General features: G+C 38.0%; 7 protein-coding genes across 29 annotated transcripts in view; 4 read left to right on the forward strand and 3 right to left on the reverse strand.

Annotated features, from left to right (window-relative positions):
- Nucleotides 1–2,800: 2,800 nt before the first annotated feature.
- On the forward strand, nucleotides 2,801–11,727 carry LOC310739072 (complement factor B-like). 2 transcript variants are annotated; one of them, XM_083564672.1, is made up of 18 exons: nucleotides 2,801–3,069; nucleotides 3,550–3,738; nucleotides 3,834–4,019; nucleotides 4,136–4,309; nucleotides 4,452–4,538; nucleotides 4,658–4,794; nucleotides 5,002–5,149; nucleotides 5,860–5,991; nucleotides 6,107–6,199; nucleotides 6,465–6,605; nucleotides 6,768–6,877; nucleotides 7,195–7,321; nucleotides 7,653–7,800; nucleotides 9,131–9,210; nucleotides 9,398–9,504; nucleotides 10,624–10,756; nucleotides 11,021–11,067; nucleotides 11,228–11,727. In XM_083564672.1, the coding sequence occupies exons 1-18, from the start codon at nucleotides 3,003–3,005 to the stop codon at nucleotides 11,384–11,386; spliced, it is 2,265 nt and encodes a 754-aa protein (XP_083420798.1). In that variant the 5' UTR covers nucleotides 2,801–3,002; the 3' UTR covers nucleotides 11,387–11,727. The 2 variants fall into 2 exon arrangements, with proteins under 2 accessions (XP_083420798.1, XP_083420799.1); XM_083564673.1 differs by having other exon boundaries at nucleotides 2,897–3,069; nucleotides 4,661–4,794.
- A 7,029-nt stretch (nucleotides 11,728–18,756) lies between these two features.
- On the forward strand, nucleotides 18,757–31,439 carry bbs1 (Bardet-Biedl syndrome 1). The gene is made up of 17 exons (XM_083564677.1): nucleotides 18,757–19,277; nucleotides 19,586–19,662; nucleotides 19,808–19,842; nucleotides 20,725–20,997; nucleotides 22,184–22,230; nucleotides 22,330–22,368; nucleotides 22,487–22,559; nucleotides 23,493–23,624; nucleotides 23,704–23,810; nucleotides 23,907–24,027; nucleotides 24,209–24,367; nucleotides 24,991–25,060; nucleotides 25,874–26,032; nucleotides 26,158–26,291; nucleotides 29,679–29,813; nucleotides 29,903–29,989; nucleotides 30,086–31,439. Exons 1-17 carry the CDS (start codon nucleotides 19,246–19,248, stop codon nucleotides 30,170–30,172), a joined length of 1,767 nt encoding a protein of 588 aa, XP_083420803.1. The 5' UTR covers nucleotides 18,757–19,245; the 3' UTR covers nucleotides 30,173–31,439.
- A 659-nt stretch (nucleotides 31,440–32,098) lies between these two features.
- On the reverse strand, nucleotides 32,099–44,001 carry LOC310739078 (calpain-1 catalytic subunit). The gene is made up of 22 exons (XM_083564689.1): nucleotides 43,619–44,001; nucleotides 43,061–43,322; nucleotides 42,833–42,902; nucleotides 41,650–41,768; nucleotides 40,590–40,723; nucleotides 39,717–39,885; nucleotides 39,537–39,620; nucleotides 39,383–39,468; nucleotides 39,131–39,205; nucleotides 37,724–37,884; nucleotides 37,444–37,604; nucleotides 36,907–36,918; nucleotides 36,497–36,708; nucleotides 35,616–35,655; nucleotides 35,067–35,132; nucleotides 34,920–34,977; nucleotides 34,501–34,565; nucleotides 34,336–34,404; nucleotides 34,133–34,211; nucleotides 33,907–34,023; nucleotides 32,480–32,538; nucleotides 32,099–32,393 (listed from the first exon to the last, which is right to left on the reverse strand). The coding sequence occupies exons 2-22, from the start codon at nucleotides 43,310–43,312 to the stop codon at nucleotides 32,367–32,369; spliced, it is 2,115 nt and encodes a 704-aa protein (XP_083420815.1). The 5' UTR covers nucleotides 43,313–43,322; nucleotides 43,619–44,001; the 3' UTR covers nucleotides 32,099–32,366.
- Nucleotides 44,002–49,034: 5,033 nt separating this feature from the next.
- On the forward strand, nucleotides 49,035–72,490 carry pacs1a (phosphofurin acidic cluster sorting protein 1a). Of its 9 annotated transcripts, none has more exons than XM_083565440.1 (24): nucleotides 49,035–49,530; nucleotides 55,192–55,279; nucleotides 55,986–56,075; nucleotides 56,194–56,319; nucleotides 57,579–57,723; nucleotides 57,820–57,911; nucleotides 58,475–58,558; nucleotides 59,169–59,225; nucleotides 59,455–59,615; nucleotides 60,426–60,519; nucleotides 61,090–61,176; nucleotides 61,344–61,456; nucleotides 61,555–61,687; nucleotides 64,502–64,606; nucleotides 65,017–65,123; nucleotides 67,169–67,323; nucleotides 67,424–67,534; nucleotides 67,612–67,729; nucleotides 67,867–67,909; nucleotides 69,035–69,077; nucleotides 69,181–69,316; nucleotides 69,860–70,083; nucleotides 70,286–70,405; nucleotides 71,226–72,490. In XM_083565440.1, the coding sequence occupies exons 1-24, from the start codon at nucleotides 49,379–49,381 to the stop codon at nucleotides 71,342–71,344; spliced, it is 2,703 nt and encodes a 900-aa protein (XP_083421566.1). In that variant the 5' UTR covers nucleotides 49,035–49,378; the 3' UTR covers nucleotides 71,345–72,490. The 9 variants fall into 9 exon arrangements, with proteins under 9 accessions (XP_083421566.1, XP_083421568.1, XP_083421569.1 ...); XM_083565437.1 differs by having other exon boundaries at nucleotides 49,036–49,530; nucleotides 59,166–59,225; XM_083565439.1 differs by having other exon boundaries at nucleotides 49,036–49,530; nucleotides 59,166–59,225; nucleotides 69,863–70,083.
- A 670-nt stretch (nucleotides 72,491–73,160) lies between these two features.
- On the forward strand, nucleotides 73,161–82,796 carry LOC310739511 (immunoglobulin superfamily member 11). The gene is made up of 6 exons (XM_083565476.1): nucleotides 73,161–73,280; nucleotides 78,852–79,006; nucleotides 80,688–80,886; nucleotides 81,210–81,365; nucleotides 81,472–81,594; nucleotides 82,381–82,796. The coding sequence occupies exons 1-6, from the start codon at nucleotides 73,217–73,219 to the stop codon at nucleotides 82,578–82,580; spliced, it is 897 nt and encodes a 298-aa protein (XP_083421602.1). The 5' UTR covers nucleotides 73,161–73,216; the 3' UTR covers nucleotides 82,581–82,796.
- Nucleotides 82,797–83,998: 1,202 nt separating this feature from the next.
- LOC310739498 (pecanex-like protein 3) lies at nucleotides 83,999–109,351 on the reverse strand. Of its 4 annotated transcripts, XM_083565423.1 has the most exons (36): nucleotides 108,964–109,351; nucleotides 108,515–108,585; nucleotides 107,932–108,349; nucleotides 105,487–105,695; nucleotides 104,728–104,833; nucleotides 102,852–102,891; nucleotides 102,421–102,510; nucleotides 100,563–102,263; nucleotides 100,119–100,418; nucleotides 99,082–99,139; nucleotides 98,822–98,963; nucleotides 98,569–98,726; nucleotides 97,636–97,789; nucleotides 97,488–97,520; nucleotides 97,223–97,394; nucleotides 96,684–96,794; nucleotides 96,511–96,602; nucleotides 96,310–96,419; nucleotides 95,226–95,331; nucleotides 95,016–95,108; nucleotides 94,025–94,175; nucleotides 93,780–93,924; nucleotides 93,123–93,300; nucleotides 92,876–92,984; nucleotides 91,921–92,050; nucleotides 91,772–91,830; nucleotides 91,473–91,688; nucleotides 91,101–91,354; nucleotides 90,288–90,518; nucleotides 89,899–90,002; nucleotides 89,651–89,798; nucleotides 89,269–89,499; nucleotides 88,535–88,809; nucleotides 88,237–88,403; nucleotides 87,076–87,476; nucleotides 83,999–86,842 (listed from the first exon to the last, which is right to left on the reverse strand). In XM_083565423.1, the coding sequence occupies exons 3-36, from the start codon at nucleotides 108,082–108,084 to the stop codon at nucleotides 86,684–86,686; spliced, it is 6,786 nt and encodes a 2,261-aa protein (XP_083421549.1). In that variant the 5' UTR covers nucleotides 108,085–108,349; nucleotides 108,515–108,585; nucleotides 108,964–109,351; the 3' UTR covers nucleotides 83,999–86,683. The 4 variants fall into 4 exon arrangements, with proteins under 4 accessions (XP_083421549.1, XP_083421547.1, XP_083421548.1 ...); XM_083565421.1 differs by having other exon boundaries at nucleotides 107,932–108,585; XM_083565422.1 differs by having other exon boundaries at nucleotides 108,515–109,351.
- A 14,337-nt stretch (nucleotides 109,352–123,688) lies between these two features.
- The window catches only part of nrxn2a (neurexin 2a), a 408,435-nt gene continuing 387,944 nt past the window's right edge, over nucleotides 123,689–144,179 (reverse strand). For all 11 annotated transcript variants that reach the window (XM_083565425.1, XM_083565433.1, XM_083565432.1 and 8 more), the window contains 3 exons: nucleotides 139,779–140,107; nucleotides 132,924–133,002; nucleotides 123,689–127,767 (listed from right to left, as the gene is read on the reverse strand). In XM_083565425.1, coding sequence (XP_083421551.1) covers nucleotides 126,959–127,767; nucleotides 132,924–133,002; nucleotides 139,779–140,107 — 1,217 coding nt within the window. In that variant the 3' untranslated portion in view covers nucleotides 123,689–126,958. The remainder of the gene's footprint in view (nucleotides 127,768–132,923; nucleotides 133,003–139,778; nucleotides 140,108–144,179) is intronic.

The following is a 144,179-nucleotide window of genomic DNA, read 5'->3' on the forward strand; positions in this document are numbered from 1 at the left end:
TGTGTGTGTGTGTGTGTGTGTGTGTGTGTGTGTGTTTTACATTTAATATAACATTTTCTACTTAACTGTTCTACTTATTTCAGTTTAGTTTAAAAGAGAAAGAGAGATTCTTGAAACTGGACATAAAACACACAAAATGGTCAACCAGCCTGGGATGTATAGTGCTTTTATTTTATAAAAATAAAATGTTTATACAGTGAGAAAAATAAGTATTTGAACACACTGCTATTTTGCAAGTTCTCCCACTTAGAAATCATGGAGGGGTCTGAAATTGTCATCGTGGGTGCATGTCCACTGTGAGAGACATAATCTAAAAAAAAAATCCAGAAATCACAATATATGATTTATTAACTATTTACTTGTATGATACAGCTGCAAATAAGTATTTGAACACCTGAGAAAGTCAATGTTAATATTTGGTACAGTAGCCTTTGTTTGCAATTACAGAGGTCAAACGTTTCCTGTAGTTTTTCACCAGGTTTGCACACACTGCAGGAGGGATTTTGGCCCACTCCTCCACACAGATCTTCTCTAGATCAGTCAGGTTTCTGGCCTGTCGCTAAGAAACACGGAGTTTGAGCTCCCTCCAAAGATTCTATATTGGGTTTAGGTCTGGAGACTGGCTAGGCCACGCCAGAACCTTGATATGCTTCTTACAGAGCCACTCCTGGCTGTGTGCTTCGGGTCATTATCATGTTGGAAGGCCCAGCCTCGACCCATCTTCAATGCTTTAACTGAGGGACGGAGGTTGTTCCCCAAAATCTCGCAATACATGGCCCCGGTCATCCTCTCCTTAATACAGTGCAGTCGCCCTGTCCCATGTGCAGAAAAAAACCCCAAAGCATGATGCTACCACCCCCATGCTTCACAGTAGGGATGGTGTTCTTGGGATGGTACTTATCATTCTTCTTCCTCCAAACACGTTTAGTGGAATTATGACCCAAAAGTTCTATTTTGGTCTCATTTGACCACATGACTTTCTCCCATGACTCCTCTGGATCATCCAAATGGTCATTGGCAAACTTAAGACGTGCCTAAACATGTGCTGGTTTAAGCAGGGGAACCTTCCGTGCCATGCATGTTTTTAAACCATGACGTCTTAATGTATTACCAGCAGTAACCTTGGAAACGGTAGTCCCAGCTCTTTTTAGGTCATTGACCAGCTCCTCCTGTGTAGTTCTGGGCTGGTTTCTCATCTTCCTTAGGATCATTGAGACCCCACGAGGTGAGATCTTGCATGGAGCCCCAGTCCGAGGGAGATTGACAGTCATGTTTAGCTTCTTCCATTTTCTAATGATTGCTCCAACAGTGGACCTTTTTTTACCAAGCTGCTTGGCAATTTCCCTGTAGCCCTTTCCAGCCTTGTGGAGGTATAAAATTTTGTCTCTAGTGTCTTTGGACTTTGGTCTTAGCCATGTTAGTAGTTGGATTCTTACTGATTGTATGGGGTGGACAGGTGTTTTTATGCAGCTAACGACCTCAAACAGGTGCATTTAATTTAGGATAATAAATGTAGTGGAGGTGGACATTTTAAAGGCAGACTAACAGGTCTTTGAGGGTCAGAATTTTAGCTGATAGACAGGTGTTCAAATACTTATTTGCAGCTGTATCATACAAATAAATAGTTTCTTCTTCTTCTTCTTCTTCTTCTTCTTCTTCTTCTTCTTCTTCTTCTTCTTCTTCTTCTTCTTCTTCTTTCGGCTGCTCCCATTAGGGGTCGCCACAGCGGATCATCCGTCTCCATACCACCCTGTCCTCTATATCTGCCTCTTTCACACCAAATACAAATAAATAGTTTAAAAATAGTTTAAAAATCATATATTGTGATTTTTGAAATTTTTTTTTAGATTATGTCTCTCACAGTGGACATGCACCTACGATGACAATTTCAGACCCCTCCATGATTTCTAAGTGGGAGAACTTGCAAAATAGCAGGGTGTTCAAATACTTATTTTCCTCACTGTATATATATATATATATATATATATATATATATATATATATATATATATATATATATATATATATATATATATATATATAAATACCATACACTTTTTATTAAATGGATTAAATTGCGTTATAAATTAAATTAAATTGATTAAATAAAATGAAATAAATGCAAAAATTTAATTAAATAGTTTACATTTGTTAGACCCCATATATACTGTACAGATGTTTGTGTGTTTTACTTTTAATATATAAGTTAATTATTTATCTTCTACTTAACTGTTCTACTTATATCACCATAATTTACCAAATGTCTTCATTCCTTCCATCCTTCATAAATTTACTTCCTCGATATGTGAAGTTCCCAGGTTTTTCTCCTTTAAAACGCTAATGAATCCATATTGCCAGGGTTAGCAATGACCAGTGGGGTGATTTTACTCATGCACAAAATCAGTGCACTACAAATCAAATTTCCGTTGTGGAGTGAGAAGCCACAGTGACACTGCGCTAACTCTAGTTTCTTTTTTAAACATCTGCCGTTGTTCTCAAATTTATTAACAATAAAATCAAAAACATGATTAAAGTGACTAAACAAATCCCAGTACCAAAAAAGCTTAGTGCAAATAAGTGTACTGTTACACCCCTAATTCGACGTTACCAAATTCAGATTATTTTAAGGTTTCAGTAAATCTCTAATCAATCCCAGGAAAATGCAAGGCACATAGAGGCATTTTCGCAAAGGCAATCCAAATATTTGTGTTTTTTTTCACGAGTGGGAGGAAAATAGTATGAAGCCTGAAACCTGAGAAAGGTCACAAGGACACAGGAAGGATAAGGGGAAAAATCTCTTACTCTCATTTTGCTCCCTTACATGACTGATAACTCTACTGACTTGATACAGTGTTGGTCAATGTGCTCTTTATTTGATTAAGGTTAAACATTGACCATATGGTATTAGGTTCTACTCTTAGCTTCGACCCTGGTTTATAAATATGCCTCTTTCTGAGAGGTCCTTATTTCTCTCTCTTTTGCAGTAAGGTTGAAAAGGCACCATGTATTCAGGGCTTTTTTGGAGTTTGTGCTTTTTGGTGATTATAAGCCATTGTCCCTTTCTAAATGGTAAGAATGTTGACTTTGTCTTTATAATTATCAAATAAATACTGAGTCTGAAATAATGTATAATGTCAAGTATTTGTAATAATAAAATAAATTACTTACAGTAAAGGCACTAAATATATAATATAGTAATGAATAACATGTACTTTTTTACAATTATTTAAAGATGTACAACAATTACTTTAAAATTTCAATCACAAATTAACTATGGATGTTTTTTCTGTAAGTTTACTTCAATTTAAAATGTGATCATTTATAAAATTAGCTGACAAACAAATTGAGATCAAAAAGATTGTTCATTTCTTTTTATATGGAGTGACATAAATATTAAAATTTCCTAAATGTGTAATTAAAATAGACAAAAATGCAATTGGGTTATAAATATTGTATGGCTCTGCATACTTTTGAGTTAAAAATCTCTCAAAACCTGAAATTTGTGTATTTTTCCATTACATAGGCAATCATCTGTTTTTTTTTTTCTAGGTGCTGTCAGTTGCCCTAATAAAAATCTGAGTATAAAGGATGGCAGTTTCACCCTCTCTAAATCATATAATGATGGTAGTATATTGAGATACATCTGCCCAGTGGGTTTTTATCCAGGACCTATAAAAAAGCTTCAATGTAAATTTGGCCAGTGGGATCCTGAACCCTCGTCAAAGCAAGAATGCAAGAGTAAGTAACAAACCAATCTGCAACATTTCACCTTCACCACATTGTGTTTTTGCACACAGCTGAATTTCTTTTATTTATCTCATTGACTCATACAGAGGTCACATGTCCTAATCCGAAAGGTATGGCGAACGGAGTGGTAATACCTTCTAAAAAGATCTACTACGTGAATGACACAACCAAATACAGGTGTAATTCTGATTACACGTTTCGAGGCTCTGCCACCCGTGAGTGTCAGGCCAATGGGAAGTGGAGTGGTGGCACACCAATTTGTAGTCGTAACAGTAAGTACTGAGTTTCAACACTCTTCAGATCCATAATGAAAAAACTTTCATACAATTCTGATGCAATCATTGAGCATGCCAGCCAGATCTTATGGTAATATTTGCTCAACCCACAGCTGATCACTGCCCAGACCCTGGCACTCCACCTGGGGCCAGTAGAAAGGGTAACATTTTCAACATTGATGATAAAGTTACCTACACTTGTGATAAGAATTTAAAATTAATAGGATCCAAAGTGCGTGTGTGTCAAGATGGTGGTCTTTGGTCAGGAAAAGAACCGGAGTGTTATGGTGAGCATCCTCATAATACCACAGACACCAGAATGCACTCTAAAGTTCTTCTGTGTAGAAATACTTTAATAAATAAATCATGTTTAATTTGCCTGATGTCAGCTTGGGGGCAGTTGGATACAGTTTTCCTTTCTCATTTTAGCTGATTTCACATACGACACTCCTGGAGAAGTAGCAGAGGCATTTGGCAGTTCACTAAAAACTACTGTAACCATGTATGAGGAATCAGGTATAGGAGATACTGTAGACTCCACCAGTCAGAATTTACTTTGCATTTTATTAACTGACTGTAAATTACTTGTTTGTTTTTTTTATCGAGTAATGAATAGATTTTTGTTTTTGATATAGCAGGTCAAGCTGGAAAAAAAATACGTTTGGACCAGGGAGGAAAAATTGATATCTATATTGCCTTGGATGCATCTGACAGCATAGATGAAAAGGATTTTGATAAGACAAAGGACATCATTAAGAAGCTCATAAAAAAGGTATATTAGTATGTTTAACTTATTATTGTAGGTTTGAAATGTAGCTACTTCAGATTTTATGATTTAAAGCAAGATGTAATTTAATCATACTAACATTTTATACTTAATGACAGTCTATTTTGACACCAGTCTATGTCAGAATCATTATACCTGAGTGGTTATGCCTGAGTGATGAATCTTGACTGTTTTTTTTGTTTTTTTTAACAGATAAGCTATTATGAGATCACTCCAAATTATGAAATCCTAATTTTTACCACATATGTGACACACATTATTAAAATGACTGATCAAAAGAGAGGAAACCCAACCAAGTTAAAGGACATTATTGAAAAGCTCGATAATTACAAATATTCTGGTGAGTTTTGACCCAGAGAAGCACTGCTAAAAATCAGTGTGATCTTTGTAATCTTAATATACAGTATCTTACAAAAGTGAGTACACCCCTCACATTTCAGCAACCATTTTAGTATATCTTCTCCGGAAACAATACTATAAAAATTACACTTGGACACACTGTACTGTATTTCAGGGTGTTATCAATCTTATTGTAGCATAGGCCATCTTTGTGGAGAACAACAATTCTAATTGACAAATCTTTAGAGGGTCTTTGCCATAAGGTGCCATGTTGAACATCCAGTGGTCAGTCTGAGAGAATTGTACTTTTGTTGCCAGTTATTAAAAAAAAAATGGCTGTATGTTGAGTTAATTTTAGAAGACAGTAAATTTGTACTGCAAGCTGCACACTGACTACTCTAAAGTATATCTAAGTTTCATTTCTATAATATTGTCCCTTGAAAATATATACTAAAATGGTTGCTGAAATGTGAGGCGTGTACTCACTTCTGTGAGATACTGCATAGTTGACAAAGATTCTCTGACTTTCATAATCATTTCAAAGAATTTACATTTTATTTTTTAATGATTTAGTTTCTATCTTTTAATATATAATAGTTAACATCTCTGGTCCAATTAAAATGTCAGATGTAGACAGATAAATATTATGTACTGAAAAAACTGTTTAATGTGCCATCATGGCTTAACATTTTCTTTGTTTACAATTGCCAGATAAAGGAGATAAAACAGGAACCAACATTTACAATGCTTATGAAAAAATACTAGAAAGCATCAGTTTGGAGGAAGCACACAATAAAGTCGAATTTGATGAGACACAGCACGTCATAATCATGTTCACCGATGGTATTTTTCCCATTTTAAAGTTACATGATTATTATGATTCAAGTTACAGTGCACATAAAATATCATCACTATTATTATGTTGTTTAAAGTGCTTCGTGTTTCACTATATCTACAGGTGTTTACAATTCGGGAGGAAACCCCAAAGATGCTGTTAATCTTATCAGGGAAAAAGTAATCAGAAATAATCAAACCCGGGATAAATATCTTGGTAAGTAAAACATAAAAACATAAATACTATTGGAAATATGTCCATGTCCAGTAGAAACAAATCTTCATCACTGATTTTATGAACTTGCAAAGTTGTTGTTTTTTATTGGTTCCTTATTCTACATACATGAGCAGTAAACTGGATTTGGGGGCAGTTTATGTTTTTTTTCTGATTATATACCAAATTGCAACTTGAATATGTACTGTACATAAGTCATTGATATTCTCTATGCAAATTTCTGAAATAACACGCGGTAACGTTACAGACCTTTATGCTTTTGGAGTTGGCGAAGATATTGAGGCAGAGAAAATGGACGAGTGGGTGTCAAAAAGAAATACCAATGAGAAGTATTTTTTTAAACTCCCAAACATGGATGAATTTGAAGAGACATTAGATAAAATGATTGGTATTTATAGTTTTACTTTTAGTTAATTTAATAAATTATTATATTAATTTAATATTGCAATGTTTTTCAGTCTGTCCAAATGTTGATGTGTGTGTTTGTGTGTGTGTGTGTGTGTGTGTGTGTGTGTGTGTGTTTGCATTTTACTATTTGTTTTCTCCTTAGATGAAGGTTCTAGAATGGCTCTGTGTGGACTCTATAAAAGCTACTTTGATGCTGGACTTAAATCAAGCATGCGCCTCATTTACCCCTGGCTGATAAAGATAACTATAACGGTAAGACTTTATTTTTCTATTCTATTCTATTTATCTAAAATTCTATTTTATTTTTACACACCATTTTCTCACCAGATAATTCACTGCCAGTACCCACTAAATAGGACAAGCAGGCTCTCCCCTATCACATGTTATCAAGATTTATTTATTTTTATCTGGAATTGATATAATATGTTCTAATTTGCTACATCAAATAGCATAAATGCTTTGTAGTTCCTTTAATGTCAATCATTTATACTTTGGCATCTATACATACTGTATTTGAAATATGGAACTGAAAACCAGTAAACTTACACTTTGTTTTCTGCTTTTAACAGAATAACGGTAACACAGCAAATTGTATAGGATCGTTGGTCACTCCCAGGTTTATTCTAACTGCTGCACATTGCTTCAGGTTTGATGATGAGTATGACCAAATTAAACTAGAGGCTCTCAATTCCAAAGGTATGTGACACAATTTGGAATCACACTAGAAGCCTCAATTTGTAAAGGCTATACAATGTCTGTAATGTTTTTCCACAAATAATTTTTTTTTAATTTGGGGGTAATTAACAGTACTAGAATAATACAATGCTTCTTTGCTGTTTAGGATAAAATGCAAATGACTAACATACAGTGGTCAGGAATGCCTGTAGTTTTCGAAACTATATTGCAGGAAATGTCAAAATGAGCATGTCAAGGGTTAAATTTTCTTAAAAGAATTTTTTCAAGAAAACTGCATGAATATATTAAACAAACTTTTGATTGTTTAGTAATTGTATTTTTCCCCTATTAGATACTCAGATACCAGGAGTGGAGAAGTTCTTTCTTCATGAAAAATTCGACATAAAAAAGAAGCAAGACCAGGGAATAACAGAGTTTTATGAATATGATGTAGCACTCATTCAGTTAAAGGAAGGTATAAAAATCAGTCCTGACCTCAGGTGAGAAATTTGTGCAAATACCATAAAAAAAAAACCCCAAATGCTTTATTGGATCAATATAATTTTGCCAAGTTTAATGTGGAAAATTGTAGCTCATCAGAAAAAACTATGGACTTCTGATCACAAAGTTGTAAGCCTAGCACCATACTACCACTGTTAACCCTCTGCTGAATGATCTCTGGAAAAGGGGCATCTGCCAAATGCCATAGAAATGAAAAGTAAAAAGAAAACATTAGAAGCATATTTAATTGACTCATGTGATATTCTACAATGCAGTATTATGCAAAAATTGACATTTTTTGTATACATTTCTATTAAAATGATAAATTATATATCACATTGTATATAAAAAAGTCTACACAACCTTTTTTACCATATACAGACAGAAATAACATCATAAATGTCAGACTCTTTACATCTTCAATGTGATATGTGATCTTACAAAATAAATAAATAAATAAATAAATAAATATATATATATATATATATATATATATATATATATATATATATATATATATATATATATATATATATATATATATATATATATATAGTCCTCAGAGTGACACATTGGCACAAAGCCAATACAGAGTATAATCCAAGGAATATTAAACATGGTGGGTGTACTTCTTTTGTCAAGAATGATTGTAAGATGAATAGCTCTAACTACCAAATTGTTTTGTTACAAAACTTGTCAAAAAGCTAAAAGGGAGAAGGGTTTTTGCATTTGAACATGATACTGACCCAAAGCACACATTAAAATCAACAAAGACATGACTTCAATAAAGGATAATCAAAGTCCTGGAATGGCCAAGCCAGAGCCCAGACCCCAATTCCATTAAAAACCTATAGAATTACCTAAAAAGAGCCATACACAGGAGATCCCCATGCAATTTTCAAAGGAACTTAAACTTTTTTTGCAAAGATGAATCTAGATTTGTGAAAGTAATAGAGACTTATTCACAAAATCAAAATAAAGGCAAAAGGTGCTTCCACAAAGTATTTGTTGGGAGGAGTATGCAGTGCAATTTATTTATTTATTTCCTTTTTTTTTTTTTTTTAAATGTTCCCAATAATTAAATATATCATTTTTTTTCTCTAGATTTTTGTTTGTTGGAAAATCACATTAAAGATATAACAACTCTGATATTTGAATATCCTGCAATTTCATAAGGGTGTGTAGACTTTTTATAGTCACTGTATATACTTTTATATTTTCTAAACTTTCATATTTCTTTCTTTCTTTCTTTCTTTCTTTCTTTCTTTCTTTCTTTCTTTCTTTCTTTTCTTTCTTTCCTTCTAATTCTTTATTTGATGTGTGTCCCAGAACTATCTGTGTTCCCTGCACTCAGGAGGCACATGGAGCTCTACAACTGCCTGCCAGCGACGCATCATGTGCAAAACATAGTGAGTTTAAAAAACCCTCTACTGTGTATCATACGCATAGAAACAGATCTATAGATCTAAGAATCTACTGATATCTAGGTCTACATAATGATGAATTATTAAGAAAAAGCACAGCCATGTAACCAGGAATTGCGAGCAACTACATGACATGCAGGATAATTTTTGTTTTCTATTTGCTCTGTTACAGGGGAGGTGCTGTTGGACAGTGATCTCGTAAACGCACATTTCATAACCCATGAGGCTGTAAATAAGGACAGTCCAAAACAACAAGTCCTAATCAAACAAAACCAATGGGTAAATATGTAGTATTGTACGTCAGAGATTCAGAAATCTAATTTCTAATTTTGTTTAATCTAAGGCATCTAAGAACTCAAAAAACAAGATGTTTTTGGATTTATTTTTTATTTTCTATAAATAATTATATGGCTTTTATTCTCTTGGTACAAAACAATATCTTTTCAAAGTTTGTTTAAGTAATTGAACAATCTCCATTTCATGTAAATATTGCAGGGTTTGTCATTTAATCGATTATGAGATTATAAATACAAATACAAATTACAGTTATATAAATTACAAATCTAAATAATCTTGGTACTGAGGAAAAACAGGATTGGTCAGTAAAGTGGCACAAAACTCCAACGGATGAATAATCTTTGGTGCAAAAGTTTAAACTGAACAAAAAACGACAAAAACCCCACCAAAATGATAATATATTATATAAAATTGTGTTCTGGAAGTCTTCTTCTGAAAGCATGTCAAACACTTTCTGCGATTTGCGCTGGCTCTCTGCAGTGGTGTCAAAGCAGCGACCTTTGAGTTGGATCTACATCTTCAGGTAAAGGGCGACGTCTGCAGCTGACAAATCTGGAAAGTAGGGTGAGATTATGTGAATTGTTCTCTGAAGATCATCATGCAGAAGTTGCTTCACGGTTTTCAAAATTTTCGGGTGTTGAGTTCATTGAAGTCCTTCCTGATCTCTTGTCGTTTTCCGGTGATGTTCTTCTGCTCTTGAAGCACGAGTGCCACTCAAAACACCTCGAACGATTCATTGCATCGGTGAATGTCAAACGGATGTCATGTCGAACATCTCTGACAGATTTGCCCAGTTTCATGAGAATTTCATGTTTGCTCTTTGTTCTAACTTGCTGTCCATGAAGAAATCGAAGCGTGGTAACGCACATAATCAGAATAGCACAAGTTAGCGCAATTACTTGTTAAATCAAACTTCTTGATACCACCTCGTATAGACTATAATATATAGTAGCATGAAACATGTGCCGTTTGAATGTTTTTAGCTTTTAATCTTCAGGTTATTTCTACATTTTGCCCTTAAGTGTATATATCTAAATCACATTTGTGATACAAATTTTCAATCCTTTACTAATGTAATGTTGTGGTTTCTTGATTCATCAGAGAGATAGCTGTATTGAACAGACCATGAATATGTTAAATGTCGAAAAAGGAATTGCAGAGCAGATGGCTACAGATAACTTTTTATGCACTGGTGGAGAGACTCATAATTTTGAAGATGCTATCACTTGCAAAGGTAATATGCCATGATTTTTATTTTTTTTTTAAATACTGTGGCATACAACTCACAAAGACACAAATAAAATATACTTTAGACTTGGAATGTATTGGTATGCAGAGCACAGGTTTCTCATGTTGCTCTTAAATTTTGTTAAATCAAATCTTTTTTTATATAAAAGTAAAATCACTTAACTATTCCGATGTAATGCACATTTACTACAACAATTCACATCCATTTATCGAATTATTTATTACTTCAAAATTGATGATTTTTAAACAGGTGACTCTGGTGGTCCTTTGGTTGTGGAAAGGAATCGTTTGTTCCAGGTCAGAGATGAATTTCCTAAAATCAAACTTGTATTTAATCTCGATTCTTATAATTATTTGTCTACATTTGAATGGTTGAGAATAGCAATTTAAGAGGTTGAAAAATAAATTGATTGAGCACAGTGTATAATATTGTTCAATACTAATTGATTATTCTTAGGTTGGAATCATCAGCTGGGGTCTGAAAATATGTGATTCCGATGAACCTAATAGAGATGGCAGAGACTTCCATGTCCACCTTTTTAATCCAGAAGTGCAAACGTTTCTTAAAAAACACCTGGGTGACGAGAATATAGATACGCCTCTAACCTTTTTTTAAATGTTTTTTGGATAACAATTTAAACTTTCTGTAAACATTTAATTCGGTTCTTGTTTTGCATCTTTACTTAATAGCTACTTGAAAATAAAGATTTTCGCATTAGTGTATTCAACAAGGACATTATGACAATACAATTTTGTTTTGCATATTTAGGTTTATTGGTGTTATATGTTGAGTAATTATTATTACTTATCTAATAAAATATTTCCTTGAAGATGCTGTAAAAACATGAACCCTGTCCTATGTTTGCAAATGTCTAGAACATTAATGATTTGTTTAGTGCTATGAATAAGATCATTTTGATATATCTCGATTCTTACTGGCAAAATAAAAACAAAAATTTAAAATGTTATAGCGTGTAGTTCATATACAGTGGGTACGGAAAGTATTCAGACCCCCTTAAATTTTCCACTCTTTGTTATATTGCAGCCATTTGCTAAAATCATTTAAGTTCACTCTTCTTCCTCATGAATGTACACACAGCTCCCCATATTGACAGAAAAACACAGAATTGTTGACATTGTTGCAGATTTATTAAAAAAGAAAAACTGAAATATCACATGGTCCAAAGTATTCAGACCCTTTGCTGTGACACTTATATATTTAACTCAGGTGCTTTCCATTTCTTCTGATCATCCTTGAGATGGTTCTACACCTTCATTTGAGTCCAGCTGTGTTTGATTATACTGATTGGACTTGATTAGGAAAGCCACACACCTGTCTATATAAGACCTTCCAGATCACAATGCATGTCAGAGCAAATGAGAATCATGAGGTCAAAGGAACTGCCTGAAGAGCTCAGAGACAGAATTGTGGCAAGGCACAGATCTGGCCAAGGTTACAAAAAGATTTCTGCTGCACTTAAGGTTCCTAAGAGCACAGTGGCCTCCATAATTCCTCAAATGGAAGACGTTTGGGACGACCAGAACCCTTCCTAGAGCTGGCCGTCCGGCCAAACTGAGCTATCGGGGGAGAAGAGCCTTGGTGAGAGAGGTAAAGAAGAACCCAAAGATCACTGTGGCTGAGCTCCAGAGATGCAGTCAGGAGATGGGAGAAAGTTGTAGAAAGTCAACCATCACTGCAGCCCTCCACCAGTCAGGGCTTTATGGCAGAGTGGCCCGACGGAAGCCTCTCCTCAGTGTAAGACACATGAAAGCCCGCATGGAGTTTGCTAAAAAACACCTGAAGGACTCCAAGATGGTGAGAAATAAGATTCTCTGGTCTGATGAGACCAAAATAGAACTTTTTGGCCTTAATTCTAAGCGGTATGTGTGGAGAAAACCAGGCACTGCTCATCACCTGTCCAATACAGTCCCAACAGTGAAGCATGGTGGTGGCAGCATCATGCTGTGGGGGTGTTTTTCAGCTGCAGGGACAGGACGACTGGTTGCAATCGAGGGAAAGATGAATGCGGCCAAGTACAGGGATATCCTGGACAAAAACCTTCTCCAGAGTGCTCTGGACCTCAGACTGGGCCGAGGGTTTACCTTCCAACAAGAAAATGACCCTAAGCACACAGCTAAAATAACGAAGGAGTGGCTTCACAACAACTCCGTGACTGTTCTTGAATGGCCCAGCCAGAGCCCTGACTTAAACCCAATTGAACATCTCTGGAGAGACCTAAAAATGGCTGTCCACCAACGTTTACCATCCAACCTGACAGAACTGGAGAGGACCTGCAAGGAGGAATGGCAGAGGATCCACAAATCCAGGTGTGAAAGACTTGTTGCATCTTTCCCAAAAAGACTCCTGGCTGTATTAGATCAAAAGGGGGCTTCTACTAAATACTGAGCAAAGGGTCTGAATACTTAGGACCATGTGATATTTCAGTTTTTGTGTCAACAAAAAAGAAATGTCAACAATTCTGTGTTTTTCTGTCAGTATGGGGTGCTATGTGTACATTCATGAGGAAGAAGAATGAACCTAAATGATTTTAGCAAATGGCTGCAATATAACAAAGAGTGAAAGATTTAAGGGGGTCTGAATACTTTCCGTACCCACTGTATACAACACACATTCAGTAGTTTTTTGTTATTTTGATCATCTTCAACATCGTACACTGATAGTGAAGACATCCAAACTATGAAAGAACACATAAGGAAATATGCAGTAAACAAAAACATGTTAAATAACCCAAGACCTTTTTTTTTTTTTTATATATTTTTGATTGTTCAAAATAGTCCTCAAAGCAGTATTCTTCAAAATACCTTCGGCTTTGATGGCAGTTTTGCACATTCTTCCTATTCTCTTAGTTAGCCCAATGTGGTGGCCACCTAAAATGGTTTGCCAATAATCTTGACTAGTTTCCTGAGGCGTTCAATGTTTGTTGGCTGCTTTTTCTTCACTCTTAAGTTCAAATCATCACAAACATCTCAACAGGATTTAGATTGGGGGATTGTGGGGGTCGGGTCATGGATCACTCTCCTTCTTGGACAAATAGCTCTTTCATAATCATGAGGTGTGTTTGTGGTCATTGTCCTGTTGGAAAACAAATGAGGGACCGATTAAAATCCAAACCATATGACATGTCACTGCAAAATGCTGTGGTAGCATTGCTTTGACTAAGTCACCAACAGTGTCACCAGCAAAACACCCCCACACCATCACACTTCCTCCTCCATACTTCACAGTGGGGATCACATATTCAGGAACCATCCATTCACTGTCTGTACATTTAACCAAAGACATGTCATAAGAACCAAAAATTTTAAACAATTGGACTAATCAGACAAAAGGACAGTTTTCCACTTATCTAATGTCTATTCCTTTTGCTTTTTTGGCACAAGAAAGTCCCTTGTGATTGTTCTTCTTCTGAAGTATAACATTTTATTTTCTAAATATATGATCTACTTAAGTGTTCTACTTTTTTCAGTTTACTTTAACCAATTTCTTAATTCTTTCCATCCTTCTTTTATTTACTCCCTCGATATGTGGAACTGTCAGGATTTTCTCCTTTTAAGTAAAATTCTGACATAAAATGCTAAAGACTCCGGCTAGCATTTTAATGGATGCGCAAAACAAATCTTATTTCCAGTACAAGGTGAGAAGCCACATTGACACTATGCTTACTCTAGTTTTTTTTTTCTTTATACCCCTGTGTATGTTTTCAAGTTTTGTAATATTACTTAAAAAATGCGCTCAAAGTGCGAGTCTGAGACTAAACATACTTGCAGTCCACCACTTGATATTTAGAACTAAGATTTTTTATATATATATATATATATATATATATATATATATATATATATATATATATATATATATATATATATATATATATATATATATATATATACAGTGAGGAAAATTAGTATTTAAACACCCTGTTATTTTGCAAGTTCTCCCACTTAGAAATCATGGAGGGGTCTGAAATTGTCATCGTAGGTGCATGTCCACTGTGAGAGACATATTCTAAAAAAAAAAATCCAGAAATCACAATATATGATTTTTTAACTATTTATTTGTATGATACAGCTGCAAATAAGTATTTGAACACCTGAGAAAGTCAATGTTAATATTTGGTACAGTAGCCTTTGTTTGCAATTACAGAGGTCAAACGTTTCCTGTAGTTTTTCACCAGGTTTGCACACACTGCAGGAGGGATTTTGGCCCACTTCTCCACACAGATCTCCTCTAGATCAGTCAGGTTTCTGGCCTGTTGCTGAGAAACACGGAGTTTGAGCTCCCTCCAAAGATTCTCTATTGGGTTTAGGTCTGGAGACTGGCTAGGCCACGCCAGAACCTTGATATGCTTCTTACAGAGCCACTCCTTGGTTATCCTGGCTGTGTGCTTCGGGTCATTGTCATGTTGGAAGACCCAGCCTCGACCCATCTTCAATGCTCTAACTGAGGGAAGGAGGTTGTTCCCCAAAATCTCACAATACATGGCCCCGGTTATCCTCTCCTTAATACAGTGCAGTCGCCCTGTCCCATGTGCAGAAAAACACCCCCAAAGCATGATGCTACCACCCCCATGCTTCACAGTAGGGATGGTGTTCTTGGGATGGTACTCATCATTCTTCTTCCTCCAAACACGTTTAGTGGAATTATGACCCAAAATTTCTATTTTGGTCTCATCTGACCACATGACTCTCTCCCATGACTCTTCTGGATTATCCAAATGGTCATTGGCAAACTTAAGACTTGCCTGGACATGTGCTGGTTTAAGCAGGGGAACCTTCCGTGCCATGCATGATTTCAAACCATGACATCTTAGTGTATTACCAACAGTAACCTTGGAAACGGTGGTCCCAGCTCTTTTCAGGTCATTGACCAGCTCCTCCCGTGTAGTTCTGGGCTGATTTCTCACCATCCTTAGGATCATTGAGACCCCACGAGGTGAGATCTTGCATGGAGCCCCAGTCCGAGGGAGATTGACAGTCATGTTTAGCTTCTTCCATTTTTTAATGATTGCTCCAACAGTGGACCTTTTTTCACCAAGCTGCTTGGCAATTTCCCTGTAGCCCTTTCCAGCCTTGTGGAGGTGTACAATTTTGTCTCTAGTGTCTTTGGACAGCTCTTTGGTCTTGGCCATGTTAGTAGTTGGATTCTTACTGATTGTATGGGGTGGACACGTGTCTTTATGCAGCTAACGACTTCAAACAGGTGCATCTAATTTAGGATAATAAATGTAGTGGAGGTGGACATTTTAAAGGCAGACTAACAGGTCTTTGAGGGCCAGAATTCTAGCTGATAGACAGGTGTTCAAATACTTATTTGCAGCTGTATCATACAAATAAATAGTTTAAAAATCATATATTGTGATTTCTGGATTTTTTTTTTTTTTTAGATTATGTCTTTTACAGTGGACATGCAAGTACGATGACAATTTCAGACCCCTCCATGATTTCTAAGTGGGAGAACTTGCAAAATAGCAGGGTGTTCAAATACTTATTTTCCTCACTGTATATATATAATCTAAAAAAAAAATCACAATGTATGATTTTTAAACTATTTATTTGTATGACACAGCTGCAAATAAGTAACCAAGGAGTGGCTCTGTAAGAAGCATATCAAGGTTCTGGCGTGGCCTAGCCAGTCTCCAGACCTAAACCCAATAGAGAATCTTTGGAGGAAGCTCAAACTCCGTGTTTCTCAGCAACAGGCCAGAAACCTGACTGATCTAGAGAAGATCTGTGTGGAGGAGTGGGCCAAAATCCCTCCTGCAGTGTGTGCAAACCTGGTGAAAAACTACAGGTAACGTTTGACCTCTGTAATTGCAAACAAAGGCTACTGTACCAAATATTAACATTGACTTTCTCAGTTGACCAAATACTTATTTGCAGCTGTATCATTTTGCAAGTTCTCCCACTTAGAAATCATGGAGGGGTCTGAAATTGTTATCGTAGGTGCATGTCCACTGTGAGAGACATAATCTAAAAAAAAAATAAAATCCAGAAATCAATTTTTTTAAACAATTTTTTTGTATGACCCTGTCTTATTTATATATATATATATATATATATATATATATATATATATATATATATATATATATATATATATATATATGTATGTATGTATGTATGTGTGTGTGTGTATGTATGTATGTGTGTGTGTGTGTGTGTGTGTGTGTGTGTGTGTGTGTGTGTGTGTGTGTGTGTGTGTGTGTATATTATATATATAGTGTGTGTGTTTGTGTGTTAGAGCCTGAGAGACCCTAAAAGCACAAGGTAACTTCTCAAAGCAGTTAAGCAATCTTCCTCACCGGGAACTGGTCATTGCTGGTAATAGAAAGACCCAGAAAAACATGAAAGAAAATCACACGTATCAACCAGTAAATAAAAAAAAGGAACAATAAACTGCTAATAAAATTGGATTTGTGTGTGGGTGTGTGTTTATGTAAGGCTTTAAGGTAATTACACAAACTGTGTGTGTGTTATGTAAGCCTTTACGGTAAATACACACAGTTTGTGTATTTACCTTAAAGCCTTACATAAACACACACACCCACACACACAGACACACACTAAAGGACTTTTAAACTCATGTTTAAAAGCAACCAAACAATGGAATAAATCAGATGTGTTGTTTATATATCAAGAGAACTGAGTGAATTAATCAATGATTATTTAAGCACCAGTGTAAGAAGTGACAATTCATTTCTGTTTTAAGCTCACTGGTAAATTCTTTAAACTGTTTACTCTCTATTATATATTTGCTGTCAATAATTTGTCAATAATGTTGTTTTTGTCAGGGGGCAGTGCATGCTGCTAATCATTTAGCAAAGTCATTGAACTGTTGGTTATTAATCTCTGTTAGAGTGTAACTAAACGGGGTTCGTTCTGTTTTTAAATAAACTGGCTCCTGCTGTGTAAATCGTGTTGTGTGGGTCGTTTATCGCCACAATCAAACCTTTAAGGAAAACCTGCACTTCTGATTTGTATAATAGACTGCTGTTAGAGCAGTTGTGCCTTTTCTCTGTGTTTGCATCTGACTTACCACATAGTTTGTTTACTGCTTTTGTAGTTTAAGATCTACTACATAAATCAGAAGTGCAGGTTTTTCTTATACAATATCTGGGTAATTAAATAAGACATTAACCTCTGTTTCTGATAGATATTTTGTAGGTTTTTAAAATCGCTGCACATTTTAAGAATTTGTGGACTGTATACTGCAAAAAAGAATGTTATGAATGTTTATTGGTATGATATAGAAATGTATTTGGATTGAGTCTCATACATGGAAAATAATTGTAGTTAATAGGGAGACTAATTTAATGCTTAAAATCACCATCATAACTGAAATTTAATGTAAGCCCTTTAATGGATAGGATTGCTTTGTTCATATTGTTAAGTATATTAAAATAATCTGATTTTTAGTTCAAAATTGTTGACGGTCATTTGTACGAGAGAATACTCTATACATGATTTTCATCCATATTTTTCACTTATTTGCGACTGCCCTTTGATAAACACTATTAGATATACCTTTATTCATCCCACAGTGTTTCAATGTTACAGCAGCAAATCTACCGCAAATTTAAATTAGAAATAATGAATTACAGTCAGCTGGAAAGAGTCTGTAAATCTTTCCACCACAGGAAAGTGTTCAGGACAGAGTTTCTGTTTTGCCATTTCCAGAGAAAATAGATTAAAATGTTGTAGATGATCACAGGAATTAATCTTAGACATTCAGAAGGCAAGAAAGCATGGTTAAAAGATGTCATTCAGTTATAATTAAAATAATAATAAGAAGAGGAGGAGAAGACACAGCAAAAGAAGAAGATGATAAAGAAGAAGAAGAGGAGCAGCAGCAGGAGGAGGAGAAGGAGAAGACACAGCAAAAGAAAAAAAATAATAAGAACAAGAGCAGCGGGAGGAGGAGGAAAAGAAGTTGAAGAAGACAAAGCAAAAGAAAAAATGAATTAGAAGAAGAGCAGCAGGAGGAGGAGGTGGAGAAGTCAAAGACAAAAAAGATGAAGAAAAAGAAGAGCAGGAGGAGAAGAAAGAGGATAAGACACAGCAAAAGAAGAAGATGAAGAAGAAGAGGTGGAGAAGAAGACAAAGCAGAAGAAGAGAAGGATTCTACTTGCTACTGATTTCCACGTCATGGATCACGTGACATTTAATGTACACTCTTCCTACATGGTGATACAACGCTGCAGGTCCGTACCGCGAAAGTATCCGACGCGTGCGCCACATAGCGCGCATGCGCGTTCGCGCCTAATGGACGATTTTTTTGTTGGGTCAACTATTTTCATTGCACCGCGAATTCACGCTCATATGCCGCCATTGCTGTTTCTATGGAAACGTGGAAAGCCGATCTAAGGATTACAGACATGCTTTTAGCTAGCTGGTTGTTATATCGGTGACAGCACCTGGGCTGGGATTTATACGGGATATACAGTAAAAGCTAACATGAGTTCAGTTCCTGTGGAGATGAAAGACAGGTAAGTAACTGGGGCTGCATCTTTAATGCTAGCGGCTAAAAGGCCAGGTGTGCTAACATGCTATATTGCAGTACTGTCGGTCTTATTACAGATTACAGAAATGGCTCACTAATCTAATCAGTAATTATATGACGAACAGATTTGTAGCGGGATATAACGAAACTAGCTGAATCGTTATCCAAGTTAGTCTACATGGGGTTAGTCTACTGTCTACATGGGGATTCTGATAATGCTGTGTTTAAATTCTTTCAAAATTGTCATGTTGCAGGAAATTTTCATGCTCTTTTTTCTCTTTCTTTCCCTTCCAGTGCAATGTCTACTTCCAAATGGCTTGATGCACACTATGATCCTGTTGCTAATTTATACACTTTTTCTTCATGCATCAGTAAGTCTATCTAATCATTCATGGGATCAGGAATGGGATCAGAGGATCCTTGCTAAGTAGTTCCATAGATCACATAATACAACCAATCACTGAAATCTATAACTGAACACAATTTTGTGTTTTATATTTGTTGTTCTTTTCTCAGCTCTGGCTGACTTGCATGGAGATGGTGAGAACAAGGTGAGAGTTTGACCTCGTCTATTTTCATGCTCATTCTCTGACTTATATACTTGCCATATTTGTTTATTAAATGTAAGTCACCGATCATATATGCTGATTCAAATTTAACATTTTATCCAATGACATTTAATAAAGCCTGTCATCCAAATTGATGTTCAGAAGTGTTTAAAATTCCCACCCTCGTGCTGGTTCAGTAGATCAGCGACTAGAGGTCGACCGATAGTGTATAACCGATAACCGATTAATTAACCGATAAAATTAATACTGGAAAAAAAACTAACATAACACTTCAAACAGTACTGAATCATGAAAAGTCTCTGAATGAATAAATATGAATATAATAACCCTATTAATAAGTATTGTGGAAAATCTAAGACATGCATTTAGACTAAAACAAAAAGTAACACTCCAAATAAATAACAGCTACCCCCAAACCCAAATTGAATAAAAAAGTTAAAAATAAAAAAAACAGCACCTGGCATCAGTAATTTACCTCGAGAGGCCGCTCTTGTACTGTATAAAACAACCCGGAAAAACTATCGGCATGGATTTTTGCAAGTAGTTCCAACAATTAACTATCAGTGCCTATCAGAGACTAAGGCAAAACCGAAATGCTTGCACATTAAAATTTTTCCAATCCAAATCATGTGATAGCAGCATAATGCATCAAATTATGCAGATGAAGTCATGAGCTTCAGGTAATATTAACATCCAACTTTAAAATAGGGGGAAAACTAAAAGATTTTATCTCATTGACACTCAAAGTGACTCTGGCATGGTTGTTGGTGCCAGACAGGCTGATTTCTGAACTCCTGTGATGCTTGTAAGCCTATATTTCATTTGATTTCATTTGTGTTATGTGTGTATGTGTGTGCGTTATAGCTGGTGGTAGGTGATCTGGGTACAGGAACAGGCAACATGAAGCTGAAGGTTTATCGTGGCACGGGGTTGCTCAGTGAGAACACCCTGCTGGACTTACCCACCGGTCTGGTGTCCTTTCTCATGGACCAACATGAGCCTCGTACCCCTGCCATCGCTGTGGCCTCAGGCCCCTTCATCTACATCTACAAGAACCTGCGGCCTTATTTCAAGTTTACTCTTCCCACTCTGGAGGTCAACCCCCTGGAGCAGGATGTATGGAGTCAGGCTAGAGGGGTAAACGAGCCTTACGTCACACCTCAGAGTGTTGTGTGGGATCTTACAGTAGGGGACGACTTGCAGCAAATAATTGCTACTGACTGTTCTTAGGGGATTTAATGAAATAATTTTACTGTGTGTCTTACATTTAGGTGCTCTCTGTTTATGTGGTATTTATCATAGCAAGCGCATATGTGATGGTCAAGTGGCCATATAATATAGAAGTCATACTATAAGTAATAGATCATATCTTATTTAATACTATAAGGGATAGATCATTTAGAATTCAATACTATAAATGATAGATCGTATGGAATTAAATACTAAAAGTGATAAGAGCATATGGAATTAAATACTATAAGTGATAGATCATATGGAATTCAATACTATAAATTCTAGATCATATAGAATTCAATACTATAAGTGATAAAGCATATACAATTGAATACTATAAGTGATGGAGCATATAGAATTCAATACTATAAATTACAGATCATATGGAATTCAATACTATAAGGGATGGAGCAAATAGAATTCAATACTATAAATTATAGATCATATAGTAGTCAATACTCTACATGATAAATGATATGCAATTCAATAGTGTAAGTAATCGATCATATAGTATCCGAAACTATAAATGATACAGCACATTTCTTTAAGCTATAAGTGATAGATCATATAGAATTCAATACTATAAATGATAGATAGTATCAAATACAATACTATAATTGATGGAGCATATGGAATTTAATATTATAAGTGATTGATTATATACAATTCAATACTGTAAGTGGGGCTTCTAATGATTTATTAATAATAACAATAATAATAATAATAATAACAATTATAGGACATTTTAGCACATTATTATGCATAATGATTATCAAAGTAATTATTACATTTTACATTTAAATTAAAACCGTTTGAGATTAAAAGAAATGTTTATTTTATTATTATTATTATTATTTCCTCAAACGATGTATGAGATTTTATTTTTAATTGTTTGATATTTTCCAAGTATAAGTTTTGCTGCATGTGCTCCCTTCTAGACTTATTTCAAGAATTCCCTCTTGTATCAAAATTCATCATTCTTTGATTAAAAAATAATAATATAAAAAATAATTTCCCAGTTTTTAGTACGATAGTCTAATGTATATGTCTGTGTATGTATATATAATCCTGTGTTGCTTTGTCTTTTAAGGACATGATTGACCCATTGACACTAAAAGAAATGTTAGAGAGTATAAGGTAAGTTGCATAACTCTACAGATTTGTGCAATGGAATTTAAGTCCGTTAAAGAAAGTATTAGTCACACTGGTGAGAAATTGTTACCTTCTGTTCTTCAGAGATAAGGCTGACATCCCGCTATCAGTCCGATCACTACGGTAACGTTGCATAAAAAAATTACAATTGCACACTTTTTTTACATGCCTGTTAACATTCCATTGTTTTGCAATCAGATTAAAGGCATTTTGAATTGTGTATTATCGCATTCTGTTTTAGGTTCCTTATGCTTGAACCACAGGAAATGGAGTTGTATGTTAACCTTCACAAAGAGCAGCCCATACGCAGACAGGTGCCCGGTCTTGTCTTACTCACATACACACATGTGCAAACAGTTGTGTATGTACAGTACAACCCCAATTCCAAAAAAAGTTGGGACAGTTTGTAAAATGTACATAAAAAACAGAATGCAATGATTGATTTGCTAATTTCATGAACCCATATTTTATTCACAATAGCACATCGAAAACATGAGGAAATGTACTATTTTAAGGAACAAATTACCTAATTGTATATATTTAAATTTAATGGCTGCAACACGCCTCAAAAATTTTGTCATGGGGCAAAGTAAGTGTTATTAAACTTTTTGAAGAAACATTTTGCAACTAAAGAGGTTAATTGACAACATGTCGGTAAGATGACTGTGTTTAAAAATTGTATATTGGAGAGGCAGAGTCTCTCAGACGTAAATATGGCCAGAGCTTCACCAATCTGTGAAAGACTGTGTCTACAAAATTGTGGACCTTTCACTATTTGAAAACATTTGGCGTCATGAAAGAAAAATACAACAAAGGACACCCAGAACTGTCGAGAAGCTAGAATCCTGTATCAGACGCAGATGTAGCATTATTTCTCTCACAAAACTGGTCTCCTCAGTTTCCAGATGTTTTCCCAAATTAATTGGGGTTGTAAATATAGATATTGGCCACTATTTTATTAAATTTGGAAAAATTAGTGCAGATTTGCAGTAACCCTAATACCTCAAACTTTAATCAATAAAGTACAGTAGGTAGAATAACATAAATTAGAGAAATTGTATATAATGTTCTTGTTCAAGTGATTATTTAAATGACCAATTATTGTTCACATTTGATCATGCATGGTGGTCAAATATAAAAGTCATAAATAAGAGAACAAACTGTAAAAATGTTGTAAAATTATTTTATGATCCGCGTTGCAGCTTTGACAAACAATGTCTTCAATATGTTTTTTTGTCTGCTCTTAGACAATTATTACATGCATAGGGACCCTAAAGAAGAACATGGCGGATGATGATGCAGTCAGCTGTCTGGTTATTGGCACAGAAAGCCAAGATATTTATATCTTGGACCCGGAAGCTTTTACCATTCTCTCAAAGGTCAGTAGTTCAGTTTTATGACACAAGTATATCCAAGGTGTTCGAAGGTGAACGTTCAAACTGATCTTTATCTTTGCAGATGTCTCTTCCCAGCGTCCCTACACTCATGGATGTGAACGGTCAGTTTGACATCGAGTTCAGAATCATTGTAGCTTGTCGTAATGGGAACATCTATATACTACGCAGGTATGCAGGCAACCAGTTCATTTGTGACCAGCACAGTGCAGTGCATCAGAAATCAATCTCAGCACATCCTGAATTCTGTACATATTTTTGTTACAGGGACTCGCAGAAGCCTAAGTACTGCATTGAGCTGTCCTCTCACCCCGTTGGACTGGTCAGAATGGGCAAGAATGTGGTGGTGGGCTGTGCTCAGGAGACTATGCAGAGCTTCACTCAGAAGGTCTCATCGAACATACACATCGATTTATACAAATAGATTTATTTATATGTCATCCAGGGATTTTTGTTGTTGTTGTAATGCAATCACTTCAGCTTTTCTTTGTAATGTAAAGCCTTGTAAATGCCAAAACTGTGGCACTAGTGTGCAGTTATTCCAACAATCCGATTTTTTTTTTTTAAAGGGGAAGAAGCTATGGACGACTTACCTGCCTGCTCCAGTTACCACTATGGCACTTCTGGACTTGCCAGCACGGGGCTTCCAGGCCATACTGGTGGCTCTGGCTAACTGTGAAGTCCATGTGTATCGTGACAAGAACATAGTCAGCACCATCAAAACGCCGGTAAAATTCATAGAGCCGTAATGAGAGCTGAGATTTAAGTTGACTGCATTTGAAATACACTTTTATCTAAAGCGACTTACAGCTACCTCAGTTGTACAGTTAAGCCCAGAAGTGGTAGCTGTGGATTTGTACCCATGACCTTCCAATCAGAAGTCCAACATCTTTCCCACTGAGCTACCCCTTCTTAATAAAAGTATATTGTTAGAAGCAATAGTAAGTGAAATGGCCTTGTCTGACAAGTTGTTGTAAATATGTAAAATGTGTATTCTGTAATATATCAAATTCAAATTTTAAAATGTTCACATTTTTAAAGCGATGTACCTACACACAATAATCTATGGAATAGGGTAGTCCAGCATTTTGCATCCTTTAATATGCTACTGGTGTAGTTGGTACCAAAGAATACTATGTGCTTCTTAGAGATCGCAGTGTGAAAATATTGATCTTTTGTATGCCGTTTGATTATTCTAAATATCAATTTGAAAGAAGTTTCATGCATTTATATTGCAACATATTGCAATTGACTGCATAATACCCCATGTATCGGGTTATCATATTTTTGATTGCCCAATTTTCTGTTTTTAATAAGCTGAACCGTTGTGTATTACATCTTCTTCTCACAGGACGTGGTGACCAGCATCTGTTTTGGCCGTTATGGCCGTGAAGAAGGCACCCTAATCATGACCACCAAAGGTACTGTTAAAAAAACATTGTGTGCGGTATGTACAGGTGGAAATGGTGAGGGTGAGGGTCAATAATCAATGGCAGGGTCAATAGTCAATAATCAATGGCAGGTTTATCACATCATGTTTTCACAAACACGTTTATCTCAAACACGTTTTCCCTACTGGGGCTGAACTGATTTTTTGAGTAATTTGAAAAAGGAAAAAAAAAAAAAAACATTTAAGGCAATTATTTGCCTCTAGGCTTTGTTTAGTCCATTTAGCTACACATAGAGCACTGCATTTTCTCCGCAGACCATTATTACTAACGCACCGTCTGCTAAACTCTGGACCGCTCTGGACAGGTAAACACAGGAGGACATGGGGGTTAAACGAGCAAGGTGCGAGAAGATGAATCAGCCAAAAAAAAATGACAAAGTTTGGGATAATTTCAAACTGAAACATAAAGAAAACTCTGTACAGTGCGTTAACATTTTTAATCATGATTTTTTTTTTACTTATATATTTGTATTGTATGCACTAAATGGGTTTAGTTTACTGATATTCTTGTATGCAATGCTAGCAATTAAAATTGTAATTAAAAAAAAAAAAGGAAACGTCTTATTTTTCCTTGTATATTTAGTAATAAAGAAAAAGTACTTCTTATCCGATTAATAGAATCAATAGAATAATTGGTAAAATACTCGAAAAAAATAATCGATAGGCGGAGCCTGATTTCCAACCCTAGCAAATTTTTTACATTTTATTAGTTAAGATGTTAATCTTAGTGTCTTTATCACCTGTATTTTATCTACTTGTTTGAATATGTTTTTATGATGTGCAGGAGGTGGTCTGATTGTTAAGATCTTGAAGAGGACAGCTGTGTTTGATGACAGGGACGCCATCTCTGGCCCCCCAATAGCCCAAAGCATCCGACTAAACGTGCCCAAGAAAACCAAGCTTTATGTGGACCAGACCATGAGAGAAAGGGAGAATGCTGTGGGTATGTCTAAGCAAAGCACACATGCCTACATAGTGTATATCTGAAAGAAGCTTTTTGTCATAATTTCCTTTAATGGTTTATTCCTTAAGACTCTAAAATGGTATTTTCTGTGGACTTTTGTGTAGCCATGCACAGAGCCTTCCAAATGGACTTGAGCAGGCTGCGGCTAGCTGCAGCCAGGGCCTATGTCAAAGCCTTGGAGTCCAGCCTCACTCCTGTGTCAGCCAGCTTGACTGAACCTCTGAAGATGAATGCAGTGGTGAGTGTAAACATGGTTTTGGCAGATAATTATTCTAGTTACCAGTTAAAACAGCTTAAGCAGCTATGTCCATAGACATTCCCAGCCAACCATTTTGAATCAATGGGCTCATTTCAAACAGAACCATGGCACAGATTCGTCAATTCTTTAAAGCTATAATGTAGCAACGAGTACCATTTTCTACAGTATTCTTATGTTTTGATGACTGTGGTGGTGAGTACTGTCTGACATGTCAGTCCGAAATCTCCCATAAGTCTCAGAAATGTCATGACTGTAAAGGCTACTGAGTAAAATGTACATAATTTTCACTTCTATCGAAATTTTAGTAAGGCTCATTGCTTTGACGATGGAGGTAGGGGTCTTCTAGCATGAGACCCACCAGGATTCAAACATTCAAACAAAAATAGGTATAAAGAAATCACTCAAATGCTTTGTATTGATTTACAGTGACCCTCTTGTATATATGGGGATAGGGGATATCCTTTTATATACTTTTTGATATAGATAGATGTATACTTTTGACACAAATATATAAGAGGTGGTATCAAAAAGGTTTGAGACTAGTTTTTATAACACGCCAACAGATGGCAGCACAAGGCTGCACGCACAGTTACAGGGAGCACCGACCTTCATAAGTCAGTATGCCAAACATCGAGAGCTGTGCAACTGGTGCTGTTCTGATGACGTGCGTCGCCACGTCTGCTATTCTGACCACGCGCGCACTCTACCACCGAGCTCTCCTCACACATGAGTTTCTCACCGGAAACATGATCTCACTTAAGCACCCACCATGCTCAACATATTCGGTTCTTGCGGAATTCGCATTCAATCCAAAAGATGAGGATCCAGCTCAAAGGTCGCCTTTTTGACACTGGTGCAGAGATCCAGAGTGAATAGCAGAAGGTGCCTGATACGCTTGAAAAGAAGACTTCCAGGACACATTCCAGAAGTGGCAGGAACGCTGGGCACACTGTATTGCTATTTTGAGGGTGATAGTGTGTAATCATAGATAAATAAAGTACTTTTCGTATAAACAGAGCTAGTCGCAAAACTTTTTGATACCACCTCTTACAATGTAATGCATAATAAAGCACATACACAAAAATACAATAAATAATTTTTTTTTTTTTTACTTTTATGGTACCTTAAAATGGCAGTACAATATACAGTGAGGAAAATAAGTATTTGAACACCCTGCTATTTTGCAAGTTCTCCCACTTAGAAATCATGGAGGGGTCTGAAATTGTCATCGTAGGTGCATGTCCACTGTGAGAGACATAATCTAAAAGAAAAAATCCAGAAATCACAATGTATGATTTTTTTTAACTATTTATTTGTATGATACAGCTGCAAATAAGTATTTGAACACCTGAGAAAGTCAATGTTAATATTTGGTACAGTAGCCTTTGTTTGCAATTACAGAGGTCAAACGTTACCTGTAGTTTTTCACCAGGTTTGCACACACTGCAGGAGGGATTTTGGCCCACTCCTCCACACAGATCTTCTCTAGATCAGTCAGGTTTCTGGCCTGTCGCTGAGAAACACGGAGTTTGAGCTCCCTCCAAAGATTCTCTATTGGGTTTAGATCTGGAGACTGGCTAGGCCATGCCAGAACCTTGATATGCTTCTTACAGAGCCACTCCTTGGTTATCCTGGCTGTGTGCTTCGGGTCATTGTCATGTTGGAAGACCCAGCCTCGACCCATCTTCAATGCTCTAACTGAGGGAAGAGGTTGTTCCCCAAAATCTCGCAATACATGGCCCCGGTCATCCTTTCCTCAATACAGTGCAGTCGCCCTGTCCCATGTGCAGAAAAACACCCCCAAAGCATGATGCTACCACCCCTATGTTTCACAGTAGGGATTGTGTTCTTGGGATGGTACTCATCATTCTTCTTCCTCCAAACATGTTTAGTGGAATCATGACCCAAAAGTTCTATTTTGGTCTCATCTGACCACATGACTTTCTCCCATGACTCCTCTGGATCATCCAAATGGTCATTGGCAAACTTAAGACGTGCCTGGACATGTGCTGGTTTAAGCAGGGGAACCTTCCGTGCCATGCATGATTTCAAACCATGACGTCTTAGTGTATTACTAACAGTAACCTTGGAAACGGTGGTCCCAGCTCTTTTCAGGTCATTGACCAGCTCCTCCCGTGTAGTTCTGGGCTGATTTCTCACCTTCCTTAGGATCATTGAAACCCCACGAGGTGAGATCTTGCATGGAGCCCCAGTCCGAGAGAGATTGACAGTCATGTTTAGCTTCTTCCATTTTCTAATGATTGCTCCAACAGTGGACCTTTTTTTTACCAAGCTGCTTGGCAATTTCCCCGTAGCCTTTTCCAGCCTTGTGGAGGTGGACAATTTTGTCTCTAGTGTCTTTGGACAGCTCTTTGGTCTTGGCCATGTTAGTAGTTGGATTCTTACTGATTGTATGGGGTGGACAGGTGTCTTTATGCAGCTAACGACCTCAAACAGGTGCATCTAATTTAGGATAATAAATGTAGTGGAGGTGGACATTTTAAAGGCAGACTAACAGGTCTTTGAGGGTCAGAATTCTAGCTGATAGACAGGTGTTCAAATACTTATTTGCAGCTGTATCATACAAATAAATAGTTAAAAAATCATATATTGTGATTTCTGTTTTTTTTTTTTTAGATTATGTCTCTCACAGTTGACATGCACCTACGATGACAATTTCAGACCCCTCCATGATTTCTAAGTGGGAGAACTTGCAAAATAGCAGGGTGTTCAAATACTTATTTTCCTCACTGTAGTTGGCATTCAGGGGCTGGCATGGGGTAAAGAGACAAGAATAGAGCAGGTTTGTTTTTGTCTGTAAAAGTTCACAACTCGAAGGTTTACAAGTCGGTGACATGTTGCGTGTGTGTGTGTTTGTATGTATGTACATGTATATTAGGGCTGCCAAAATTAACACAAATTCATTTTAATGGCACTTTTTAAAATAAAAAGCATTTTATTAACACGCGATTAATGCAGTGATTATTACAAATGTAAATGTATAAATATAAAAGAGGAAAAATTTAAAAACTTTCAACGCAACTTACGTATTCATGACATCCTTTCTTTTCTTACATATAAAAAAATATATAATTTTTAGTCACTAAACATTGCCTTCCCACACAATTTCAGCATTGACCCCAATGGAACCAGAACATACTTCTTAAAAGAACCACGTACCATATTTAACAATTAAAACAACCACTAACAAATTATATATATTTAGTTACAAATATATTTAGTTAATACAAATGTTAGCATTTTTTGGTGGAACACTAGTTTGATGTTGTTTGATTTGATCAGCTGCATGAATAGAAAGTTAACTATAATTAAAATAAAGATTGTAACACAGTTTTTTGTTGTTAGGTTCAAGGCTTAGGCCCGTCCTTCAAACTGACTCTGAACATCCAGAACACAGCAGCATGCCGCCCTGTCATGAACCTAGCCATCAGTTTCCTGTTTGATGAGAATCTGTACAGCATGCGGACAGCCTTCTTTAAGGTAAGCTACATATTTTTGCTCAAATTCCATTGAGCAAGAGCATGTTGAGCGAGCAGGAAATGGACTATGCCTTGTTGTGTTGTCTGCAGATCCCCCTACTGGTTCCAGGGCTTAATTATCTTATTGACACTTTTGTGGAGTGTCTGAGTGATAAAGGGATTTCAGACATTATCAAGGTGAGATTTTTTTTTTTTTTTACGTCACATAAACTTCCTGTATCTATCCTGATAGATAAGTCCATTTTGAAATGCTGCCCTCTTTATTAACCGCAGGTGTTTGTGCTGAGAGAAGGGAAGAGCACCCCACTCCTCACTGCCCATATTAACATGCCTGTAAGTGAAGGACTGGCACTCAGCTAGGAGACATGGACAAGATGAGCCTGGATGAGATTATTGCTGTGTCTATGTAGAGGCAGCCTGTAGAGGCATGGCTTAGCCATTAATGCTCCAGAGACTGAAGAGCCACTCCGTGCAGGTGATCACAGAAGCTTGTGCTGGCCATAGAAACCAAACTATAGGTAAAAGCGGAGTTTTGATGATTGCTGCAGTCAGCAGGTGTTTTATTGTAAAAGGCCACATAGTTGGGTTTAGGATTGTGTGTTTGTAACTGCTTTATTTATAATACTGATTTGGTTTGTATTGTAAGGTGGCTGAGGAATGCAAATCAGAAAACAAATTTACCAATCCAAAATAAAAATCCAAAAACAAATTAACCAATACAAAACCAAAATAAAAATCCAAAAACAAAATAAAAAATAAAATCAATAAAAAAATAAAATAAAAAAGAAATCAGAAAACACAATGACAATTCAGACAAACTGAAAAAGGTAGGTATAGTTTGTGAATAAAATACTTACCACTCATTTGACAAGACATCTCTCATTCAAAATACACACTTTCCTGCTTCCTGTATATCTTATAACTTTGTTTGTTGTACGTTTGTGGAATTCTGTGATTACTTGAAACCATTTTTTCCCAAAACTTCAACACACAAGCGCCGACTTCCTCCTGCCACAGCTGTAGCGAATGACAGATGTCTTGTCCAATGAGCAGTAAGTATTCCATTTGCAAACTAAACCTACCTTTTCAGGTTTTGTCTGAATTGTCATTGTGTTTTCGGATAAGTTCATTTGTTTTCTGATTTGTTCATTTGTTTGGTGCTTCTCAGCCACCGTAGTATTGCATGTTTATACATACATTCACTGGCCAGTTCATTAGTAACATCTGCTCAAATCTGCAATAAGAGAACTTTTGCCTGTTTCGTGTATTATAACCCAATGTGGTATTCCGTGGATGTGAACATCTCAGACCACATTATTTCCTCAAATACTTGATCCAACAATTCCAGTACCAATACCAAGACCACGCTTATAGTAAGGGACAGCACATTTCCCCTCGCATACTGTTTAATGTGAATATTAACTGAAAGGCTTGACTTGTATGCATTGTGCTGCTGCCACATGATTGATAATTGGATTGGCTGATTAGATAATTGCATGAAAGTGCAGGTGTCCCAGATGATCTGGTGAGTAAATATTATTTATTATTCCTAATAGTGTGTATTTTAGTGGTAATTTAAGACTCACTGTCAGGTTTTACAAAATAAATTCAAATAATAAAATAAAAATTATCAGTGTGATTAATTTCAAGAAATTTGCCGGAGCAACATCTGATTTTTTTTTTATCTGTATTTTGCAGATTGACACATACAAACACACCCCAATCCACACGTATGCAAATGGAACAGACAATTGGGCCTGACAAATAAATGAACGATAATGATATTATATAATGACAATGATATTTGCTTTTTAAATAATTCGAAATAAAAATGTCAAATTTAGTCTCTAAGAGCTTCACTCTTTAGTCTCTATGAGCTCCACTCTTCTGGCCAGATGTTCCACTAGATTGTGAAAATTTGTCTTCATTTAAGTTAATGGAGTCATTTTAATCCCAACAGTGCTCAATAGGGTTGAGGTCAGACCTTTGTAGCCACTCAAGATCTTCCACTCCAACCCTTGTAAACCATATTACTTTTGCACAGGGGCATTGTCATGCTGAAACAGGTTGAGGTCTGCTATTTCAAGTGAAGGGAAAATGTAATGCAACCACATCCAAAGACGTCCTATACAATTGTGTGCCTCCATTTTTGTGCAGATTGGAGAAATCGCATATGGCTAGCAAAGTCAGGTGTAAAGACCAGGTGTATAACACCTTTTTGTTACACGTTACAAAAATAAGGTTTTACAAAAATAAGCTTTTCATTTTGTGATTTCATTTAACTTTTTATTTCATTTTATTTCAATCAATAGTTGTTATACAGTGGAAGACAAAAAAAGTCATAAATGCTAAAAAATAGGATTAATTAGTTAAAAATAAAATGCAGATAATGCCAGAGTTTCACAGAGAAATCGGGTCTAGTTAAGGCAGCTCAGTGCACAAGCATTTCCAATACAGGCAGTAGTTTTTCCCTCTGAAAACTGGTTGAAGACTCAACAGCACCATCTTTGACATGCTTGAGATTTACATGCGTTGAAAAATGAAAAACATTTCTCTACGTAAACATGGTAAGAGATATCCACTGAAAAAAAAACAGATATAGAAATAATATAAGATTTGTGTGATCACTGTAATGCAATTGAAAAACTATTGGATAAGTGGACAAACCTGGGAGAAACTGAAGGACACCACTCCATCTGCATCTGTGTCCATGGTTTGAAATGTCTCTGTTGGGAGAATATACATAATATAAATATTTGCTTTATATAATAAAACACCAGATATAGATTTTTTGGCATATAATTTACAACAGCACAATTACACTATATTGGCAAAAGTTTGTGGACACCTTTTAAAATTTGGTATGTGCTTTTTGAGCATCGCATTCTACCTTGAGTCCCAATTTGCTCTTAAAATTCTCTCTACTCTTCTGGAAATATGTTCCTCTAGATTTTGGAGTGTGCTGGTAGAGAGTTGTGCTCATCCAGACACAAGGGTGTTAGTAAAGTCTGGTTCTGATGTAGGTGAGGTGAGGAGGCCTGGGGTGTTTAATAGGGTTGAGGTCAGAGCTCTATAACAGGAGATCTTCCATTTCAACCCATGCAAAGTATACCTTAAAGGAGTTTGCTTTGTGCACAGGGGCATTGTCATGCTGGAACAGATTTGGGTCTCCTAGTTCAAGTGAAGGGAAATTTTCATGCTACTGCATCCAAAGACACTCTATACCAATGTGTGTCTTAATGTTTGTCACAACAGTTTGGAAAAGAACAATAAATGGTATATATCTTGTATTAGACTTTTTAAAATTTATATACAATTTATGTGAATTTTCATTCACGTGAATGGTGAATGAAAGCGTGTATGAAAATCTGCATGAAGTTTGTGGACACCCTCACCGTAAGATTCCTACATATTTTTTTAACATCCCATTTTACATGAATGGGCCCATTTGCTGTTAATATAACGTCCACTCTAAATATATATTCTATTACATTTTAGAGTGTGAATGTACTATATAAAATTGTGCTCATTCAGCCACAAGGGGGCAGTCAGCATTTTTTATTTCATCCTAAAGGAGTTCAATAGGGTTGAGGTCAGAGCTCTATAGCAGGCCACTCAAGATCTTCCACTCCACCCCATGCAAACCATATCTGAATGGTCATGCTGGAACAGCTATAGTGCAAATATATGTAACTATAAATGGATAAAAAAGTAAGCTATGTTGCTGTTGTAGCTCAGTGGTTATTACCAAGGGCCCCTGAACAAGGCCTTTAACCCTCAGTGGTCCAGTGGTGCTGTATCATGACTGACCCCAGCTGGGATATATGAAGAATTTCACTGTACTGTAAATTACATGTGACAAGTATACAGCTTTTTTACCTGACACCCCCCCCCCTTTTTTTTATTTATTTATTTATTTTTTTAAATAAATAAATTGTTGTATATAAAACACTTCAGAATGTATTGTTATAGGACAGTAAAGGCATCACACCCATTAGTCCCTGATTATTTTTCTGTATCAGTGTATTCCATGATGTTTACTTCTTGACTTCAGATGCACAGCATTTACGAGGTGTGTTTGTATAACCACTCACTGAACATGCTCTCCAGACGGATCAGACATGTCACGAAGCTGTCGAAGTCTACGTTCATGTCTGGCTTAGCGTACCGCAAGATTATTAATTGGAAAATGTGGTTCGTCAGCTTGAAACCTGACAAAATGAAGTGAATATATGAGTGCTGTTTGGTTTTTTTTCGTTTTTTTTTTTCCCCAAGTATTTATAAATCACAATGGGATTCTATGCAATGAGGCATCTGTACCTGCGGCTTCTAAAGCCAGGCGCATTTCATAGGAGTTCATGGTGCCCGACTTGTCCAAGTCAAAATCTCTAAACACAGTCTGATATTTTCCAGTGTAGTCGTGTGAAAGAGAAGGGGAAACAATGTTTACAAAGTGGAGTAGTACATGTTTAGTCTAATTGGAAAATTGGTTCCAATTCATCCAAGTAATACACATAACTAACAAGATATCTTTTAATCTTCTCCCAAAGCACATGAAAATCTGTTAAGCCCAACCTTCCTTTTCCAGTTTTCTGCACACACCATGTTAAGGCTATGTGTAGAATTGTATCATTATAGTAGAATACAAATACAAAAGAATGCTACGGTGATGAGACGTGAAAGGATACATCCAGAAGGCTGATCATGCTTCGGCAAGCCTCCTTCTCAAAACCATTTGTTTTGAGGTCTTTGTCTGTAAAGAGAAACAAGAAGCTCAACTTAAATGTTACTAAATGCTTTCAATTTAAATATTAATCTCGTTAGGATTTCCTGAAATGAACATAATCCAGTGTATAGTCTGGGTTTAATATTGTGCTGATCCTGAGCAACAGCTTCTATTCAGAACGTAAGCACAAGGTAGAACTGTGCTAACAGGGTCTTCTATAAGCAAGGAGTGCAAAATGATATATACATTTTATTTCATTCTGCTTATACAAATTTTAACATTGTATACCAAGTTTATACCGTTAAAGTGGCAGTATAGCTGTAATCACAGGAAAAAAGGGAAAAAACAGTGTCTGAGAAGGACACTTTCAAGAACACTTACGTTTGCTTACAACACGATTCAGAATAATCTGCAGCTTTGGGATATCAAGCTCCATTTCCTACAGGCCAAGAGAGCAATATTTAAAAGGGGTTTTAATGTGTCAGTAAATACAAAGTAAGAATTTGGTTTACACTTTCATCTCCTCACCTTTCCAGCCAGCTTGATGAAAAGAGCTTTGAATCCTTCATCAATCTCACTCTCCTGTAGTACAGGCTACAGTAATCAAAATGTAATTATTTATTATATCTCTCTTTTTTGTTTGTTTGAATTCAAAATCTCAAACCAATAAGGTAAAATCCAGTGGACAGCTACAATTATTCTAGATCAAATATATAATTATTAATGAGATATTTGTAAATCTATTAAAGAACTGAACAAATAAAATCACAAAAATTATGGTTTACTTGACACAGCAAAAAAAAAAAATGTAAACACCAAAAAACCTGCTAACAGTCTCAAATAGTACTTTCACTTTATTTCTGTGTGTGTGTGTGTGTGTGTGTGTGTGTGTGTGTGTATATATATATATATATATATATATATATATATATATATATATATATATATATATATATATATATATATATATAAATAAATACACACACACTAATAAACTGAAAGTACTATTTGAGACTGTTAGCAGGTTTTTTGGTGTGCATTTTTTTTCCTGTGTCGAAGTAAACCTCATTCACTTACCTCCTCTGGTAGATCTGCAGAAAGCTCATCATCAAGTTCCCTTGAAAAGACAGAGTATTTTTAGTATAATATTTTTCCTTCATTTAAATCAGAATAATCGCATGCTCTTTACAAATATTGCGCGTATTCGAGAGCTGGTTTAACCAATGTTTGTGTGCTTTTCATTTATTAAAAATCGAAAGTTTCTGAGTCCTGTGTGAATTGACATTAAGACTCTGCAAACCGTGAAAGAGATGCTGCAAATGACTGTCTTTTCAATTGTGATTTTGCTTTTAAATAGTATGTGGTAGTAGTAAAGCATTGCTTAATCTCAGGAGCCCAGTTAAGCTGCCAAATGTAAATTGTATTGGCAAGTGGTAGCTCAGTAGTTAAGATGCTATACTTCTGCATTAAAGGTTGTGAGTTTAAATCCCAGCACCACCACCACCATAATTTGGCCCCTGAGCATGGCCCTTGAGACCCAGCTGCTCTTTTGTACAAATTTGATAAATGCAAGTTTAGTTTAAGCTTGTTTAGTTGAACTGCAAGCACACATTTAAAGACAATATTGTAAAGCAATAGTTATTTATATCACAGGAATGACTTGAAACAATGCAATCTTGAACAAAAAATCTATTAAAAAAACCCATATTTAAGCAGGAGGAGTGTTTGTAAATGATTCACTCTAAAAGCTGATCTGCATTACTGAAAAAGTTAATACTTTTTTTCTAAAAACATTATACACAATACTACATTTAACATAACATTAAATAAATAAGGCACATAGATATGATAAAGATATGATTCTTCTGCATGTACTGTAATGAATATCATGTTTACATAGAGCACATATTTTGTATTTGTATTTAATAATGGCTAAAATGATCAAAGAAACCACTCACTCAGACTCTGTGGCTTTTTCAGAGAAAACCCTCAACACAAAATCGCCCTCTTTGTGTGGCTCAAAGGTGGAGGGAACGATGATGTATTCTCCCGGAGGCAGACAGAAGCGTGAGCTCACTTCCCGTAGGTTGACGAACAGCTCGGAGCGAGCGGTGGACGTGTGCTTGAGGAAGAATTCACGCTTCAGATGCATAGCTGTGCTGCCCAGAAACTGGCAAGGAAATACAGATCTTTCAGAGGGTTTTTTGTTTGTTCATGCAAATGTATCTTTCCTTTTCAAAGCAAAACTTAAACCAAAGAAATGCACCAGAACAGACACTGACCTGACAGCATTAACAACAGCTCATGAATTATTTTAGAACAGACATACTGTAACTGCATTATTGTTAGATGTGCGGCAAACCCATACCTCTTTGGGAACCTGTAAAAGATTCGAAAAAGAAATTTTTTTGAGAGAATTTAGCACACAAATGCACAGTTCTTATTTAATCGCTGCCCACAACAGCTAATGTTCAATCTCAGAACATGCTCACATTTATAATCATTAAGGAAATAAAATAGGGACCGTGGAGCAGTGATGCAATAACACTACCCACTGCTCTCCCCTGCCAACACATTGGACAATATATTATCTCAAAATAGTTATTATAAAGTGTATAATAAAAGGCAAGTGCACTATTACCTCAAAAACTATTTTTGAAAAGACCAGAAAAATTTGTAGAATTGTACCTCATAAAATATATGACTGGCTCAATAAAATGAATTACTACAACTGCTAAAAAGGACAATTAGGATTTTCCTAAAGGGATAATGTGTCAAAGTGATTATCCAGATCTGTGTTAGATAAAGATTAGGCTAAAATATTATTTTAGTATATGTGTGATCCTCCAACAGTAGACCAATACCTGCCTTAAATCTCATCCCAAGGCCCAAATGAGCTTTTTACCTCATAAATGGCGTATCCAATCGTTTCCATGTCTTTGCCTTCCTGACGCAACAGCCTCCGATCCTTCTGCATTAGAGCCACCAAAAAACTGCAGCCGTCTTGGCCCTCAGTGTCTGTGTCCTTTAGTACGATTTTATACTGGGGGTTGATCCAAAAAGTAGCTGCATGCATAATAAATTATAAAAGTATTGTTCAGAGACTTAATTGTCTCTCTCTTTTTAAATCACATAAGAAAAGGGGGAAAAGTGAATGAAATAATGGCCATTAATTATCTTAGTACCTGGGTAGTTTCTACAGCCTCCAGCCGTGCTGCCTCTTCTCCACTCTCCTGGGTACAGGGACGAGTTCCACTTCTTCAGCTCACTGCTTTGGAGTGCATCTGCTGTCAGATTACAGATCTCCAATCTGCTGAACTCTCTCATGAAATCACTGAAGGACATCCTGTTTTGTGAGAATCAGAGATGCAGAAATTATTTGAATGAAATTGGTGACATTTGAAAAGCCATTATGGCATTATTTTAAAACAGTATTCATTACTGGTTTTTACAGTCCTGATCTGATTGGCCTAGAATTGTTGTATTTCTATAATATTTCTATAATGTTTCTATAATAACAGCTTATTTACTGGGAATTGCACGGTGTATGATCTACATAAACCAACGCTAATAAACAGATTAAACACGTGTTGCTACCTAATAAAGAAAAATATATATACCGTAATTTCCGGATTTTAACGGGTAAAATATGATGTGGCTCCTTTAAGAGCAGAGCGGCATTTTGGGAATAGCGCGTCACTGCATTTTTTCCGGTATTACTGCATGTGTGCAAGACCGAGGAGTATGTCCTTATTATTTTCTGATGCTTATTTCTAAGTTTCTTTGACTAACCCGTAACGCTGTTGCCAAGAAAAATAAAAAAGCACGAGTTTTGGAAATCTGTCTGTGCTTATATGATTTCTGTTGCAACTGGAGTTAGTGAGCTCTCCCTTCACCCAGACTCAACGCGTTACATCGGCTTGTATCTAAACAGTAGCCTACCAAGGAAGTCATTGTTCACTGTCTTCCTCCTTCCTTTTACAACTATTTCTCTCTGAGAGTTTATCTCTTAGCATCGTCATGCGTTTAAAAATCACCACCGATGGAAGTTTTTTCTCCTGATGCCGTACAGCTCAGAACACAGGTGAGGTGCGTTTTTTTCGTTTCCGTTCGGAAATTTCATTGGTCTAATGTTATGTCTCTCAGTTTATTGGCTTGAAGATTGTGGAACTTGTGGAAAATTAGCCGCTTCGTTGTGGGAAAAAAGTAGCGGCTTATAGTCCGAAAAATACGGTAGGTCTATTTGCTAATATGGTGGTGGTTTCTGTAAGAAAATAGTCATTGAATATTTATGGAAGGAGCCTTCTGTGTTTTTATTATGAACTTATTATAGCTCATTAGCTCATTAACATAGAGTTTTTCTCAATAGCTTCAAGGAAGAGAAAAATGAGGGGATGATATAGCTGCTCTAATGTAAGTGAAAACAGGAACTTGTTTCATGACACTTTTACAACATAAATGTAACTATAAATGGACAAGAGGTGTGAAATGTAATTTCTATAAAAACATGTCCAGTTATATTTTATTTTTCCAACTTATGTATGTAAGCTTTTTCTACCAGTGGTTAATGGTGGGTAACACTGATACTGCACCAGAACTCTCCGTCTTCCTGGCAATTATGCAGACGTGCCCTTACAGAAGGTTCGATCTCGTTCCACTCTTTGGAACTAAATTAAGGCAAAGCAAAATTAATGTTGTTATTACTGTCTATTTATCTCTTTCTTCATCTTCTTTGCTTTTCATTGCTCTTCAAATATCTTTATTTATTTATTTATTTATTTATTTATTTATTTATTTATTTATTTATTTATTTATTTATTTATTTATTTATTCTGATTTCTCACTTGTCACTCCAGGCTCCAGTCCATTCCACCTCTCCCCAGGGGTTCCGGATGCGAATCAATTTTATGGGTTTTCCTTTCGAATCCACCTAGCCAAAAAGAGTTCAGCGTCACAAGTAAGCACTGCTTATTGTCAGCCAACAAGTTCTTTGCTCACCTCTTCAACCCCTGTAACTGAGTAAGCATGGCCTTTCACCAGCTTTTTAAAGGTAACTGCCTCCATGTCAAAGAACCCTGTAATCTAAAAGTGAGAAAGGCTTTAGAAACCATTATTAATGCAGAATCTGATGTACACTATACAGTATGTAATCGTAAGGCATATACTGTATATACTCACATCTATAGAGCAGCCCATTAAAGAGCCTCTTTCTACAGCTCTGCGGATGATGCTAAAGAGGTTGCCTGGAGCTTTCTTTAATTCATACATTTCTGTAACACCACCAGTAAAGTCTTCAAACCCCTCAGAGGTGCAGCCTCCCGAAAGCGCCTCGTAACAACCGTTTAACCTGTCACACACATGCGCTTTTTAATATACACTCGAAGGCCACTGTAATAGGAAGACCTCTACTCCTGCTTATTCATGCAAGTATTTAATCTACAGGCAGTTATTCGATCTGTAATAGTTGGGGAAAAAACAAAACATTTGACTAACCTTAAGGCTGTAACTACTGTAAACCCTGATTTCAGCTCTTAGCTGAGAAAAATAAACCTGAGGAGATCTTTTGCTGTTTTAACCCATTCACCTCAAGATTTCATGTGCTTTGCATTCTGAGATGTTTTTTTGCTCATCTCATGTGCTAACAGTGACGGTTGGAGTTGATGGTAGCCTTTTTAGTCAGCTACAACCAATCTTTCAATTCAACAACATTTACAACATTTTGGTAGATGCCCTTATATCCCAAAAATTAGTTTGTTATTTCATTTATACAACTCAGCAGTTGAAGATTACGGGCCTTGCTCATGGGTCCAACAGTGGCAGTGCTAGGATTTTCAATCTTCTGAACAGAAGTTTAACATCTTCCACTGAGCTACCACTTCCTCATCAACGAGGCACTTTTACCCACAGAACTGCCATTCAGTTCAACCTTTTCTTTTTGGACTCCAGCCCATCTGGCCCCAAACAATTACACCATGGTCAAAGTCACTTAGATAATTTTGATGTTTGAAATGAACAAAACAAACTCTTACTACTATGTCAAATCCTTCTTACTTGGCATATGCTTTCTCCACTAGTGCACTCCAAAACTCCGCCCCTTCAGCTGAGTGGACGAACAGAAGTTTTCCATCTCTCACCGGCAGACGGTCATCAATCACTACATCTACCCATTCCCCAAACTGCCAAAACTACAACAGAGAAGTAATAACACTGATTATTGCAACTGGTCAATCAGAGTGAGGAATATTACAGCTGGTGATCTTTTCTTAATCCTGTTACCAATAAAGTGCACATACTGAAGTGGGAAATGGTATAATGAACTTCAAATCAGTGCATACAAAAACAATATCATGCACAGCAGGAAGGATCATGCAAGCTGTGCAACTACAGTGGTTACTACATGGTTGCTACAAACTATTATTTCTGTCAGGGTGGGCATATACTGGAATGGAATTAATAATTTTTTTGAGTCGTTAGGTAGTCTCAAACATTCTTAAGGAGCCCATGGGTTGGGAATGCATGCCAAATTTCCTGATTGCCTTGGCAATTATTTGAAGCAATATTATTACACATATCACAGCTTGCAAATCAATTTCAGGTTACAGAGGTTTTTTTGAGTACTAGTACAAACTAAGTACAAAGCTAACAATGTATTATTAATTCAATAAACACCCAGAACTGTTTGTTACACTTTGCTGTCTATCATAGAATACTGTTAATCTGCTTTGCCCTCTGCCGATCCCCCTATAACTGGCTTTGCCACAAGTTTCAGTGAGTCTGTGCTGTTTTGTTCAGCTGACTGGGTCTAAATAGACTAAGCAGGTTTGCAACACAGACCCATGCATGCTATTGGAATTTGACAAGAGGGAGTGAGCTCTGCCCTGCCCTGCCCTGGTGAGTTGTAGGGGATTGGGTATCTGTTTTCCCATAAATACTCCCTGTATATATAGCTAACAGTGCAGGGGTTGAATTGCTGAATGTGCAGTTCTGCAGAATGCTGCTCTGGGGAAAGGGGAAAGGAAGAGGTCATGCAGAAAGGCAGCAGTTTTGCACCCCATGTTAGCAACAGCACTAGAAATAATAACATTTTGACTTTTAAAGGGAAAGATTGTACCTGGAAGTGAAAGATTCCAGCATATTGCTGATGGAAGCTCTGGCCATGAGGTACCACACGGCGCAGCAATGGCTCGTTCAGAGTAAGACAAGCAATGGCCGCCAGTAGCCAGCAGTCCCCTGGTTTAGAAAGTGATCATTAGCAACATATGAAAGAAAGATATTTGTCAAGTTATTTAAAAATATATGTTACAAAAACCAAAAAGCTCAGTTTGTCCAGCCAATAACTCCCAAACCTCAGTTCAGTTTGTCCACCCAATAACTCTCAACCTTCTCAAGACTTCAATTCAAATCAGATTAGTTTTAGTTTTATAGCACTTTTCACAGTGGATAATGCCTCAAAGCATTAAAATAAATAGATCATCATAAATCCAAAAATCTGTCCCTGCAAGTTTATTCATAGGGGTTTAGGCAAGCCTAAATTTCTTCTTAAAATATTAGAAAGAAATCTTGGGTGGGAACCAAACTAAAAAAAGAAACCCATCCTTATCTTGGTGACTCCAGATTCATGCTGAGTTCATCAATTGTTCATTGATGAAACTACCAAATGGTAGCTACTGTAAGCATCTTTTAAGACAGCCATCTGCATCTTTTCCAGCTGCTGATAACTGCTGAGTCACAGGGCAGTGTAACACACAGTGTGACACACAATGTATAAAAGTTATCTTGTTCCTTTTCTGCATACGTGTTCACAGGCTGCCGCAATGATGCTATTATATGATAATATATATTATGGTTCATCCTGCTGTGGGATCAACCATGATTCAGACAGATTACCCAACAATAGGGCTGAACACTTCTCAGTTTTTGTAATTTTTTTGCCATTTGGGAGTCCAAAACTGATTTTAAATATTGTCATGCAATTGATGTAATTAAATTTCTATTTTTTCAGGTGCATATATTTGCTGCACATCCATAGAGTTTCTCAGCTTTGCCCTTTTTTTATCAATAGGCAACTGATATGGCAGAGTTTCAACAGAAGTACAGTATTTGTTACTTCAGAGGGAAAAACATTTGTTAGGTTTTAATTGCTTTTGCAGTGTCCCTTACAAACAGCAGAGGGCTCCAAAAAGACAAACTGCTCCTTTAACTCTTACACTTTAATTTTTACATTTAAATTTCAGAATTTTTTTACTTATTTGTAAACATATTGTCTGCTCAAAACCTTCTTTACAGAGTTGTACCTAGAGCTCCTTGGCAGATGTCCGTGCGAGTGGCTCCGTCTACAATGAAGTGTGGGTCAGTACAGAATTCCTGGAGTGCACAGAGAAGACCTATGGGTCAGAAAGGGTGCAGAAGTGACTGGAATATCAATGATGTTTGCACGTGTTTGGATGCAAACTTTGACAGAGGGCAACAGAGCCTTCACAGGTAAGCAGCTTGTGGCAGGCTTTCCCAGTGCCAACTCTTACTGTGGGTCTCATCCAGCAAACTCCTTTGGTTTTGGCAGAGCCCGTTCCCAACTCCTTGAATCCTAGTGATGAAGGTTTGGCTGGGAAGGTTTCATCCTCATATAAACGTCTACTCTGAAGGCAGCTGGCACGCAGGGACTCAAAGTCTTGCCCGTAGAACTTCAGAGCCCTATCATTCTGACCAAGACCTTCACTGCGATCCCACTCACTCCTCAGTCGAGCAGCTACTCCAGTGGCACATATAGGCTCCATTTGTCAGACTCTTTTAAATATAAAAATCACATGCAAACTGGTTAAAGGTCCAGGAATTTAATATTGTAGCAAAAATTCCAAAATTAATATAAGATTATTAGTAGGTTGTATCTAACATTGGAATACTTGGATTTATGGCTGGAAGTTTTCATGGTTTTTAATGATCAGAGAGTTAAAAGGCAAACCATTTTGAAACAGATATGAAGTTACAATATTTTCCAGGACATAACACAATAATTGCTACTCTATCAGAAAATAAAATGACCTAGTAGTTATTATACAACATACATTTTTTTTAAATCCTACCTTTAGATCACTTGTTTTTATATTTCCTGATAGCACGTTCTTGTTGGGATACAAAATCTGGGTTGCTGATTATCTTTTTTTAGTTTAGTTTATTTTGTCTATAACCAGAGTGGTCCCAAATGCCAAGCCCGTTGCGTCCTGTGCCAGCGGTGCTAAAAAAACAAGCCCACATGAGTTGCTGGGTTGCCAGATCCGAATAGATATCTTCCTCCCAGACATGGTTTAAACTAAAGTCTTAAATTCAGTTTAAATTGCAACCCAAGCTATAGTTTCTAAAAACCATTATTAGAAACTTTTCAGTTTTAAAATGATCTAGCTGAGCTGTAAGGTTAAGTCTGGTATCAGTATGCAAGCTGTCAGCTCTACACTCGCATGGGTTGGGCGACTGCAGTGAGGATGAGCTGTGAGTAGACTGCAGACCAGTGGGCGTGTCTTTTAGCAGCCTTTCAGACTCACCCTTCAGACTGTTCTGGGTAAACTGTGATGGATAAAATGTTCATTTAAAAAAAAAAACGCTTGCTCTACCCTTTTGAAAAAGAGAAAAAAAACATGATCTAAACTCATTTAAATGATATGTTTGGAAATCTGGTATGTAAACTGGTTTAGGTTTGGAATTTTGTTAAAAATGTGCGGCACACAACATAATAAATTGGATTCATCGTCTCCAAATTGATCATCAGATGTAATATTATATGTACACTTTACATCCCATTCCAAATTTAGTCCCCTTTTGCTGTTATAATAACCTCCATTCTTCTGGAAAGTCCTCTAGTCCAATGGATTTTCAAGCATAGCTATGAGGATTTTTTGTTGATTCAGCTACAAGAATATTGATGAGGTCAGACACTGATGCTAGTGACAAGGCCTGGTGTGCAGTCAGTGTTCAAATTCATCCTAGAGATGTTCATTGGAGTTGAGGCCAAGGATCTATACGGTGCTCTCTAATTGTTCCAGTCCAACCATATCGTCATGGAGCTTGCTTTGTGCACATGCACGAATACACTGGGAGTTGGTAGCTCAGTGGTAAAGGCATTGGACTCTGGATTGGAAGTTCAAATCCCAGCATCACGGAGCTGCCACTGCTGGGCCCTTGAGCAAGGCCCTTAACTCTCAACTGCTCATTTGTAAGTAGCTCTGGATAAGAGTGTCTGCCAAATGACCTAAATATAACCATTTTTACTTTTGAATATAACTACATTTTACATGTACTTCCTAATTACAGTGATGAGAAACTTGTGATGTATCATGGCTGACCCTGTGCTCTGACCCCAGCTTTCTAACATTGCTCGAATATGCTAAACTAAAATTTCTCTGTACTACAATGGACAAGTACAAAACAACTTTGCCTGCAGGTTACAAAAAGACTGGAACAAAGTTAAAAGACTTTGTCTTAATTTTATATCACTTCTATGTACAGTAACCATACAAACATCTTTGTTACCCAAGCCATAGATATGCTATAGAAATGTATATTGTTTATCTGCTAGTTTAGGTTCCAACATTTTCCAACATCAAGCTTCTGACATTCAAAGGGCTTCTTATGTAAAAACATCCATCACAAAGTCTATTTTCATTTTATCCCTCCTTAAAAAATTAGTTTTTTGTTTCAACACCAAAATCAGTGAAAAATAAAATAAAACGAAATAAAATGAAATGAAGTATCTGAAAAATAAGATTAGTTGTGGTCCAGGTTATAACAGAAATGATCAAATAAATATTAGTTACTGGTAAGTTAGGAGACACTAGATAGGTTTATAAAAAAGATGGACTGGCCTTCAAGTGTTATAGTCTGGAAAACATGCCCATTGCAGATTGTTTCTCCACTAAGGGGCAATAGTGGGCTACAGCAGAGTGTGTTTGTCACCTGACAGCACAGTTCCATGTGACCCAAATCTCACAGAGCTCTCAACACAACCAGAAGAAAAAAGAAGACAGGAATAAAGAGATTTCTAATATACTGTGACATTAAGCATCACATGACTACACATCATTGCATCTGTGGTACGTGCCACTGGGATTAACTGCATCATGAGAGTAAAACAATTGAATAAATCGAAATAAAACAGCACATCTACTAACCTAAAGATCTAATATTCTGTTCCTGAACAGGTAAAAAAGAAACCCAGCACAGTTCTGCACGACTCTTCTCTTATGTCACGCAGTTCATGTGCTGCTTAAAGCCCTGTGCTAAAAATACCATGACACGTTTTGCCAGCTTGAGCAAATATGTACTTATGCTGTCAAGTGGGTCTGTTGTTGGTAAAAGTAAGAACGCTCGAGAATAAAGTGTTGCATTCCTGGTTAATCAGCAGCCAAGCTTAATCACCTTTCTTTTGCAACAATTGCATAACTCTGCCTCAATGTAATATTTAACTTGTTATTTTGCACACATTCTTTAATTGCAAAATGCAACCTATACACATTGCATTATTGCTCAAAGTAGATGTGCAACTTTATGTGTAAATTGTATATTGTCAGTTTGAACTCCCAGCCTATAATTTATGTAGCCTACTCAGCCAATGCACTTTGTACTGTATGTATAAGTTGGCATATGCATAGGTAGTATTATATAGTGTGTACCAAAAAATATCCACAGTGGTCACAGAAATGACTTGATTCTAACTGTAAATATATAAATAAATCCCCTGAATAACAGCAGCAGACAAATAATCAGAGCACTTCTATGAATATATAAATATTCTCCCTCTTGATCCTTTCTATATTTTGTAACCTGGAAACTAATGGACATCACTGTGCATGTATGGCATCAATAAGGAGGAGGTGAGGGTGAGGGTGAGGTCAGAAATTGAAAAAAAAATTCTACATTTAAAGCATTTAGCAGACGCCCTTATCCAGAGAGACGCACAAACACTGTGAAGTCTCTATCAATCAATACATAAACACTGGATCACTAGGTTGCAAACTACCATCCGCCTAAATTGGGAGGAAAATTTTGGCATGCATTAAAAAAAAAGAAAAAAAAAAAAGAAAAAAGGAAAAATACATAAAACAAACAGGGACGTTCTAATCTAATTCCAGCATAACCAGTTTCCATGAGAAATCGCATCATGTAATTAGATGAATGTTGAATAAGTGTCTGTAAATCACTTTGGAAGAGGGTTATTTATTATTCATTAAAGAGGATATGGATGGAAGGAGCCTCAGGCAAAAAGACTGCTCAAGTAGCAAATTATGAAAAAGAGACATTGAATGAACATGAATTTGTGCATGGTGGGTAATGAAAAGCAAAAGAGCAAATGAACAATTTGCTGACTATGTAAAGAGATATTGTATTTGCTGTTACTGTACATTGAAAAATGCACTTCCAGAATGTGGGGAAAAATGTATCTGGTCAGATAAGTCATTTTCTACAGAATAAGTTTGACACGTGGATGCACATTCAACACAGTTTCTAGGCAATTGCCTAGAGCACAACCAGCTGGGGGTGCCAGTGAGTGCCCCCTGCCTCGCTGCCACCCTCATATTCTGCCATATAAACCAAGGGTTTTTTGCACATTTATGGTGTTCACCAGACCTGAATACTTGATCCTGCAGTGAGGCAGGTCTGGTGTTTATGTTCTGCTGTGAGGGCATTTTCATAACATGATTTGGGAATACTCGTGCCCTTAGTATAAGGAAACTGTAAAACTATGAAAATATGAAACATTTCCATCCTGAAGGAGAAGATCTTTTTCAGGATGACTCCATCCCTATTCACGGGGAAATTCTGGTGGTCCAACACCTTACTATCACAATATGTTTTTATTTTTCTGTTTATTTATCACCCATCTTTACATTTGTTTGATGGACTTTGTTGATCCCCGAAGGACATTTTGGATTACACTGTGTACAGATGAAAATTATATCCCCAGAGGAAATGATGTTTCAGGATATAATGTAATTTCCTCTACTTTCCTCGTTACAGAGTGAGAGCTGAGATAAAGGGAGGGAAAACATCAGAATACAAGAATAGAATAGAATAGAATAGCCTTTATTTGTCACATATACATTACAGCACAGTGAAATTTGTTCTTCGCATATCCCAGCTTGCTTGGAAACTGGGGTCAGAGTGCAGGGTTAACCATGATACAGCACCCCTGGAGCACAGAGGGTTAAGGGCCTTGCTCAAGGGCCCGAGAGTGGCAACTTGGTAAAACTGGGCCTTGAACCCCTGACCTCTCAATTAGTAACCCAGCACCTTAACCACTGAGCTACCACTCCCCCATTATTTTGAGATGCTGTAGCCATTTCAACAGAGAGAGGAAGAAGAAGAAGAAGAAACAACGCTTTGTAGTGTTGGCTGTCTGACCCAATGGCATATTTGAGGGAGGTTTTGGTAAGAGATGAGAAGAACCCAATGTTCATTCTGGTTGAGCTCCAGAGATCAAATCTGGGTATGAGAGATACTTGCAGAACCATCACTTCAGCAGTTCAACCATTTATGGCAAAGGGGCCAAACAGAAACTTCTCCTCAGTTCCTCCTCAGTTACAAAACACATAAAAGGCTGCTTGTAATGTGAATTTTTTTATTGTGTGCAAAATTTGTCAATTTACAAAATTGTCCAGAATAGTTGTAGTTTTAAAAGGGCTTTTTTATTGTCACATGTACTTTACAGCACAGTGAATTTATTTCAGTGAAAATCTTATCCCAGCGATGTTAGGAAGCTGAGGTCAGACATGAAGCAGCACCCTTAGAGCAGCACAGAGGGTTAAGGGCTTTGCTCAAGGGTGCAATAGTGGCATTGTGAAGATACTGGAGCTTGAACCCCTGAGCTACCACTTCCCAATTAGGATTTACCTTCACTGTAAACAGTCCAACCCCCAATTCATTTCAGCAAGATGCACAATACAAATGTATAATGCCATGGCTTGGAAAGCTGGACAGACCAAAGCAAGCAAGTCCATTAATCACCCCCAAGGCCTCCTCAAACATAATCAGCACCTAATCTCACCAATGCTTACGGGGCTGAAAGGTGCTTTATACTGGTCACATGTACTTTATAGCACAGTGAAATTCTTTCTTTGCATATCCCAGTATCAGGTGAGATATGATACAGCACTCCTGTAGAACAGAAGGTTAAGGGCCTTTCTCAAGGGTGCCCAGGGGTTGCAGCTTCGTAATACCAGAGTTTGCACCCACTACCTTCTGATTAGTGAAGCAGAGCCTTAACCTCTGAGATACTACGCATATATCCCCTGGTTGCACTCCAAAATCTAGTGGAAAATTAAAGCTGTAATAAGTGCAAAGTGGGAATTATTATGGAAAGTTGGAATGATGGTGAGATGGCCACAAACTTTTTGAAATGCAGTTTGCATGAAATAAAGTTTGGAGGTTTGGTAGGGACTGGGACACGGGGCAGGCTGGTTGGCTGTGGTTGTAAAACGCACACCCACGCAAAGGCTTAAGACGCCGCTCACGCGCTCGCTCCCTGCAGCCGGAGGCGGCGCTGTTCGTCAACGCGCGTGATCGCGGTGAGACGGATTTCCGCATTCCTGCTGCTTCAGAAAAAAATAAAAAATAAAAAAGATCGCACTTGTTACTGGAGCAGGTTCTGTCCGCCGGGATGCAGCGTGTTCAGCACTGAGACTCTACACACTGAAGTCTACAAGATGCGCGGCGCTGGGAAGGAGGCGCAAGGAGACGTGGACGCGCATCACATTTTTTTTTAACACCAAGATGCGGGTAACTGGATGGGGAGCTTAATGAAGAAGATTTGAAGTAGTACAAATTGTGTTTTCTTCCTCTACAAAACCGTTGGCATGTCGGAGAGAGGAGGAAGTCAGCGAGCTGGAGTTGCGTCTCCGCACCTGCAGCCCTTCAAATCGGCCAGCATTGCATCAAACCGCCCGGTTCAAATGAACCTGTTTGCGACATGGGAAATCGACCGCTCCTCTCCCAGCTGCGTACCGAGGTACGTGTGTGTGTGTGCGCGTGCGCGGAGTTACAGGTTGCAGCACAACCACTGCATCTACGACCCAAATGAAATCCTTTATTGCATAATGCAAAAATTCCCCCAAAATATATTTTCAACTTTCAACTCTAAACATACGTAAACCTCCACCCTAAAACACATTGCATATGTTTCTGTCCAAATATTTCTGATATAATGAGCAGGAACGGAATTTCTGTAATTCCAGTGAAAAGCTGGACCTTGTGTGCCCCTCTGACGTCACCAGGAGCATAAACACCAATGCCAGTTAATAAGACTGCTTTTAAAATAGAGATTACAGCTTTTATTTCCCCAAATACCAGAGCCAAAGAAAGCGTTGAATGCAGTTTCCAGGTGAAAACAGCCTGTAAAAAAACACCTCAACTTGGAAACTTGGGGTTGTTGTGGTTGCCAGTTCCTTCCCCATTTATGGAGTGATGTCAAATCAACAGTGTTGCAAATTCAGATTGTTATTTAAAACTAAAGTAAAACACTGCATAATACCTGGGAAATGTCTGACTTCCTGGGCAATGGATCCCTGACTGAGGAACCCTTTGACGAGCTCTCAAAAGAAGTGCTCATGGTGACAAAAACAACATGAATAACAGGAGATAAGATCTTCAAGCAGTCTTTTGAGTTCCTGTTCATAATTGAAATGTTGGTTGTTAGTTTGGTCATTGAAGTGTTCAATCAAGAGAAGATACTTTTGAATTATACACTTTTAACTTTATCTTCATTCATTAGAAATAATAATAATAATAATATGCTAGATTTGAAATAAACCACATTTCAATTCCAGTTTCCGAAGCGAGTGTACAATAAGTATTTGTTTAATTTTTGATTTGGCTTGAACTTTACAATATAAAAAGTAGACACGGAAAAATGCTTTATCTCAGGGGGGGGGGTCACAATTTAACCACACAGGCAAAAAAACAAGCAAATAAATAACACACACACACACACACACGCATTACCTCAGGACAGTGATTTTCATAGTGGGGATTATGAACTGTTTTTGTCTGGTCAAATCTTTCACCAAATCTTCCCAGCTCTTTAACAAGCTCTTAAATGAGAACATATTGGGTATATTTAGTTTAGCTCATTAGCTCAATATCACCCTACATTCTCTGGCTTTTCTTTTCCTTTTTATCGACCCACTTAGTGTGAGTTTATGGTTATCCATGTTTCTTTTTCACCAAAGAGGCCAGTAACTCCCATGTGGACCACAAGCTCATTTTCACTGTATTTGGCCGTGAGATACACTGATTCTCATCTCATACAGGTCCCCATATTTGCTCTTTGTTTATCTGAGCGGATTTTTTTTATGGTTTTATATACACATGAGTCAATGTAAATGAGTCAATGTAGGAGTCAAACATTTCTAGGTTGTCTGATTCGTGTGATTTGTGTCGATGCGGTTTAATTGGATTGAATATTTCCCCTTCTTTTTAGCTCTTTGTTTTTAGTTGCAAACTTCTATTCTTTCTAACAATCGTTTCTGGGAAATTATTGTTGCAGCATTTGAGCACCTGTCAGCTTCCTTGCCGGCTCGATGCTCGGAATGTCTTCTGCCTCTCTTTGGATAAAAGCATCTGTCGAATGAATAAGTAATGTAATGTAACATGGATCAATGTTTATGCACAAACCCGACTCCAGCTTCAGAGTTGCTTTTTATCTTTTCAGATAATAAAAAGTAAACATGGTCTACGTAACCAAAATATACCAAAGATATAGGGTGTGTTAAAAAATTTAACCAATTCTAAATTGTATGTCTTCTATAAAAGTATATAGTGCAGTAAGCTACTATTGCGTTCTCCTCCTTTACATTCGATAGACGCAAGCAGACCCGAGTTGAAAGTAAAGCAGGCAAAGGACTGAAAAAGAGGGCAGAAAATTGTTCCAGCAGTGGCATTGACTTCAACACATGCAGCATGTTTTGACATCAGCATGCAACGTGACTCTCTAAACACTCCTTTTAAGGAATAACACTCATTGAAAATCCAATTTAACAGTATATAATGTACAGTGTTTAAAAGGCAGGTGGCAGAAAAAAGACACAGAGCCCACTTGCATGAAGCATTCTTCAGGCCACATTTCAAACGCTTGCTCTTGTATATCTTTGACTGTCACCCGTGGAATGGCGACACATTCTCTTCCCTATCAGACAACAGCAACCAGTCTTGGATAAAGTGCTTCCTCTGAGACACCAGCCAACCACATTTTTTTTTGTATTTGCTCATGCTGCAGCACAGGACTGCATAACACATGGGGGAAAAAGTGGATTTTTAGCCTTTTCTGCATGCATGAGCTGATAGACACCCAGGATTGGTTAGTTTACCTTTAGATGAGGGTGGAACATGTATGCTGCACCTTCCATCCAGACAGAATGGGCAATTTGTGGGTTTTTTTTACCTACTTGTTTGAAATTGCCAGCATTTTAACTTTGATTTCCTAACCAATGGGTACTGGTATTGTTGTGGAACATCCATCAAACAAGTTACTTCCTGTTATCATGTAGTTTATAGCAGCTAGAGACAACAACAGATGACGTGTGCATCAAATGAAACCTGTGGTTTTTCTTTAAGAGGTGTGCTTTTATAGAAAATTAATTATTATCTGGCCAATGAAAATGAGAATTTAACTGAATTGTGTTAAAAAAGACAAATAATTTAGGGGAGGTCTAATGCGATGTCATGCATTCTGAGTTATTTACAAAAAGATGCTAAATCAGATATGTAACAATGGACCTGTTTGTTAGCCATTGTTAATTTAAGACTTTAAAGTTTTTGTTCATTTATTTATAGTGATGTCGCAGCTTGAGCGATCGCTACGCCAACAATTCTTAGCTTCGCCCACACCATGCCTTTAGGACCACGGTTGTTTTCAGAGAAGAGCGTAAAGCTGTATCTTTCTTTTATAAATCTGATAAAACTAAAGAATCTTCTGCAAAATCAAGATTAAAATATTACTCGATTTACATGAGATTGGCCGAATCCAAGTGTGTTCTGTCCTTTTTATTAATATATCTTTTAGAATATTGCAGTTCTGACCAAGGGTACAGTAGTTACAGACAAAGTGGACTATAGAAAATACTTAGTTGTTACTGAAAGCAAAATCATTCAGCATAGCTATAACAATCTGTTGTTTTGTAAGTATGACGTATCTGTAATATCTTTATACTATCCATCTTTAACCAGGCAACAATTTTATTTATTTATTTTATTTTTTAATTTTTTTTACCATATAAGCAAGCCATATTTTCTATATCAACAAAAGAAACAGAAGAAAAACAAAGTAATGATGTTGAGTCACTACAAAAACAACAGAAGACCTTTCCACGCTTAAGGCTTAACCCCATAGTAATGCAAATGGGTGTATTGTAGATTTGGACTCCTATTTAACAGCAACAAGCTGACCTTTATATATGTATGAGGACAGTGTGACGGCAGTGAAGTGTGCAGTAGGTACAACAGACTGGTTCAGGGTGAAGGTTGGACTGCTTCAAGGATCGGCCCTGAGCCCTTTCCTGTTTGCAGTGGTGATGGACAGGTTGACGGACGAGGTCAGACAGGAGTCTCCCTGGACTATGATGTTTGCAGATGATATTGTGATTTGTGGTGAGAGTAGAGAGCAGGTTGAGAAGAGCCTGGAGAGGTGGAGATATGCGTTGGAGAGAAGGGGAATGAAAGTCAGTAGGAGTAAGACAGAGTACATGTGTGTGAATGAGAGGGAGGGCAGTGGAGTGATGCGGTTGCAGGGAGAAGAGGTGGAGAAGGTGGAGGAGTTCAGGTACCTGGGGTCAACAGTGCAAAGTAATGGAGAGTGTGTTAGAGAAGTAAAGAAAAGAGTGCAGGCAGGGTGGAGTGGGTGGAGAAGAGTGACAGGAGTGATTTGTGATAGTAGGGTATCTGCAAGAATAAAAGGGAAAGTTTATAGGACTGTGGTGAGACCTGCGATGTTGTATGGATTAGAGACAGTGGCATTGAGTAAAAGACAGGAAGTGGAGCTGGAGGTAGCAGAGCTGAAGATGTTAAGGTTTTCGTTGGGAGTGACGAGGATGGACAAGATTAGAAATGAGTTTATTAGAGGGACAGCACATGTAGGATGTTTTGGTGACAAGGTGAGGGAGGCGAGATTGAGATGGTTTGGACATGTGCAGAGAAGGGACATGAATTATATTGGTAGAAAAATGCTGAAGATGGAGCCACCAGGTAGGAGGAAAAGAGGAAGGCCAAGGAGGAGGTTCATGGATGTGGTGAGGGAAGACATGCAGGTAGTTGGTGTGAAAGAGGCAGATGTAGAGGACAGGGTGGTATGGAGACGGATGATCCGCTGTGGCGACCCCTAATGGGAGCAGCCGAAAGAAGAAGAAGAAGAAGAAGCTGACCTTTATATATTTGTGTGTTTTGTAAGGATGCAGTTGCTTTTGCTAATCTTATTATTAGTCAAGAGGGTTTTCTCCATAAGCCTTTGAACTATGGAGCTAGAATTGACTGAAAGAGAGCTAGTCATATGTGAATTATACCCAAAATCCAGAGAGCATCTCATTTTAAGAAGACAGTTAATCCTGGTCAAATCTGTGATGGTTAAAATCTGTTTTAATTTATTTTAAATCCAGACCCATTTTTTCCCTGTGTTCTGTGAGCAACATTCTGATAATGTTACAATGCGAAACATAATTATGGTTATAATGCCGGTAACGGTCTCATTTTAAAAACTTGTCCAGTAAAACATGTGGCAAGAAAGGTTTTCAAAGGGAATGCACTGGTTCATGATCTGAGGGTGATTTTGATGGTTTAAAGTTAAGCCGTCTTGCATGTATTTGGCTTGAAGCTGCTGAGCTACAGGGTTTTTTAGGGCATTCTTCTGGTTTATAAACACAGCTCACTTCACATTGCATTCGTTAGAGATGTCTCTAATTACACAGGCTGTGAATATATATATATATATATATATATATATATATATATATATATATATATATATATATATATATATATATATATATATATATATACTAATTAGCAAATAAAGTTCTGTTTCTTGCTACTATGTTGGTGAGATGTCAAGTTAAATATAGAGGTCGACCAATTGTGGATTTTACCGATAGCCAGATTGGCTCCCACTTGCCGTACTTTAGTTTTTAGAATGGATACTCGATTAAAAAAGCAAAACAAACATAACACTTCATGTAAAATAGTACAGAACTTGTATTACAAAAAAAATCTATGAATCATGAAAATGAAATGAGTATATGAATTATATTAATAAATAATGAGGAAAATAAGACACATTTAAACTAAAACAAAGAGTAACACAACAAATAAATAAAAACATTTCCATACAAAATGAATAAAATACAGTGTCAGTGATTTACCTCTAGGGGCTGCTCTCGTACTTTAACGCAACCCGGAAAAACTATCAGTAAGTATTTTTGCAGATAGCTGACAATTCCAGCAATCAAATTTCAGAACCAATGAATCAGTCAACCTCTAGTTAAATATATACTGTATGTATAGAAAATGATGTCTATAAATATAAAAAAATTCAGAATATTGTTCCAGAATAGCATGTTTTTAGTGCAACATTGTAAGGTTTTTTTTGTTTTTTTTTTTTATCTCTCTTTATTTTTCTTTCTCTCAGACTCCTCAGTTTGACTCTTAAGAAACTGGTGATGTTAAAGGATCTTGACCAGGACCTCGCATCAGTTGTCATTGCAGTCAAACTTCAGGTAAATCCTATTATTTTTTTCTCTGTTGTTTTAAATGTTTTTTTGTACTCAATCTGTGTTAGTGTTGTAATATTATTTGTTTCGAATGTATTCTTAGTGACCCTTACTAACCCTAGAGTAGATAACCACATGCCAATATTGCACATGCCAATATTATTTCACATTTTTAAGCTACAAATTACTTATAAATTCTGGCCTTCTGTTTTTATTGCATTTGAAATTTAGCCACATAAAAAATATGAGCATATATTGCTCATAATATGAGCACATTTTGAAAAATGATTGGCTTGATACTTGGATTATTATTGATGTTCAAAGCTAGCCTAAAGCTACAGGTTTAATACTGTGTGCTTTTTTTAATGAAAGTTCCTTAATTGGTGTATATTGTGATATCACTTTAAGAAATAACTTGTTCATGTTGTTTATGTTATGTTTAAGATTATTTAAATCTTGTTCAGACATAAAGTTAGAATCTATAGTTTCAATTATACATAACATTCAGAATGTGGAAAGTGATGAAATTCCAAATAGTGTATTAAATAGTCAAATAAATTGTATCCTTAGCTATCTGCATAATCTTTTATAATTTGTAGAATTTTTTTTATTCTCCTTCAGCCTGTCATTCAGAAAGTGATGCAGCATCGCACTGAAGGTACCACCTCCAAATCTTATGGCACTAACTCTTACTTAATGCATGTCCTTGCAGGGATCAAAGCGGATCCTGCGCTCTAATGAAATCCTCTTGCCATCTCCTGGGCTCACGGAGACCGATTTACAGCTCACTTTCTCCCTTCAGGTTTGTTCTAGTGTGCCTTTGTGTGGATGCTTTTAGATCAATTTGCTACTTTTCGATGTTTCTTTTACAGTTTTGGCTTTTTAGGTTCAACTTGAACATTGTTTTTTTATTCCAAAAGTATCCACACTTTTTAAAGAGAGATGCCAACAGGCTGCAGATCATGCTCCAGCGAAGAAAAAGGTACAAGAATCGTACAATCCTGGGGTACAAGACCCTGGCATTGGGCCTAATTAATATGGCAGAGGTGAGCAAAAGTATTACAGTCTACTGGAAATAAAATCTTAAGGAAAAATTGGGCAGCTAAAGCTAAAATGGTGTTGTCATTGCATAGTTCATGTATACAGCAAGGAAATGCTGTTTAGCATCCACCAGAAATGCAAATAGTAGCAACTGTACTACTGACAAGTGCAGACAAATGTATATAAATACGTAAATGTACATTGTGTAATGTTTAGATCTAAATATATGCACAGCAAATAAAGTCTCTGGCAGTAAAAAATGTGCAGAAGCAAATGAGCTAGTATGCTAAAAAAATTTTTTTATATAAATATATAATGAAATTAATATAGTGCAAGATGTGTGTAAGGCAGAATATGTGCAGACAATATGGGATATAAACTTATTTATTATATGGAATATGTACATTGTATATACATAATGTATAACTTTTGTACGGTTGTACATACAGTGTCTTAGCGGTGTAGTGTGGCATTCAGAGTGAAGGTAGATGGAATAAAGCGGTCCCTGACGCTACTGGCTCTGGTGATCCTGCATCTCCTACTTGATGGAAGACGGTTAAACAGTGTGTGATTGGGATGTGAGGAGTCCATGATAATCGTATTTGCTCTGTGCAGGTATTTGCTGTGGTAAAGGGACTCAGTGGCAGGTAGCTGGGTGCCAGTTACTGGTTCTGTTGGGCGGTTTTGAACACCCTTTACAGGGTTCGCACACAGTAGAGCTGCCATATCACACTGTAAACACACTTTGATTTATTTATTTAATTGGTATTCCATATAGCTAGCTGGCTAGTCAAAAGCTATTAGCTTGGAACTGTTGTCAATACAAAATAAATGGAGTCTCTGCACTGTTGTATACTTGGTGGTTTAGATAAGACTGTCCAAACCTGGTAAAAACGCACAACAACAACAAAGCTTTAGGTAATTTGTAGTTGGCAACTGACAAAAGTAGTTGGCTAACCTCAAATTGTGATTTGTCTCATAGTGCATCCCTGTCTCATACCAATTAATGGGTAAATTCATCTTAATAAAAAATAAATGGAATACATTTATTTTTGAAACAATTAAGAAACATCGTTTCTTAAAGGTTTGCAGAACAGAGGACATTCTCTGTGTTGTTTTATTAGCTTCCAGCTGCTCTGAAGGTGATACTAAGAAGTAACTAGGCATAGAGACAAAAAGTCCAATGTCCAACATAAAAATTTGGAAATTTGGTTTATGCAAATTTTCTGATCATTGTATACCTGTCTGGCTTGTCATCGAAAAGGTGATGCAGCATCCCACTGAAGGTGCTGAGGTATTGCGTCTACACACTAAAATAAAGGACATGACTGTACCCGTGGCAGAGATAAGGGTCTACTCAATGTCCAGTCAACCTATAGACCCAGAGGGACCAAAGGCCAAACTGTCTGGTGAGTGAGATTTACTTCTAAATCGATGTCAAATTTAAATATAAATACAATGGATTCTAATCTTGTTGAACTAATTTCCCTTCTGTCCCTATGAAGATCGATCTCCTGACATTGATAACTACTCTGAGGAGGAAGAAGAAAGCTACTCATCTGAACAGGATGGCAGTGATGACCCATTACATGGACAGGTAAAAAAAAAAAATGCTGATGAAGGAAGTAATAAAATGTCTTAGAAACGTCTCTACTCTCTTATGCTCTTTAAAAACCCAGGCACACTGAATATACATTAATAATTTGGAAACACATTTAAACACCCAGCAAGCTAGTTAACAGCTAGTAACATGTATGCCATCCATAATGTGATGTTAGCTAGTCGGTAAGGATAAGGGCTAGCTCAGTGGTTAAGGCTTTGGGTTACTGATCGGAAGGTCGGGTGTTCAAGCCCCAGTATCACCATGCTGCCATTCTTGGGCTTTTAAACAAGGTCCTTGTTTGTCATGCATCATGGCTGACCCTGCACTCTGACCCCAGCTTCCTAACATGCTGGGATTTGCTAAAAATATGTGCTGTAACATACATGTAGGTTTATTTTTTTTATTTTATCTTATTTCTCTCAGTGTAATTAAACTTTCAGGTTTTGCATCATCATATTCTTACTCATATAACCTATTAATATACACTATAACAATCAAATCAAGAGATCATTGGTGAAATTGTAAAGACCAAACCTATTTTAATCCCCTTTTGGCAGTACCTTTATGACGATGAGGATGAAGTAAGGAAGAAGAAGCCTCGTCGTAAACTTACCTCTGCTGCTTCCATTACAAGAGCTAATGTGAGTTACTAGAGCAGGTTGCTGCTCCTGGCTCTAGATGGCCTTTTCATGCTTGTCTCTTGACAGCTTTCACCTGCTTAATCTTATTCTTATCCAAGAAAAAACAACAACTATAAAGCTGTTTGCTGAGCAGCCATCTATTACAGCTTGGGAAACTTGCCCATCAGTGTTTGTTTCTCTCCTCGATTGGCTCCATTTCTTAAAACCGACTCTAATGCCAGGGAGCAGGCGTGTGTGTGTTTACGGTAGCCTGAGGTCCCTGTTGGCCTTTCAACAGAGCCTGATGACTCTAATGGCAAGAGTCCTTTAAAATGTGCTGCGACATAAGGAGGTCAATATGTATTGACTAAGTCGAAGTGCGAGGTTGGGATATCTCTCTTCACATGCTTGTATCAGCTTGCTGTTTTGATTAGCTGCACGGTCTGTCTACTAGCTGGTGATGCGCTAGATCGTGTGCCAGTTTTGTAAGCATTCTGCCTGTTACTGCTCTTTATCCTCCTCCTCAGCTTGCTGCTATTTTTGCCGCTTGCTCCGTACAGCCTAATTCTTGTGGATTTGCTTTTTTTTCCCCAAATTTTCTGCCTGACGTGAAGTGTTTTCTATTCAGCAGCCTAACATCAAGCAGAAATTTGTGGCTCTGCTGAAAAGGTTTAAAGTTTCTGATGAGGTAAACCCACTTTAATCTCCCTCCATGACTTACTCTGTGTCCCTTTCTCTTTATTTCATGTTTAATCCTTTACCCATCGTGTTTATTTGTGGGGAAAAAAAAATCTCCTCCCTAATAATGACACTTGTAAATCTTTATCACAAATCTGTCTAATCATCACCTTGTTGTGGAGTCATTTTGTTGGAGAGTTTGCATGGTGGTGTTTGATTGCTGATTTTTGTACGTGTAGGTGGGATTCGGCCTGGACCATGTGTCTCACGAGCAGATTTGTGATGTCGAGGAAGACCTGGATGAGCTCTACAACAGTCTGGAGATGTACAACCCCAGCGACAGTGGACCAGACATGGAGGAGACAGACAGTGTCATCAGCATGCCCAAGCCCAAACTCCCGTAACATACAATAATACACTTGCATGCACAGCACACTTAGTTAAGTGGACACTTCTTGGAGCTTAATCAAAAAGACAATCCAGATGCATTACACAGAATTGGCAGAAAACAAAAGGAATAGCTGAAACAAAAAAATACATCAAACAGGCCTTGCATGGTTTTGCGATTCAAACTAAACAGATGCTGATGAAAGATGCAAGAAAGCTGCTTAAGCATGAAAGATGAGATTATATAAAACAAAGAATGTTGAAGTGATTGCATCACTGGTTCTGATATGTGATACTTTTGTAGATATGTTCAGGGGAGGTGGTAGCTAAGTGGTTCAGGCATTCGCTCTGAAATTGCTAAATGACAGTGATTTGTGGTGATCACTCTAATGTTAGATTATTGAAAAGGGAATCTCAAAGGCAAACCAGCAATTTCTCCTTTAATAAGCACATTAATTATGGGTTCCATTTCTGTATATACTTTCAGCTATAGCTCTTTTGAAAGTTTACATTTTATAATTGAACAGAAAATAGCTTGATAGACCACACCCACAGCACTTCACAGCTCCGAGAAGTCTTATGTAACAATCATCTACTCAAGCTGCTGCTATACAAGTCTTATACAAGTATTTTTCTAGATCATGATTGCTTGTGAGGCCCCGGCATTATGTGGGGGTGTAACTTGCACCATGATCCGCGTGCAGATTTGCCTTTTCTGCCCTAAAGCTAAAGATAAAAATACCAACAAAAGGCGGCTCTTAAATGTCTATTGCATTTCACATTGTTCTGCTGCTTCTGATGGCGTGTGTGTGTGTGTGTACAGGCCATTCTTTGAAGCTATGTCTCAATCCAGCTCTCACAATGAGTTTGGCAGTCTGAACAGCAGATGTTCTCTGAACAAAGATGCACTGAATCCTGTGAGTGTCTTATGTATAGAGGACAGCAACAAATCTCAGCTTTTCTTTTATTGTAGTCCAGTATTTCTATCCCTTCTTCAATCCATCTATCCATCCATCCGTTCAAATATTCAACTCTCATCCACCCAACCACATTTCATTCATCTATCAACTATCTACCAATCTATTGATTTAATATTCTTCCACCTATTTATTTATTCTTCTGTTTATCTGTCGTTCATTTTCTCTGTCTACTTACTCATCTGTCCAACTATTCAACCATCTATCTATACTTGTAACTACCATTTATGCATTCATCGACCGAGTTCTATCTGTCTGCTACCTTTAATCATCAGTCTATGCATTTATCTATCTTCCATGCATTGGTACATTCGCTAAACAACTCTATTCATTCATACACACTTCCAATAATGTGTGTATATTTGTGTGTGTGTGTGTGTGTGTGTGTGTGTGTGTGTGTGTGTGTGTGTATATATATATACATAAACTATAAAATTAGTTTTAACTATTTGTACATTCATAATTTTATTAAATATCCAAATATCTGTTCATCTCTCTGTCTCTCTCCAGCAGCACGGGGAACAGTCTACATCAAGTAAAATTCGGCGCTCTAGTAGTGCACACTTGGATGATGCCTTCTCCGAGACAGACACAGTGGTTAGATCATAACCTTCCCATCCTTTCTTCCCCTAATGGCTGTCTTTGTCGTCTGTCATTTCCACGTCTGTTTAGTCATTCTATTCTCGAAAGCCGTGTGCTATTAGATCTGTCTTTTGCTTGTATGTGTGGTGTAGCTGGTAGGTAAAGTGTAGTTGGTGTTATAGGAACTGAATGAGTTGGAGGTTTTGAGTGATGGAACTCCCAGCATCACTGTTTCTGTGGCAGAGAGACCACGAACCCCACAGAGGAGCAGCAGCCAGACCATGTCCTCTCCAAGGCTGGTACCCCCACACATAAACGCATGCAAACACACAAATGTGCTCACTTAACACTGTGTAATACATCCTGAGTGACACTACTGTGACTCATTCCCAGGCTGGATGGTGGACACACTCCTAAGCATAAGAGAGGGACTCCAATGAAAGAGAGGCAGCTTTCCAAACCTCTCAGTGAGCGGACAAACAGCTCAGACAGTGAGCGCTCTCCTGAGCTCAGCCTCACTCCACAGGTGAGTTCCTTCCTCTCCTCACATGGATTCAAGTTCTCAGTGGATTAACGCAGAGACCTTTTTTGATCAAACACTTCATTGATCGGGCAAGAGACTAGTACCAAATCGGAGAAAGGATCTCAGAAACACCAGAACAGGATCCCATTAAGAACAGAAACAGAAATGTTGTGCCATCGTTATAGATTATAAATATACTGACTGGACATTTATAAAACATGCTTTATATCATTATGTTCTTTTATTCTGTACTTTATTGTTCAAGATTGTCTACATGGCCAAGCCATAAAGAATGGAGTCTTAAAGAAAGAGATAATTATAGGGTAGCATACTGTAATTTCCTTCCCGTGGGCTCACCACCTGCAGGAGGGACCGTAAGGGACCGGTGCTGAGAGGATTGGGCAGCAGTCGAAGGCGGGGGCCTTGACAGCCCGATCCCTGGACACGGAGAAATGTCTGGGGAATCTGCTTAGACTGCTGCCCCCGCGACCCGAATTACGGATAAGCGGGAGAAGATGATGATGATACTGTAATTTGTTAATAATTTAAAAAATATCAGTATATCATTTAGCAAAACGGAGCAATTTATAGTACCATACTGTAGACATCGACCGGTTGCTTGCAAAACAACAGTTCAATAGTTGATCGCCAGAACTATCAGCTATCTGCAAAAATCCATACTGATAGTTTTTCCGGCTTACTGTCTACTGTTTACTGTCCGGCTTACTAATCGCTTTTTTATATTTATTATTAATAATTGATTAATTATATATTTATTATTTAATATATTCATATTTACTGAATCATGCGCTAAATGAAGTGGTCAGTATGAGAGAATTGTATTCAATGCATCTAATTTTAACTGCTCTAATATGAGACACAAATTTGTATTGTCCTGTCAAGCAGACAAAAGCATGAACATGATAAATATGACACGTGGCTTTGCCTGGTTACATGACTTACACTTATCACCACTTGGGGTATACTCACTTTTGTTGGCAGCTATTTTGACAATAATGGCTGTATGTTATATTAAGAGGACAGTAAATCTGTAAAGCTGCACATTGACGTCTTTAAAATATATCCAGTGAGAAGATATAATATAAATATTATATACAGTGGTGTGAAAGTGTTTGATTTCTTTCTTTTTTTTTTTTTTTTCATGTTTGTTACACTTTAATCTTTCAGATCATCAAACGAATTTAAATATTATATTCACACAGGACCATGTAGTTTTGGATTTTGTTTTCCCTCAATAATTAATACCTTCATTTAAAAACTGCATGTTGTGTTCACTTGTGTTATCTTTTATTAATATTTATATTAGTTTGATGATCTGAAACATTAAAGTGTGACAAACATGCAAAAAAAATAAGAAATCAGGAAGAAAACACGTTTCCACACCACTGTTTAAAAAAAACGGACGATAATTTTTTCAAATAATAATAATAATAATAATAATAATAATAATAAAAGCTTTTTGCTTATTATAAATATATAGAACCCTAATTCAGGGTATTTCTTTATAAAAGTCTACTTAAAAAAAAAAGCAAAAGCCAAAGATTGAGTTTAACTATCTTTAATTTTGACATTTTTAAGCTTATAGTTGCTGCTTGTTGAGGGCATGGGGGATTTATTTAAAACCCAGCTTCACCCATGCTGGGTTTTATCTTTCTGTAAAAAAAAGAATTTTTGTTTGCAAGGGGTAAATTGTGTAAATCACTATTTGTATTGTTTTTAAGGGTAACTGCAGATGGCAACCATGCTTTAAAAAAAATGCACAAATGTTGTGAGCGAGCTGATTGCGCAACCTGATGCTCGCGAGTCACGCCTGAACAGATCCAGAGCGACTGTTACCAAACAAACAGTTTACACAATAGCACTTCATTAAACTATACCATTTTCACATGATGAGAATTATACAGTTTTTGTTTACCGTGCTGATGTTTCGCCTTTATCCGTGGCACCACTGTGTTTTCTTTTCATGGACTCTCAGCCATTTCGCAAGCGGCTGTGATATCTTGGCATCACGCTAACCAGTAACATGAGGGGCCCAACTAATCGATAACGACATCTGTTGACAACAAATTGCATTATTGATTATTATCAATTTTGTTGATTAGTTGTTGTAGCCCTAATATATAAATTTGTAGGCACCTTGATTTAGAGAAAATCAGTTTTATTCACTTCACCAGGCATATTGTTGTAATGTCAATGTTATGTCTGATCTATGTATATATTTGCTTATTAAGATTTTGAGATTTTCGTTTTACTTTTAACCCTGAGATCATGAACTATGCCGAAGGATCTGTCTAAATCTCTGCAGAATAAACAACACTGGAGGGTCCACAGTAAACACAGTGATTCATTTGGGCTGTGGATTTGAGCGCGGGACACTCTGAGTGGGTGTTTTAGGAGCAGAGATGCAGAGCGTGGAGCAGAGAGTGGGCGCTCAATCTGCTTATATAACAGCACATTGGCTCCGCAGTGAGTCATTAATTGGCGAACGTTGTCGTTTATTGTTGCACAAAAATACCCCGAAAGCCTCTCTAGCGTGTGACGTTTGTTAGTGTGAAGTGCTACGTTTTAATTCCCACCGCAGCCCTGTGCCAGATGTGCTCGTCATACTGTCCGCTCAAAAGATTTAAATACACATGCTCTAAATGATGTTTTGCACATTCATAAAAACAGCCTTGTAAAGCTGCACGTTCAACACTGACGGGGCAGTGATTACGCCGAGACTGGTTCCTCTGTAAAACCTGCTGCGTGTGCTTCTTCTAAACACAACTTTTCCTTCTCTCTTCTGAATACGTGCAGATGCCGAGGAAGATAGTGTACGACCAGCTGAACCAGATCTTGGTGTCTGACACAACCCTTCCTGACAGCCTCATCCTAATTAACAGCAGTGACTGGCAAGGACAGGTAGTGACTGAATACTGTGCCTCAGGAGGAGCTAATAAGACTTTCATTTTGTTGTAGAACAAAAAATGTAATACCTTTTTTTTTTTTTTAAGCATTTCCTTTTAAACTGGCAATTCAGTTTATTTTATAAGCTTTCTTAGGACCATATATATATATATATATATATATATATATATATATATATATATATGCGGCGTGTGTATGCTTTGTTTGTGCTTGAACCCTTTTGTCTCTTTAAGCCAGCTGCTTGTTTCTAGAAACAAGAAAATTAAATTAAATTAAACAATAGATCAGTTTAAACAATTGAGTTTAGAGGAAAAATGGAAAATCTGTTTAACGCCATGTACTCTGGTCTCTAAACTTAGTTATACTGTTTGTGTGTGTGTGTTTGTGTGTGTGTGTGTGCGCAGTATGTTGCAGACTCCCTGCAGGCACAGAAGCATCCAGTGGTGTGTACCTGCTCAGTGTCTGAGATTCAGGCTGTGCTCTCAACCCTGCTCACTCGGATTCAAAAATTGTAAGTGTTTCAGTCCAAATTCAGAACTATCTAAGCGTATGTAATGCTAATATTGAGCAATGTCATCCTGATGCCATGCTTCTGGATTGAGTTCTCTTCGATTGGAGACACTGTGCAGCTGGAGATGGTTCCAAATGAACAGCCAAAAGATCCCTGAAGTTAATGAGCAATTCGACTTTGAGGATGGATTTGGACTGTGATTAATATCAAGAGTCTGCTACAGTGACTCAGGACCACAGGTTGAATTTAATCATAGATCACTGCACACCTTAACAATGATGGAACTGTAATGAATGCACATTCGGTGCCACCCAGATGAGGATGAGGTTCTTTTTTGAGTCTGGTTCCTCTTAAGGTTTCTTCACATGTCATATCTCAGGGAGTTTTTTCTTGCTACAGTGGCCACCGGCTCACTCATTAGGGAAATGTACAAAAGTAAAAATTTTAGTTTATACATTCTTTTATTACTACTTGATCTTTTCTGGATTATTGTTCTATACCTTGTAGTGCTGGACACGAACATTTGTGATTGTGATTTTCTTTTTTTGGGTCACATCTCATTTGTACCTGAAATACAGTAAACTAGTGGTGGTAGATTTAATGTAGATAGATTGCATAGTACAGGTACACATGAAAGAAATGTAGTTAGCTGCATAAAGACACCTGTCCACCCCATACAATCAGTAAGAATCCAACTACTTACATGGCCAAGACCAAAGAGCTGTCCAAAGACACTAGAGACAAAATTGTACACCTCCACAAGGCTGGAAAGGGCTACAGGGAAATTGCCAAGCAGCTTGGTGCAAAAAGGTCCACTGTTGGATCAATCATTAGAAAATGGAAGAAGCTAAACATGACTGTCAATCTCCCTCGGACTGGGGCTCCATGCAAGATCTCACCTCGTGGGGTCTCAATGATCCTAAGGAAGGTGAACTGAAAAGAGCTGGGACCACCGTTTCCAAGGTTACTGTTGGTAATACACTAAGACGTCATGGTTTGAAATCATGCATGGCACGGAAGGTTCCCCTGCTTAAACCAGCACATGTCCAGGCACGTCTTAAGTTTGCCAATGACCATTTGGATGATCCAGAGGAGTCATGGGAGAAAGTCATGTGGTCAGATGAGACCAAAATAGAACTTTTGGGTCATAATTCCACTAAACATGTTTGTAGGAAGAAGAATGATGAGTACCATCCCAAGAACACCATTCCTAATGTGAAGCATGGGGGTGGTAGCATCATGCTTTGGGGGTGTTTTTCTGCACATGGGACAGGGCGACTGCACTGTATTAAGGAGAGGATGACCGGGGCCATGTATTGCAAGATTTTGGGGAACAACCTCCTTCCCTCAGTTAAAGCATTAAAGATGGGTCAAGGCTGGGTCTTCCAACATGACAATGACCTGAAGCACACAGCCAGGATAACCAAGGAGTGGCTCTGTAAGAAGCATATCAAGGTTCTGGCATGGCCTAGCCAGTCTCCAGACCTAAACCCAATAGAGAATCTTTGGAGGGAGCTCAAACTCCGTGTTTCTCAGCGACAGGCCAGAAACCTGACTGATCTAGAGAAGATCTGTGTGGAGGAGTGGGCCAAAATCCCTCCTGCAGTGTGTGCAAACCTGGTGAAAAACTACAGGAAACGTTTGACCTCTGTAATTGCAAACAAAGGCTACTGTACCAAATATTAACATTGACTTTCTCAGGTGTTCAAATACTTATTTGCAGCTGTATCATACAAGTAAATAGTTAAAAAATCATACATTGTGATTTCTGGATTTTTTTTTTTTTTTAGATTATGTCTCTCACAGTGGACATGCACCTACGATGACAATTTCAGACCCCTCCATGATTTCTTAGTGGGAGAACTTGCAAAATAGCAGGGTGTTCAAATACTTATTTTCCTCACTGTATGTGTGTGTATATATATATATATATATATACACACACACACACACACACACACACACACACACACATCTCTGTATAGTGTGGTTTCAGCAGATTCATCATTTTTTACCTTTTGTGTTTTTTCCCCTGATCTCTGCAGCTGTAATTGTAACTCTGTCACTCCTAAAGCTGTGAAAGTGGTGGCTGTGGGAGGGCACAACTACCTGGGAGCCATCTTGCGCTTCTATGTGTCTCAACTAGCCAACAAGACATCTGATTGGCTGGGGCATTTAAGGTTTCTAGTGGTTCCATTAGGTATTTTTTTTTTATGCTATTATAAAAAATTATATAAAAGAATGGCTTGATTTTGACTCAATTGGGAAGTCACATTGATGAACCTACATCCTCTATGCAGGTTCCCACCCTGTGGCGAAGTACCTCGGCTCCCTAGACAACCGCTATCGCTCAGCTTTCCTTGATGGTGTGTGGAGGGAGTTCTTCAGTAGGACAGATCTTCCTCAAGCAGGTCCATAACGGCTGTTGCTGCTATGCCTTCAGTTGTTCTTTCGTTCTCTCTCTGACATTGGTGGTGTATGTGTCCAGGGTTGTCATCTGCAGAGTGTGTGGATGTGGCCGGAAGAATCAGTCAGTATATCGATGGAGCCACAGTCACTTACCAGCTTCCTATTGCTGAGGCCATGCTTACCTGCAAGCACAAAATGTAAGTGGAACCGTAGTAATGGACGGTTTATATTGTACAGCATGGGTTATCATTTGGTGCTTTTGGTCATTTGTTTATTTTGTATGGAAAGTAAACATCTATAGTGCATGATTATAGACTTTTCTTGTTTTATTCAGGCAAGATGATGATTCCTATCAAAACTTTGTCCCCTTTGTTGGTGTAAGTACATTTACTTATTTTTGTTGTTGAATGCAAGGTTGTAACGGTACACAAAATTCATGGTACGTACCTCAGAGGTCACGGTTCGGTTCAATTTCGGTACAGTTAGGGGAAAGAGATGCAAAACACTTATTTGCAAATTGCTTGTAATTTTTTAAATACAGTTTATTATTATACATTTTTGTGATCATAAACATTTGAGCAGTTTACATTTTTTTTTACAATTATAAATAAAATGCCTGCTTGGTTAAATAATATATAAAATAAGATTTTATTAAAATAGAATCAATCAAATTAATGCAATACACTTTTTATTATATTGATTAAATTGAGCAAACGATTAAATTGATTGAATAAAATTAAATAAATGGAACAATTTTATTAGTTTACATTTGTTAGACCCCATTTGGGTAACACAGGTGTGTGTGTGTGTGTGTGTGTGTGTGTGTGTGTGTGTGTGTGTGTGAGATTTACATTTAAATATTCAATTTTCTCAAGATATGATCCACTTAACTGTTCTACTGATTTCAAATGACTTTAACAAATATCTTCATTCCCTCCATCTTCCATTCATTTACTCCATCGATATGCAGAATTGCCAGGATTTTCTCCTTTTAAGAGAAATTATTGAAGCTAGACACAAAACTTTTCATATCACTGCAAGTTGTATCCTGCATATAACTGTTCATCCATCATGCTAGCGTTATTGCGCTATTGATTCTTTAGTGTTTTAAATACACTAGTCTAAGTGTAAGTAGCCACGGTTACACTGCGCTAACACTAGTTTCTTGTTAATTTTTAATTTTTTATACCCCTGACATTGTTGTATATGTTTTCAAGGTTAAAAAATACAAATAAAATTGCTTAAAGTGTGAGGTGGAGACGAAACAAACTTGCAGTCCGCCACTTAATATGTTCCTGAGGAAACTCCGATTTTAACTATGTTCCGCACTTAAAGAGTATTGCATTCGGTACACGTGTACCGAACCGAAAGCCCTGTACCGAAAAATTCCGGTGCGAATACGTGTACCGTCGCGCGCTTATTAAATGCATTGTTGCTTACTAATTTAAATTGCTTGTCATAGACACTGCTACTATTATTCTATTTTGCTTTCTGTCAATCAGGTGGTTAAAGTGGGTTTGATTGAGCCCATGGCTGGATTGGCAGGTACACATGATTTTTGATGATGCATTATCATTATGAGCTGCTTAAGCTTTTTTTTTTTTAAATGTTGTTGTTAAATAATTGCCCTTTTCATTTCCACAAATAGTTGGAGACTGTGAAGAGGGAGTTGCTTTGAGCTTGATAGTTCCTTCGACTTCTCCTCCTGCATATGCATTGTCCACTGGGATGATAAAAGAATCTGCCACACCTCCTCCTTCACCATCTCTAAGTGGTGTTCAAGGGTATGTTTAGTGAAATGTCTAACACTCATTTGGCTATAAAAAGCTGCTTATTTAAAATAAATAAACAAAATTGTCTTTTTTTTTTCCCCCCTAAAGCTTTATCTCTAATATTGCCAAGTGCACACACTGGAGGCTTGTTCCAAAAATACTAAATAACTATTTCCTCAGATAAAACTTTATCCGCTTAATAAAGATTCATGCTTTTTAAACTGATTGTCTTTACACAAGTAGTCACCACAGAAACACTGTATTAGAATGATGCAATAAATCAAACTCGTGATTTTGCTTTATAGCTGGATCAACCTCTTGATCAGATTTGTGAATAAACAGTAAAAGCACTATGAGTATATTAATGAATATTAATTAACCCACTGACTACTAGGTAATATAGTCAATACCTTTTTAAAAATAAAACGTGCTTAAAGCAATTAATTTGAACTAGAGCCTGAAAAAAAGAGTCAATACCTCAGGACAGTTTGGTTCTTGAATAAGTTGTATACATTTTCATGCAATTATCTTTTAATAAAAAATATTTTTGGCCAGCAGTCCCAGCATGTCTCCTGGAACGGATGCCATAGGGCTACAGGTGGATTACTGGGTGGCTGAAAAGCGCAAAGATGGCGAGAGGAGGGACACAAAAAACACCCTCAAAAGTGCTTTTAGATCCTTGCAGGTCAGCCGACTTCCCAGCTCCTCCACTGGCGAGCTCCAGGCAAGCTCCTGCACTATGGCAATGACTGTGGTGACCAAAGAGAAGAACAAGAAAGGTGAGCACTTTGCATAGCAACCTGCTGTTCAAAGCTGTGATGATAATCTTTTAAAAAGTTATAAAAAAAAAAAAATAATGTAATTTTTTGCACCTTTGTCACACGTTTATATATACATACATATACTCTAATCCAGAGTCGGTGAAAAATGTTGTTAGAGTTAGTTATTAATAAAAAACAGCGCACAAACATTTATCCACAGTCCCTACTATATTTCTGGGGAAGAAGCCAAAAGAGAGGGACACTGATTCCAAGAGCCAAGTGATTGAAGGCATCACCAGACTCATCTGTTCTGCTAAGAATCAGCAAACAAGTCTTCGAGGTAAAGCCCTTTTGAGCAACCCACAGCTCAAATTGCAGACTAAAATTTATGGCATTTGGCCTCATAACCACCTACCAGACTTAATGGAAAGCATGTTATACAGTAAATAAATGGTGGAGAAGAGTGATAGCAGGAGTGATTTGTGATAGAAGAGTATCTGCAAGAGTGAAAGGGAAAGTTTATAGGACTGTGGTGAGACCTGTGATGTTGTAGGTTTAAAGACAGTGGCATTGAGTAAAAGACAGGAGGTGGAGCTGGAGGTAGCAGAGCTGAAGATGTTGAAGTTTTCATTGGGAGTGATGACGAATGGATTGGATAAAAAACAAGTTTATTAGAGGGACAGCGCATGTCGGACGTTTTGGAGACAGGGTGAGGAAAGCGAGATTGAGATTGTGCAGAGGAGGGACATGGGGTATATCAGTAGGAGAATGCTGAGGGTGGAGCCACCAGGCAGGGGGAAGCAGAAAGGCCAAGGAGGAGGTTTATCGGTGTGATGAGGGAAGACATGCTGGTAGTTGGGGTGAAGGGGGTAGAAGTAGAGGACAGGGGGTATGGAGACGGATGATCCGCTGTGGCGACCCCTAATGGGAGCAGCCGAAAGAAAAAGATGATGATGATGATGTTATAAATAAAGCCACATTTAAGAAAATGTGCAATTAAATTTTCTTGGGGTTTTTTTTTTTTTTTTTTTTTTTTAAGTGTATAAAGATATTTGTCAGACAAACCTCAAAAGACAAACCTAAAATTTGACCATGTCTGAATGCAAAAGCTTATAACAAATACCTGAGCTATTTTTATTTTATTTTTTTTCCCCCCTCAGTATCTGTTGATGGGATGGAGTGGAACGATGTAAAGTTTTTCCAGCTGGCATCTCAGTGGCCCACTCATGTGAAATATCTGCCAGTTGGTCTGTTCAGCGTCAGTAAAATGGCTTCCTAGTGATGATTCACCCGTATCAAACCACAAACGCCCGCAAATCCATTTCCAAGTGATCTTCCAGGCAAAATATAAAGAACCGTTGTGGTGTTTATTTGAATGTCGATGTATGTAGGTAGAAAAACCATTGAAAGGATTTGAGGTTGGAAAGGTTAAAAGGACACGGAAAAGCAATTTTAGCATTCAGAGACCAGGAATGGATCTTCTCCAAAGGTACAGAAAGAGAGAATCTGTTTTTCTTGTGTGCTGTTATTTCCTGCTGTGCTGTGCAGTTCACAATGCAATAATCTCCATATGCTGTATGGTCGTGTAATTATTTGGTCACCATTAAATATTAGTGATTTGAAGATTATCAGTGATTATATGTAAGTAAAAATATAGTTTTCACCTCGATTTCGTGATCCTGCTCTGCATTTGTGGTCATTTTCTATCAAGGAATACTAGAGTACATTTAATATCTATATTTAAGAGCAATTTTGCAATATTATACACATCTTAAGCTTTTCAAATATTTCGTAAGAACGGGCAAAAGCGTATTTGATCGCACAATAGTATTGTACCGTATGTTAAAAAATAGGCTGCGTATGTGAAAAAGAGCAACTGAAACACGAGGTATGAATTGTGTACAATGTACATTGACCTATTGATCCTTCAGGATGGTTGGACGTGGCTGCTGATATTCTTTTTTTTTTTTTCTTCTTCTTCTTTGTGATGTTGGTATTGCTGTTCTTTGCACAGTAAGATTTGATTTTAATATTTAAACAAAATGGTCATCCGTGTGTAGCCTACCTCCCCTATCACATTACACGTGATGATCCAGGACGACTGAAGACGAAGCCGAAGCAGACATGAAGCTGAAGCAGGCACGGAGCCTACAAAACTCATCACTAACTCACATTCAGGTGTCAAAATATGTGGTGAACCCTTGCTGCCTTTTACACACACACATATATATATATATATATATATATATATATATATATATATATATATAAAAATATATACATTTGTTGTATGCCAATGAGTATTTTGCATGCAGTACTTTTGTAATGTTCTGGTTTAATGGTTGGTATGTATCAATAAGTCAATATGTATTTTTTTAAATTTCCACCAACCATGTGCACTGATAATAAATGCATCCTGACTGGCTTTTGTTCTTCCAACTGTTATTGTTTTTATTTATTTATTTATTTTTGTCTGCAGTTGAATGTTCCAGTATGTTTCTTTACATCCAAAATAAAGTTACCAATAGAGTTTTATTGGTGTGTGGGCCTGAGCACAAAAAGAGCTGCAGAGGTTAATTCTTACCTCTTACACCAGGGGTCCCAGAACCATGGTCATGCTCTTTTAATAGGCTTTATAGCTCTTAAAAAGTAAAGCTCATTTGTATGGTGCAAAATAAAATACTGATGATCCACTGTGGCGAACCCTAACGGAGTGACCGAAAGAAGAAGAAGAGGCATTAAATAAAATATACATGCATTTAAAATAAAATAAAAATCACTATAATATTGCTGGTAGTCACTCTGGCTCATGTCATTTTCTGTTATAGAAAATGATTCAGCCCTTACAGAAAAAAAACCCTGTTTTACATGATAGAAAACTACTAGCAGAGAATCTTAATAATATGGATTCCTCAAAATGACACTTTTTCTTTTGCCATTGGAAAAGTTGATCATATTCCTCTGAACTGAATTCAGATAACATGCTTGTAAACGTTTGTACAAAAAGCTGGAAATCAGTGCTTGGAGAAATTCCTTTGTTCGGCCCATAATCACTCGATTATTTTTGTGCAGCGGGTGAGGAGTAAAGGCTTGAATAGATTATTCACATAACCACATTCACACACTGAAACACAAACACATCATCCTCACGATGCACGGCTGGAGTCAGCGGCTCTTTACCATCACCTGCTTGGTGGTTGAATTTCTGCAGTATGGTGAGTCAGACTTTACTGTCCACTTTTGTGTCTGTTCAGTCGAAACAATCGCCATAATGGAGCAGGTAGAAATGCACATTTGTACTTCAACAACCTTCATTTTTGCTGAGTATATACAATATATATATATATATATATATATATATATATATACAGAATATATATATATATATATATATATACAGAATATATATAAAATATACAGCATGGACCCAATAATAATTGATTTTAACGTTGACTTCGTCATTGTTTTGACATCAAGAAATGACATTAAAAGGACACTATCTACTTAGGATGATTTAGAGATTAGAACTTTGGGTTTGTAGTATGTTTAATATTTAAATGTATAATATATATTATACTATTTCTTGCAATAGTTATGTAAATATGTATATTGAGGAACTATTGCAAGAAATATTTTCCCAAGGCATGGAGCTTGCAGTGTGCAATGTTTAGCTTTGAGATGTCAACTGTAATTATGGCTTGATATTCACAATGTGACACACACACACTGGTATTCATTCAAAAGAATGGGCCTGGAGATGGTAGGGTGGCGGGGGTGCTGCACATCATTACTGTAATGAGACATGGGCATGCATGAGGATGAAGGTCAGGGCACAATGAAAACTGCTAAAAGAAACTGTAAAAAAATAATAATAATAAATAAATAAAAGCTTGTGTTCATACTTTATATTTATTGACTCTGAACTACAGTAAAATTCCAGTTTTTGAGCTTATTTTACATCCTTGTTACCAAGAATGTAAAGCTTTTCTTAGGATGCAGTTTTGCCTTTCATTGTTATTTCAGGTGGGATATAATATTCATGAACTAATGTTCAATTCTCTATTTCTTTACATGGCTTCAAATGCACATATTCCTAATATGCTGTCTATTGTGACTGTTTTTGCTGCTGACATATCAGAACACGATCCAGACAGAAACAATGCATTTTCCTTTCAAACCTAATTTTTTATATATGCATACTCATCTTGAATACTTCATTGTAAAGTATGCAAACAATTTTTAATAGTTTGTGGTATTAATAAAGATATATTTATATTAGTAAAATTCCTGTACATTTTAACAAATATTTCAACAATAGAAACACTTGTGTATATGTAATTTGCATACATATAATTTTGTCATGCATATTAATTAGCAATATAATTGTCATCATATCTATGAGTATATATTTTTTTTTAATGATATATGCTTATATTTTAGGATGCATGCTTCCTTTTTATTTTATTTTCTTTTTTTTTACAGATGCATTATAGTTTTGTGTAGTTATTTTTTTTATTATTGTTTTTACTGTATACATTTAAAATATGCATGTTTGTACCCATTTATTGGCATTGTTATTTATTAATTAGCATGGAAATTTGTTGCATGTTTGTCCAGAATGGTTTAAAATATCTATTTCCTTCACATGTTTTAGTTTAAGAACCTGGAAGGTTATTGCATACTTCATTTTGCATGCTTACGTTTTTAAGCATGAACTCATATTGGCCTTATTTTATTTCCATATTTTCTTAAATATAGCGAATGTAAAAGTGAGACATTTTGTGAATGACTTGTATGCTTATTTTGTACACATTTTTAGTACAGTCTGGTTGATGCTTCATTTGCTTCATCTGTATGGGTTAGAATATAACTATATTCACTCCAGCATATTTTATGAGTTTTTTTTATTTATTTATTTTTTTTGTGAATAAGTATTGAAAAAATTTTGTGCATTAATTCAGGATGACGTTAATTGTATATATGACCGTGTTCATACTTTCATTTTAGGTGTTGCAGATTACTATGATATTTCCCTTCAACAAATTTTGTTTTGCAAACCTCATCTGACTGCTTTTAAAATAAAGTATGCATTTTTTTTTGCCTACTAGAATATTAAGTATGCATATACATGTTTTTGCCTACTTGATTTATGTATGCATATACATGCATGGTCAGGTTGTTTTTATCAATGATTTCTGTATGTTATAGAAGATACTTTACACTGCTGCGTGTTTTATCTGGATATGTATGTATGTATTTGAAGTATGCATGCTTGTTTCTTAAGTATGGAATTTCAAATAGTAGCTCTTGTGCGCATTGTCTTATTTTTAAATGCACATTTATATTTTTATTATGCACTTTTATATATTATATTATATTATATTATATTATATTATATTATATTATATTATATTATATTATATTATATTATATTATATATTTATCATGGCACCTGTTAGTGGGTGGGAAATATCATGCAGCAAGTAAACATTGTGTTCTCAAAGTTGATGTGTTAAAAGTGAGCAATTTCGGCCCAAGGGGTAAATTGTGATGTTTAGATGACTGGGTCAGAGCATCTCCAAAACTACAGCTCTTGTGGGCTGTTCCCGGTCTGCAGTGGTCAGTATCTGTAAAAAGTACTCCAAGAAAGAAACAGTATAGTGAAGTGGCGACAGGGTCATGGGCGGCCGAGGCTCACTGATACACGTGGAGAGCGAAGGCTGGCCCGTGTGGTCAGAGCCAACTGATGAGCTGCTGTAGCTTAAACTGCTGTAGAAGTTCCTGTAGGTAATACTTGATGTGTCAGAACTGTTTGGCCAGCGAAAGGGGGACCAACACAATATTAGGCAGGTGGTCATAATGTTATGCCTGATCAGTATATACACTCCCGCATATTCTATTTGAATATTCAGTTAATTTATTTATTGTAAATTAATATTTTGTTTGTGCATTAATTCAGGATGATTTTAACTCTGTGCTCATTTCTATGTCTGTATTCATTCTTTCATTTCATGTGTTGCCTTCAAGATTTTATTTTGCAAACCTCATCTGACTGCTTTCATGCATACTTAATTTTTAAGTATGCATACTTATTTTGCCTACTAGATTTTTGAGTATGCATACTTAATTTTTAAGTATGCATTCTTATTTTGCCTACTAGATTTTTGAGTATGCATACTTAATTTTTAAGTATGCATACTTATTTTGCCTACTAGATTTTTGAGTATGCATTTGAGTATGCATACTTAATTTTTAAGTATGCATACTTATTTTGCCTACTAGATTTTTGAGTATGCATACTTAATTTTTTCAATTTTTTATTTTAATTTTTAAGTATGCATACTTATTTTGCCTACTAGATTTTTGAGTATGCATGGTCAGGTTGTTTCCTGTATAATTTAACAATTACTTTAAACTGCTGCAAATTATATATCTGGAAATGTATGTATAAATTTAAAGTATGCATGCTTCTTTCTTAAGTATGGAGTTGTAGAAAGTTATCAAAATAGTGTTAAAAATATAAGGTCTCTCTTGTGCACATTGTCTTGGAGCACTTCTGATAGATACTGACCACTGCAGACCAGGAACATCCCACAAGAGCTACAGTTTTGGAGATGCTCTGACCCAGTCGTCTAGACATCACAATTTGGCTCTTGTTAATCTTGCTCAAATCCTTATGCTTGCCATTTTTTTCCTGCTTCTAACACATAAACTTCAGGGACAAAATGTTCACTTGCTGCCTGATATGTTTTACCCAGTAACAGTGGCATGATAAGATAATATGTATATATGTATTAATGTATAATATAATATATGATATTATATATAACAGTGCATAGAAGTAAGAGAATGTGCTTAAGAGAGATCCTATATTTTCTACACAATTCTGATAACCTTCTATACTAAATTCCATACTTAAAAAACAAGCATGCACACTTTAAATGCATACAACAAAACTGCAGCTCTTGTACGATGTTCCCAGTCTGCTGTGGTTAGTATCTGAAAAAAGTGGTTCAAGACAATGTGCATAAGAGAGACCTTATATTTTTAACACTATTTTGATAACTTTCTATACTCAATTCTATACTTAAGAAACAAGCATGCATACTTTAAATGCATACATACGTTTCCAGATATAATATGCAGCAGTTTAAAGTAATTGCTAAATTATACAAGAAACAACCTGCCCATGCATACTCAAAAATCTAGTAGGCAAAAATAAGTATGCATACTCAAAAATCTAGTAGGCAAAAATCTAGTAGGCAAAAATAAGTATGCGTACTTACAATACAATACAAGACAGGTGGTCATAATGTTATGCCTGATCAGTATATACACTCCTGCATATTCTATTTGAATATTCAGTTAATTTATTTATTTTGAATATTTTTTTTGTTTGTGCATTAATTCAGGATGGTTTGAACTCTGTGCTCATTTCTTTGCCTGTATTCAGCCTTTCATTTCATGTGTTGACTTGCAGATTACTGTAATATTTGCCTTCTAGATTTTGTCTTGCAAACCTCATCTGACTGCTTTCATGCATACTTAATTTTTAAGTATGCATACTTATTTTTGCCTACTAGATTTTTGAGTATGCATACTTATTTTTGAATATTCAGTTAATTTATTTATTTTGAATATTTTTTTTGTTTGTGCATTAATTCAGGATGGTTTGAACTCTGTGCTCATTTCTTTGCCTGTATTCAGCCTTTCATTTCATGTGTTGACTTGCAGATTACTGTAATATTTGCCTTCTAGATTTTGTTTTGCAAACCTCATCTGACTGCTTTCATGCATACTTAATTTTTGAGTATGCATACTTATTTTTGCCTACTAGATTTTTGAGTATGCATACTTATTTTGCCTACTAGATTTTTGAGTATGCATACTTATTTTTGCCTACTAGATTTTTGAGTATGCTTCTAGATTTTGTTTGCAATTCTCATCTAACTGCTTTCATGCATGCTTAATTTTTTTAGTATATAAAAATAAATAAGTATGCACACTTAAAAACAATATTTTTTAATTATAAGAATGCATGGTCAGGTTGTTTTTTTAACCAATGTTTCCTGTATGTTTTAGCAAATATTTTAGATTGCTGCATATTTTATCTGAATACGTATGCATGCATCTGAAGTATAGATTTTAGTATAAAAACTAACCAGAATGGTGTTAAAAATAGAGGATCGCTCTTGTTCACATTGTCTGATGTTTATACAAATGTATCTTTTTAGTATCACTGTTATATGTCCTATATATAGTATATGAACTGTTGCATATATGCATATACTTTTTTTAATGCATGCTTTTTTTTGTAACTTTATTAATAACTATGCAAATTAAAACAAATTCTACAGTAATGCTGAAGGCAACACGTAGTACACTTCTCTTTCACTTTTTTATTTTTCATTAAAAATGCAAGATACAGTAATGTGCACATGATAAAACCTCCAGGTGTAAGGAATGAACATGAATGCAAAGTGCACTTATTTATTTTAAATCATTATTTTAGCATGCATTTGTTTTGGTGAGATGTATAGGTGGGGAAGTGGTAGCTTTGTGGTTAAGGAATTGGACTTTGGTTTTAAATGTCATTAATTCAAATCCCAGCCACAACAAGCTGGGCCCCTATGCACGGCCCTTAACCCCGTAGCTGATCAGCTGTATGAATGAAAGTCACTCTGGATAAGGACATCTGCCAGAATGGCATAAATGCAAATGTCTCTATGCTGACTGATTCGTCTTGGTGATTAACTGGTGGAGTGTGACAGAGGTTCTCTCTGTAGACGCAGTGCGTGTCACAGTGCGGGAGTCCAGTGTGGAAGTGGTGCGGGGCGACTTCATCACTTTACCCTGCTCCTTCTTTACCATGATGCCCCTGATCCGCCTCAGCATCATCTGGACCCTGACTCCTTTTTCGGACCAAGACCATCCCACACAGGTTAGCTCAATGGTTAGAGAACTAATCCATCCATTTTTTTTTTTTTACTTATTTTGTTCTACTGCATTTGTAGCACAGAAACAAAGGAAATTCCAATAAGAAAAAATTTAAACAATAAAAACAAACCAAATTCCTCCCCAAATACCTTTGAACTGTAATTAATTTAAATGCTCTACTACAAAGGCTCAGTTTTACATTTTTAAGTATGCATACTTATTTTTACCTACTTGTTTTTTTTTGTTATGTATAATATAATATATTAGCTATTAGAGACTTTTTTTGTTTGTGCATTAATTTAGGATGTTTTTAACTCTGTGCTTATTTCCATGCCTGTATTCATCCTTTCATTTCATGTGTTGACTTGCAGATTACTGTGATATTTGCCATCTAGATTTTGTTTTGCAAACCTCATCTGACTGCTTCCATGCATACTCAATTTTTAAGTATGCATACTTATTTTGCCTACTTGATTTTTAAGTATGCATACTTATTTTGCCTACTAGATTTTTAAGTATGCATACTTATTTTTGCCTACTTAATTTTTAAGTATGCATACTTATTTTGCCTACTAGATTTCTAAGTATGCATACTTATTTTGCCTACTAGATTTTTAGGTATGCAGACTTATTTTGCCTACTTGATTTTTAAGAATGCATACTTACTTTTGCTTACTTGACTTTTAGGTTCCCTAGTTCCCTTTTAAAACTAGTTCCTAGGGCTTTGCTCAGGGGCCCAGAAGTGGCAGCTTGGTGAAGCTGGGATTTAAACTTATAACCTTCAGATCCAAAGTTCCATGCCTTAACCACTAAGCGACCATCTCCCCACAGTCGCCACTGGCTCGGTCATTAGAGACAAAATTACAATTATAAGAAACAAACACACACATCATTTTATTAACACTATATCCAAGTTCTATACAAATACAAATTCATTTAATTGAACATTTCACAAATGAACCAAATGACAATCAGTGCCAGGTCGTGCAGTTTTCATGTGGCCTTCAGTGGTGCCCTACTTGAGTCAAATGCTTCAGCAGGGAGGTTTTATATGGACCCTTGAACCCCTTCATCTTAAAACAACAGCTTTAAACAACATGGAGTTTATGCTAATTAAAAAAGGCTGCAGTGTTGCTGGCCTTATGGCAACACGTAATATGAAGGCTGAAATCTGATTGGAAAGAAACTTTAATACATACAGACACTCGGGTGCAGGCAAGAGAAATGTTATGAAATGAAAGAAAAGAGTTATTGGGAGTAATTTAACACATATTCATGGACAAATATATATATATATATATATATATATATATATATATATATATATATATATATATATATATGTTAAAAAATAAGTCAGTGATTCTGATGTCTGACTTGAGTTTAGGCCAGCAGTGGAGGCATTGCTGACCCTTATGGCCTCCCACAACTGCCACAGATTATGGGTTATGTTCTAAACTTGTTCTTTATTATTCATAAAATTAAAGTAAACATCATTTTCCAGCAACATAATACAGACGCTGCAAACTCATTCATTTTCAGGCAGCACTTTCTCATAGAAAGAACTGAAACATTATATTATATTGACTAATCATTCATCAGTGTGTACAAACTGAAGCAACTTGACCATGTTAATGTCTGCATTTTGATCTTAATGTGACTATTTGTTCACCCCTGTGCACCAGGTGATTGTGTATGATCAGGGGCAGGTGATCGAAAGCCCCTCCTTTACTGGCAGGGTGGCGTTTGCGAACATGCCCTGGAACGCTGATATCATCCTGAATGAAACACGTGTTTCTGATGCTGGTATCTACCGCTGCCTAGTGAGCAATCCACCAGACACTAGAGACCCTGGAATTGGAGAACTCAGCCTCAGAGTTCTGGGTAAGAACCAATTTACGCTCAGCTCCTGTGCAGACTGTCTGCTACTACAAGATTTAATGTAATCACTGATGTATCTCTGAATAGCAGGCATTCTGAGAACCAATATCTAATTGTTTTTTTTTGTTTTTTTTTTACCTTGCTCCAGTTTAACAGGATTTATTTTAGGATTCTACTTTAGGAAACCAAAATAAATTTTTTTATATATATATTAAAGCAAAAAATATTTCCAAACTTTGCAAAATGCACCTTTGTCTGACATCAGACTCTACATGTTAAATAAATGCACTATGTGTGTCTTCCTGTATCTAATGTCTCTGCTGTAGTGCCCCCGCCTCTGCCTGTCTGTATGTGGGAGGGCAACACTGACGTAGGTGGCACCGTGACACTGACATGTCTTATACTGGAAGGCGTCCCCACTCCACAAATGACCTGGGAGAAGCTGGAACCAGATCACATCACCTTGCCCATCAGCATGGGGGGTAATAAGTACATTTCCATCCAAATATGGGAGGACAAAACCTGACTAAAATAAAAAGGTCACAGAAAGGTCAAGGCAAGGTTTATGTAATTGTGTCTTTTCTTTAGGGGAGCTAATGGGCGTGGTGCAAATCTCAAACATATCTGGCCAGGACGCGGGTGTGTATCGCTGCTCTGTGACCAACACTCTGGGGACACAAAACTGCTACGTGAATCTCTCTGTGTACATCCGTGAGTTCAAACCTTGTCGCTCCACCCAAGCATTTTAGAATAAATAAAAATTTTTAACACATATATATACACACACACACACACACACACACACACACACAGGTAGTCGTCGAGTTATAACGGCTTGTCTGTTGATTTACAATGATGATATCGAAGAGACGAAAGATTTGCCCAGCAGGCAGATGGAGACACAATTTAGTTCAGTTGTTAGAGTGCTTTTTTTTGGTGTGTGTTTTTGGTTTTAAAGCCCAATTTTAGCCCACTGATTAGTCTCATTGCTAAAGGTTACCGCTCATTTCTTCCGGCTCCCACTTGCGAAATAGAGCTCGTCCCCATGCCTGCTGCAACATACATATATGCTGTATATATTTTGATAAATAACAGTTTACTACCCCATTCTGATCACCGTTCTTTCAGACTCCTGGGTAGGCTAGGCCATGTCTCAACTAACGATATTATCAAGTTACGATGGGGTCATTGTAACATCTCCATCGTAGGTTGGAGACTATATATAGACAAGTTTCTTCTGGTGTACCTATAGAAATCACTCACTTAAGCTTCTTATTGTAAAAACTTTGTGCAAACCTTTTTTGAATACATAACTGCGTCCCATCGTTTAGTTAATGCAAACAAACTACATTTACGACGAAGAAATTATTTCTGAAATTTCCAGCGAAAAAATGGTTATAGAACAATCCCTAGCAGAAGTGTTTCTGAAGATTGGAGCTGTCAATCTTGTCATTTTAGCCATGATTTTTTTTTTCTATCATCTCTCTTTTTGTGCAGCAAAACAGGCGACTGCCCCAGGTCTCCTGCAGGGGGCGCTGATCACACTTTCCATGGGCTTGGTGCTGCTGACCCTGGTGGCATTGGTGCTGTGGCTCCACCGCTGGGCTCAGGAGAGCAAATGGACGGATGGCTGTGTGGAGGAGTGTTACAACGAGATCACATGCACTCCCTCTGTAGTCAAGCGCTCGTTTGTTTGAGCTTTTCGAGATTGGGATTGCGTTTGGGTTCTATGATGTCCAGAATTGTTTTGAGATACATGATCTCGTTTTGAGATACATGATGTCTGGTGCAACGACTGGTCTATTATTAAAATACAGAGTAAAGGTGTACAGTTTGTAGTATAGACGTTCCTTCTTGGTGCTGCGTGAGTCTGGTTGCCAGTGACAATAATTAAAAAGCTCAATTACTTTGAAGGATGGATTAGTTTGATGAACTGATGTATGAGATGCATTTCTTACCTGCTGCAACACTGTTGCGGAGTAAAACGCTGAGTAGAATTAGATGGCAAGTTTTTGGTTTGATTAATTATTTTTTTTTGTTTTAAATACAATGTTCCGACTTTTTCCCCCCAAATTACACTAAAGATTTACCACAAATCCCTACAATCACTTACACACCATGTTAGAAAGTTGCATTTAAACATAATGCATAAACTTCCTTTAGCTAAAATAATCTCATTTCAAAAGTGCTATTTGATTAGGCGAGTGTATTTAAACAATCATAGTCTTAAATAACTAGAAGGAACCTACAGGAAGCTGCAAATGAAGTGCTATTTTCTCAGCAGGCCTGGATTGAGACGGAGCAGAAACGAAGAAACCCCCATCAAGTTACAGTAGTCTGATCCACTATCAGGTTTAAATGGCTCATGAGCAGTGTAATGCTTTTACATTTACAGCATACAACAGACGCCCTTATCCAGAGCTTACAGTTATCTCGTTCATACAACTGAGCAGATTGGGGTTAAGGGCCAGTAAGAGAAGTAAAGCTGTAACCTTTCTGTTTTTGGACATGGGAAAGGTTTCTAGGATTTGGGCCATGGCACTGTTTTCTTAGTAACATGACATTTAGAGGGCGACAGGTTGAAACTACTATACATTAAGTTATAAAATTCAATATTGATAGTAGGTTACCAGGTAGTTTTTCCCATTCGCCACTGGTTCGCTCATTAGGAATACATTTATGGGGGATTAAATAATAGGCAGTAAACTTACAGGTAATAACATTTCATGTTTATAACCTATATATGTAAAGCTGCTTTGGGACAATTTCCACTGTTAAAACGCAATACAAATAAAACAGAATTAAACTGAATTTTCTAATATATTAAAACCTTGTTTGAAAATTGCAGTGATGGACGAGACACACTGTGCTAAAGTAGGGTTGTATAGAACACCTCCACCCCATCATTAATCATTTTCCTTTAACGGTATTTTACATATTCTTGACTCGGATACTCCTCTATACCTGCTTCAAGCTGTAATACAGTTTTCAGTAACGTTCTCAACCTCCCTTTATCTTGTAAAGAACTAAAGACTTCGCCCTAAACACTGACTAGCAAAAAGAAAAGAAAAAAAAAGGAAAAAAAAAATACAAATAAAATTCACAAAGTCCGCTCTGCAAATAATGACAAAAAGCTTTAATTTAAATAGAAGAAAAAAAGATCACATAAAAAAAAAAATCTGTACAACTCTGAATATTGAATAACAGCTTTTAAATAAAACAATACCCCATATATAACTAAAAGGTGATTAAAAAAAAAGTGGGATGTACTATATTACAATACGTGTGCAAAAGCAGTATCATAGTTGACTTCCTTCCCAAAAACTGCACGATTCAAAGGTCAGAGAGCGGTTTAGGATCAGCTCCCTTAAGATAGTGTCTTTGAAAAATAACCAGTAATCCAATAGTAAAATAGATTTATATACTTTTAAATATATATATTTATATACAAAACCTACCATCCGATAATCGGCAAAAGGTTCGATTCAATCCCTTTTAATTACCGACGCCAGGGACTGTCCAGTAACTTGTGCTTGCCTCTGTCCAAAATCAGAAAAGGAACTCCCTGCAGCTTTGGAGAGATTTACACGAAAATGAGGAGGAGATGCGAAAAAGACAAAGAATGGGCAGGCGCTCTAATGGTGGCAAACGTTACAGTCAAAATGATAAAAGTGTCACTGGATGACCTGTACTAAGTGTAAATGAGAACAAAGCGATCATGTCTCGAACGAAAAGTAAAGTCCTGAGAAGGGAGAGATAAAGAAAACGTGTAACACAAAAAGAGAAAGTCTGCCGCGAGGCCACGCTATACACACCTAGCGAATACTGCACCTCACATTGGGGTGATATTTACGTGGTGCCATGAATGAAAAGAAAATTCGAGAACATACGGATTTGAAAATGTTCAAAAAAGTATTTTAATAACTTTATAAGGTCCATGTAACTGTTTCTTTATACCTCCTGTGGAATACTGAAATTTTGCATGGCAATTCTTTTTTTTTTTTTTTTTTATGCTAATGCTTAATGACTTCCAAAGAGTAGAATAAAAAATTAGCTAGGTGTAGTGAAATATGAATAGCTTTCATTTTCAGATACTATTATTAGGTACATCATTCTGTCTGAATGGAATGACAATCACTGGGTGGATTTTCCCATGCTCCAAAAAAAAAAACACAACAGGGCAAAAACCACACAGAAAGGAAGCTTTTTAACAAAACATTTTTGCAACATGGCGGGGATGGGTTCAAGGCAAAAAAAATTAAAGAAGAAGAACGACATGCCCAATCTTAGCCTAATTCCAGTTGAATTAGCGACCTGTACACTAGATCGAATGTGTGAAAGAGGTCTCAAAAGGTCCCTAAAAATCAGCATAGCATTACCTTTCCAGCCTTTCCAGTTAGCAAGTGACAACCAGGTGCAATGAACAACAACAACAAAAAAAAAAAAGCCACACCCTTCACCTTCAAACAGCAATCAAATAAATAGGGTTTTTTTTTTTGTTTTTCGTTTTATATGTGTATACCTTTATTTGTATTTGCAAAGTTCTTCCAACTAAAACGCTGGAGATTAAAAGGTCAAAAGGAGCAGTAGTTTGGTTAGTTCCATTAGTAGTAGAGAGGAGGATGCAGTAGCAGTAGTATCACAGTAAATGAAGCTGTACTGCAGGTGCTTGCTGATCGACAGCAGTAAGAGGCAAAGGGGAGCCAACACCGAATCCCTTTATCTCCAGCACGTCCAGAGACCATTAGGAACAGAGAGAAGGTCTTGGACAGGGAAAAAAAATTTAATGCTCACAAAACTGCGAACTTTTTATAAAGATTTCAAGGAGTAAAAGACTCTCAGCGTAACGATGATAGAACATCAGTTGATTCTTTTGCTTCAGGTTTGCATCCTAATCAATCTCCACTTTCAAGGTTCTTAATTTAATTTCTTTTCTTAAGTGGACTGTAAACTATGCAGGAAAAAGCACCAAAAGTCATAGGAAGTGTCTGAGCTTACTGTATGTATGTCCAAATCCTTTCTTTAAAACTGATTAACACCGTGCTCTTGGGTTGTCCAACTCGACCAAGACACACCTTCCTCCTGTGGGCACTGCGTGTTATGCTTCATTAATTGCTTTAAGTAATGTCTTCAGAGCGTAATACATGGATCCTCCTTCTACTGTTCCCAGAGTTCATGTCTGTAGAGCAGAAGTGATGTTTCTATCATTTCTTGTGTAAGATGAAGAACACTGCTGATGCTTTTGGTGCTCAGAAGCCCATGTGGCTGTATGTTGGATGTAAGGAAAGTGATCTCAGCCAACGGCCTCCGTTACAACCGAACTATCTGTTTTTGTGTTGAAGCAAAATGATTCATTTTGTTTCTTTGAATCTTCACAAAACCCACCAGTACATGAAGAAACATTTCTTTAGATTGTACTGACTTGGCTTTTTTTTTGGTGGGGGGGTTGGGCTTCAGAGCTCAGAGCTAATAAGCCAACATAGTGATCAGAACTATTTTCATAGTGATCAAAAATTCACAACTTAATTTATAGCTTGGCCTTCCAGGGGTGTGACCTGAAAACTTTTTTTTTTGCTAGTGTCCGATACAGAATAAGCAACACAATGCTTTGAATAATAAACCACTGCAAAAGCGCTAAAATAAAAGGCGGTTGAGGGTCAAAGCTTGTCCTCAAGTAACAAAAAAAAGCTCTCAGCTTTCATCATCAGCTGGAATGAGTGTGGTTTCACCAGGAGACCGGCTCCGGATCCCAGCTTCACTTGGTCAAGGCCTATTTGTGCAGGTTAGTCTTTAAAGAGGCTCAGCGCAGGTGCTCAAGTAATGGCAGTTCAGTAGCCTCCTCCCGTAAACTAGGAGGATCTGACGTAAGGGGTGTGGTCTCCACAGGCATAGAAACAGCCACTGCATCCAGTGTTGGGCTGACCTCGGGGGGTGGAGCGGGTGGGACAGTCTGGAAAGCCTGGGGAAAAACAGAGGGACATTGCTTTCTGTTTATTAAAAACTATAATTGCAGATATAGCAACAATTAAAGGTTTGAACCAAATACTGAATATTGACTGAATATTACCTTTTAATGTAAGAATAAAAAAAAAAAACTATATAGTGCAACGGAATGCTACTGTTTTTAAAACAAAGACTGTAAATCACTGGTAAAAGAAAGAAAAAGATAAATAAGCAACCAGGTCTCTTCACCTGAGTGCGGATGCAGTGAGACAACCCTCCATCTCCTTCCGCCGCCGCTGGCCCATTAAAGCCTTTTCTGCCAGACAAACTCCACTTGCTATAGATGGCGTCGTAGTGCAGGCCGCTTCCATGGCCAAGTCCCATACTGATGCCCCGTTGAGAGGCTCTGTGAGTGGCACTGTCCTGCAGGCTGCCTGGACAGAAGCGCTCAATGGGTGGACCAGCCACAGATGCGCTGAAGGACAGCTGTGAGCTGGACAGATGTTGACCCAGGAGGCCCTGGATGGATGAAGTGCGCTGGAGAGAGTTTACCAAGCCTGCGTCCATCCGGCCCTCTGATTGGCTAAGCAGGGTCAAGGGAAGAGGCTGAGAATGCACAGGCCAGCTCGGTCCAACAGGATTATCAGTCCCTGTAAACAAAGAGTGGAGGTTTAAGTACCAAAAAGAGAGGTTAACCTATAGTAATAGCTAGATAGCTATCTTGTAATAAAAATGTGTTTTTACCCTCTTATAAAAACTAATTTGTATATATATATACACACACACACACACACACACACACACACACACACACACACACACACACACATATATATACACATACATATACATACATATATATCCACATACATATATATCCACATATATATATATATATATATATATATATATATACATATACATACATACATACACACACACACACACACACACACACACACATATACACATATATATATATATATATATATATATATATAAAATTTTATTTTTTATATTTATTTTTTTTATAAATAATGATGAAAATAAAAGACATGCATTCAAACTGAAGCAAAAAGTCATACTCCAAATAAACAGTTACACCCAGATGAATAAAAAATAAAAACAAACACTTTAAACAAAAACAGCAAATGGTGTCAGTGATTCACCTCTAGAGGCCGCTCTTGAACTGTATAATGCAACCTGGAAAAACTAACATTAAGGATTTTTGCTGATAGTTCCAGCAATCAACTATAGAAGTCGATTAATTGGCAAAAATGGACAATCGGTCAACCCTTTAAACGGAAAGCTTTAAAAAGTATTTATTTTAATCCTAAACACATCAAGGAGCAAATCTGAAAAAAACAATTACTGCTATGAAACAGAGCACCAGAATCACAGTAGTCTTACCCATGGATGGCTGGACGGTGGTAAGGTGGGACTGAGACACAGTGGGCGCTGTGCTCTGGGGAGGAAACACTGCAGGATTGTTACTGATGGAGGAAGTTCCACCACCACAGTCAGAGTCTTCAATATTCCCCCCACTGTTGCAGCCTGCGCCGCAGCCCTTCTGTAGCCTGCAGGAGAATACAGACGTGTTAAAAATAGAACAGATGTAAAAGTGCACAGAAGATAGTTACAAGTAGAACATCTTACTGCCTTAGTAAAAGCAATATAAAGCACACAGTAACAGTGAATATTTTGTGACCTGTCCCAGCTGCTGATGAACCAGGTGTAGATGTTGTGGGGGCTTATGGGCCCTCCCCAGACAGACCGGAGCTGGATGTGACCTCCAGCGTATGACGTTGTGAGGGGGGAGACGTAGATGGGGTATCCAATCGGCTGATCGCAGGAGGAGTTGATCATGTTACGCAGTGCCTGCTTGGCGTTCTGGATGCTACCACGCTCAGGGTTTCGGTTTCGCAGGAAGACCAGTTCCTGCTGCTGCCCAGCCCAGAGGCCACGCACACATTCTCTGTTCACCTGTAAAAGCAGAAGAGATGTGTGTAACATCACACACAGTTTAAATGCAAACTTTGAACAACTGCAAATAAATATCATATCATATATCAAATATCATATCACAAACGTGCATTGAAATTCCAACAGCAATCCAATCTGCCTATTGACCGAGGTACTTGACTCTACAAACTTGTAGTTCAGATTCCACAATATGTTTAAGGGCAGAAATTAATTATGAGATGCTAAAAATCATAAAAAAAACAAAAAACAATGTGTCTATTGGTCCTCTAATTACAGCCAAATAATATTTTCTGGTAAATTTGATCAAACAAGCAATATAACTTCAAGACCTTTGGATTTGTTTGAGCAACATTTAAATTTTGGTCTGACTGTATTGTATAAATAAAGGGGGGAAAAAAATCCTCTAATAACCTGGTGGGTACGTACAGATAATAGCTGCATTTGCAGTGACGAATGTACCTTTATTACTCGGAAGCTGAGGAAGCGCTTGTTCAGCATGATAATCTTGTACTCGTCACTGCCATCATCCATGACATGGCGCAGAGCCAGGAGTGAAGGCATGTTAGCCAGGATGGCACTGCGCCAAACGGGATCTCCTTCATGAGAGATCAGCATCTTCTCTTCATTAGCAGTGATGGCATCATACAGCACAGCTGGATCCTCGTACTCGTCCGGAGACGTAAAGTGGTCCTAAAGACACAGGCAGAATAAACAGATTTGCGCTTTCAGAGTTATAATATATAGGGCAATTGTCAAATGTAGGCCGAAGCTATGAATAGACAGCAGAGTTATCCCAGAAACCTAATTTAACCTGAAAGAAACTGGAGGCTAGAGGTTTTACCTGGTGGAGTTTGAGGGACATGCGCACACCAGGCGCTACTACTCTGTTTAAAAGATCCATGTCGGCAAACACCCACTCATCACGTGGCGACGTGATCCGAAAATCGCCTTTGAACAGTGCATGGAGGCCATAGAGGAACGGCTCCAGGCTGCGAAAGTAGAAATACAAAGTGGAATTCGTTTCTCTTTTAAAGGAGGTCAGTTAAACCGAACCTAAAGAACACCTAATTACTAAATGTCAGTTCTTACCTGGCCGACATGCTGTGGGACGCTGTACCGAGAGCCCTGCGACCCAGAATGCAAAGCCCAAAACAGAGCGTAACCAGAGGGGAGTCTCTCTCACTGTCCACGGGCTACAAGAGCAAAGGAGAGAAAGGGAATAAATCATTAATATACCATATGTTCACACACAACATGGACAAAGCAAAATGACCTTACCCAGTGCTACACATTCTATATGAGAAAAGAACGTAGGCTTGAAAACAAACCTGGCAGCCAGACTGTATTAAAAACGCATTAATTCACACATACCAACCAAATAGAATTGGACGTTCAACAACTCTGCGGCAAAGTGAAATGCATCATCGGTACTCCATAGCCCCATTCTGAATAAGATTAGTAGCAGGAGGAATGACTACCTTCTGTCTGCGACTGTTGCAGTACTGGATCCAATCCAGATAGACCATGCAGAAGGCAGCCGGGGTGATGCCAGAGGCTCGGTGGTCGTAGTCTTCATCAATATTCAGGTTAAACGTGGGGTCACTATCAACATAGGAGGTACTGAGACAGGGTCTTAACGCCTCCTGCACCATCTCATTGGACAGCCACTCCTCCAGTTTGGGTGAGCGGCTAACATAGTAGATGATGCTCTGAAAGAGATATTTGAATTAGGATTCAGACTCAGATTTGTGGTGTCGAACATGACATTTACCATAAGTAAATAATTCACTACATTGACAAAATGTATTGGGACAATACATTTCTCACAAAAATCTTCTCACAAAGCCGAAGGCACACAATTGTAAAGAGTCTTTGAATGCAGTAGCATGAAATCTGTCCCAGCATGACAATGCAGGCATGCACAAAGAAAACTCCATGAAGATATGCTTTGCATGGGTTGGAGTGGAAGATCTTCCTGCTATAGAGCTCCAATCTCAACCCTATTGAACAACTTTTAAATGAATTAAAATGCTGACTGCACACCAGACCTCCTCACCTCACCTACATCAGCACATGACTTTACTAACACCCTAATGTCTGAATAAGCACACTCCAAAATTTTGTGGAACATCTTCCCAGGAGAGTGGAGGGAATTTTAAGAGCAAATTTGGACCAAACGTACAATGCGATGCTCAAAAAGCACATATACTTATGACCAGGTGTCCGCAAACTTTTGGCAATATCAAAATTAAACAGAAATCTGCTGTGAGAGGAAAAAACATCAGCGATACCTTGACGTAGTAAGTGATCAGAATCTTGCGCAGGTCAAACACCTGCAGCATCGAGGCGGCATTGTTGTCACTGATGCTGTAGCCTTCCAAAACGTACTTGGTAGCAGCGACCTCCCAGGCGAGCCAGCGCTGGCCAAAGGCCGCGTTAAATGACAACATGTGAGGCAGGTGGCCTGGCTCACAACAGCAGCAGCCCTCATCTTCCTCAACACCCTCAGTGATGGCCTCCACCTCTCGCTGCTGACAATAGGTACCTGTTTGATCATGCACACAAACAAGTTTTAACAAAAGGCACAAACATAATTACAAGTTTAAGTTTACAGCATTCCGCAGGTGTCCATCATCCAGAAGGACTTACAATGATCAGCTTACCTCTGAATTCTAGGCCCCTGAGCTGGAAGGTGACAAGCCCATTGCCGATTTCGACGAGGTGAACGAGAGCGTTGAGGTAGTCCGATGCGAGGATGAAGCAGTCCCCCGTGCTGTAGGTGCCCCAGCGGCCCAATAGCAAGTCTCCACAAAGAGAATGCTGCAGTGAGCGGGTCAAGTGCTCATAAAAGATGGAGTTTAGGTTGTTGTCATCGGCACCTTCGTGTAAGGAAGAGAAGAAGTAATTGAAGCAAAGGGAAAACAACAAACGCTAATGCAATAACCATTACTGCAACACTTACCAGGGTTGCGGTCAAGCTGAGTTGCCAGGCGTGTATTAGAGTGATCCACCCTTTTTGTGCTGCACAGGAACACAATGAAAGTCAAAACTGGGCAGAAATAAAATGAAAAAAAAAGACAGAAAATGTTGTCAAAAGAATGTGGCATTTACTTGTAATCCCGCTCCCAGAACTTGACAGGGCGAGTGTAGGAGGTGACAAAGACGGCGCTGCCCAGTACAGGATTGAGGGGAGTGGAGAAGAGGGCAGAGAATAGAGCCTGTACAAACAACATGGCCGAGTCTGATTGCACAGCCGCTGTTAAGAATAAGAACCTAATACCTGCAGCAATATGGCAAAATGAATTTAGTCACCAATATAATAACATCAGACTATTCAAAATATAAAGGCTTTGAAGCAAATCTATAGTAAGATTCACTGATTCATAAAAGTTAACAATACAAACGTATTTTTTTGCGTTTTTAACCTATTTGCATCTGTAAAGAACGATTTAATGAGCAATAACTTGTGAATGGTATTTTATATATATGTTGATTGATTTCTCCTCGTTGAACTGTTTCTTGAGCACGTTTTCTCAGCACCAACGCTGCTACGCGAATACGCGGATCACAACACTACGGAGAACAAGGCGTGTCCTGAGAGTCACATAGAATAGAGATCAACATGGCAGAGGTAGAGCTGCATCTTACTGGAGACAGAACAGTCTTTTTCTTTCTTTTTTTGTACTACAAAGGCATGTTTGTGAAAGGGCCATGTGTTAGAATTCAGAAGGCACTGAAATCTATGACTTGCTGTCTGTCTGAACCAAAAAAAATGAAAGCGTAAAATCTGTACCATATCAAATTGCATAGCATCACATTCGTTTCAATTGAATCTGAATCACATTGTGATAAAGCAAATAGAAATCGAATCGCACACAGTGTAATACAGATGAATCGTATCGCATCAGTATCGTACCGTTAATACATAGTATCATTGGCTATGACTCAAGATGCGAATCAGAGACGTGCAGCCTGAGTCTGCAATAGAAATTCTATTCAAATAATTAACAACCAAATAATTACAACTGTTAACAGGAACAGTAATTATTGATAGAGTGAAGGATACGAGGCACAGCAAATGGCTGGGCAAAGGCATGAAACGCAGAGCCCCAAGTAATCTGCCAAGGCGCAATGTAGGTCAGCACAAAGCGCAGCTTATACAGTAGGTCCCACAGCTGCACGAATACACAATCACAATTTACTAGGTCAACAAGCAAACAGTAAATGTGTTCTAATAGTAAAACAAACAAACAAACAAAAAAATAAGTAACGCTTAAATGATGAAAAAACGTGTAGGTTGGACGACATCAAACCTTGCTGAAGAGGATGGACATGAAGTAGTAGTCGAGCAGGAAGGTTTCAGAGAAGCGTGGATAGTCGAACTGGAAGAAGAGGACGGTGAAGCAGAGTGTGACGTATTGTTGAGAGGGTGTGCAAAAGGATGAGCGGAGCAGCTTCATTCCAGCCATGGAGATGAACAGAGCTCGACCACTGGGCAGATAAGAACATTGTTAATACGTTAAGGATTTATAGACTATAAAGGCAAAATATGGATTATTACTTTTAGAATACATACAATTCGTAAATATGGATATATTTCATTAACACCAGCCTAAAAAAATATATATAATAAGAACAAAAGAGCAAAAGCCAAATTCCTCTATGCAAATCATGAACACTTTTAGTTGGTGATTCAGTTATTTAATAAACTCATGGCCAAAATCTATATTTTTTATTTTTTTGTAACTGTTGCCACTTGTGCTTGTATGATATTGGGCTCTTGTTCATGAATTTAAATTACTAATTTATTATATATTGTGTTCATTTCCATTCCATTTGGTTACATTAAAATATTTAAAATCTCTGCAGTCTGATTTTCACACTCTCACAGTCATGCTAGTTTGAACCTTAATTTTCCACAACAGAGAGCTTCAGCAGTGGGTATTTTCTTTGTATGAAAATGAGCTTACTATGTGCCAGGCTTGTCAGGGTTCTGGCTGATGGTGTGGGCCTCTGTGGTCAGGGAGTTAAGCACCACAGCAGGGTAGATGAAGTACTTCTCTACACACTGGAGCCAAGCATAGAGCTTCTCAAACCACATTAGCTGAGCTGCATCTGTAATATAACAGAAAAACACATAACATGTTCTTGTCTTTTAAAAAAGCTTTGGATTTGAGTGTGAGAAATGGAAAAATGCGAAAGAGAGACTACTCACCCCGAACCTCAAACTGGCTGTACTCGCGAGAACGTAGCACAGGGTGGGCCAGGCAGAACCAGGGCAGCTGTTTGCGAAACTGAGGCAGCAAGTAGTGCGTAAGAAAGCCAACCACTCCAGCCAGAATATACAGAACAAAACTGAGAGCAGGCTAGAAGAAAAATATATAAAATAGAGACAATCGAAGAAGAGAAAAGAAAAAGACATTAAATATTTTTTGTCTCTATTTCTTTTGTATATAATATTATATAATAAATATATAAGTCTTATCTGATTTACATATAAATAAATCGGTTTCTACCAATGATGGACTTTTAGACAGATCATGGACCTCAAAGAAAATGTAAAATTAAGTCATATATCTGCAAAAAGGCATAACTGTGGGCACAAAAGCAAATAACCATTAAAGTTTCAGATATAATACAGCCCATATAAATAAACTTTCTTTCAGGTTCTCCCAGTAGGGGTCGCCACAGCGGATCCTCCGCATGTTTGATTTGGCACGTTTTTACGCTGGATGCCCTTCCTAACGCAACCCTCCCCAATTTATCCGGGCTTGGGACCGGCACTGAGTGGCTGGGGTCAGTTCCCTGTCCGGGGATCGAACCCGGGCCGCAGCGATGAGAGTGCGGCATCCTAACCACTAGACCACCAGGGAACCCATATAAATAATTTATTTTATTTATATTTTTTCTATTGTGTTATTCTTTTATGTCTATTCAATACAAAAAAATTCTATGTAGATATTAGAGGTCAACACGATTTTACGGATTAAATAAAAATGATAATAAACAAGAAATTATAATTAACAAATAGAATATCGTGCTCTAAGTGCAGCACGCAGTCTCACGCAGTTACACCAAGTTGCATCAGTGATTTGCCTCTAGAGGCCGCTCTCGTAACGAACGCAACCTGGAAAAACTATCGGCATGTACAGGATTTAGTACATATTATATCTGGCCAATGTAATTAATGATCTTAACCAACTAACCTGCAGAGCAATGAAGACAGTACTGGCACTGATGGCAAAGCTGATAATGGCCATGAGTGGACACATGACCAGGTCAGAGTGTAAAATCTCCTTCTGTAAACGAAAAAGAAACAGTGTGATGACGTAGGGGAAAAAAATAAATAAATTCACAACCAATGACCACTATTATTTACTTCACAGATAAGTGAAGGTACGGAATGTTTTGATTACCACGGAGTTGCGTAATTTCTCTGGCAGTGGGTCCTTGATCTCTAGTGGGGGCTCCTCAGGAGTCCTGCTTTCCAGCTCCGGAAAGAATTTGGAACGGACCAAAGTCCTACGGTGCCATTGGGAATAAAATAAAATGCAGTTAACGGCCAACAAACCAACAAATATCTACCTATTTTCTCTGTCTCTCTCTCTCTCTCTATACACACACACACACACACACACACACACACACACACACACACACACACACACACACAAATATATAATATATATATATATGAAAAATCCTTTCTGGAAAAAAAAGAACCGTTTCCTAAGATGCAGTAAATGTACCTAAAATAAGAACACACTTCTGAAAAAGAAAACAAAAAACAAATTTGGGGCAGAAAATCGTAAGAGTGAAACATTAAAATAAAAGCTTAATCATTTTTGAAACATCACACAATAAGCTAGTTAATTTGGAATAAGAAATACATCCACAAAGACATTTTTTAAGATGAGTCTAGCCTCATTGTTTATTAGCAGAATTTGCACAAATCAGTTCTAAAAGAAATGTGTTGAAGATGCAATGTAAGATTGCAAAGCATTTAGGACTGTCCCCATTTATAGTACATAATATTGCAAGCAAAAAAAACAACAACAAAAAAAAAAAAAGTTATGAAATCTGGAGAAATCTCATTCTAAGTAGGGCAAGGCTGGAAACCACTGCTGATTGTGTGTGAACTTCAGACGACATTGCATGAAAACCCATCATCGTACTGTGACAAATAGAGCCGCATGGGCTCAGGAAAACAGTAGGTTGCTGCTGCAAACTAACAATTCCAGGCCTTGCTCAACATGCGCTACAAAACTGTGGCATCATAGACACAGGATGATGTGCATTTAAGTTCCCAAATGACTGAAAATTGTTATAAAATTAGACAAAAGAAAAGTGGTAAAATTTCCTCCGTCCCAACTTTCCTTCATTCCCTCCAAACCGCATTTAACTGACCAATCAGATGTTATTTTACTGCATTTTAGACAAGATCCAGGCACGGGGTTTGTGAATGTCTGAATTGCAAATGATCTTCAGGCTGATACTGACCACAAGACGGTAGGATCACTGCTTTGTCTGCTTAAGTGGTATGATAAGGCGAGGAGAAGGCCACAGAATACAGAGAAGAGCACTGGAACATGAGCCTCACCCCATGGGGCCTACATACAAGACAATCAAAGCAAATGTTCACAATGACACACTAAAATCAGATTTTGTAGGCCTCTTTGTAGCTCAAAAGAACTCACTCACATTGATAGCACCAAGGCAAAAGCCATAAACCAGAGCTGCTACTAAGACACTGCGTAACAGACTGTAGAGTGAGGACAGGGGGCTTGTTGTAGCTGAAACACAGACAGATTAGAGGTCAGACTAAAGAAAACAAAAAGGAGTATGGTCTAGGTATTTGTGTGAACATTTCTTACCAGTTCCTCCAAACATGTGCATGTCAACCTGCTCCAGCAAACACATAAGAAAGGTGTTAACCTGAGGTAGAAGTCCGAAGAGAAAGATGACTGGAAAACACAGTGTGAAAACTGCAAAGAAACAAAAACAAAAAAAAGAGGGTATCATTCATCCTGAAATTAAATTGCATCATTTAGTACTTAACATAATACTTTTATAATTGTATACTTTTATATGTGACATGAAAATTAGAATTTTGAAGACTGAAACCTTTCCATGGGAATTTACGGGGAAATTCAAGGGAATAAACTGTGAATTTACAAAATTGCAGGTTAGCCTATAACAGGGAAGTTAGCCTATTCCTGGTAAATTTCCAACTTGAAATATTTCCAAAATTCCCTAGATGAAGTTCCAATGGAAATTTTCCACCCCTTCTGCAACCCTAGTCACAAACATGTTACTTAGGAAATATTCAAATATCCATATCTATATATTATGAATATGAATCCGATAATGTAAAAATCCAATAGCATTTAAAACAGCATGATGAAAGACAAACCTATGAGCATGTCCCTGGCACACAGCAGGAAATTGGCAGAGAAGAAAGTGACTCCATAAAGCGAGAAAGGCTGCAGGTTGCTGGAATGGCCGACAAGGTCGAAGACCCAGATCAGCATACAGCACAAGCAGAAATACACCGGCCGGCTGTACACGATGATCCAGTTATGGCCCTGTGCGAAAACATGACCCAGCATTTACTCAGAATGAGCATCTCAGAGGAACCTGAAACTGCTCTCTGAGCAAGCTGGGCTGAGTGTACTCACATGCATTGGGGAGGCTGCGTCAGGCTGCACGCTCTGAAAAAAGGACGTAGAAATACAGAAGTGAAAATGTAAACAAAACAAAAAAATCAATGTGCAAACCATACAAAAATTATACACACTAAATGTATTCGAATGCACTTGTGCTCACCTTTAATAAGGAGTATTGGCAGCTGGCGATGACTAGGCAGAACTGGAAGACCCAGATGTCCCTGAAGAAGCCGTGCAGCAGCAGCAAGAAGCCAAGAAAGGCCACGAGGCTGGCCAACACCACCGCAAACACATTCTCACCGACACGTCGATTCCTGTAGCCGTAGTTAACATACAGAAATACTGCACAATAAAAACCTCTTCGAGACTAATACAATAACATGCTAGATGACCAGCAATAACGTTTTTTTTTTTTAAACAATAAAACTAATTATAATATAATAAATATAAAGTATACCTCGGTATAATTTAATCATTAAAAACCTGTAATGAAAGGCATATTGCTGATGTAGGAGATTAACATAAACTTCAGGACATGGTGGTTTGGGAAATAATCGACTGTGTTGTAAGCATTACAACTGTACACACTTTCCTGTAAATGCTTACAGGCAGACTGGATTCCGTACTTAAATACATTACGTTTATACCAAAGAAAACGCTGGATTATTTAATAGTATCAATTTAAGGCATAACATTATGACAGGTGAAGTGAATAACAATGATTATCTCTTCATTGTGGCACTGTTAGTGGGTGGGACATATCAGGCAGCAAGTGAACATTATGTCCTCAAAGTTGATGTGTTAGAAGCGGGAAAAATGTACGAGCGTAATGCTTTGAGCGAGTTTGACACAAGGGCTAAATTGGGGCTAGAGAATTTGCAAAAGTAGCACAGACTGTTAAGGGCTTTGCTCAAGACACAGGACGATAGCTTGGCGATTACGAGGTTGAAATACTGACCTTCTGATCAGTAACCCAGAGCCTTAACCACTAAGTTACCACATCCTCCAAAAGCATTAACAAAAGTATTACTATAAACAGACAATAAATAACAGAGCTTAATATTCGGTGATTCTCACTAAAAAGCTCACTAACCTATCCAATAAGGCCAAAAGGGCCAGCCGGTCATAGCGCACTCTAAGCCACTTTCCTGGCAGCACCCAGAACTTGTAGTATTGTTTTGGCTTGGCTTTCTCCTCGATCATCAGGGTGTTTTCCTGAGACTCCTGCAGAGACTCATGATCCAGGTCAAACTATGGAAAGAGGTAAGGATGAGGGATTTAAAACATGTCCTTAAATTCCGCAACGTCAAAGTGCTTGTGAGAAAATGACAGAGCTTGAAACTCACCTCGGGCATCTCCAAGGGCACCCTACGCACCTGCATGCCCTGGAGGACCACAGGTCTAGGCTGCAGCATGGACAATGTTGGAGGCACCTCCTGCACATCAGTAGAGGTAAAGCTGGAGGACTGGGACTGTCTCTCACGCTCCCTTTAAAAAAAAAAAAAAAAAAGAAAAAAAAAAAAAAGAAAGAAAGAAAACACTCAGAACCATGGGAACACAGGCTAAGGTTAGGACATTTAGGAAAGGCTGAGTGCTTGAGACTTACTGCACAGGGTCCTCATAGCCTCCTCCAGCAGGTCCAAAGGTGTAGGACCTTTTTATACCTGGGGAATAAAGAATTGCAGATGAAACTGAATTAACTTTAAAAAAAAAAAAAAAATGATAAATAAATAAAACCCTGATTAATATGTATATAATAGGGATGGTAACATTCACTGATTCGTATCGGCATCAAAGTTAACGATGTGATGCATCGATTTAAAAAAATGTGCATCGGAGACAAGTTGGTATTTGTATCACGATACATATTTGTATAGGTAAAAAAATTTGGACCAATATTTTATATTTAGATCGATTTCTCTGTTTCTCGAACACGTTCACTCAGCACCACTGCTGCTATGTGAATATGGCATTTCACAACACTAAAGATTAACATGGCAGAGGTAGCGCTGCATCTTACTGGAGACAGTAAAAAAAGGCCGTCTGGTTTTATTTGATCTTTTTTATTTTTGCACTACAAAGGCCTGTTTGTGAAAGGGACCTGAGTTAGAAGTAAGAAGGCACTTAAGATAATTTATGATTTGCTGTCTGTCTGAACTGAAGAAATAAAAGCAAACTATCTGTACCATACTAAACTGCATAGTGTCATTTTATTCCATTGCGTCGCATTGAATCAAATCGGATCGCACTGCATCGTAATGGGGCGAATTGTATCGCACTGCATCGGTAGCTGCTTCACATGGATCTTTAATCCTATCGTTGACTATGCATCGAGGCGCGAATCGCATCAGCCTCAGTTCTGGAGCTGCACATCCCTATTCTAAATGCATAGAAAACAACTAAAATGTCTAGAAACATCCTGCCTCTTTTACTTTTAAAGAATGCAAAAATCAATAAATATGCACGGTTATGCAAAAAAATTTTTCCTGCTATTACAATCCAGCTACTTCCCTGGCTCTAAAGAGACACAGGAGTATCTTCACTAAAGAGCTGTTGATGGTAGTATGGTCAAATTTATCTATGTGCTTTTGCTGTTCATATTCAATCAGGTTACGGAAACAGTAAACAATTCGGGATTTATACCACTCTCATCGTAAAAGTAGTGCACGGCTCCCTCAGAGGTGTCGTCAAATGTGGAGGCTTCGTGAACTCCACTCCGTGGGAGCAACAGGGACGAGGCAAACTGTAGCGCTGTGGGGAGGGCGCGTGAACGAGAATGAGAGGAGGCACGGGCCCGTTGAAGATCTTGGAGACTGGGTGGGGAACCCATGGTGGAGGGGGGTGGAGTGGGGTTACTGCCTGCATTATGTCTTCTGCGGATGGCCTGTGTCCTCTTGACATTACTTACAGAGTCGCGTTTATTTCCTTCCTCAGAGCCCAAAGCTGCAGGGGACAAATTGATTTTTAATGATAAGCAAATACGAGAACTAATAAGCACCTGTGTTCTTTACAAACAGAATGGAAAATTATAAATGCTTTTCAAGATTATAACTCAAGCAGAAAATTTTTGAAGTGTGTGCTGCATACCTCCTCCCACAGCACCTTCTTCAAGCAGTTCTCCTGCCCGCCATCCAGTCTGGTTACCAGCCCACGAGCCTCCCAGGGAATCGAGCCTATGAGGCCTGGGAAAAACCTCTGAGTGTCCAGTACGAGCTTCCAGGTCAGACTTTGACATAGTAAGCGGACGCGGAGCTGGAGTGGAAGCAGCTGCTAACGGCAAAATGGTGGACGCCAGAGTTCCTGTGCTGGTGTGGCCTCCACCCGCTCCATCCATGCTGAGCACCCTGGCATGAGTCTTTGCACTAGCCGTACTGGCTGAGCGCTGGGCACTGCGAGTGTGTGGAGGGCCTACAGCAGCTGCCTCTTTACCCTCATTGGAGCTAGGCAGATGTGAAACAGGAACAGGTTGAGAGGCAATTCCAGGATCTGGGGAATAGCAGGAGGTAGACGAACTTGAGTCATCCTCATCCTCGTCGTCTGAACTGAAGCGTCGCTGTGAGCCAAGGCTGGAAGCAGCGCTGGCATCGCTGCCATCGTCCTCATCACTGGAGTCCTCAAACAGGCTTTCGCTGTAAGCTTTGGCGCCTAGCCTGCTACGCACAGGCACATACACACAGTCTCTACGTTGGCTGCGTCCATGATGACGGCGTCGATACGAGCCACAGTCAAAACTGCTGCTGCCGGCAGCACCGCGTTTACGAGGTGCTTTTCTGCGCCCAGGGCGCTGGGCCATGCTGCCCCCAGCCCGCATAAGTTTCAAGTCTTTGGGCCTCACCACTTGCTGCTGTTGAACCTGTAGAGACGGCGGCTCAACCAACAAGTAGGGTGCAGAGGTGACGGCCAGGGCAGGTTCCGAGCACACCAGACCAGAGGGCACAGAGCCAGCTTGGCGTGGAGGGGGCACAGGGGGCATGGGTAGAATCCGAGCGTGATCGCAGGACTCTGAGGGCCCACTGCTGCTAGAAGGGGATGAATCTTGCAGGGATGGGAGCTGTGCCGTGGCATCCTCACCCTCCACCAGAGTTCGATCCAGGCCCTGACTAGGGTGGAGTTCTTTGGAGGGAGATCGTAGCAGTTCACTGTCTGAAAGATCATCTGTGTCGCTGTCACCTAGGAATGCGGGGTCCTCTGGCTGCAGGCAACAACCCTTACCCAGAACTGCAGAGGAGGGGGCAGGGACCAACTGGTGTTGTTGGCCCAGCGATGGGCTTTCAAGTTGGGTAGAGTCTGTCTTCTCACTGCGGTAGCTGCTGACTGTGCTCAAAGTCTCTCGATCAGTCGCCACACAGCTGTCTGTTGAGCCAGCTGTTAGTGCCACGCCACTGTGGCTGCATGGTTTGTCTGCTCCAGGTCCAAAGGTTACTGGGTCAAGACCTAGGCCCAGCAGATTCTCACTCAATTCTTCGCTCAAGCTACTCTTGATGAGAGGGCTCAGAGGGGCATCGCCCAAGCTTTCGGACTCTGCTGAAGGGCCGAGTGTAGAATAACCACTCATAGTGGACTCCGCTAGCCTTCGCTGCGCTGGCTGCTCCAGCATATTGCTGCAAGGCACTGCTGGTTCCTTCTCTTCTCCGTCCTCTTCGCTGGATGGTGAGGGGGGGATGGAGGGACAGTCTTGTAAGGGCAAGCTCCCAAAGCCTGCAGACCTCAATTCTCTCACTCCCATTAGACTGGAGAAATCTCCAGCAATAGCTGCAGCAAAACAGGACTGAACCACACCACTGGCTCCTGTGGGGGGGTTACAAGCCAAATGTAAATCACAATGTTGCTTAGACACCATCCAACACAGAAACCTGACTTTAAACAATAGTCTATGGGCGCTACTGCCTAAAGGGAAATAACAATCATTGCTAAATGAACAGCGAAAAGAACTTGCGAATCTTACGGATTGCATCCTGAGAGTTGTGTCGAAGAACCTCTCTGTGTGTGGAGGTCAGACCTTCGCCACCCTGCTCTTGCATCAGCTCTTTGAGGTCTGGAAAAAGGAAAGATGCATGAAATTCAATATTTCATTTTGTCTGGAACCATTCTTTCGGATTTTTGTGTTTTCAAAATCGGATTGCTTTTATGCAGGACACGCAAATCTAATTATGCGTTATAATTTTATATTATATATATATTTTTTTTTGTTATACTTATAGTTATACTTTTATTTATATTTATAGTTATACTTTAAAAAAAATAATATTCTATATACATGATGGACAGTCGCAAAAAGCATTTCACTATATGTTGCACTCATAGTCTGTATGAATGTGTATATGACAAAATGTTATTTGATTTCAGGAATAAATATGCAACAGTAAATATACATACCCTTGGAGCCTCCAGGGTCCTCAAGTTGTGGCAAAAATTCCTGGGAAAAGATCACCAAAATGTTATTTGTATTGCTTTGTACTCAACATTTCACTGATTGAACGATTTGTGATTAACGTAAAATTTATAATCTAGCATGTCATAAATTTTTTATTAATGATCCAAGGAGAAGATTTGACTTATTCTCTGAAAATAATGTGTCCTTTCTAAGCAAAAAGGGATCTCAAACATCCAGATATACGAGCTGGTTTCAAAAAGTTGATCGAAAAAGCTATTCTGATCACATACATACCCTAAAGTCCCCGAACTACCCTTTGATTGTGAATGACAACTCAGCCACGAAGTGTTAGACCATGTAAAAATTACAGAGCAGGTCAGCAGATAGCTACAGACCTCCAAACTTCATGTGGCCTTCAGATTAGCTCAAGAACAATGCGTAGAGAGCTTAATGGAATGGGTTTCCATGGTCGAGCAGCTGTATCCAAGCCTTACATCACCATGTGCAATGCAAAGCATCCGATGCAGTGGTTTAAAGCACGCCGACACTGGACTCTAGAGCAGTGGAGACGTGTTCTCTGGAGTGACGAATTACGCTTCACTGTCTGGCAATCCGATGGACGAGTCTGGGTTTGGCGGTTACCAGGAGAAAGGTACTTGTCTGACTGCATTGTGCCAAGTGTAAAGTTTGATGGAAAGGAATTATTAGGTGGGGTTGTTGTTCAGGGGTTGGTCTCGGCCCCTTAGTTCCAGTGAAAGGAACTTTGGATGCTTCAGCATACCAAGGCTTTTGGACAATTTTATGCTCCCAACTTTGTGAGAACAGTTTGGGAATAACTTGTTCCTGTTCCAACATGACTGCGCACCAGTGCACAAAGCAAGATCCATAAAGACATGAATGAGTGAGTTTGGTGTGGGAGAACTTGACTGGCCTGACCTCAACCCGACAGAACACCTTTGGAATGAGTTAGAGCAGAGGCTGCAATCCAGGTCTTCTTGTCCAACATCAGTGTCTGACCTCACAAATGCGCTTCTGGGGGAATGTTCAAAAATTCCCATTCATGCACTGTTAAACCTTGTTTAAAGCCTTCCCAGAAGAGTTTTTGAGCTGTTCCAGCTGCAAAAGGTGGACCAACATCATATTAAACCCTAAGTATTAAGAATCAGATGTTACTCAAGTTCATTTGCGTAGAAGGCGTACATTTCAGATTCGGCGATCTTGCAATGAGTCGATCGAGGTGCTTCGAGTGGCGTGCACGCTTCAAGAGCGAAAGAACATCACTGGAATCAGGAAGACCTTCCAACAAGCTCAACCCCCAAAAATTTTTAAACCATTTGGAAACTTGTACATGATGATCAATAAAGTTCAATCCACATGATCTCGTGCACGTTACTGTGCTCGCCAGATTTGGCTCTCTTCCACAAAATAAAGATTCAACTCAAGGCTCACCATTTTGACAGCATGGTGGAGCTCCAAGGTGCTTGACATGCTTAAAAAAAGACTTCTAGGACACATTCCAGAAGTGGCAAGAACACAGGGAGCCCTACATTGCTGTGCAGGGGGACTATTTTAAAAGTGATAGTGTGTAAAACAAGATAAATCAAGTACTTTCTTATAAACAGAGATAATCTCGAAACTTTTTGATACCACCTCGTATTAATAAAGTTCTTAGATGCAGAACCTAAGAGTTTTACCAGTAACTATATTAATAAGCATAGATTCTAGTATACCACCCCATGCCATCTCTGCACAATCACATAACTTCCAGACTGCAAGTAAAGACAGTAAAAAAAAAAAATAATATTTTATTGTATCTATTGTAATTTTGGATTTTTTATTAAATTCTGGTTTTATTGCCATAAAGTTAAAGTTTCTCACCGACACCTGGTTCAGACCAAACAGGGAATGCTGGGAGCTGCAGCGCACTGGAGGGGTAGAGTTCACCTTTCTGAACACGGTCATTTCCACACCAACACCGCTGCCCCTGATGAAACCACACGTACCATCAGAACTGCTTAACATCATCAATAAGCCAGATTTTCATGGTACTGAATAGAGGTCGACCGATTTTACTGATAGCGAGGTTGGAACGTACTTGCCGATAACCGATTAATCAACTGACAGTTTTAAAATGGAAAATAAAACACATGCACTCAAATTGAAACAAAAAGGAGCACTCTAAATAAATAAAAGCAGTTACATGAAAATGAAAAGTACATCAAAATGAATAAAAAAATAAAATAAATAAATAAGTAAAAAAAAAAGACATCAAATAAACAGCACGTGGCATTAGTGATTCACATCTAGAGGCTGCTCTCTGGAATACTGTATAAAGCAACCCGAAAAAACTACAGCAATAGATTTTTGCCAATAGCCATTAGTTCCAGCAATAAACTATCGGTGCCAAATTATTCAGCAAAAACCGATGAATTGGTTGACCTCTAGTGCTGAATAACCAATATTACTTTAGTAAGAATAATTTTAGAAATAATAACGCATTAAAAAGAATGCAGTGATATAATCATAGAAGCTGAAATGACTGTCTGAACTGCGGTTATAAAAAAAAATAAATCAACCTTCTGGCCAATAATAAAGCAACACTTCATGCCTCACAGTTGAACAAACTATTTCTGGTACCTATGTTGGCTGCTATCATTAGCTCCGGAGCCTTCATCCCCTTCCTCCACTCTCTGAGGGTCTGTGGTCAGCGAGGCCTGCCTCTTCTCCACAATCTCTCCAAGATCAAACATCGAATGCAGACGAAAGTTCACCACCTTTATGGCGATGAAGAAGACAGCAACCACAGCACAGTACACCCCGGCTACTACTACAGTGGGTGGTAGTGCCTGGAGAAAATATGAGGAAAAAAAGAAGGAAAATAAATAAAATGTCCACATAGACAGACAGACAGATAACTTTAATATTTGAGAGGAAAAATGACAATAGCAATACACAGCAAGTCAGTCTTTAAATGTTCTTATTAAAGTCAGACTTTTAGTTTCAGATGAAGCGATTGGGTAGGAAGTTTCTCTAGTTTATAAAAACATCAAGGCAGCAGCTGTTTAAAAATTAAGGGATCATAGGAATATTATATATGAAGGAATTTGTTAATTTTAGCAATGTTCAAGAGTTTTATTGCATAACCATGGTACCTCAAATTCTTTGATTTTTAACTATAAAATATTCATGACGCAAACAAACAAAATCGATTAGGTTCTGAGTCAACCTATTGAAAGCTCAGTAATCATGCAGGTATTTAAGAAATGGTTCTGTGTTTGATTTTTTTCCCCCCTGGAGCATAAAAGCCAATTACATCAGTCTATTTACAGAGACTTCGATTCAATAATTCCACAATGATTCATCTCAGAGATACGACTGGTATTTGACAGAGGATGGTGACTGAGGTTGTACTAGGGTATGCACTGTGATCACTGTGAGCACTGAGCAAAAGCTCTCTGAAAACTCGAGCAAAACTTACACCTCTAAACGCCCTTATATGGACAAAGGTATTGGGACAGCTGACTTTTCCAGTCATATATATGATTCTTCCCCAGATTGTTACCACAAAGGTGGATGAACACAATGGTATAGGGTGTCTTTGTATGTGGTAGCATGAAACATTTCCTTCACTTAAACTAGGAGACTTAAACCTGTTCCAGCATTACAATGTCCTGGTGCACAACGCTAGCTCCTTGAACATGTGCATCGGTTGGAGTGGAAGATCTTGAGTGGCCTGCTATAAAGCTCTACCCTCACCCCTATTGAATGCCTTTGGTGTGAACTGGAACAGACCCCATGCCTCCTCACCTCCCCACATCAGTACCCAAATCAAATCTTCCCAAGCACACACCAACATCTAGTGGAACATCTTTCCAGAAGAGTGGAGATTACTCGTAGTGTATACGGTAAAAAAACCTTTTCTTAGGAGCTGCGACTAACCATCATTTTAATTCTTAATTGAGTGACGGCATATTTAATTCTGACAAATTTCTTCTAAAGAAAACACCACTTAAAATTCCCTAAATCGTCGATTATAAAAGATAATTACTCAGAATAACTCCATCGTCACTCTCAAAGTGTGTGAAGAAAGTAATGTTCACTTTTCATCTTGTAGAAATAAGAAGAAAGAAAACGGGCAGAGTGACGTCATCCGCTATTAGTTTTACAAACACAAAACTGCCGACATTAATTTAGTGATTAGCATTCCGCACAACTCGCCTGGGCACGTCTGCCAAAACATCCTCGCAAAGTCAGACCTTGAGGTCTCTGGTGCGTTTCTCTATTTGCTAAATACAGCCAAGGATAACATTTTCACAAAATGAAGTTGTTTGGCGGATGCTGCGAACAACCAGCCTCATTTCCCCTACCGTTGGTTTAAAAGAATTAAGACTATTTTCTGTCGGTCAGTGCATATGCTCATCTGAAAAAACTCACAATTCCAGAAAGAAATGTTTCCCTGTTGGAAAACGGTGCATATACACATTATTTACCTAAATATGGATATATACACATTTTCCCTTTAGTAACTGTCAAGATTCTGAAGCTCATAGCCAGAAAAGTGTAAATGTCAAATGTGGGTGGCGCATCAGACACTGAGACGAGACATAATTACATTGTGCATTACTAAGTTGATTATGAAAATAAAATAGAGGATCATTGTAAATATTTGCATTTAATGCATTATTTACTCTCTGATATTTTTATGGTACTATTTAAAGTAATTACTCACCAAAAATACACACACACACACACACACACACACACACACACATACACACACATACACACACATACACACACATACACACACATACACACACATACACACACACAGACACACAGACACTCTTTCTAGACTGTAATATCAAGAGCAAGGTACAGTCACACGGCGGCTTGTCCGTGTGCCAATGTTTTGTTTTCTTCTTCTGGAAACACTTTCCATTAAACACTACAAGATTGATGACTCCTGTGTAATCGAAATCAGTCGCTGATACCGTGCGTCAACACAACAGGGCTGACACACAAACATTCCTTACACAAAGATAAAACAACTTCCTGGTCTTGGCTGGTGCCAGCACTCACCATGTACAGAAGAAAAGGGAAGGCCAGAAGGAATATCCAGAGGTAGAGATGAAAGCAGTTGGAGAAGGTGCTCTGATGGGGGTCGACGTACCAGCCCCCGGTCAGCGAAGCCCACACCCCCTGGCGCAAAATCTGTAGTGCTTGAGAGCCCATCTTTGTCAGCTCTGCCACCACGGCGTAGCTCCAATCCCTCCTTCCCTAAAGTCGAAGCTTGAACACTTCCATTGCCCACAACGGCCTCACGTACGTCAACTTCTCAAAGGTTTCCACAGCGGACGTTTCTCATTGACTGATGCAGACGGCCACGCTCTTGATCACATGCTTCTCGGTTTGACCTTTTGACAACGTTCCACGAAAGATGTCCACATGCAAAACGTTCCTCAGACCATGTTTGGGTTTTGGTGTCTCCAACAAACCACTTGAATCAATAGAAACATTCAAAGAGAATCTACAGAAGCTCAGATAAACCTTCAAATGAAGTGACTGCTGTTTGGACTTTTATACAGAGAACTAAACCTGATTCAGGGAGAGAATTTGGAAATTATATGCATATAAAATAATCTAAAGAGCTGCTGATGCAAACCTGGAGCACAGGTTCTTCACAATCCTGAGATCTCCAGCATCTCGTGCTTTCAGAACAGAGCTGATGAAAACCTGGTCCATTCAGTTAATTAAAAAAATTAAAAAAAAAACAGCATTAAACACGATCCTTATTCAACATTTATTACGGAGACCCATTAAAACTCAGGATCTCCCTGCACCAGGTCAGGGCCCGAATCAATTCGCTTCATTACTTCATTCGTGCTAATCACAGCACATTCAATTACACAGCTAGAGTGACTGTTACTGCTTCAAAGGATTATTACACGTTTATTTAATTTCAATATGCAAATCCGGACTGATGTTAGCAATCGAGGGTCGTGTTAACAGGGCTAGCTACTCAATACTGTATATCCATTGGTCGCTAGGCCACTTTCTGAAGCGACTTTATTATCGATGCGGCTCGACAGCGAGAAATTCTCACACACATACCCAAAAAGGGACGAACAGCTCCCGGATTAAACACGCAGACATCCCCCCCGGTCTTTCCCCACCACCTCGGGTCCAGTACCTAGCCTGTGAACGTGCCTGCTATTTCCTAGCTAACTAGCTAAGCAGCTCTCAGGCTGATCATTGTATTCTATGGGGCTAGCCAGAGGGATCCAATAGCCTGCTAAGTACTTTCAAGTCCAATTATCCGCGAGTGGAAACCGAGCTTTCGGCTCATCTGCTCTCCGTTGCGAGCGCCATGTTTGTTTTCTCGGCACGTCTTCTGTCACGAGCTTCAACAATTCCTTTAAACACAATCAAAAACCTCGTCTTTCATCCTGCTAACTTCCACTGTCTAATATGTCCATTCACACAGGTAGCAAACACCCACTTTACCGGAAGCAAACAAATATCAAAGATGATTGGCTGAGCCGCTGGTTCGTCATGCCATCAGCGAGCGCTGATTGGCTAAAGCCTACGCTCCCAAACCTGCTTCCTGTTTCAGGGAACGTTGAGAAGATCGTTTCATGGGTTGCCAGGTCCTCGTAATTAACGCCGTGCGCATAAAGTCTCTGAGGAAAGGAATCAATGTGCATCAACTTTTTTTTTTTCAACAATAAAAATACACGTTTTTTGTACATTTTACATTACATTTTTTTTTTAATGAGTATGATTTCAAATGATCTCTCTTTTTTTTTTAAATGTTTGCTTATTTTCAAGTTAGGTTTTTTTTGTTACTTTTAAATTTAAGAGTTTTTTTAGGTGGATATTTTATTTTAAAGCTGACTTTTTATAAAAAGAAAAACGATAAAAAAATAAAAAAAATAAATAAAGGATCTATTTTACATCTAAATTAAAGTTGGCAATTTGTTTACATTGTATTGTAATTTATTCATTTAAATGTCACTTGTTGTTTTCAAATGCTTTCATTTATTTATTTTCAGTACTATTTATGTGCCCTGCATTGAGCACAGTGCACACATTTCATAGAAGAACAAAGTTTCAGATGAAACTCCTTCGTCAGCTGTGCAAGTGTGTGAAGCTGAAGGTGAGCAAGTCTATAAATGTGTGAAAAAAAAATGTCACTTGAATATGGCACTCACTCCAGGACGGACAAATACATGCAAACATGGGCGAATTTTCAAACATTTAAACATTGCAATGATGGATTATCAAATAAAACATAATAAATGAAGCCACTGACCATGTAATCCCATGTAATCCCTACTGAGAGAGCAGATATTAAGATCAAATCATTTCTTTAATGGCTGCTTAGAAGTGAAAACATTCATTAATTTATTAATGAGCTTTTTTTATTACCACATTCTGTTCAAGGTCACATTAAATCTGGAGCATATCTTGAGAAAAGGAATACATTACGAATAGAAAGGCCAGTCTCTCACAAGGCGCCATGCTCACATACACACACACACACACACACACACACACACACACACACACACACACACACACACGCACAATCATGCCCAAAAGCTACTTAATGTCACCAAGCACCAATTATTTAAAAAAAAAAAAAAGTATATATATATATAAAAATGAAATGAAAATGAAATGATCCATCTAATAGAAGCTATGACACATTTGCATGCCACAATTTGCTGAACATGCAAATATACAGTGAGGAAAATAAGTATTTGAACACCCTGCTATTTTGCAAGTTCTCCCACTTAGAAATCATGGAGGGGTCTGAAATTGTCATCGCAGGTGCATGTCCACTGTGAGAGACATAATCTAAAAAAAAAATCCAGTAATTCCAATATATGATTTTTAAACTATTTATTTGTATGATACAGCTGCAAATAAGTATTTGAACACCTGTCTTTCAGCTAGAATTCTGACCCTCAAAGACCTGTTAGTCTGCCTTTAAAATGTCCACCTCCACTACATTTATTATCCTAAATTAGATGCACCTGTTTGAGGTTGTTAGCTGCATAAAGACACCTGTCCACCCCATACAATCAGTAAGAATCCAACTACTAACATGGCCAAGATCAAAGAGCTGTCCAAAGACACTAGAGACAAAATTGTCCACCTCCACAAGGCTGGAAAGGGCTACGGGGAAATTGCCAAGCAGCTAGGTGAAAAAAGGTCCACTGCTGGAGCAATCATTAGAAAATGGAAGAAGCTAAACATGACTGTCAATCTTCCTCGGACTGGGGCTCCATGCAAGATCTCACCTCGTGGGGTCTCAATGATCCTAAGGAAGGTGAGAAATCAGCCCAAAACTACACAGGAGGAGCTGGTCAATGACCTGAAAAGAGCTGGGACCACCGTTTCCAAGGTTACTGTTGGTAATACACTAAGATGTCATGGTTTGAACTCATGCATGGCACGGAAGGTTCCCCTGCTTAAACCAGCACATGTCCAGGCACGTCTTAAGTTTGCCAATGACCATTTGGATGATCCAGAGGAGTCATGGGAGAAAATCATGTGGTCAGATGAGACCAAAGTAGAACTTTTGGGTAAAAATTCCACTAAACGTGTTTGGAGGAAGAAGAATGATGACTACCATCCCAAGAACACCATCCCTACTGTGAAGCATGGGGGTGGTAGCATCATGCTTTGGGGGTGTTTTTCTGCACATGGGACAGCGCGACTGCACTGTATTAAGGAGAGAATGACCAGGGCCATGTATTGCGAGATTTTGGGGAACAACCTCCTTCCCTCAGTTAAAGCATTGAAGATGGGTCGAGGCTGGGTCTTCCAACATGACAATGACCCGAAGCACACAGCCAGGATAACCAAGGAGTGGCTCTGTAAGAAGCATATCAAGGTTCTGGCATGGCCTAGCCAGTCTCCAGACCTAAACCCAATAGAGAATCTTTGGAGGGAGCTCAAACTCCATGTTTCTCAGCGACAGGCCAGAAACCTGACTGATCAAGAGAAAATCTGTGTGGAGGAGTGGGCCAAAATCCCTCCTGCAGTGTGTGCAAACCTGGTGAAAAACTACAGGTAACGTTTGACCTCTGTAATTGCAAACAAAGGCTTCTGTAACAAATATTAACATTGACTTTCTCAGGTGTTCAAATACTTATTTGCAGCTGTATCATACAAATAAATAGTTAAAAAATCATACATTGTGATTTCTGGATTTTTTTTTTAGATTATGTCTCTCACAGTGGACATGCACCTACGATGACAATTTCAGACCCCTTCATGATTTCTAAGTGGGAGAACTTGCAGAATAGCAGGGTGTTCAAATACTTATTTTCCTCACTGTATTAACACAGCCACTAAATCACAGGCCCTAAGTACCACCCATTTATCACTCTTCATGCATCACCGCAGGCATTGTTTACTATTTACTGTCTTCCTAGCAAGCAAAGTAATCAGTGAAAACAAGCTATAACTGACTGATCATTTTATTGATCAACTCTGTGCTACTAGAATGAAGTATTTATTTTTTTAAGTAGTGAGACATCTCAGCTTGGTTGAACATAGCACTAATGACATCCTGGTTTGTATCAACAGATTTACCGAGAGAAAATATGTTAGGAAGCTACTTGTCCTCTAAATGGACATGTAAATGGATTTTTTTATTTTCTCTCTCTCTCTCTCTCTCTCTCTCTCTCTCTCTCTCTCTCTCTCTCTCTCTCTCTCCGTCCCTCCCTCCCTCCCTCCCTCCATCACCTTCACCTTCAGCAAGGCAGTTGTCATCTTGGTGGTGTGTTTGGACTCGTTTTGCTCCAGACAAAGCAGACAAAAACATGAACATGATGAATAGGACATGTGGCATGGTTACACAACGACAACACATCTGTTATCATTAACTCACTTTTGTTATTTATATATATTTATATATACATTTATTGTATAAGATACTTTGAAAAATGACTGATTGTAATGTATGTCCTTGAACTTACTACAAAGATGTTTTGCATTGTGTTTTTATGAATCTATTTTTTTTATCCTTTACTTTCCAGAACACGTGTTTATGCTTAAATTCTTCTAATGCAGGTGTTTCCATTAGTCACTTGGAATCCATTTCAAGTAGGGCATGAGAAATGGGAAGCCATTAGGTTATTTTAATATTTATATGTGACATAAAGCTTTATATTTAATGGCCCTCTGTTAACAGCAGAGGGCAGCCTCATCATTCTGTATTTTTTAGCACTGAGATCATTCCGAAACTGTAATCCAAAGCTGATTTTCCAGAGTGCCGTAGCAAACCTGCGATTTGAATTCTAATTTTATAACTTGACATTCTGAATGTTATATTTGGCATTTTTTCCCACACATGTCCCTTTTTGTTTCGGCTACGACTGCACTGGAATGGTGGAAGCGCCATGCTGAAAGACAGTTGCTGAAAACCCATGCTTTATATGAGAGGATGAGTCATTATGCAAGATGGAAATTCAGGTTGTGACTCATCAGCCAAGCAAAATCACTATCTGCTGGCCGGAGATGAGTTAGAGAATGATTCCAAAGGTATTGTACACAGAAGATAAGGTTGTCCTCTTGAGGCCATCAGTACTAGCTCTGCAATGCATATTACATCACTATTTAGTACAGTGGTGTTTGTTTTTTTGTATTAAGGCTTCCACATAGTGATCACAGCCTGAATTTAAATGAAGTAAATTAAGTTTCAATCACAGCTTTGACCACCAAATAGTTGAGCTATAACTGGGTACAAAACTTTGGTTGTCCCAGGGTTTCTGAGAAAGGAACATGAATCCCTAAAAAGAAAGCTGTCAGGAGGAAATCCTGCAACAAGGCTACATGCCAAACACACAGCAGAAACATTGTTAAAAAAAACAGTCTCCCAGTTTCCAGACAAGGAGTGTCTAATCTTTTCCACAAAGCGCTGGTGTGGTTGCAGGTTTTCATTGTTCTAGACTGATATTATCAAGAAGACTGGATAAAACTTCATCAAGCAGAGTTAGAAAAGAAACGTTCTAATATGCGTGATGATGGTGAATATTTAAACTGAAAGGTAAAGGATGAGCATAAAAGTGATTAGCAGAGGTTGATGCAAAACTCTAAACAGACATTCATTGCTAGTTTTTGCATGTTTAATACCTTGATATACACTAGATATTTAAGTTTGCTTTGATCATGCAGGAACATCTGTGAAGAAGCATTTAATGTCTTCTTAATAATAATTACACTCAAACGTTGCCATAAATTGCCCTAATTTGTCTCTCGCTTTCTGCTAATTTTTGCACCTACTTAAAAAAAGATAGACAGTGTCACAAAACAGCTTTACAGAAATCTAAAGATATGCTATAAATCCCTGATGTGAGGGAAGCTAGGAAGAAAAAAGAAAACGTTATGAGATGACAAACCCACAATCTACTGTGGGACAATTTTTTATAAATTACTTTCCAACAAAGGCATATAAGCATATTTTATAAAAGAGTCCTGGAATGAGTACAGAACAATCTTTATGATTGCAGCAGCAGTTCTTAGGTGTCAGAACAGTGAAAAAGGTAAAAACAAAGGTGAAATGCAGTTACAAACAAATTCAAAATGCTATTCAGTAAGTATGGTCCACGGAACAAAAAAAAATTTGATCAGCAAACATCACCCCCTCATGCCCTCTTACCCCTCTATTGAACTACACATGCTACTCTTGAGATACCAATGATCCTTTGCCCTTTTGCTATCTGGACCTGCCAGGTCATCCTTAAGCCCTATTTCTAGTTCTAGCCCTAGTTCTCATCAATTGGCTACCACTCTATAACATGGCCCCACATAGACAGCCTAAAGATACATGAGATTACTGTGGATGATACCATTGAGAAGCAATAAAGATGACTTTGAACTGCAGCTAATACAGTTTTGCACTCAAGTGAGCTATCAATAGCTTACGAACAAAATACTTAATGTTAAAACTATAATGAATTTTCTAGTTCTGCATTTTGAACTTATAGGCCACAGTTATAGAAGGGAATTATGTGTAACTGCACTATCCTGCAACACCCAAATCTTCGTCACAAATGATGTCTCAGGGAGTTTTCCCTTACTATCCTTGCCTCTGTCTAGCTGACAGTGATACATTTAATTAATTTAATTTATTTATTTTGAATCTGCTGATTTCCATAAAGCTGCTTTGTGACAATGCTGCCTGTTAACTGCACTTAATAAAAATTTATTGAATTTGAAGGCAAAAAAAAAAAGAATTATAGCAATGTCAATACCACAAATACATAGCAAGACACACAAAACTCTGTTCCACATAAATAGGCACTGAGCATTACTTTATTAACTGGATGTAAACATGGAGTATATACTGCAGTGATTGTATTCATGTGTGTGTGTGTGTGTGTGTGTGTGTGTGTGTGTGTGTGTGTGTGTGTGTGTGTGTGTGTGTGTGTGTGTGTGTGTGTGTGTGTGTGTGAGTAATTAGAACACCAGTGATTGTGAACATAAGAAAGTGCTAGGAAGTGTAGTCATGAAGGCCATATTTGTACATGCTGTGATATGTTTTTGGAAAATACAGAAACAGATACAGATACCAGGTGAGATTATGACAAAACCAAGAGTAACTCTTGGGTAAAAAATATTTTGGGAAGAGTTAGATTAACCATATTGCAGTATACCTGTGAATGGACCATAAAAAATTTTTTATTTCTTCTTGGAAACCATGGTCTCCACATCCTCCGGACTAAAGAGGAGAGGGACCATCTGGCTTATTATCAGTTCTCAGTTCAAGAAGCAGCATCTCTGATGTTATTATTGCCTGTGGAATGATCAGCTTGCACATTTGGAAAGGCTCCATCAATGCTGAATGGTATACACAGGTTTTAGAACAACAAATACTTACATCCAGTAAATGTCTTTTTAAGACAAGACCTTGCATAATTGAGCAAGACAATGCTAACTGCATACTGCATCTATTACAATAGCATGACTTCGTAGTAGAAGAATCTGGGTGCTAAACTGATCTGCCGGCAGTCTATACCATTTGAAATTTTTTGCTGCATCATTAAACAAAAAACACAACAAAGGACATCCAGAACTGTTGAGCAGCTAGAATCCTGTATCAGACACATATGGTACAACATTCCTTCAGCAACATTTACCCTCAGTATACCCTCAGATGTATATGAAAAAAAGACAGTGTTTCTTTCTTTTAAATAGTATATATTCTCAGTTAAAACATTGATTTGCAAAAAATTCTGTTTTTATTTACATTTTACCCAGTGTCCCAACATTTTTGTAATTGGGGTTGCACTAAAGGTTAACACTAGAAAACAATAAAACATTTTTTTTACAAACAGCACAGACTATATGTTGCGAGGCCAGCACTCAGGTTGGCTGAGACAAGTCCAAGTGCAAATGGCAATAAATCTGAGAGATAATACAAAAAACTCTTGAGTCCTTCACACTATTCGCATTGTCCTGATATCCACTATGCACATTGAAATAAAAATTTTATTTGAACACCAGCGCTGACTAAATGAATCCCTTTTGGCTGGCAATAATACACCCTTACACAGGGCATGTATCATTTCTGAATGGTTCAAGAAACCTGACAGCAATTTTTCTGCTCGTTCACTGGCCTGCAAATTGCTCTCATCTCACAGTTTTAGGGAAACGTAAAAATAACTAATCATCAAAAGACTGTGCATCCATCCAATTTACATTAGTCATTTTCACATGGCATCATATTCCTACACAACACATCAAATATCTTGTAAATCCATGCTAAGCTAAGTTCATGCTGTTTTGAACGCTGAAGGAGAAACACTATATTTTATTGGTACATAATAAACTGGGAACTCAGTGTTCGAAACTGTATTTCAAAAAAATGTAATAACACCCAGGTTGTTCATAACTCTTGAGCAAAAACTATGAGTTGTAACTCATAAGTTACAACTTGATTTACCAAGTTATGATTTTTGTACAGAGGGACTTTTATAAATTACAATCCATCCAGAAACCACAAAAGAAAAAAGTATTAAAAATGATTTCTCTGGATAGCCGTTTTTAAAAAATTTTTTTTTTACTGCTCATTAAGCAACATCTTGAATTAGAATCACCATAGTGATGAGTACATTTCAAGCAGAAGATACTTTAAACTTTTCTTCGGCTTCTCCCGTTAGGGGTCGCCACAGCGGATCCTCCGCACGTTTTGATTTGGCACATGTTTTACGCTGGATGCCCTTCCTAACGCAACCCTCCCCAATTTATCCGGGCTTGGGACCGGCACTGAGAGTGGCTGGGGATGGTTCCCTGACCGGGGATCGAACCCTGGTCGCAGCAGTGAGAGCGCTGCGTCTTAACCACTAGACCACCAGGGGACCCTACTTCAAGCAGAAGATAAATCACTATTTATTGTGGTACAGTGTAGATCAGGGGTCACCAACCTTTTGAAACTGAGAGCTACTTCGTGGGTACTGATTAATGTGAAGGGCTACCAGTTTGATACACACAAGTCGAAATAACACACAAGTTCTGAAATAACAAATTTGCTCAATTTACCTTTAATTAAATGTTATTATTAATAATTAATAATATTCATCTATAACTGGTCATCTATATTTTAATATTGTCATTTTCAAATTCACACCAATGCAAGTTTGATTTAAAAAAGAATAGCAACAAAATGTTTTTAATGCAGCCCACTGGTAAGTGGCGCTATGGTGAGCTATTTTTAGAAAAGGCCCGCGGGCGACTCATGTGGTCCTTGCGGGCGACCTGGTGCCCGCTGGCACCATGTTGCTGACCCCTGGTGTAGAGGTTCTCTCCTGTAGTTATACACTGGATTTATGGACACTACGGATTTAAAATCTGGACACTACAAAATGTCAACCACCTAAATAGTGCATTGTATTATAAATAGAGAATGAATTCAGACACAGAATTAATGACTCATGAAAACAGCTACATCCAAATTCAAGTACTTGTAGATATATAATGTATCAGTGCAGCATTTCAGTACTTCTGTTCAAGGGAATCTTCACTGTCATTTTAAAGGTGAAGAATCTTAATGTAATTCATCAGTTCAAAGCAATTTTCTTTGAAACCTGAGGTCGGGAATTATAACATGACAGACCTGGAACCGAACTTTCCCAGAAGGAATAGCGTTCTGATGCAATTTCATTTTCAGAACAGCAAACGTGGCAGACAGCAATGAGGTTATATAAAGAGAAATAATAAAAAAAGGGTATATTAAAGAATTACTCACAGAGTTCAAAACCTCTGTCTGTCCATCTATGTGTCTGTCTGTCGTTGAAATTCTGTACAGTTAATTTTCTGTGATAATAGCACATATATTAAAGGAATTGAAACAATTCCTTTAATATAAAAAAAAAACATTTAATTTGTGTTTTTCACTCGGGTTGCACGTAATTTATCCATTTACATATAGAAGCAGACATGAGTTTATTATTTCCTTTCTCCAGGTAGCACTCATGATAGGTAACAAAACATTCATTTAGAATGCTTGGTAATTGGAGACCCTGTAAACATTACAAATTGGCAAAGAAACAGCAGGTCTCACTCACTTGCTTTATGTGTTCCAGCTGAAAAGTTCGCTTCTGTTCAGAAAAATGGAGGCATTTTCAGTTCATTTGCAATAAGATTTGAAAACGAAAAAAGATTCACAAATGAATAGTAAATGATTTGCATAAATATAATGAGATCCCCAACAGAATAAAAGGAGATCCACAAATATTTTCATAGGCCACAAAATAAAAAGTAGCCCACAAATAACTTATTTGTGAATTAATCAACATGCGTATGGGTTTTTATAACAACTTATTTATTTTACAAATAAATTGTGTGCATACACATTTATGGCATTTAGCAGTCACCCTTAAGATGGTCTTGTCTGGTCTAATATGGATTAGTACAGTAGTTGTAGTAGCACTAATAGGGCTATTGACTCTGTACTCACCCTTTCCTCCTCACAAGACAAATGATAATCTAAAGCTCATCAAGAAGGCAAGAAATGTCACAAATTAACTCTTGACGATGCACAATTGGGAACTGAAATCCATTCCAGGTGACCGTGTGAATCTCATGAGAGATTGGCATGAGTTTTCCAACCTGTCATCAAAACTAAATGGAGCTAATATGTACAATCTAAACGTGTTTAACACCTTTAACACGTTTTTGTTAACTACATAATTCCATCCGTGTTTTTTCCACAGTTTTCATGTCTTCAGCATTAATGTATAATGTTAAAAATAATAAAAATAAAGAAAAAAATCGGAAGGTTTTGACTGGTACTGTACATTGATATTTGCATAGATGATTATGCAACAAAAATATATCCATACCTTACCTCTTGTACTGTAAGTATCCACTATTTACAGCCTCAGATGTTGCATCTACAATCTACAGAAGTTAGCTGGCCACAAGCTCCAGAATTTTGACTGTATAGACTCTTGAGTCTGTTTCCTCATTTGCATGTTTGCCAAATACTCACATGGGTTTCCTCTCAGTGTCCAAAAACATGCAGCTTCTTAGATAAGCTCTAGGTGAGAACGAGTGTGTGAATGTGTACAGTCTGCATAGTGTCCTGCATTAGACTGTTTCCTTGAAATTTGGTTTGGACTGCACACTTTGGCCAGGATAAAGCATTTGCTGTAGATGAATGAAAGCATTATTATATATTATATACTAATCAATTTGGTCAAGAAAATAAGCTGGAAAACAACTTTGAACCACTTCAACCTGGACAGTGTTTTGGCTGCACTAACAGTAGAACCCAATCTGGTCGATTGCTGTTGTAGCCCATCCACATCAATGTTTGATGTTTCTTGCATGCTAAGATGCTTTTCTGCTAATCGTCATCGTAAAGAGTGATTACTGTAGTTATTATATATTTTAGCTTAAATCAAACTGGGCATTTGCCTCTGACCTCTCGTATAAACAGGCCGTTTCCACCCACAGAACTGACGCTCACTCATAATTTTAATTTTTTTGTCTAGAGACTGTTGTGCGATCCCAACAGTTTCTGAAATACTCAACCAGCACATCTAGTATGAACAGCTACGCCACAATCAAAGTCACACCCTTTCTTTATTCTGATATTTAATATAAACATTAACTGAAGCTCAGGCCCTGTATGTGCATGACATTTTGCATTGCGTTGCTGCCAGATGATTGTCTAATCAAATGATTGCATGATTGTACAGGTGTACAAGTATTCATAAGAGAGTGGATGGTGAGCATACTTACGCTGCCTGCTCATAAGTGTATATTTTTATGCACTTGTACTGTCTGCATTTTCCATTAAATCTATATTTATTGTTATAAAGGATAGATTGTCAATGCATTGCTTTTACCATGCACAATTTTTCTCACAAAGCTGCTTCATCTCATTTCATTGCACCTTTGTACCTGTTACAAATGTGCAATATGACAAACATCGCTTGGTCATATCAAGCTACGTTTTTCAGCCACGCTATCAAACTGTCTGCTTATAGCGTGAAGTCTGGCTCGCAAGCCTACCACTTTGTGACCTCATGACTCGGGTTTCTGAGTAATGAACGTTAGTCAACAAGAGCGTTTTAAAACAGCGCTGAAACCCAGGAGTCAGTTCAATCATGACTCACCAACTCGCACTCTCTCGGCCCTAACCGCAAATCTCCTGTCCAACACTTTTACACCTCGGCTTGTGAAATGACTGTTTCAGAGGTGAGCAGAAACTACAGCACAGTGATGATTAATGGCCAGAGAGCACTGATGTAAGTAAAGAAACTTAAAACTTTTAACACATTTACATTAAAATCTCGTTGTTTATGTGGGCAAGAGTCAGTTTTTCAGTGACTTCCCAATAGAATAAAATGAGTAAACAAATTACCTGGAACCAAACCAAAATATGCTTATTGTTTGCTCTGCTTCATGCATGTTTATGTTAATTCATTAATAATATAGAAGCTTAATGAATCTTTCCCTTGCCCTGTCCTGTTATTTTTTTTTGGATCTGCCCGATTCGTCCCGACGCTCTTCCTCTAAATGGAGTTCTCTTCAGCTAAAACCACTGTGCAGCTGGGGATGGTTCCACATCAACAGCCTAAAGATCCATTAAAATACGGTGTCACTTAAAAACTTTAAAGGTGGATTTGGACTGCAATTAATATCAACAGTCTACTACAATGACTCAGGACTACAGTTTAAGATAAGATAAAATAAGATAAGGTAAAACTTTATTAATCCTGAAGGAAATTCTTGAAAAGTGCCAGAGACTGCTTCAAGCAAAAAGAATACAAACACAGTTCTGCATTTAAGCCCCTATCACTGAACAGTGCACCACAACAATGATGGAACTGTCTATTGTTAAAAGTGCTTTACAAATAGAAATGGTTTAAATTGACGTAACTTTTCTCTGTGCATCACTATATGACTGGGCTTTGCCTGCATGCTTGTATTCTGATCTGGTCAAATGTTCTTGCTCAGAACAATATGCTTTTTCTTAAATTTTTAGGTTAGTGACGTATATAAATATATATTTTAGATCAGATCTGTATGTAAGTTACCAGTTTTTTTTTTGTTTTTTTTTTATATCATCCAAACTGTCAGATGAACAAAGCCTTGTCCTTAGTTTAGAGTTGTGATAGGAGGAGCAAAGAGATTATTCCCTCTATATTATATCACCAATCTGTGGCTACTTCTTGGCCACAAATGCATCTGTAGCACTAAAACAGATGATGAAACTGGGATGCAATAGCATGTTTGGCTCCATGGTTTCAAAACTCGCAAACTAGACTGGGTGACGTGCTAAAGATGGGAGTCATTCAATAACTTAAAATAAAAGTTATATTAAATATGGGTACTGTCTAATCTGATATAAGCCAAACGTGCTATTTGAATGGGATAATGTTTACACAGGGAGCTGTGGAAATGGTATCGTTTGCAGCTTCTCTTTTGTGTGCCCATATCAGCCTGGTTGGTGTTTTTCTCCTTCTTCCCCTGAGAAAATTACAAACCAAATTACTCCGGCCAGCTCCACGTCTGATATTTAAAGTAATGTAAGTGATTTTTCAGGCTGATGCCACATCTTGTTGAGAGAAACTTTTTTTCAATCGCTGTCACTCGCTGTATTTTAATCAGCTTATCCGCTCTCCTGAATTAAGAAAAAGATGAAAGCTTCAGAGGAAAATCTCAACAACCTACTTGCCATGGGTCATGTAGCGTCTCCATACTGCCTACGCCGAGAGCCCATTAGCAAGAGCGAGAAAATAATATCAATCAAAAGAGTGTGATCCTAAAGGCTGATTAAAGGGGCTGTTTATACTCACACAATCCACAATGCCAGACAAAGTTTACTTGTTCTGCAAACTGAAATGTTAGAGTAGTTGTAGTGTCTGGTGTTGGATGCGACCAAAGGGTCACGTGACTGTGCATGAAGCAAACAACCAGGTTTGTAGACAAAACATACTCTGACACACTCAAGTTCTCCTCAAACTCAAGAGAACCCACTAAATATAAATAAGTACTCAGGAAAAAGTTGAAGTAGAGTTTGAAATGCTTCATTTAAAGTAGACAAGTATTACCTCTTAAAATAACTTAAAGTATGAAGTAAAATAGAGGGAAAAAACCTTTGGTTCAAATCATGCACTTTTACCAAGGGACTAAGGGGAACATGTTAATTAGCTAAATCTAGACAAGGCTAACTATCAAAAGTTTTATTCCTAATCCTTTTCTTGAGGATTTCTAAAATAGTCCTTACTGCAAAATCAAAACTTTTGGTTTAACTATGGACAGGTAGGAGAAATTGGATCAGGTCCAACTGTTCTTTATAGACTCTTGGTTCTAAATTCAAGTGTACTTGAATCTCTCATATTAGCTAGCATGACAATAACCCTCCAACTCACTGGAATTCAATAGTTAGCCACCCCAATACAAACTGTCCTGATAAATACAAAGCAGCATATCCAGCATATCAGCTCTACTTAGAAATGTTCATTTGTTCATTTAGAATCTCTCCTTGAAACTGTTTGACACTAAAAAGCTATTTTATTACAGAGAAATGCCCTGCTGTAGTGTTTTAATAGAAAGTCTGAGGTAAAAAGTGTGTGAAATGCTGATACATAAAAAAACAAACTTAAAAACTTGTTTACTTCACACCTCATGTGTGGATTTATCTGCAGTTCAGATGCAAAACATTTATCATAGAAATCACATGAAAAGTAATGACAAATTATCTCTGTACAGACAGGACTTTAGTTTAGAAGTAAAATAGAAATTATTTAAAGGTAAAGATTTAGTTATAATAATGTCAATCCTGTGTCCATATTTCAAATCAATGATTCTTTGTGTCTTGGTTGCTACTCTGATTTATCAACCCTTAGTTTTTAAGTATTTAATAGAGCTCCATTAGAGCCTGTATAAAACCCTGATTGATTTCTTTCCAGAACTTTCTCTAGGAGTTTTTCTGGTAACTCCTTGGTGTTTGTAATGTTGATGCTTTAGGTTACATTCTTTACTAAACTTTGGGTTCTTCAAGGAACAGCTGCATTCATACTGAGATCATGCTTTGATATTTTAATTATACACAGGTTGTGACCATTCAACTATTTATACAGATTTTGATGATAACTAAATGCATCAAATTTACTTTATGGGGGAATATTTATAAAGTCACATTTGCTTCATGTAGATCCATGACCAAATAATCTCAATTAAATTCATTTAATTTCCAAATTACAGTCCAAAATATGGAAAAGTGCAAGAATGTAAAAACATCTTGCCACAAGCCAATGTATTGAACCATTAAGAAAAAAGGAGAGACGACATTAAACGAGAAATGTAAGAAGTATATAACCAAGTGTATTTTTTTTTCTCTGTCAATGTACACATATTTAAATTCATCTCACAGGAACACTTTACAATAACATTAAGTAAGAATGGGAATATACTCTGACTGCTCTATGTAAATGGCAACCATGTAAAAAAAAAAGGAAATTGAATACAGCTTGAAACAATGTATTGAAGATAACAAAAAAAAAAGGGATATGGCTAAATTCTTCATCCTGATGGAATTGAAAGAAAGTGAATAAAGATTTGCAAACATTTTATTCCATATGATATCACATTGGGAAAAAAAATCACCTTGTGACTGAAACGATCGTCGTTGTGAAAACCACATTTTGTGTGGAGAGTAAGGACGGACCTTTCTCTGATAACAAGTATGGCCATTTCAGTAAAATAATAATCATTGACTGTGAGAAATATCTAGACATTACACCACTTTTTTTCTCTTTTCAGGGATATGCCCTTTTTATATATAAAAAATGTAGACTTTGTAGACTCGAGTTCCCGCAGCTCTATACAGAAATGCTTTTCACGAGAGCAGTTCTCGGTTGTCAGGTTACTTTTTCCCCCCCAAGTTCCTTCAAAACAGGGCAAAAGGAGAGCAAGCATTTTGACATAGTGTTGGACGGTTCCATTTTTTTTGTTGTTCACAGCGAGGATGCCAGGAAAAGTTCTCCACATACGACTTCCATCCGAAGCACTAAGCACTTCCTGCAGTCTCATTCAGTAGGCGTCAGGATTTTGGATTTTGTTTCTCAAACAATAAAGGGGCAGAGAAAGAGGTCTCAAAGTCTAGTTAGGTCTTTCTCATGCTAGAGGACGAACAGGGACGAAACACTCACGCGCACACGCATACAGACAAACCTGTATCCTGATGTATTGTCAGCAATGTCCACAGAATCTTGTATTTACATAAATACAGGGTTTTTCTTTTTTTATTGATGCTAATTGCTCCAGCTTTCTTAGGTTTCTTTAGCCGAGATCTTTTTTTTTTTTTCCTCCACGATGAGGTGGTGCTAAGAATCCTTCCAGGAACATGGGGGAAGAGAGTTGTCCAGTAGGATGTTGATCAGCTTGATGACTTCATATCGAGCAACTCTCTTTACCCAAAAGTTAAATGTGAATACATCATGCATGGAACACCAATAAGTAGCCTAATAGATAATGAACATCTTAGCACCATGGAGAGTGAGAGAGAGAGAGAGAGAGAGAGAGAGAGAGAGAAAAGGGAGAGAGACAGCGCACAGCTCTTTTACACTTTAACAATACCTTTGACCCTTACAGTAGCACAACCGTTTTTTTTCTGGACCATAAGACACTGCTGCATTCATCAATGCAAAGTGACATATCTTATAATTTATTTCTTTTTTAGCCAAATTATAATATCCATATATGTTCAGAGTGAAGAGGTGCTATATTAAGTGCTAAAATATTGATAATGGGCTGATAGAGAATATTATTACCAGCACAGCAGTAGTAAATACTTAAACAAAATCTTTTGATCATCAAAGGGTTTTAACATTAAATATTGATGTGTACATACATGTATCATAAGGACAGAACATTTTGATAGAGAGATTTGGATCAGTAGGAAAGGCTCATTGAACAATAACGAGACTAAAACCAAACTCCACTTCACCAGTAGTGCAGTTTAGTTGCTGAAAATCGTCAGGGATGCATCAATACTGATACTGGTATAAGGTATCAGTCTGATACTGTCCTCGTTTACTCGTACTCATGTTCATATATAATGTTCTGATGCCGGCATCCGATATCACATTCTGAGAGGTGACGTACTCTGTGAAAATATCAAAAGGAGATGCTAGAGCATCTTCTTACAATAAAAGTAACCTGTTAAAATATCTGATGTTTAAACTGTAATTTTAGTAATTTAAACCAAAAAACGGACAGCTGACCTGAGCGAACACTGCGGTAAAAATGACCAATTCTGTGAATTTGCTAGCATGGCGCAATGAAGCAAGCTGGCGGAAAAACTATCATAAATGAAGTATTTTATTTCTGCAAGCACTGAGCACTGAGGATGTGTGTCATGTTGTCAGTGTCTATACTTTGCTTGAAAGTCGTGGTCCAGTTTGCCGATACTCGTACACACTCAGGTCGACCGCCCGTATACTCCGCCTTTTTCGAGATACTGACTAAACACCAGTGAATCTTAGATCTCAGGTTACTCATTTTGGTATCAGTATTGGTACTGAAGAATATAAAAAAACCTGAAAAAAATATGGAATCGATGTATCAACACAGCTTGTAAATCAATACAAGACCATATTTACTGGTGCATTAATGCTAGCACACGTGATATAAGGCTATAAAGAAAGCTCTGAAGCTAAGGGCGATTTGTTTTCAGAAAATAGAGTACGATGTAGCAGTCAAACACGTCACAACTCTATGTGGCTGTACTGTAAATTGCACAGAGTACACAATTACATTTAAAATGCATCACAAGTCAGGTGAATCATATACAGATTTCTCAAAGAACACATGCAGCTAATGAGCACCTTTTACCTTTTATCTCCTTTTACCTAAAGTTGGCCAAAAACTACACAGCATCACTGAAAACTTTTTTCCTAATAACCCCTTAATGTGGCAAACGTGGTCAAAGAAATATCGAGTGTAAAAGCTGTGGGCCTGTTTTTCTTACCGAGCACATAATTAAATATCTGAAAAGAAAAAAAAAAAGCGAATTTGGAGGAACATTTGCCTGCCTGATACTTCACAAGGTATTTACCACTCAGTGTGAATAATGACATCAAGGGTAATTACATTTTTTATATACTTCAAATTGCAGGATATAATCGATTTCACATTAAAATTAGCCAAAGGATTGAGAAAGCAGCAGACACTGGAGAGGACTGCTGATGAGTTAGTGTGGTGGGAGTTCTCTCCCTTTCCATGGTGATTCATTAACCTCTAAAGATTCCTGCGCTCTGGAAACGGCAATTTTCGTTGCAAAGAGAATGAATGGCATTTCATCATCTAGAATGTAATGTATGATCTCCTTGAGGCACAAAAGGGGATGAAATAAGGTTAAAATGGCTATATGTGACACCCAGGACACATATTCACTCCCTTTATCATTAGGACGTTCCCTTACCTCACTCTCTCTCTCCTCATATTTACCTTACTGCGTCATAACTTTTTGAAATATCACTTTTGATGATGAGAATAAAGAAGGAGGTGATTTATGGTCTAAAATCGTCAATCCACCATCTTGCACTCTCTCTTTCTCTTGCACAGTCCACTCTCAGACATAATACTCCTTGTCTTTGTTTTTCTTCCCCTTCGCGACAGTCTTAGACATGGAGGCGGTTGTGCCCGGCGTCTTCTCCTTGACTACGGCACCGTTGCTCTCGCTGCCTGAGCCGCGCCTCTGCTCGACCTGGTAGGATCCCTCGTCGCGGTTGCGGTACTTGTACATGGCGTAGAGGAGGATCAGGATGCAGAGGGCGGCGGCAGCGACGATACCCACCACCATTCCTGTGGTGCTGCTGGACTCACGTATCACCTCCACCGCACCGGGGAGGCCCCTCTCTACTGAAGCTGAGGGTCGAGCTGTGGGCACACGAGGGAAATCGGGCGGGTAAGTTAGTCCCGGAGTGAGGCGGGAGGACGGGGCTGGGGGGAGGAGCACCTGATCGCGGGTGTTCATTTTACCCGCAGGGATGTGGAGCTGGTCAGGGTGAGTTGTCGGGGCAGGGGGGGCAGGGGGAGCATGAGGGCGATGGGCACCAGGCTTTTGGCCTCCACTTTTGCCCACACTAGGGGGAGGAGGCAGCACTGTCCTATCAGTGACCATCGGGGAGTTTTTATAAAAGTCCTCATCATCGGACTCGGTCATCTCTCCCGAGCCAAAGGCTGACACCTCCATGGGCTCGCCGCAGTCCTCCTGGTCTGGAGGGCAAGGCGGACGCGGTTCAGAGAGAACAAGGGATTCTTTGGTGGTCTGGAGGGGACTCAGGGATGTAGGGGGAGGGGAAATGGCAGGGTAATGTGGGGCCACAGACTGGGGGTCTTGGGTGTCCATGGTAATTATAGGCAACACTAATTCACCTCCTGTGACGGAAGATACAGAGAAAAAGACAGTAAGGAGCAGGAATTAGTGCACAGTAAAGAAACCAATACTACAATCTCATTAACTCTACACTATAGAATAGCAGATAATCTAAGTAGCATAAAATATACACACTGATACAAGATCTCATAATCCAAAAAAAGCAATACTGACTAAGGTAATCTTATCATATGTTCTTCAAAGGTAGATATTTTAAGATCAGATGCATGTGTAACTGCTTGAACAAATAATAAGCTTCTTCCTCGTTCTTCTTTGGTAAAGCAAAATAACAAAACCATGGAGTTTGGGTCACTTACATCAACAAATAGGCCGGATGATTTTTGCATGGGGGAAAAAAAGCAAATTACACAAAAGAAAGGTGTGTAAGATGATCCCTTAAACATACAAACTTTTCTCCCCCTTATATTTATCTGAACATTTTTGGTGCTTGACTCCTTTTTTTCTTTTTGCTAATCTAATTACAAATACACTCAAAGACATAGACAGAAAATAAATACAAGCTTTCTTCATTCAGATATTCCAAAACGTAGACGGAAAAAAATTTTTTTTTAATTAATTCAAATTCATAGCTAAATAATCTGAAAGCAAATGTGCTTTGATCGTCTACCTGTCCACAACATGGTTAAATTTGTAGATTAGAAAAACAAGTCGATAACATTTGTAAACCGGTGTATGCCAATTTGTTATTAAAATGAAGCCAAGACCATTTATACAGATTCCTTCATGGATAAAGTCTGATTGTGACATTAATCGATTCGGTGTTCCCACTATGAAGCACTGAGATGTGTTAATAAATTTGCCAGCAAGAATGTTGTCGGAATGTTCTGACCATAATGAGTGCCTCGGCTGGAATTTCACTGCCTGGGGGAATTAGCGTTTAGCAATGTAAATTAGCCGGAGAAGTGGAGCATTCGCATTGGGTTATGACTCTCAGCTACGACTTACACACATACACTGGATCTGGGTCAATTTTTTTTTGAGGCAGTCACACGTCATGATTTACCGAGCTTTCAAAGGCATCATTTCTATCATTGCTCTTATTCAACATGAACACAGAGGAAACGCAGAGCACTGATTGTTGAATTCAATTATGCACAAGAACACAATTTGGTAATCTTATTAAATTTAATACTATTTCTGTTACCGATTTATGCTCATAGTTACAAAATAAATGCCAGTTATCCAGCTTTACCCTAAGATCACTTGATCACATTGCATACTGTAACTCTAAAACCTGTAAGCTACCTGCCTTTGGAATGAGGATGTGTGTACAAATGCACAGCTGTGCACATTTCAGCTGGATTGCAGCTTTACGGAAAGTATATCGTTTCTGTATTTCCACATAATCCACATGAATACATAATCCACAAATCCAGAAATCATTTGCACTGTTACACATCTATTGTACTGGACAGCATTGCAATGCCACTATGTTTACTGTGTAACTGTCTTGTGTTGTTTATTGCCCTAAATGTTGCACATGTCCTAGTTAGTTTTGTGTTGTATTGTGTTCATTTATGTTGTTTTATGTAACACCTTGTTCCTGTGGGGACGTTGTTTTGTTTCACTGTGTTGTACTCTACATCACTGCATTTCATTGGCTCTTTACATGTATTTTGCACAATAATAATCTGCTTGAATTGACAATAAAAGCCTACTTGATTTGACTCAATCTGTTGGATTTTCGTTGTGTTCATATATTGCAATCATTAAAATTGTAGATTTAAAAATGTCCTTTTTTTGTTTTGCTTAACTTTTGCATTGATTTTTGTATTTCAGTTTTATGTCAAGATTAATACCTCCACATCTAAACCTTGCTAGCTTTCCATACATATTTTTTTTTATACATTTCTTGTAGATTTATATATTTATATTTAATTTATTTATATAGTACATTGCTATTTGCACTTCTGGTTAGATTCTAACTGCAATTTATTGGCCCTTGTACTTGGCAATATGGTAAAACATATGAATATTTATACATAAGAGAGAAATTAACATTGAAATCTTTATTATTAAACCTTGTTCAACAGCAATCAACATAGGTTTGATCTGCTGAAATTGTACTTGTAATTTTTTTTGTTAGTATTGCAGTGAACACCAGTGCTGAAGTTAGTTTTAATTAGAGGTCAACTGGTATAGTTTTTTCTCTGGCCGATGCAAATGCCAATATTTACAAATCAGGTCAATGGCCGATCTGATAAATCTATCAGTTAATTAATAAGACATGATACAGAAAATTGCTTAAATTAAACATTGATTGAACAACACAAGCCCCGCCAATCAGTGCACATGTCAGCAGGGTTTGGTCTCCGTCTCTACCTGTACCCTAAACTACAGCTTGTTAAAGGCTCACTAACAATACAGTTCCAGAAATTTGATCTCATTCGCTTTTCAAATGTTATTCTTTTTCTTTCTCCAAAAGGAGCATCATATTTAAACAATGAAATATAAAAGGCGAAGCTCTTCGGCAAGAAAGAGATCTCTGATTGGCTATTTAATTTAGTGAATGATCACATAAATAAAAAAAACAATACAGAAACTGATGAACTGTCATTCTTGCCACTTGTCCTTTCAACTTAGCAGACATGATATAAAAAAACAAACAAAAAAACAACAAACTACATGATTCCGTAATGATTGCGGCAATGATAATGTGGCAATTTTTAGTTTTTAGTGCAAACGCTGCATTTCCTTTCTTTCTTTCGGCTTCTTCGATTAGGGGGGTCGCCACAGCGGATCATCCGTATTCATGATTCGCATGTTCGATTTGGCACGTTTTTACGCTGGATGCCCTTCCTAACGCAACCCTCCCCATTTATCCGGGCTTGGGACCGGCACTAAGAGTGCACTGGTTTGTGCAACCCTAATGGCTGGGGTTGGTTCCATGCTTTAGATATTTACAGTGCTAGCTCTTCTGGTTTCACTGTTTGGATGCCGAATACAGACTACTGCCACCTGCTGATATGGGAGAGCTATATTCTTTGTTGTTTTGGTGTGTCAGACGTGCCTACCTAATAATCGGCCTAATGTGCAGCACCATCGAGCGATGCCGATTAATAAAACAATGCTAAAAATCGGCGAGATTACTCTAGTTTTACTTCATTTGGAAACTTTATCAGACAATTTTTTTCTTTTTGTGAGTTTTCATTAATAAAAAAACTAAATACATGTAGCAATCTTAGTTACAACACGTACAGATAACTTATGTAAAATGTAGAGCTGTAACACATTTGAAACTGTACACACATCCTCACTCTTTGCTATTGTTAAGGATTCTTGTCTTTTATCCTGAAACCCTTTCCTAGGTTGTAGACATCCAGTACAGTTTACATATACTGTACCTACACAGATACTGTGTTCCAGACACTTAATATAAAGCGGGAGTGAAGATTTCAATGCCACGTGCTAGCATACTGAGAGGTGTGATTTCTCAAAGTGAATATGTAAGGACCAGCCGCATATGTAAGGACACTCTTCTGCAGTGCTTTATATATAGATATAGATTTCACACCTCTCAATATGCTAAATACACATGCTATTTGAATTTTCAGCACAGTTTCTCGGCAGGCTAGATAACAGTGTGACATTTTAGGAGGAGTGTCCGTTCTCTTTTTTCATTTATAGTGATGAACGAGGATGTGTGAGGAAAGCCTGGCTCTGCACAACCAACGTGAGGGTGACAGAATAAATCAGGGATAGAATATGTTAATTTTCAAGTCAGTCTGATGACATTCTGAATAAATGGCTGTGTTGTATTACAGTAGGGGTGTCCAATTTTTTTTTTAATGAAGAGCCAGGTGGAGAAAAAAAAAGAAATCACTGCCCAGTTTATAATAAAAAATCATAATAAGTAATAATAATAATAATAATAGTAATAAATATTGTATAGAAGTATATAAAGCAGAATATTTTAGCTCTGAAATCTGATTGGCTAGCCTTGCCTGCAATCCCCATTTCATCTTTACCTGCGAATGCTGTAAATATAATAATAATTTAAATCTTATTATAGTTAATGCGCCAGATAGTCAACAGTAATCCTTCACTAATTCGCTCTCTATAGACTTAAAAAATCTTTGCCTGTCACATTGTTTAGCAACTGAAGCTTAGAAATTGCAGGCTGCAATCCATTTAATTATTTATTACATATTCCTTTTATTTCAAGTGATATCCTCACATGTATAGAGGATATCTTTTTGACATGCCTTAGAACATTCTTACCTGTAATCAAATCATTTAACATACAGTAACATCTACTTCTTCTAACTTCTATCTCTTGTCTGCTGGAATAATACACTGTGCAGAGATTATATTCCTTCACTGTTAACTGTTTTTAAGTCAGTTAAGGAAATCTTAAATTGTAATTTTAAATAACAACTATACAGAATACATTTTAATGCAATAAATTAAATTAATTCTAAAAATTTTTTTTTTCGGTTGTGGGGGATTTGGTGATATATTGTATATGCAACATTAGAAATAATAATTTCTGTTCAAAGAACAAAAACAAGAATTATAGCATCCATTTTTCTCAACGTCTATTTAATATCATTGCAAATCGTGGTGCTTCATTTCCAGAGAAATGTCCCTTTATTCAATCTGGCAACTTTAACACTATGTTCAAAAATCTTGTGTACTATTTAAACACTGGTGACAGACTCCACATGCCCTGCAGGCTATAACTCAGACACCCCTACATTATAGCTGCACTGTGTTTCTAATACATTTTTTTGGAGAGTTATAATGCAGAGATTCCCCAGGGAACCCTCAGACAGTCCATATCTGAGCTCGTTCTCAGCTCCCAAAATAACTATTTAAGGGTACTTGGTGTTCTTGATGTCTTGGTTGAGGTCTGTTAGGGGTAGCAGTGGAAAAAAAAAAAGACTTTTGACTGGATTGGGAAATCCTGCTTTATAAGACATTTTATCAAAACTATGGCACATCACCAGTTGTGACAGCTGCTGGTCAGCCTTTTCTATAAAATGATACTAAATCAGCAGTGGCTTGGCTGTGCTATATTCAGGCTGGTCCAAATGGCTATTAGTGGTTTCTTGTAGAGCGTTATTGAGGCTGAAGTGTGAGTTGAGTGGATCTGAAGAGCCACAGTGCTGTTGGCCTTTTCTGTTTGTTTACTCACCAGTGCCAGGCTCGCACTCCTCCAGGTCCTCGTCATCACTGGGGCACTCTGCCGACGCCACCAACAGGTCATCGGAGTTCTGGAAAGTTAGAGGTATTTTAGTTGAACATTAAACATTTTACAGAGAATTTTACTTAATATACATAAAAGGTCATGTAGCCATTATGTGCCCAGTCATCTTTTCTTGAAATTTACATCAGGAAAATCCAGCTGTTTACACGTCTCACTATACGCACATTTGCCGTATTCATTATGGTGTATAGAATACAGAGCGACCCGCCAACTCGTGTCACTTTCCCAGTCTGGAGTCGTAGAGTAAATGAACATTCTGCACACGCACCTCATATTCATAAAACATGTAATTGGATCTGGGCTGTGACTGATTTTGATGCGTCGGTTTGTTCGTTCCTATCAGGAGGTCATAATTTCACTGTTCACTTGGACAAGCACATCGCTGTTTATTGGGACATCATCTACACCTAACAAGCTAAGGCTTGGAGGAAAAGTGGATTCGTATCGATTGTGACATTAATATCGCTATTTTCAGTCCCAACAATCATTCCTCAAGAAAATTCATACCAAAACCGGAGAATAAATTCCCACTCGGTTGTGGACTGTGACCTTTCATATTAGAAAAGCCTATAAACAATAACAGCAGAAGCTTATTCAATCAACAGTGCAGCAGGCTGTAGGACACTCCTGGCCCTGAAGCACACCCGGCTGCATGACAAGCTCCTTTCCATAACATGAAGGACATTATCATGACCTTCAATATATTTCTCATTCATCAAGATCCTGGCTGCTTTGAGCGGAATATATGCAAATATTCTCTCCTCATTCTGCACATGAATATTAGCACTTCAGCCATGAGTGACATCCAGTTATTGATCGAATTACCATGCAGACAGTCCTAACCAGCTCCGGCTAAAAAGGTCTCTGGCTCCATGTGACTCCCAGCATGCACTTTCAGCAGCTGGGCAGAAGAGAAAAAATGTCCATTTCGACTGATCTGTTTCTAATCCATCTGTTTTGGTCAAATCGAAAAGAGGGTTATAAGTTTAATATTAGCTGATGTGTAAAAAAATTGTCAAATTAAATATGTACAAAATCACAATATGTTCCTTCGCTGGAGCATCTAAAATGCATTATTACACTCCAATTATCATTCTAATACCACTTCACTATCATTATGAAAATAAAGACAAATAGATGCAGCTTTTACTAATTTTAATTCAGTGTAAGCTTTTAAAGCAATGTGTCACTCTTACAACTTACAAATATATTTTTACACAAATACATGTTGGGAAAAAATAAACCCAATATGATCACTATCAAGGTGTGCATTACTCCACTAAAGACATTATACAAATGTCTTTTCCTTACAAATAAAATGGCAAAATAAATTTTCTTATGACTATGATTAAGTGCGCACACAAAACATTGATATCCTGCGCCTCCTCATTACCAGACGCACTGCAGCGTTAGCTTTGCCTGGCTGCATTTATTAAAGCATAATGAGGACCTCTCTTATCTGCAATTCTGCACAATGCGTTTATGTTTAATAAGACAAGTTTATGAAGTGTGCTGAAACCAGGGGTTACATTTGTTTCGATATGTTTCTGACAAATGCACCATAACTAATTTGTGACACTGCGCAAAGACAAACACTGGAGTGTTCCCAGTGGAGGACACTTAAATTGCTGTAATCTCATGAATACAGACAAAACGTTGTTGATTGCATTTTGAACTTCACTATGGCTTTACTTGGAGAGCTTTTACCCGGAGTTTTATTCGACATGCACATCTGAGGACTTCTTACATCCAAAATGGAGTTTCGATAAAGCGACGTGCGTTATATGGAATGTTATGGAAACCGCTGTGACCCTGAGCAGGATAATCCAGATGATTAATGAAAGAACAAGGTATATACATGACACGCAGTGCTGTAAAAGCGACCAATTAATGTGGCTATTTTTTTTATCTCCTGAGCATCCGATGTTGCTCGCATGAGAATAAAAACTGTCCCTGGCTGTGACATTTAAACTAGATCCCATAAAGATCCAGATCCCTGATTCAGATCTTTACTTAAAACGACCTGCAATATGATGGAAAAGTCTAATGATTGATTCTAACATGAGAAAGAAGCAAACACAGAAAACAGATTTTGTTCAAAGGGGACAAAATCTGTTGGTCAACAGAAAAAGCTGAGAATGTTAGACAAGCAGATCATTCATAAATTGACTATTTTGGCAACATCACAAGACAGTTTAGTCCAGTCTGTTATCAACTAAGTATCCAAGAGCCTCCATTTCTTCTACTCTTTTACAACTCTGGCACTCACCTAACAAGCAATTTCTCCTCGATATTCTTTGTAAGCTTTTGCCATCTTTTCAGTTTGCAGCTTTTCCACACTGGGTTTTTCTTATTTTCTCCCTGCCAGTTCACACCCAGCTCTCCCTGGTCATTTGACAGCTACCAACCCGGGATGGTAAGGACTAACACATGCTCAACCTGATGCTCATGCTGTGTCACAGAGTGGCATAGCACACCCGAAGACAAATGCAATCTGCCCTTGTACACCTACGCCTAGGCATACAGACACCCTGGATTGGCTTGAGGTGACTGGCTGGGGAGAACGGATGACAATCCTCCCATCGAGACAGCAGGCCAGTTTTGCTCTTTTGGCTTCTGGCCATGCATCAAGAAACTTGTAATTACTTCACAATAGGACACAATAGTACTATTATAGGCAGCTATTTAGGATTTTACCCACAGTTTAATCTAGTTTTTACAGTTTTTTCCATCCCATGTCCGGGTCTATACATGTAATGTTAGCGCCAATGTCATAGCAATGTATTAACTGCTTGGTTCTATGTGGTTACAAAAAAGTCCCCGTTAGACGAGGGCACTTTTCAAGTCAAACCGGGACTTTTGATGTTACAGATATAAAAATGGATGCTAGCATGGCGCTACTACACACAGTAGTGTAGTGGCTAGTATGTCCTATTATTAAAGGACGGCGCACATGTCGCAGACCTGTCCAGAGACCGTAATCAACAGTCTGTGGTGAAAAAGATTCTTGTGAACAAAAGCGTAAAACCAGCGGATATCTACAGAACACTTCAAACACAGTATGGTGATGAGATGTGGTGTAAAAATGTCAGAGATGGCCGATCCCGGTCACGGTGGTTTCCTGACTAAGTGAAGCAGGCGGTTGCAGAATGGTTCAGGCGTACTGACACATCTTCCTATGTTGAGTCTTACCAGGCATTAGTTAAACGCTGGGATAAGTGTATAAATGTAGCAGGGCAGTGTGTCAAAAAATAAATGCAGTTTCCACTCCTTGAAATTTGTTCTTGTATTTTATAAACTCATTATTTGACTTGAATGCTGCTCATACAAACTTTAGTAAAAATAAGTCCATTCAAGACTGGTTACATCCTGCATAAGCTTGCTTTTTTTTTTTTATGCATTCAATACACCGACATGACATTATTAAAGGTGAATTGAATAACACAGATTATCTCTTCATCATTGCACCTGTTAGTGGGTGGGATGTATTAGGCAGCAAGTAAAGATTTTGTTGAAAAAGGGAAAAATGAGCGAGCGTAAGGATTTGAGCGATTTTGACAAATAATGACTGGGTCAGATCATCTCCAAAACTGCAGCTCTTGTGGGGTTTTCCTGGTCTGCAGGAAGTATCTATCAAAAGTGCTCCAAGGAAGTAACAGTGGTGAACCGGTGACAGGGTCTTGGGCGTCTAAGACTCACTGATGCACGCAGAGTTTGAAGGCTGACCCGTGTGGTCCGATCCAACAGACGAGCTCCTGTAGCTCAAATTGCTGAAGAAGTTGACACTGTTAATGCTTGACGGATCAGGACTGTTTTAGCAGCAAAAGAGGGACCAACACAATACTAGACAGGTGGTCATAATGTTATGACTGATCAATGTATATTGAGCATTATGCTCAATCCCATTCATATTTCATCCACTGGCTTGGCTCCTCCCTTGATAATATCTCTGAAACTTCTCAACTAATCATCTGACTTGCCAGTTTTGACATGAGTAAAACTTTGATTGCCATCCTATCCATATTCACACAGACATTTAAATGAAAGACACACTCTTTAATCCCGCTTACATCTCTCACATCTCTCACCTTTTCAGGATGTGCGAGAGAGCAAGAGAGAGAGAGAGAGAGAGAAAAAAGAGAGAGCAGCTGTGCATTGGGAGCCCCTGGGCACTAAGGCATCTTACTTTCATTCCCATTTTGCGCTATATTACTATTTATATGCAATGAAAGTCGGATTAATAGGATTCTTGGTGTACACACAGGCCTGCCTCTGGGTCTGTCCAATGTTTACATTCACGCTAAAGCAAAATACAGGCACTTATAAAGCCTGACAGTTCAGCTCGGAATGACACTGATTGTTATTAAGCATGCCCTTTATTCATATCAGTTCACATCTCGTGATCACTGGTGTTGAATGGCATGCAAATAAACCCTCAGACACTGGGAAGAATACCAAGGATCTGTAAAGGTGTTTCTCTTTGAGCTGACACATAACAGGAATTGACACAAAGGGAATGAATCCAGATATGACAATCAATAGGAAACGCATTAATGCCTCCCTGCTCCTGCACACAGGATGAAGCTGAGCAAGCTGTTTACGTCAACTGATGCGGAGGTGCAGTGAGTTCAGCGAATGATTTAATTCCGCAGATATACGCCGGAGGAGCAGGAAGAAACACAAGGATGACGCTGTGAGCAAGAATGACAAGCATGCACAATTAAAAATGGGCTGTATGATGATTTCATTTGGCTAAAAATAACATTTGAAAAGCGAAACTGAAAATAAATAGTGATTAATCTCGCTGACGGATAAATCATAGGGAATGTGAGCATTGTTTAGACGAACAATTCAACAGCAAAATGCTTTAATTCAAATACGATTGCCATCCTGTTGCATTACTTCCTGTTCAAACAAAAGTTGATCATTTCCTTTATTGAGAGACTGTACTGTACACTTCAAGGCTCTTCTCTGTTCTGGCACCGAGGTGGTGGAATGAACTTCCCCTAGATGTCCGTACAGCAGAGTCCCTGATTATCTGCAAACGACGACTGAAAACCTACCTCTTCCTGAAACACCTGGAAATTAGCACTTTCCAAGTTTGTAGAATTCGAGTTATATTTATATTAAGTTTGTAATCTTGCGTACCAGTGTAGATTTATTCATTGCTAGAGATTTAAAGCACTTTTGTACGTCGCTCTGGATAAGGGCGTCTGTTAAATGCCGCAAATGTAAATGTACTGATTTCTGACAACTTGCGACAATTTGTTTTCCGATATGTTCTGCTGTGCTTTGTTATTGGGCATCAGAAGCATACATGCTTATCATATTCACAACATACTTTGCAATCTGAGCCATTTTCAAGTTACCATCAAACATGAAATGATTTGATGAGATAATTGGTCCGAGGACCTCTGTGTTTCATTACAGCTAAACAGAATACCTGTAACATTGTCTTGGTAGAATTGAACAAGCTTATCTTGCTGGATAGCTAAAATACCTAATGTAAATGCTCTAACAAACCTTCATAGCTCTAAATTAATATATATAAAGTATGTTCTTTTACTAAAAAACAGCCATTGGGCTTACACAAGCCAGTGCACTCTTTGTGCTGGTCCCAAGCCAGGATAAATGAAGGACATGGGGTATATATGTAGTGCACATGGGTATGTCGGAAGAAGAATGCTTAGGATGGAGCCGCCAAAAGAGGAAGGCCAAGGAGGAGGTTTATGGATGTGGTGGGAGAAGACATGCAGGTGGTTGATTTGAAAGAAGCCGATGTGTGGGCAGGGGTGTATGGAGACGGATGATCTGCTGTGGTGACCCTTAACGAAAGCAGCCAATAGAAGGAGAGGAAGAAGAAGAAATTTTTTTTTTAATTAAAGGTTTTGCCATTGATGGACATGTTTAGCTAGATTCATTTGTTCAGCTGAAAAATGAGCATTTGTTTTTTTGTAGGCGTAAAATGAAACATTACGTTGTGATCGTGAAAACAAACATCAAAATGATAATCAAGAGACTTGTGTGCCTTCTCCTGTTCTCGCCAGTATTAACGCTTGAACTTTTATCAGATATACAAGTCTGGTCAGTACAGGTGGGCTCATTTAGTATCATTAAATCCATACTGACCTATTCTGACTACGCCAAAGGTCACCATGGTGAAAAAAAACTATCTAAGTTTTCCGATTGCAATGCGAAAGGAGCCGAGACTCGAAAGGAAAATCCATCCATCTATATAACTGTGTTATAGACAGGGATGGAGTTAATAGAAGTGAGATTTAGCAGGGATAATCTAATAATATCGAGATAAGCCAGAGATCAATGTTAAAAGGTCTGGAAGGACTATCTAGGAGGATCTGATTAGACTGCTGCAGAAAAGGTTCTCAAAATCTTGAAGACCTCATGCACTACACAGGCATAGCAGAGTAAATGTCTGCCTAAAAAGTACGCAATTTTGCATGATAGCTTTTTATAGTATTGAAATATACATTAAAATGTCTAAGTAGGGCTGGGGGTTATGATGATATAATATTATTCTAATATGAATTTTCAAACAGTAAATACTTTTTTCAAAGTCTTTAAATTTTTTTTTTTTACTTTTTGTATTTTGTCTTAGTGTAATATTTATTCATTTCTTTGTTTTGTTAGATGGAGGTGTTGTGTTAAGGCAGGGACAGATGACAGAAAAGCAGGTGTGGGTACAATTTATGAACCATCAGTACTAGACGTCTATACTACTGTTATCTAGCAAGACTATGAGAATGTTGACACTCTTCTGCACACCTGGGTTATGCTGTCTTTGAGGCTGGGGGAGCGCTGTCTTCGAGTGGTGGTGGTTGCCATGGTGGTTGTGGTCTCCATGATGGTGGTGGACATGTCCATGGCGGCTGGAGGCGTAGCCGAGGTGGTCTCTGTGGACAGTACTGAAGGCGCATCTCCCACCAAGCGCAGGTTGCCCTCCACTTTAACGCTGGGGTCACCCTCGGCTGCCAGCTTCAGTACCTGCAGTCCGTTGTAGTACAGGCCTGAGATCTGACCCTGGAACGGCCGGCCTTTATCTTGGCCTCCAATCTTAATGGCTGCTTGGCTGTTGAAGATAGTCAACTGCCGCCCTGTGGTGGTACCAAAGCGGAAGGAAATGGAGAAGGATGAAAGCCAGGGTGAGAGAAGAAAAGAAGAAGAAGAAGTGGAAGAAAGATGCAGAGCAGCAACAAGACATAAAGGAAATAGCATTAGTTCAACTAAAAGGTAGGTTTTGAATATTTTATGACAGAGTCTTCCTGCATGAGCCAATAACACTCTAACATTTGGACCCACCAATGGAAATCCCAAGTTTAAATGAATATAGACTTTAGACTTTCACAGAGTCAAAGTGGTATATAAATCATGAGTTCAGCAATTAGCCGTGTAGTCTGCAGGGGTTTAGTTGTATGGAAGAACAATGCAAAATGCACTTATTACAGAATGCAGCTGTACATATAATTATCTGTGCCTCATTGCTAATAATACAAATAATGAAGAGAATAAAATTGGATAACAATTTATGAATATGTAAAGTAGTTTTGAAAATGTTTTATTCACAGGACTTGTTGTTGCTAATCTGCATGGATAAGTGTCATCTAGCAGCTCCAATGCTAATGTGTTACCAGGGCATGAGTTTTTTTTCCCCCTCATCCTCAGGCCTCATGCACAGACACAGACAGAGACACAAACATGCATACAAACGTACTCACGCACACTCACACACCCACACATTATTTTTTCCATGTGTTTGGTCCCCTCAACTCTCCATTCAGTTTTCTCACTCTGGTGAAAATGTACTGTAACAATAGCACTATCTTTCTCTATGTTAGCCTTGTTTATCTTCCATGTTGCCCCCACCCCAATTTAGTCAATAGCCCATTTCCACCCATCAGGCAGCTCTCTCCTGTCACAAGACAGCAAACCAGGCAGGGCGAATGAAGGCTATCATATGCTTCCAAGTGCATAAATTTTTTTTTCAAACAGCTGCTCATGCAATGTCAGGGGGCGGTGTAACACACTCAGAGAAAAGCGCTACCCGCCCACTTCCACATGCATACCGAGAGATTGTACCCATGATTGTGCCCATAGTGTCACTGATTGTTAGCAAAGACAGTATGCCACCCTTCCTTTCCTGGATTTGATGTCTTATGACATCTGGATTAAAGAGTTTTCCATTGCACCACTTGGGAACCCTATTTAAATGAAAAAAGTGGATTTGTTATTGTAAATATTAAAAAATATATATTTTTGGTTGAGCAATAGATTTGGGCTCTCCACAAAGATTATTATTCACCGATTCTAAATCTTGTTACAGAAGTGGAAATCACAACCTATTATCAGCAATGTTACATTTGTATTGAGTATTTATAGTTTTTAGACAATTTGACTGTCATTTGAATTGAACAGTTTTAATCAGTTCGGCCATAAAGGTGTTTGATCAACAAGAATAGAGGCTGTTTATTAAAAAAAAATATATATATATATCTGGATGTAGTTAGATTCCTCGAGCAATACAAGTGAGAATTGCAAATCACAGGTGTTCTAATTGGATAAAACAATCAAATTGTGTTACTAGAAAGATTCACAAGCTGCTAAACTTTAATAGCATTTTAAAAAGCCTAAGGGGGGAAACTGATGGAGAAACAGGCATTTGCCAGTGAAAGCTGGACTTGAGTTTCTACTTATTCCTGATCAACAGTCATACAAAGAGCACTCTAATTATGAAGTGGGCAGTTGTTCTGGCCTTGCAGAGAGCCTCTCCAGGCCTAATGTGTGGTTTGCCTTTCAATACAAGTAGGCGCTAGTTTTTATTAGCATGATGGTAAATAATGGTGGAAACAGCGAACATAGGGAAGTCTAGGACTCATCAGAAGGATATTTATGCTGCAGCCTTTTTCCTGCTCTTTGTGTAAGAGGATGCTGTAAAATTACATAAATGGGTACACAAATTCAGACTAGATAAAAAACCAAACTGTAATTGGTGAAAAGGGCTTTGTGAATCCTAATGTTCCTGCATCTGCATGGAAAACAGATTGCAATCACACAATCAGTTCGCTACAGAGCCCTCTGAGGTGAGCTAGAGGTTGTGAGAGGTCATGTCCATGAGCTAATGTTGAGTTAATATTTCAAGACCAGAAGCTGAGCAACATGTAGCCACAACTTTATGTTTTGATCACAATGCATCATATTTGTTGCCATGAACTGTGTAACATGAGCCTCTGAATTAACATGTTGATATAATAAAAATACGTGGCCATTTGGGAAACATAGTGTTGGTCAAAATACAGGCAAAAGGCTTTACACGATTTGAGTATGCGCTTTAGAAAGTGGCTCTCCAAGTGGGGGTCCAGGAACCTCCCAGGATTTCTACAGCATATTTCTTATTTCTATTATATACATTTTTTTCCCACCACATTATTCTATTGAGAGATGTGAAACTGGTGCTCATGCTATAGCATATTAAAGGGCAGAGAAACACAATTCAAGGAATATACTACCCTCTTTTGGCCATCAGGAGCTCACAGAAGTTAATAATTTGCTATTGTTGCTGTGACTGTCAGGGGAGATAGAATATGTACATCCTACTCAGAGAGCACAGACAATTTTGCTTCATTGGCTCTCCTGTGGCATTGGCCCAGATTTGACTTGTGATTTCAATATAAATGTTTGCGTCCACTATGTGTCTTAATGGTCGATCTGTATCTTGGTATTGTAACGTATTCTAGAACGTGTTCAAATGCTCTATACTGACTTCACTCTTTCTCTCAGATCTGAACAGTGTTCGATTCTAACGCACCCCTATTCAGTTTTTTTTTAATGACCCCATTTTGCAGACCCACTTCTCCATCCAGATTTTTTCGCCATCTCTTTTACTTTGGAGTTTTCAGCCTAAAACCGTTCGCAGTTTTAAGCAATTGACCTTTGACTCTGGATTCAATGGCTATTCAGTATAAGTACCTGTGTCGTGAGGCACTCGAGCACTTGTATCGTGTGATTTCTGCAGTGTGGTAGTGATAGTAAGATCACAAAGTCACACTTATCATACACTGTAAGCGTGGTTATGGCGGAATGATTCTCTTTGCTCAGCGCACACTTTTTGGAAATGGTAGAACTGATTTAAGGGTTGGAATGGATGTATTGAGGGGAACCAAAGACTTACTTTTGCATACATAATCCACAGAAATCCACAGTGTTTACACTCTTTTATCATAAGCAACATTCATACAGGGCATCTTTACTGAAATATGGGGAGTTTGGAACGTTATAAAAACTTGTGTGTTAAAGGGACATTGTTTAGGTCAAGTGTAGACGAATTGATCTAGTTACCTGATTAAGGATTAATTAGATTTATTTAGTTCATTTATAGTTGGAAGTTAGAAGATGTTTAACCCTCTGAGTTATTGAGAAGTAATTATGCAGTAGTTTAGCGTTGACTTTTTGTTTATTGACCTATTTAAAATCGAATACGAAATGAAATCCACGACGACCTATGAGCAAGGCGCATTTCCTGCTGCCGATTTCGTGACGTGTGTAAATGGCATGTACGGTTTTAGTACGGTGAATTGCACTGCAATTCTTAAGCATTTGTTTTCAAATGAGAAATATGCAGAAACAAAAAGGTCACTCTTACCGACTGTTATGTAGATGCATTTATTCTACGCTTAACATTTTGGTGGAATGCGTATCTATCAGATGAGTTTGCATACAAATGACTAGTGTAACAAAAGGGAAAAGTCAAAATTGGTGAACTTTAAAATGGTACACATTACAGGTTCAGGTGACGGTGCTGATGCCGGGGGTTGGCGCAAACTCATTATTTCACATTTGCATTTTTTTTGCCATTTTTGGAAGCATGCTTTATGTGAAAGTACATTTTCTTGCTTTTTTTATACTCAAAGGGTTAAGACATATCAAATGGCCATAATTCAATTTTATGTCGTTCATTGCACAAAAAAAAAAAATCGCATTCCGTCCCTTTAACTATTTGAAACTGAAATTGGAATGTTTAGGACTTTTCGGTATGTTAGGGATTTTTTTTTTCCATGTTTTAGGAAATAAATGTTATAAAGTTTCAGGTGTTGTAGAAAAAAAAGTAGAAAAAAGAAAAAAAGCATAGAAAGCAGCAGACTATTTGCAGACAGTTACTGGAGTTATGGGGTG

This window comes from Silurus aristotelis, assembly GCF_946808225.1.
Source record: "Silurus aristotelis genome assembly, chromosome: 16".
In the NCBI taxonomy this organism is placed as follows: Eukaryota; Metazoa; Chordata; class Actinopteri; order Siluriformes; family Siluridae; genus Silurus; species Silurus aristotelis.

Excerpts from the sequence above, each read along its gene's own strand:
- LOC310739072 (XM_083564672.1), top strand. The coding sequence starts at position 3,003 with ATGTATTCAGGGCTTTTTTGGAGTTTGTGCTTTTTGGTGATTATAAGC. Across the intron at positions 6,878-7,194 it reads TGATAAAGATAACTATAACG|AATAACGGTAACACAGCAAA; the intron begins GTAAGACTTTAT and ends TGCTTTTAACAG. Across the intron at positions 9,211-9,397 it reads CGCATCATGTGCAAAACATA|GGGAGGTGCTGTTGGACAGT; the intron begins GTGAGTTTAAAA and ends GCTCTGTTACAG.
- bbs1 (XM_083564677.1), top strand. The coding sequence starts at position 19,246 with ATGAGTTCAGTTCCTGTGGAGATGAAAGACAG. Across the intron at positions 23,625-23,703 it reads CTTTTACCATTCTCTCAAAG|ATGTCTCTTCCCAGCGTCCC; the intron begins GTCAGTAGTTCA and ends TTATCTTTGCAG. Across the intron at positions 29,814-29,902 it reads TGCGGACAGCCTTCTTTAAG|ATCCCCCTACTGGTTCCAGG; the intron begins GTAAGCTACATA and ends TGTTGTCTGCAG.
- LOC310739078 (XM_083564689.1), bottom strand. The coding sequence starts at position 43,312 with ATGGAGCCTATATGTGCCACTGGAGTAGCTGCTCGACTGAGGAGTGAG. Across the intron at positions 39,469-39,536 it reads CAGTTACAGGGGTTGAAGAG|GTGGATTCGAAAGGAAAACC; the intron begins GTGAGCAAAGAA and ends CTTTTTGGCTAG. Across the intron at positions 37,605-37,723 it reads AGGCTGTAGAAACTACCCAG|CTACTTTTTGGATCAACCCC; the intron begins GTACTAAGATAA and ends TTATGCATGCAG.
- pacs1a (XM_083565437.1), top strand. The coding sequence starts at position 49,379 with ATGTCGGAGAGAGGAGGAAGTCAGCGAGCTGGAGTTGCGTCTCCGCAC. Across the intron at positions 70,084-70,285 it reads CAAAGAGAAGAACAAGAAAG|TCCCTACTATATTTCTGGGG; the intron begins GTGAGCACTTTG and ends ATTTATCCACAG. Across the intron at positions 70,406-71,225 it reads TCAGCAAACAAGTCTTCGAG|TATCTGTTGATGGGATGGAG; the intron begins GTAAAGCCCTTT and ends TTCCCCCCTCAG.
- LOC310739511 (XM_083565476.1), top strand. The coding sequence starts at position 73,217 with ATGCACGGCTGGAGTCAGCGGCTCTTTACCATCACCTGCTTGGTGGTT. Across the intron at positions 73,281-78,851 it reads GGTTGAATTTCTGCAGTATG|ACGCAGTGCGTGTCACAGTG; the intron begins GTGAGTCAGACT and ends TTCTCTCTGTAG. Across the intron at positions 81,595-82,380 it reads GAATCTCTCTGTGTACATCC|CAAAACAGGCGACTGCCCCA; the intron begins GTGAGTTCAAAC and ends CTTTTTGTGCAG.
- LOC310739498 (XM_083565423.1), bottom strand. The coding sequence starts at position 108,084 with ATGGGCTCTCAAGCACTACAGATTTTGCGCCAGGGGGTGTGGGCTTCG. Across the intron at positions 98,964-99,081 it reads GGCTATGAGGACCCTGTGCA|GGAGCGTGAGAGACAGTCCC; the intron begins GTAAGTCTCAAG and ends TTTTTTTTAAAG. Across the intron at positions 97,790-98,568 it reads CTTTTGGCCTTATTGGATAG|GAATCGACGTGTCGGTGAGA; the intron begins GTTAGTGAGCTT and ends CTACGGCTACAG.